Here is a 144,179-nt window from a genome sequence, read left to right as displayed (position 1 = left end):
GAAGAAACCCCAGGTTTCATTTTTTTCTTTTTGTTTGTCTTGGGGCTTAAACTAGAATCTGGGTGCTATCTCTGAGTTCTTCAGCTCAAGGCTAACACCTTACCACTTTGAGCCATGATGCCACATCCAGTTTTCTGGTGGTTAATTGGAAATAAGAATCTCCCAGACCCGGGCTGGCTTTGAACCATGATCCTCAGATCTCAGCCTCCTGAATAGCTAGGATTACAGGCATGAGTCACTGGCGCCAGGCAACTCTGGGTTCTTTTAAGGACAAAGTGGCATTTAGGCTAAAGTATATATAAGGCTTGCAATCTTACTTTCCATCTTCTACTCTAGACAGTCTTACAAGAGGCTCATTCTTGACTTTCCTACAGGGAACAATTTTAGGAACATCTCGTCTTCACGAAGTTGCTTCTTGTTCTCAACTAAAACTTTTTCGCAGTGTTGAATCTTAACTGCCTTTAGTTTAAAACAATCTTTGTACCAGCTCTGACATTTTGAATGAAGAGTCCCTACAGTGGAGAAAAAACCTCCAATTCCATTTTCGCTGTACTTGTAGCAAAATGATGAGTTGTACTGATGAATATAAGATAAAATTTGGAAACATGAGTCAAAGAAAAGGCTGTAATAGTCTTTAAGCATATGTCAGAATCTAAGCTTTTGATTAAGCAGCCACAATTGTTCTCCTGTGACATAATTTGCCATGTGGCCTTATATTTCCAATGGATTTGAGATTGGTTCTTGCCTTTGAATTCAGTCCCACATACAGAGAAGTCAAGAAAGAAGTTATTTTTAATAAATTGAACAGATAGGGGCACAATTAATATAAGCCTCCTGGGAGTTTTGTACAGTATCATAAAAGAAATAACTGCTGTTCTGTGGCTTATAACCTGCCATTTTGAAGCACTAGAAAAATTTCTTCTGAAGAGCAAAACAGTATGGGAACAATTTCAATTTGTTTAACTGTTGTCATATCTACATTCTGACTTTACACATCCAACTTCTGTTATCTCTGTGAGTCTGGGCACATATCCAGAAAGCCTTTCTCCCCCCCCCATCTGGCTACTAAGGAAGCTAAATTTGCACATTTTTAATAAAATTAAATTGAAGAAAATTTCCATGTCGATTAAAAGTAGCACATAAAATTAACACTGAATAAAAAGATACATGGACTCACCGAAGTCTTCTATAAATTGTCACTACTTTGCTATTTTACCTAAGAAAGCCGACTTTTACCAAAGAATTGTTCTGACATTGCTACCCAATTTTACTTATATTCATAGTTTCTCCTTTTCTTGACAAAATAGGGATTTTCAAGTACATGCAACTTAAAAATTCTATGTAAGCAAAAACCATATTATTTCTTTTGTAAATGCTAAAATTCATTTGAATATTCTAACAATACAGCCAAATGTGTACAAGGTCAAGTTGCCATAAGAAAACTACTGCATTCACTTATAAGAATGAATGAGGATCTTTTACTTTATCCCTCATGGTTCAGTTAAAAACACATAAACACAAGGAAGAAAAATTCCCCCAAGGAATTCTGGATTTCCTTATATTTTCACAATTAGGTCTATTTTGTTTGCTTTATTGGCAACCTCTGTTTTTCTTATTTATTACACACATATTGCTTTTTGATTATTTTATCATAAATATGTGTAAAATAGTTTATGCTTTGGAAGAGTAGAAATGCATATAGTTTTCAGCTCCTATGATACAGTGAAATATATGCAACAATTCTATTTGTAAGTAATAGTGTATTCATAGATTATGGCTCTCATTACTTGGAAAAAGTTCACAATCTTATATAATTAGTATTTTAGTGAATTGCAACAAATATATAGAAAGTGGAATAAAAGTCATAGTTACAACAATTGTTCGATTTGTTGATTGTTTTTAACATCTAACCCTATAAAATAATCTCAAAAATTTACAGTTTCTTTGGAAAAATTCTACTGCTGTATTTTCTGGTAGATGATAAAAGACTTTTTTTGTCAGTTGTGGGGCTTGAATTCTGGGCCTGGGTGCTGTCCCTGAGCTCTTCAGCTCAAGTCTACCACCCTACCCCTGGGCCTGGGCATGGTCACTGAGCCCTTCAGCTCAAGTCTACCACCCTGCCCCTGGGCCTGGGCCCTGTTAGTGAGCTCTTCAACTCAAGGCTAACATTGTACCCCTGGAGCCACAGCCCCATTTCTGGTTTTCTAGTGGTTAATTGGAGGTAAGAGTCTTAGGGCCTTTAGTGCCTGGGCTGGCACTAAGACCCTCAGAACTTGGCCTCCTGAGTAGCCAAGATTACAGGCATGAGCCACCACGTCTGGCTAAAGTATTTTTTTTTTTTTAGAAAAGCAAATGCCTGCAAGGTAGATTTGCTATTAAATCAGGAGAGCTGAAAGATACAGGTAAAAGAGCATTAACAAGCACAATTGATAATTATTAATACATACTAAGTATTCTTTTTTATATATTTATAAATATATTTATATGTAACCTTACTTAAATATATTTAAATATGAATTTATTTAAATATATACAGTCCTGCATATGTGTGTGTGTGTGTGTGTGTGTGTGTGTGTGTGTGAATAAAACTTCATCAAGCAATAAAGCTGAACCAGACAATCCTTTGCCAATTCACTGAAAGCTCTGAGCTGGGATGACTCCTCAGTGTTTCCCAAATGAAAGGCCTGATCTCATTCCACAGCACTCAGGCTTCTCTGAACAAGAACAAAGTAGAAATGGTCTATCCTGATCTGACCTTGAGTGGAGCAGCTACCTTCCATCAGTCAATATGGTGAAAGTTTAGAAGTTCATCATGTGATAAAGACCAGGCTCTGAATTCAAAATTGAGGACTAGAGCCATGTGTATGAGCATGTGTACACACATGCATGTGCACACGTACACATACATATACACACAAACACACACTATGCTAATGATACCTATGCAAACAAGTTTAAGTCATTTACTTCGGAAAGAAGCAAGAAGTGAGCTAAAGGTAACTAGCTGTGGGAAAGAAATTACAAAACTCTCTTTGTCATGCTGCTTCCTTTCACCTTGCTTGTCCTATATTTCTTGGAAAAGTTCATAAGAATTCCAGATCTGATCCCTGGTCATCTATCCATCGTTAGCCTTTCTTCAACCATGTGAAAGCCTCCTTTGCACAGTTCTTTTACACTATCATCATCTTTGAGCTTCCTCCAGAAGCAGCAAATTTTGTATTATTTCTTGCTAAATTAAAAATATTTCCATTTGCTTAGCATACCACCACCACCAAATAGTTTCCTATTTAATGTAGTCTTTATTTATGTTTCAGAATATTTTTATCAAAACAGTACATTTCAACAGATTGCCCAGCTTTCTATGTAATGCAGACAGTGATATCTGAAATGACAGCTTTGATGGCATGTAAACCATGAATCATTAACTGCCACTTTCCTGTCTTATTATAGCACCACTTCAGTTTGGGTTATTATGATTTGCTGAATCTCTTCCTTGAATGGCTGCCAGCCTGCCCCCCGATAGACAATAAAACAAACCCATGTAACCTCATAAGCTATAAAAGCAATACAAATAATTGTTTGGTTCACATTCAACTTCATAAATAATTTACAATTTTTTTCCAGATGCAAGAAAAATCTGTCATGTCTTTCATTTACTCTCCTGAATTGTTTTCTTTGTATAAGAATGGGAAGCATCTACTGAAAGACTATGGTGAAATTAAAGAAAAGATGAATAAAGAAAACAAATTAATGACTTACTTGAGCAGAGCATTCTTCAGTTCCACTACCTAAAACCTAATATGTTCCAATATCTGAAATGTTCAAGTGCTTACATGATGCCACAGGTAGAAAATTGAACACAGTGAAACATTTTTGTGAATAAAATTCTGAAAATATTCTCTGGAATTAACTAAAGCATAGATATATATGAAATACAAATGAATTTTGTCCAATGAATTTTGTCATTGAAGGATGAATTTTGTCTCTAGACAAAATTCATCCTTCAATGCCAACACCTAATTGTGTATATGCAAATCTTTCATAATCCAAAGGTTCTAAATCTGAAGCACTTCTGGCCAAAGCGGTTTAGATGAAGGATATTTAACCTCTGCCAGATGCTTAATATTATGTTTTATATATAATTCTAAATCTATAATTGTGTTATATATATGATTGAGCATACATATTATATATATGTGTGTGTATGTGTATTTCATACATATTATTGCTGTTATGCCAGGTGCTAGTGGCTTTTACCTATGACCTTAGCTACTCAGAAAGCTGAGATCTGAGGATCACAGTTACAAGCCAACCTAGGCAAGAAAGTCTGTGAGATTCTTATTTTCATTTAGTCACCAAAAAGCTGAAAGTGGAGCTGTGGCTCAAGTAGGAGAATGTTTGACTTGCAAACAAGACCTCAGAGACAAGTCCTAGGTCCTGAATTCAAGCACAAGATCTAGTTTAACTAAATAGCAATTCATGATAGCAATAGCATGCCAATTCTTTGTAGTTTTGCTATTTTCTTTGAAAAAAACCTTATTTATGTTATTTATTCCAAGCTTTGCTCCAACTTGAATATCTCTTATATCAGCCTAAGTGGCCAAGTTAAAATCATATGTCACCACACACCAAGCAAGGATTTGTCTTCATTGATAATGCAGTATCTGTATTTCAATTTTTTTCACGGATCTAATTCTGAAATAAGAATATTTTTTATATAATGACAAATAAATTGACAAATAACATTTATCAAAAATGTAATACTCTGATCTGAATACTTTTAAAATAGTGAGGCTTTGGTTTGTGGCAGAAGCTTAAACAAGGTATATATTACAATTATTCCCTATCATGCCTATAAAAGATATAAATTTCCCCAAGTTCATAGTGCTGAACACTGTGAGAGAAATTTGGGAACCATTCTTTCTTATATCAAAATCTTTGCTAATTACAATACATAGTTGTTTCCAGACTGCTAAATAATATTTACATGTGATTCTATAGTTCTCAAAATATTTTTTCAAAAAATGTAGCTAGCACTGTCTTGGCAGAAAACCAGCAATTTAGTCCAGTTTTTTTTCAGGCTTTGAGGTCATTTATTGTAGAATGAGAAGGAGCAGTTCCCTCCAATCCATGTCAGCCATACTGACCTTGCACAAATCCTGTGTTCAAGGTGATGCCCTGAGCCTGTGACTCCCCAATCCTGGGCATGAGTTCCAAGTGTCATTGTTGACCATTTCAAATCCCTTGAAGTCTCACTGGTGTAAATCACATTTTCTCTGGCCATAGGATATGTGGGAAACTCCTGAGTTCCTTCTGTGCCGGCAGGGAAGCCACCCTCAGGTGCTGGGAAGTGTTGGATATACCATGCACATCTGCAGGAAAACGGGGGCCACACCAGAACCAGGGCAGTGCTCCAGTGAGGGGAACACTGCTGAGCTGCATGAAGTGGTAAACTAAGTCAATCCAAAATCACACTTCTTCCAACTAGGTACATTCCTTAACCCTAAGCACACTGATGAACAAAACATAAGGTAACATGCACCTGAGCAGACACAGAGCAGAGAAAGAACATTAGTCACATGACAGTCACAGATTCGTCAGAGACAATCCTCTTCCATTATTTCATTCAGTGAAATAATTCGTCAGTCTTAACAATAATTATAGACTGTTGAAATGTAAGTGTAGAATTTAAGATGGTCAAAACTTAAAGCTTCATATTCATGGCATTATAAGAACTGACTACACAGTTCTAAAAGAAATTGGAGCTTAGCAATGTAGATAAATCATTTCTTGAAATGGAAAAGTATATCAAATGGAGAAATAGCACATTTAACCCAACTTCTTATGGAATTTTTGCACAAATGAATTATCTAACCCTGTCAGTGCTAGATGTGATGGGATTTGTAAACAAAGCTGAAGATAAAATATGTTTTCAATAAAATTTCCCCTGCTGTGAGGAGCATTCAGATAGCTTCTCCTTGCCTTGCCATGTTGTCTCCAAAGAAGAGTGAGAAATAAATGTCTTCTTTGCAAGTGGAAATATCGATCACCAGTCTCTCGTAGATTTCAGGCTTTATTGGACTATAAGCAACAAATACGTAGCACAGTTTAAAATACTTTGCTAGTGTTTCCTTTGTAAATAGAGAAAATGTCTTTGAGATCACCAATGTTCTTGTCCTTCTATGTTTGTATCCACTGTCTATGGAATGTAAATTTAACATTGCTTATTTTAATCTTCTACAGCTTTCCTGGAATTACTACAGTATGTTTAACTGTCCAGTTCTTAAATACTTAGCTATGAGATTATTTGAGTCACTGTGTGTGTGTGTGTGTGTGTGTGTGTGTGTGTGTGTGTGTGTGTGTATACCCTGTAGCTTGAACATAGTGTCTAGGCATTGGCCCTGAACTTTATGATCAAGACTATTACTATAACTCTTGATCATGGTTTCCCTATTTGTAATAATTAGTACAAACCTTGAATTTTCCTAGTAGCAGATTACAATAGCTCCAAACCAAGATACATAAGGCCATATAGGATGAGGTTAAATGACCTCCAGGATATGAAAACAAGAGCTATATATTGTGTGTGTTGTTCTTAATGCACTATTATTTCTCATCTCTTTTTTTTGTCCCGTGCTTATTCTCATGTTGTTACAGTATCTTAGTTGTAAACTGGTATATTTTTTAATGTATCAGATCTTTTTTTCATATATTTTTTATTGTAATTAATAGAAGGGTTACATGATATTTGCCAGATAGATGGTGCATTAATTCCCATACATTGATACCTTTTCACATGTCTTGGTCCCCATTTCCCTCCCCCCGACCCCCACCCCTCATCTTGTTTTCCCCTGTTCCCTATCCAATTTCAGATAACCAAATATAAATATATCCAATATATCAGGTAACAAAGTGAGATAGTGTACCAATATGAGATAACCAAGGGACAGCAAAAGTGATGAGAGATAACAAAGTACCTTAAGAACAACAATCATTCATTATATGGCTTATGTTTACATCATGTTTAACAAACAAGTGTTCAATGAGGGCATCTCTAATTACAATCTCTGGGACTTAGCATTTACAACTTAATCAAAATTAGGCTAAGGGTTTGTATGTCATAGAAACATATCAATTTATGAAATAAAATATTATGTCTATAGAGTCATAGGTTTTTATGTCTATATAGTTTTGTTTGTATTTTCATTACCATGTCCATAGCTTTGGGTATGCAGTTATTGAGTCCTTGCTCTTGTACTCTTTGGATTTAATAGCCACATATTAAGGATACCATGCGCCTTTTGTTCCTTAGGACTTGACTTGTCTCACTCAACATGATTCGCTCTAGATTCATCCACTTCCCTGCGAATGCCATTATTTTATCTTGTCTGTTGGCTATGTAGAATTTCATTGTGTATACCACATTTTCTGTATTCATTTATCTGCAGTAGGGCATCTGGATTGTTTCCATCGCCTGGCTATTGTGAATAGGGCAAAGATGAACATAGCTGAGCAGGTGTCTTTATAATATCCTGGGTCATGCTGTTCAGGATAGATGCCCAGAAGTGGTATGGCGGGATCATAGGGAAGGTCTATATTCAGTTCTTTAAGGAACCTCTACACTGCTTTCCAGAGTGGCTGAACTAGTCTGCATTCCCACCAGCAGTGTAGTAGGGTTCCTTTTTCTCCACAACCCTGCCAGCAACTGTCATTGTCTGAGTTCAAAATCTTGGCCATTCTTGTTGGGGTAAGGTGGTATCTAAGGCTTGGTTTTATTTGCATTTCCTTTATGACCATAGATGATGAACATTTTCTCATATGCTTTTCTGCCATTTTAATCTCTTCTTCTGATAGGTCTCTCTTTAGTTCCCTTGCCCATTTAGTGAATGGTTTATTGGGTTTTCAGGGGATTAGTTTCTTGAGTTCCTTGTAGATACTAGATATTAAGCATTTGTCAGATGTATTGTTGGTGAATATCTTTTCCCAGTTGGTTGGCTCTCTCTCTACTTTTGCAACTATGTTTTTATCTGTACAGAAACTTTTTATTTTTAGGTAGTCCCATTTATCGAGTCTCTCTCCGATCTGTTGTGACCCTGGGATTCTCTTCAGGAACCTGTTGCCTGTGCCTATGAGTTCCAGTGTCTCTCCTACTTTATCATGTAGCAGTTTCACGGTTTCCGGTCTGACGTTGAGATTTGATCCACTTTGAGTTAATGCTTGTGCATGGCGAAAGGCTAGGGTCAATTTTTAGTTTTCTGCATGTGGCTGCCCAGTTTTGCCAGCACCAATAATTGAATAGACTGTTTGTTCCATTGTATATCTTTGGCTCCTTTGTCAAATACAAGTTGCCTATAGGTATGTGGTTCTATTTCTGGGTCTTCTATTCTGTTCCACTGGTCTTCTGGTCTGTTTTTGTGTCAGTACCAAGCAATTTTTGTTATTATGGCTCTATAGTAGAGTTTGAAGTCTGGCATTGTAATACCACCAGCATTGCTCTTTTTGCCTAGAATTGTTTTGGCTATTCTAGGTCTTTTCTTGTTCCATATGAATCTTTGGATTATATCTTCTATTTCCGTAAAGAATGTCTTTGGGATTTTGATGGGGATTGCATTGAATTTGTATATCAATTTTAGCAGTACAGCCATTTTCACTATGTTGATTCTCCCTAGCCATGAGCATAGGATGTCTTTCCATTTTCTAGAATCCTCTTTAATTTCTTTCATTAGGCTTTTATAGTTTTCATTGAATAATTCCTTTACATCTTTGGTTAAGTATATTCCTAAGTATTTTATTCTTTTGGGGGCTATTGCAAATGGGATCATTTTCTTGATTTGGCCTTCTGTTTGTGTATTGTTGGTGTGCAAGAAGGCTACTGACTTCTGAAGATTGATTTTGTATCCTGCCACTTTGCTAAAGTGGTTTATTAATTCTAGAAGTTTGGGAGTGGAGTTTGTTGGGTCACGCAAGTAGAGGATCATGTCGTCTGAGAATAAGGATAGTTTAATTTCTTCTTTCCCTATGTGGATTCTTTTGATGTCCTTTTCTTGCCTTATTGCTCTGGCTAAGGGTTGCAGCACTATATTGAAGAGAAGTGGAGAGGGTGGGCATCCCTGTCTAGTTCCTGATTTTAAGGTGAATAGTTCCAGTCTTTCACCATTTAGTATAATACTGGCTGTAGGTTTTTCATATATGGATTTCACTATTTTCAGGAATGTACCTCTTATTCCTATTTTATCTAGTGCTTTCAACATGAATGGATGTTCTATTTTGTCAAATGCCTTCTCCGCATCCAGAGAAAATATCATATGATTCTTTTCCTTAAGTCTATTGATATGATGTATTACATTGATTGATTTGTGAATGTTAAAGCATCCTTGCATTGTGACATGAAGCCCACTTGATCATAGTGTATGATTTTTTTAATTTGTTTCTGGATTCTGTTGGCTAATATTTTATTGAGGAGTTTTGCGTCTGTGTTCATTTGAGAGATAGGTCTGTAGTTTTCTTTTTTTGTTGGGTCTTTCCCTGGTTTGTGGATGAGAGTAATATTAGCTTCATAAAATGAGTTTGATATTGCTCCTTCTGTTCTATTTCTCGGAAGAGTTTCAAGAGTATAGGTGTTATTTCATCTTTAAACGTCTTGTAGAATTCTGCAGTGAATCCATCTGGACCTGGGCTTTTTTTGGTTGGCATTTCCCTGATTGCTTCCACAATTTCCTTGTAAGAAATTGGTCTGTTCAATTTGTTTACCTCTTCTTTGTTCATTGTGGGTAGCCTATATTTATTTAAGAAATCATCCATTTCTACTAGATTTTTCTTGTTTCTTTGAATGTAGGCCCTGGTAGTACCTATTCATTATGGACTGGATTTCTTGGGAATCAGTTGTGATTGTTCCCGTGGGGTCTCTAATCTTGTTTATTTGAGTCTCCCCTTTCCTTTTTTTGATTAATCTTGCCAAGGGTCTGTCTATTTTGTTGACTCAAAGAACCAACTTTTTATTTATCAATTTTGTGTATAGTAGATCTTATTTCAATCTCTGAAATTTCTGATTCTATTTTTGTTATTTCTGTCCTTCTAGCTGTTTTAGAATTAACTTTTTCTTGCTCCTCTAGGTGTTTCAGTTTTTTTTTAAGGTTATTTATGTGCTCTTCTCTGACTTTTTAATATGTGCTCCTAGTGCGATAAATTTGCCTCTTAGAACTGCCTTTGCTGTGTCCCATAGGTTCCTTTGTGATGTTTCTTGATTGTCATTACATTCAAGGAAGTTTTTAATTTCATTTCTAATCTCATCTGTTACCCAGGAGTTATTCAAAGTGTGTTGTTCAGTTTCCATGTGATTGAATGTTTTTTGACTTTGACTGCATTGTTCAGAATTAGTCTGATTCCACTGTGGTCTGATAGGATGCATGGGATTATATCAGACCCCTTGTGTCTGCTTAAGTTTTCTGTATGAAATATTATATGATCTATTTTGGAGTGTGTTCCATGTGCTGCTGAGAAAAATGTAAAAAGTTTCGTCTTTGGGTGGAAGACTCTGTGTATATCTGTTAAGCCCAGCTAGGCTGTGGTGTCATTTAAGTCAATGGTGTCTTTGCTTAACTTTTGTTGAGTTGACCTGTCATTTGTTGAGAGTGGTGTATTGAGGTCTCCCACAATGATTGTGTTTGAGTCTATCTTGTTCTGTAATTCTAAGAGAGTTTGTTTGACGAATTTGGGTGCTCCCGTGTTGGGGGAGTAGATGTTTATAACTGTAATATTATGGGTATGGATTGTACCCTTTACTAATATATAATGGTCGTCTCTATCTTTATGTACTGATTTTACTGAGAAGTTCATTTTGTCGGAGATTAAGATTGCTACTCCTGCTTTTTTTGCATGGTTTATTGCAGTGGAAAATTCATTTCCATCCTTTCACTTGGAATTTGTTTCTGTCTTTGGCAGTGAGGTGGGTCTCTTGGAGACAACATATGGATCAGTGGTGTTTCTTAATCCAGTCTGCTGCTCTGTGTCTTTTGATTGGATTGTTCAGACCGTTCACATTTAGGGAGACTATGGAGAAGTGGTCAGTGTCCATTGTCATTATTTATTCTCACTTCTAATTTTCTTTCTCTCTCTTTTATGCCCCTTTTGTGTTTAGTGAATTATAGATATTTGCTTCTTGATGGGGGTTCTTGATGTTCCACAATTTGTTCTCGATTAATTAGTATTTTTTGTAACGCTGGTTTAGTGTGCACATATTCATAAAGCTTCTCTTTGGAGTGAAATATTCTTGTTTCTCCTTCAAATGTAAATGCTAGTTTTGCTGGATATATCAGTCTGGGTTGGCAGTTGTTGGTCTTCAGGACATCGATGATGTTTTTCCAAGCTTTTCTTGCATTTAGGGTTTGCATGGAGAGATCTGCTGTAATTCGAATGTTCTTTCTATTATAATATAGCTCCTTCTTTGTTTTTGCAGCATTTAAGATCAATTCCTTGGTATTCAGGTCTAGTGTCTTTACCATGAGATGTCTAAATGAGTTCCTTCTAGTATCTTGCCTGTTTGGGGTCCTGAAACCTTCAATAATGTGAGTATTTTCCCTTTTGAAGTTGGGGAAGTTCTCTGCTATGATTTTGGTGAATTAAGGTTGCATACCTTTGTCCTGAAATTCAGCCCCCTCCTCAATCCCTATTATAGGAAGATTAGGCTTCTTTGCTGCATCTGCCAGTTCCTGGAACTCTCTCTGGTGGATTCTGACTGATTTTTCCAAGGTGGCGATTCTCTGTTCCAGCTCTTGTGTTTTATCTTCCATTTCTGATGTTCCATTCTCCATCTCCGTCAATCTGCTGCTTAATGCCTCCATTTTTGCTTGAAGTGTGGACACTGAGCTGATCATGTCTGCTCTGAGGGTATTAATCTTTTCTTCCATTTCTCTTTTGTATTTGAGGAGCTCTTTGGTGATTTCCTGCTTATGTTCCTGGAATTGTTTTTGGAGTTCTGTTTTAATCTCTTTGGTCATGTTCACAATCATCTCCTTGAATAGGGTCATGTTTCGTGTTTCTTCAGGTGTCATTTCTTGGGATGGTGACATCTCTCTCATCCCTTCGCTCTTGTTACCTTTTGGGCTTTGTGTGGGACTTTGCTTATTTATGTATGTCATAATTCATCTTTGTGCTCTCCTAGGCATCGAGAACTGTTGTAGTTCACTCTGTGGCCAGTAGGTAGTGGTCTTTACTTGGATTGGGACCGGTGGTTCTGGGAATATGTGAATACCTGTGGTTCTAGGCCAAATTGATTCCTCTGCTGACTAGGTCAGAGTTTGCAGTTTTTGCAGGTGTTCAGCCTGTTCCCAGAGGCTGTGTGCTGCTGCACGACTAGCTCTCAGCCCAACCAGTGGCCTCACAGTGGGCCGTGGGATGGATCTGCGAGCTTCGGTCTCAGCGTGCTGGGCGGATGGTTGGTTTTCCTGTGCTGCTTCCAGGGGCAGGCCCTCGGCCAAGGGTCTGGGGTTTGGGAGTTTCCAGGGGCTCTCAGCAGGGCCAGCAGGTGTCCGCTCTTTTCTCAGTGGTGGGGCCCAGCTGAGGATGTGGGCTCCAAGGGCGGAGCTGAGCCTTTCTGATTCTCAGAAGGCGAGCCTGGGGCTGGTTGGCCCTTCAGTTCCCTGCTGCTTTGTCAGAGAGTCTGTGACTGTGGGGGGCCCCTTGGTGCTGTCTTGCTCAGGATTCCCAGCTGGAGGATTCCAGGGGCTCAAGATTTGAGGGGGACAGATGCTGGCTCCTATTTTCCCACACACCCCACCCACTGTTGTAAGGCAGGGTCTCAGCGACCCCCACTCTCCAGACCCAGTGGCCAGGGAGAGGAACCTGGTGGGCGGATGGGAGCTGGGACACCTCCGCCTCCCCTGGTGGGGTGCTGGGTCTTAGCGTAGCCCGCCTGTCAGTCTCCAGTCAGAGGCCTGGGAGAGGAACCTGGTTGGTGGGTGAGGGGTGGGACACCTCCGCCTCCTTGGTGGGGTGCTGGGACTTAGCGCCACTGGCCTGTCAGTCGCCAGTCAATGGCCTGGGGGAGGAGGCTGTTGAGGGAAGGGACAGGATTCTAAGTTCCTTGCCCCCCTGCTCCTGCTGGTCTTTCTTGGGCGGGGTGGAGGGGTCTGAGTTGAGCTCTATAGCTTGGCACCAGCTCTGCTTTCCCGATGGGTTTGGGGACCCGCTGCGCTACTCACGCCTCTGCATTCATCTGTGGGTGCTGCAAGGTGTTGGAGAATCCTTCACTCCCCTCGGATCTCTGCCGACGCCTGTGGTCCACGTCTGGGTTCCGCTGCTTGCTGTTCTGGTTCCGCATCTGGGTTCCGCCGCTTCTGCAGCTCACTGGCCCAGTCCATCGCTGGTTTCTGCAGTGGTTGGAGCTGCCTGACCAGGCGCCCACTGCCCTGCTTTTTGCGGCTTGGAGCCTGCTGCGAGGGGTGGGGGAGGGGTCCTCACGTTCGGAATTCTTTGAGAAAGTTGATGTAAGCTTTATCTGGATTTTTTTTCTGTTTGAGTTCTTCTCCGTTGCTTTTTGAGTTGGTTGTTGTGGATTTCTTAAGATAATTGACTCGTGGGACTCCCTGGTTCTCTCTTTTTGTGAGAGAGAGCTAGACAGTGTCCCTATTGTCTCGGCGCCATCTTCCGCTCTTTTAGTCCAGTTTTTTTAAAATATTTTCTTCCTTACCATTAGGGACACTCACATGACTCTGAAGAAAATTATTGTCTTAGTCTTTAAACCAATACTCTCCACTGTGGCAGGAACTTTACAGTCTTTGGACTGCTTTTTCTGTTCAAAACAGTGATGAAAACTTCCCCAAATGTAGTTATGCCCCAATCTATTGCTTTTTCACTTAGATAAGACACTCACTTAGAACGTCTCAGTACAAATGTTCAATATACAATTGTTCTATTAAATTGCTTCATTGAGTTAATTGGCCATTTTATGAACTTTTGTTTTGTGTATGCGCATTTATTTCTAGATGTCACATCAACACAGTGAATGGAATGGTCTCTCTAATTAGAGAATTTTGAATATCAAGATGTTATGTAAAATTTGTTAGCAACAGAATTAGTAAGTTTTATTTTAAAGTGTTGTCCAGAGATGTGTTTAACCCATACAAGCCTTCATGAAGAAAAAGGTAGAACCTATTTTAAACTAATATTATCCAGAAATGTGGGACTCAGTCCTGCAAATGAGCGGGAGGAAGCCAGCAGGTGTAACCATGGTGAGGAAGATATTCTGTGCTGCATTTACTTCAGATGCAGGCAGTCTAATCATCTGAATTCTCCCTCCTAGGAATAAGTAAAGAAAATGGAGAAGGAAATATACGAATATTCACCTCATTTGCCCCATAAGAAAACTGCACAAAAACTTCCTGAATTTAAGTACAAATTAGAAAATCCTTTCAGTCGGTGCCTGGAGATTGCTACTATCTATGTAACTTTACAAAAGAACATTTATGGCTATTTTTAGTTTCCATGTATGGATATGTTTCATTCTCAAGGGAAAGAAGAGGACTAATAATAACTACCAGATTATCTTGCAAAGCTTGACTAGAGTAATGTGAACTCATAGAATTGAATGCATTTGGGAATGTTATAAGTCAGACAAGTATTATTCATTGTAATTCCATATAGTATATTCAATTCTTAATCTGATATTTATGAAAAGTACAGATGGTAGAAAGGGAAGAGAAAACAAAAAGCATTTGTTTTGTTATTTTTCACATGCAAGCAAAAACTGCGTAAATGAGGAAAACACACGGTTACTTAAAATATTAAAAAATGTATAATCTTCCCTTTACTCATTACTCAGTTCAATACCATTGAGCATGTCCTGGAAGTCTGACTGTGTGGAAATAGGATGTGGTATAAATGATCTATGAAAACACAGTTCAGAGCTGACAGAGCCTGCGTTTGCTGGGTCAATTTATTTACTTTTTATTTTTTATTTTTGTTGTCAGGATAATGTATATAGGGGTTACAGTTACATTCACCAGGTAGCAGGTGCATTACTTCTCACATATTGATACCCATTCTCATGTTTTTGTCTCCATACCTCTCCCCCACTAAGATTTATTTTTCCTGAATCAATACATTACATGTATTGAAGTAATTGAAGAAATGAAAATTCAAATCAAAGATCTAAGTGCAGTGTCATATAACTAGAATCATTTGAACAGTTTTTCCTGCTCAGAAGTTTCATTGACTAAACTTTATAACAAACCTGGTTTTAGGTATGAATTTGATCTCCTGAATCTCTTTGATAAATTTTTCTTCTTGCTGAGTGGTATAATAGGCAAAAAATGGGATAATCATAGGTCAGCAAATAGAACTCTATGGTTTAAATGTGCTACCTTGGCCTTATTATTAGTTTCTTTGTACTTTTGTTCATTTTTCAATATTATCACCAATAGAGCATTTTGTCAAGTTAATTATAGTTATCAGATTGCAGTGAGACCTTTTGCCACCATAAAGCTGATAAATTAAGACTGATGAGTCAGGCGCTGAGGGATTTTATTGGCAATGTGTTTGTTGATTAGCTAATAGAGGTACCTGCTGTCAACTCCAAGGCATTTTTCTCTAGTAGGTATAATGTATGAAATGAAAAGTAATGTCTTCTAAATGATGTTTCTAACTGGAAAGCCATACTCTGGGTGTGGCTGTTTATTTTCCTATGTAATATGCACAAATCTGGTAATAAATTCACACAGAAAACAAACTTTATCAATAACCATATGGCTTTTTGAAAGCCAATTATGATTCAGTTGTGACATGTACTCCTCTAAACCCATGGATAAACTGACATGCTTTTCAGTACAGATTAGCGACCTGTAGGTAATGGGAACTCATCATTCATAACAGTTTGCTGTAACAAAGAGATTTTCTCAGGTTTGGCCTGATGTAAAAGAAAACATGTCATGCTATCTTTTCATAGATTATAATTTTACCAATAAACATTGATTGAGAGAAAATGTGCTCTTTTGCCTTTAAAGGCACATTCATTAAACCTTACATACAGAAGCATTCTTCCTTGAATAAGATGTGATTCCCTCATGCAGTGAAGTAAACTTGAAAAACTGTGAGCAGAATATAGACATACCCAGTTATTGTTAGTTATCAAAGATTGTTCCTTGTTCTTGAACCATTTCTATCCTTTGTTCATGCTATCTTACTGCAGTAGGCTCTCTATTGAATTTAACATAAACTGCTTTTGCAATTTGGAGTGTCATAATAATTAAATTTCTTCAGATATGTGGATATGCTTATTTTTTATATTTTTACCTTTTTGTCATTAACGGGATCGAACTCTCAGCCTAGGCATTATCTTTTACCTCTTCAGCTAGAGGCTAGCACTCACACAGTTTGAGCCATAGTGCCACTTCTGATTTTCTGGTGGTTAATTGGAGATAAGAATTTCATGTACTTTTGTGCCTGAGATAAGAGTTTCATGTACTTTTGTGCCTGACTGGCTTTGAACCTTGATCCTCAGCTCTCAGCCTCCTGAGTAGCTAGGAATATAGGCATGAACCACCAGCACCCTGCTTCTAATTATTATTTATTTTCAAGGAGTTGGAGACCAAAGAGTTGTGGAGGAAATTATGTTACTTATTTCTATAGTAATACCTCAATGTGTGATATTTATAATTTAAAATTTGAAATGTACTACCCTGCAAAGCTGATTTTAATGCTTACAGATATATAAGTAGTGTCATTGTTTCCTTTTCTTACAACCCTATATATATATTAGTGCATTCTGTTTTACGTTAATAATTTTAATGTACAAAATCATTGTAGCTTAACATTAATTTATTATTTTCCTAGAAAACATTAAAATGAATAGTATCTACTAGGATCTTAGAGTGACTTACATTTTTTTCCTATAGTATTCAGTCCTTTAAGTCAAATTACTTATTCGTTCAATGCAGTTGTAGGAGGTTTTTAATGTTTTCAAACACTGACCCAATGCCAAATTTAAATGTATTCTAAATACATTCATTCTGGGAGCATGAAAACAGTGTATAACTTTAATATAGATAATTATATTTATTAATTCATCTTTCTTCAGAAAAGGAGGCAGAGAATTTACAGATGACAGAACTATTATTTACTGGACAAAAAATTGCTTTGTTGTTATTGTTGATTTGTTGTTTTAGTTTTCTGATATCATTGGCGTTTGAACTCAGGATTTTGTCCTTAATAATCAGATATGCTTTCAGCCCTAAAAAACAACACATAATAAAACAACAGCAAAATACCTGGGAAAGAAATACAAACAGAGACATAAAATGTGTGCCATGGCCAATTTATATGATTCTATCCTGTAAATCTGCTTTGTGCTTCCAAATACAATATACGTGGTAGTAATCTGATGGGAATCATGTGTGGGCTGCTGAACTGATCCCAACACCATTGTAAATCTTCCCAAATGTGAGGGCAAATGCATTGCATGTGTAAGAGTGACGACCCAAATACCTCTGTAGTGTCCAGAAAGCACAGATTTGTTTTCCAAAAGTATGCAAAAAAATACCTATTTGTGGCATATATATTTCCTCTAGCCTTATTTGGTAATGTTTTTGGAATATATCTGAAAGATTGTATAATTATCTTAATTGTGGTGTGACTTACTCTTTCCTACACTAGAATTTAAAGGTATTATTCTTGTACATGATATTCTAAAACAGCTCTCTTAAAATTCCTTAAATATATCATTTTTTCACTATATTTTATATGTTTCCAGACAGACCTTTGTCACAAAGACACAAAGGAAAACCTCACAAAGCAACAACACACTGATTTTTTTTGAATTGTGAATCTTTGAAAATGTACTTTGCTCAATTTTTAACATTTTCTTTTCAAAGAGGATGGAAATTTCAGAGGACAGTGTAGAGACATGGCTCTGCAGGATCATAGGGGAGACTTATCCCTACTTACTACATGCAATTTATATTTATGAAAGAAATTCTATAGTTTTATTTACTGAGTGATGTGAGTTAGGTAATGAGTAAAGCATATTTTATTTTAAAATGATACAATTGCCCCTTCTACACTAGGCACCCTGTTTATAATTTCATAGGTTACTTAAGCTTATCATAACATTTTTACAAGCTAAACAAATCTTTATCTAAAATCACATAAGAACGTTTAAGTAAATCTTCTGAGGACTCTCTCTCCCTTTCTCTCTCTCTCTCTCTCTCTCTCTCTCTCTCTCTCTCTCTCTCTCTCTCTCTCTCTCTCTCTCTCTCTCTCTCTCTCTCTCTCTCTGGAACAAATAAAAGTTGGAAGCTGATCTAATGCAACAAGAGTCATTGTTGGTTATCCTCCAAGATATAGAAAGATTGATCCTATTTGCTAGTGAGATCATATTCTGCTCATAGTTTCATTTTTCATCAGATCTGAAAACTTCTGGGTTCTGGCAAACAGTGGAGTATCAAATTTCAGCCAATATTTGTATATATGCCATTATGTTTGACATTTTTATTTTGGCCTTCTCAGGTGAGTGTTGACTTCCAGAGGTGTTCTGTGCAGCTCTGTTGCTGACAGTCAGGGCCTGTGAGTCAGGGATGTGGTGTGACAAGCAAGTAACCATGACAACTTGGAAACATCAGCAAGATATGCCATATTATGTTGTCTTCATTTGAAGTGTACAATTCTTAAAGTGTTCCTTTTTTTTAAGAAATGAAATGATACATTAGGAAGAAACTTGGTTTTATGTATGTGAGTCCTAAACATGTAGTATAAAGGAATATTTAATAGCCTCTCTGCTGAAGGAAGGTGGTTTTTATTTTCTTCCAAATGGACATTTTATGAACTGTGTCCATCTGGAAATCTTTTTATATTGGAGTGTTATACTGTGCCTGGTAGGATTCGTATGCATTAAAAAATGATGATGAGCTGCAACTTTGCTTTCTCGTCATTACGTTAGGAAAAGCAACATGCTAGTGGACTTAGTATGTCCTTTAATTGATGATTGGATCAACAAGATGTGGTATTTGTACACAATGGAATTCTATGCTGCCATCAGAAGGAACTACATTGTCCCATTTGTAAGGAAATGGAAAGACTTAGAAAAAAATATTAAGTGAAATAAGCCAGACTCAGTCATAATCAGTAGAAACCTTGGACCCTCCTAGCAGAGGTTTACAATAGAACAAAACCTAGATACATAAGGCCATACAGGATGATGCTAAATGAAAGGACCTCCAGGATATAGAAACAAAAGCCATGTAATATGTGATTGTTGTCCTTAATGTACTGTTATTTCTCATCTCTTTTGCTGTCCCTTTGTTATTTCATGTTGTTACAGTATCTTACCTTGTTATCTGACATATTGTATAGGTTTATTTGGTTATTTGAAATAGAAAGGGAGGAAAACAAGATGAGGGGTGGGGGTAGAGGAAGGAAATGAGGACCAAACCATGAGAAATGTTTTGTGAAATAATGCACCTTCTATCTGGTGAATACAATGTAACCCTTGTATTAATTAAAAGAAAATACATGAAAGAAAAAGCAACATGCAGTGGTCTACTTGTGCTATCTTCAGAAGTAGGTGGCTAGAAGTCATGTTTTCTTAAGAGAAATCTAGTTTTCATGTGATTTTTGTATTATTTATGCAGGATTTTATCCACCTCATTGCTTTTACTAGTGAAATATCTATTAATCATAAACATAGATGTAAACAAAAGAGATACAGGGGACATATGACTATCAATGTAGCTTCTCGGAAGCCCTGGTTTTGAAGAAATAACTTAAGGATACTTTGTTACAATAATAGTAATACTTCAAAATCATTCAACATGCAAGAATTCTTTTACCACTTCAACATTGAAATAACATGATATTGCAGATTAAGTTTTGGTAATTTGGCTTTTCTAGGTTTTGTTTGAGCTTCTACATAGCAAGTAAGAGATCCTACTTCCTGAATTTAATTACTTCTTCAAGAAGTAAATGAGAGCTAGATCAAATGTAAACACAAAGTAATATTTATGCATACAAAATATTTCAGATCTAACAATATACCATAACATGTCTTTATTTTTTAAGTTTTTTGATTCTTTTTAAATTTTACTTTATTGTTGGGGTAATGTATAGAGGGATTACAATTACATTCGTCAGTGAGTGGGTTCATTACTTCTCAAAACTGGATATTCCTTTTCATGATTTTGTCCCCCATTCCCTTTCCATCCCCTACCAATCATCTTGTCTTCCCCCTTCCCTTCCCTATTTCAAATAAACAAATAAATGTATATACACTATGCCAGATAACAAAGTGGGATACAGTAACCACATGAGATTAATTATTAGGGGGGAAAAAAGAGAAAGAACTAACTTCACATAGTACATTAAGAACAATAATCACAAAGATAAACCTCTTCTTTCCATAATATAACAATATTGTGATGTTATAACAAATTATTTCATTAAGTAGTAACATAATTCTTTTTTTCCTTTTTTTCTTCATATATTTTTATTGTAATTAATAGAAGGGTTACATTATATTCACCAGATAGAAGGTGCATTACTTTACAAACATTGATACACTTTTCTCATGTCTTGGTCCCCATTTCCCTTGCCTCACCCCTGCCCCTCATCTTGTTTTCCCCCTTCCCTATCCTACTTCAAATAACCAAATAGGCATATATACAATATATCAGATAACCAGGTGAAATAATGTAACAATATGAGGTAACCAAGGGACAGCAAAAGAGATGAGAGATAACATAGTATATTAAGGACAGCAATCACTCATTATATGGCTTTTATTTGTGTATCCTGGAGGTCCTTTCATTTAGTGTCATTCTATAAGGCCTTATGTATCTAAGTTTTGCTGTATTATAAATCTCTGCTAGGAGAGCCCAAGGTTTCTACTGATTATGACAAATGAGGGAAACCATTGAGCCTACATATTAACATAATTCTAAGTTGGTGTTTAATGAGAAGTTAGATTTATATGTAGAAGTATACATTGTTCCTGAAATTTCATTTTTATAAGATCACTGCAGCTGATACTTAAATTTTAAAGTAAATGTTAATCCAAATTCAGCTTCTCAGAGTTCTAGGGATGAAAAATGTCTTTTTAATGTGAGGCTACTCTTTATTCAAAAGAAATCTCAGTGTCTAGGATATTGAATGATATAATTATTTTTCATTTGTATTGTAATCTGTCCATTCTGGTGTGTGTGTGTGTGTGTGTGTGTGTGTGTGTGTGTGTGTGTAATCATTCCAGCCCCAGGCTTGAACTCAGGGCCTGGACAGTGTTGCTGATCTTAATTATTTTTTTTTCCTCAATACTAATGGTCTTCCATATGAACCATACCTCTCCTTTACTTGCTGGTAAATTGGAGATAAATGTCTCATGGATTTCCCTTTTGCTCTTACTTTGAACTGAGTTCTTGTGATCTCTGCCTCTAGAGCAGCTACAACTAACTATAGCATCCAGCTGGAAATCTGTACCCACTAACAAATAATAAAGATCAGTATATCCATGAACCGACATTGGTTTTATTTGGTTTGGTTGGATGGTGGAAGGTCACTGACTGCTACAACCTAGAAATCTAACATTCAGAGATGGAAAGCCTACTGCTAACACTTGAGAACTTAAATTATATCTCTTGCTTGTCCTAGATCTTTGTTCTCCATTAAGGGAAGCATAAAAATTAGAAATGATTATCCTCTGACAAAGTTAGGAATAACTAATTATATTTCATCATTTATTCAAAAAAGAAGATGTGTAGGTGTGTGCAGAAGCTCTCATAAAATCTATTTCATTCCAATGAAATGAAGAATATTCCATTATCCAAAGACAAATTTGTGATCTAATTATTAGAAATTCCTATATATAGATTGCTTCATATTTTCATTATATTTATTAAGGCTTATTGATCAAATATGTATACCAATTATAATTTACCCACACTGTACAAAGAATAAATGGAGGACAAAGTTTATTGTATGGGATAGAAATGAAAAATACTTACTAGCATTAGATGAACACATAATAATGCCTAAAGCATACTCATGAGAAAAAATATAGTGCAGATAAAGAAACAACAGCAATAAATCATTTTACCTAGCTGAACAAATATATCCTTTATTTATAAAAATAATGCTGAAACACATTGTTTTGATACATTTCATAAACTATATATGTTTTCTAATAACATTCCTCAATATTATTGAAATGTATCAAGAATTAATATTTAAGTCATATTAATTCACATTACTTACCAAATTTATATTACACAAAACTAAAACTTGTGAAGAGTAAACCAGAAACTTGCTTGGTGGCTCACACCTGTAATTCTAGCTACTCAAGAGACTGAGATCTGAAGATCATGGTTCAGAGCCAGCCCAAGCACTAAAGACCCTGACATTCTTATCTGTATCAACCACTAGAAAACTGGAAGTGGTGCTAAGGCTCAAGAGATAGGGTGGTAGCCTTGAGCTGAAGAGCTCAGGGACAGCATCCAGGCCCAGAGTCCAAGCCCTATGTTCAACAAAAGAAAAAAAAAACGTAAAAAAGTGGATGAGATATTGTCTTTTGGAATTTGAGTGAAAAAGAAGCAAAATTTCTAATGAGATAAATTTCTATAGGTCATGTAATTCATCATAAAGATAAAATACAGAATTAATTGTGCATGGAGAATGCTATTTAAACAGTTTGCAAAGGAATAATTTAAAGGAATTTATTGGGGTTTAGGTAGTTGATTCAATGAATCATTTAGATAGCTTTCCTAATTTAGCCATTCATGCTTTGTGGACATGTGGGTACCTGAAAGTAGGTTTTTAATTTGGTCTCTGATAATAGAAAATTAGAATAAATTACCTAAGGTGTGCACAGAAAGGTGGAGTAAAATAGTCAAATTCAGGCCGGAAGTTTGGCTTAGTGGTAGAGTGCTTGCCTAGCATGCACGAAGACCTGGGTTCGATTCCTCGGTACCACAAACAGAAAAAAGCCAGAAATGGCTCAAGTGGTAGAGCTCTAGCTTTGAGAAAGTCAAAGGACAGTGCTGAGTCCCAGAGCTAAAGCCTAGGGCTGGCAAAATAGTCAAATTCATAAATAACATAAACTAGACGAGATACTTAATCAATTTGATGCAAATAATTTCCAAACTGTCTTCAATAATGGTACAATGGTAGAAGAAAATGACTCCTTACCAAATTCCCTTTGTTATATCCAGTTTTTTTGTCTGTACAACAAAGGAAAAGTGCCAGAAGGTCTGCACATGTCCTCAGAATCTTTCAGAATAATAACATAGATACCTTAACCTACAATAGAATATGTAGATTGTTTTGAGTTTAGTTAGAATTTAAGAGGCAACTTTTCACCATAAATAAATACAGAATATCAAAAACTTTGAATTCTTGCCTTACATTGTTTTTTTCCTTTTTGGATGTAGAGCCTTGTATTTTTTAGGCAGGTATTCTGCACTTTGAGCTATGTTCCCATCTTTGTTTTGCTTTTAGTTATTTTACTTACAGAATCTCAAATTGTTGTTAGAGTCCAGCCTTGCACTTAGATACTCTAGTGATATCTCTTGGATTGTTAGGAACATAAACATGAGCCATCTTGTTGGGCTAGTCTTTGCCGTGGCTAACCTCAAACTACAGTCATTGTAATCTCTCTAGCAGCTGAGTTAGATGTGTAAGCCACCATGTCAAACCGTTTATTGACATTTACTAACAGTATATGTTAGGTTCTCTGAAACTTCATAAATATCTATTAACTTGTTCATTCATATGTTTTCTTGTTAATGAAATGAGGCTTTCTGACTTAGAAAAAGTCATATTAAGTGAAGTAAGCCAGACTCAAAGGAACTTTGGCTCAATGGTTTCCCTCATTCGTCATAATCAGTAGAAACCTTGGGCTCTACTAGCAGAGATTTGCAATAGAGCAAAATCTTGATACATAAGGACATATAATGTGAAGCTAATTGAAAGGACCTCCAGGATAGTGAAACAAAAGCCATATAATGAAAGATTGTTGTCCTTAATGTACTATGTTGTCTCTCATCTCCTTTGCTGTCCCTTGGTTATCTCATATTGGTATAGTATCTCACTTTGTTATCTGATATATCGAATTTATTTGTATTTGGATATTTGAAATTTGATAGGGAAGGGGGGAAAACCAAGAAGGGTGGGGGGTGTGGGGGGGGAGGGAAACGGGTACCAAGACATGTGAAAGGGTATCAATGTATGTGAATTAATGCACCTTCTATCTGGCAAATATCATGTAACCCTTTTACTAATTACAATAAAAAAATAATAATAAGTCAAAAAAAAAAGAAATGAGGCTTTCTAGGGCTTTGTAGTATAACCTTGGGACCTTTTGTACAACAGTCACTATTTGTTGAATAAATGAATGTTTCTCCCTTCACTTTCAAACTTATACCATAGGTATCTTTCAAAAATTATTGACTATTTCAAGACCAATTGAGAAACTTAAAATGAATAAGTGTATAATGATATATAATTGTCAAAGATCATTCCCTTAACTCAGCAAAGAGAAAGGCAATTATATCAATTTTCCTTTTACCTAACTTTAGATACAGTGGAGAACAGTTGATAAATCATTTTATTTCCAAGAGTTTTTATCTTTATATTAACTTATAAAAGATACTAGTTTTACATGATTCAGTTATTTATTAGTGTCTTTTTCAAAAAGCACTAATACTGTACTATTGATGAATTTTTGTACCCAAATGATTATAATTTGCCTCTACTTGCACACAAACTGAATATTGCCTTTGCATGTTAGTAGTAGGGTTGAAATTAGTGGCATAGCTCAATGCAGAAGAGTCAACGAGATATTGCCTATTTCTGTTTACATAAAAGTCATAGTTGTGCCTGGTCACAGGAAGAGAAGCAAGACACAACCTGAAATGATATGAGCTATTGGTATTCTTGTTAAACATACAAACTCCTTGTAAGCATAAGTTAATTAGTGGAGATATCTAATTCATAATTAATTAAATAGTTTTAAATAATTGCCCATGCAAAATAATTTGGGAAATATTAGACTCTATGTAACACAATTTCCTAGATGGACTAGAATTTTATGGGCAAATTAATTTTCATTGACTCACTGGCATGTTAAAAGCTAACTTCATACTTTCTAGAAAAATAAACATAAAAATAAGTTTTATAATAGCATTTTGAGTTGTTACGAGACATAATTTAAGGTTATTGAATTGTTATAAATTTTGTGAGTGGCAGAAATATTGTTTTCTTTAAAGAATATGTATTAGAAAGCAAATAGACTGTATGATGGGGTACAGTTTAATTTATGGATACTGAGATTCCATCAGTGACATATGTGTCTCTCATCAGAACACAAGCTTTAGGAGGAAAGTATTTTCTAAAGTGAAATAGAACCACACTCATGTCAGTGATTAAATCATAGGACTCTAATATATCCTGTGTATCCAGTGTTTCAATGATTCCTTATTTCTTGTAACTCCTGGATAACTAATTAAGTAGTGGTATCATGGGTAGGGAAAGTATAAATTTAGAATATATATTTGAATAATTTGTTACATTTTAGAAAATCTAAAATCATGGAAGGCAAAAGCTGTCATGAAAGGAAAAGAACTCTTCATAGATGATCTTATAAATTTTTATGGAACTTTTTTGTTTTTAGGGTTTAATTTAGAGTTCATGATTTCGTGCATATCTACTGTCTTTCAAGATTTTTATTTCTTGATAAGTTTGTCTATATTCTAATGTAATCTATTTTGAGTATTCCCTATGCAGCATTTATAAAAAAAATTCACATTATCCTAGTTGTCATTTGGTTATGCACATATTACATTCTTGCTTCTTTCCACAGCTAGTTCTTTAGATAAAACTATAGGGAACATTTTTAAAATTAGTTCAAGAAATTACAGCTGTTGCAGTATGTCATTCTGAGTTAATCTCTTTAATATATAATTAGTCGTTTTCTTTTTTTAAGTCTCAGACACAGCATTTCACTGAGTTCAGTGACTAGATTCAGATAAAGCTTCTTTTTACTTTATAAATATAATTTTTATTTAAAAAAGTATTAACGTTGATTTTTACATCATAGGTCAGAGACATGTTAAACAAGTATTCAAGAAGGAATCACTGGCACTTAGATTTTAGAACATAATTAAAATTAGGCTGAGGGTTTGTCATAGATACATATTAATCTATGTAATAAAACATTATGTCTATGGAGTCATAAATTTTTATGTCTATATAGTTGTGTTTATATTCTCAATACCATGTCCATAGCATTGGGTACGCAAATATTGAGTCATCACTCTTGTACTGTTTGGCCATAATAGCCACATATTAAGAATACCATGCGCCTTTGGTTCCTTTGGCCTTGACTTATCTCATATAAATGCAATTTTACATTTCAACCACATTCATAAAACAGCTTTTTCATAGAAAAAACTCTTTAGTGTATTTATCAGAATAAGTATAAAATGATAGATTCTTGATGAGTATGAGAACACAAAATTTTTTATGGATATTTAGTTTGTACAAATAGTTTTCAGATTCAAATTTCCTTCCCTTTACCCTTGAACCTTTCTGATTCAAAGCTCGTTTCTCTTTTTCTTTACAAATATTACCTTTGAATAATTATATATATATATATATATATATAAGTGAATCGGTATGGTATTTCACCTGCCCACAATGCACTGGTCAGAGTAGTTCACTTTCTGTGTTTAACAGAGTCTGCTATTAATCCGATTCATATTTTCTGATGACATATATTCATTTATGTATTTCCTAGGTGACTATTGTGATTAATTTAATGTAATCATAGTATGTGTGTATGTGTGTGTTTGTCATGAACATGTAATTACAATTTTCTGCATGCTATGTTATAAACATAATCTGTATTTATCAGCTCACATCTGTGCTTTAGATCTTATTCCATACTAACTGCATCTGTGGGTGCAGGTCTGCATGTTCCTGTCTCAAAGCCTGACTTATAATTTTTCTACTGAAGGATATAATGCTTTGATGCCCATTTGTTCCTTCATATTCTTCTCAGTATTAACAAGGTAAAGATATCCTGTGGTTTCTCTTCCCTTTATTTCTATTTATTTTCTTCAATTAAAACATTCTTGCATCTTTTCAAGTCCAGTTATATGCCTGTTTGCTTTCTAGTGATATGGATAATTTCATGATGGTTGAGAGAAATCATGCATTCATCTGATTTACAGTTTGCACCACACACTTACTTTCTTTGAATGTGGCTCACAAAAGTCTCACTGAAAACCTATATGGTTTTCTTTAACTTTCCTTATAATTTCTAAGAATCCACAAATTATTCTAATTGCCCAGTGAGCTTTTTTTTACAGAGTAATAGATGCTCCAACATCTTCAGCTAGAATTTTCTCAGAAGTTTACCTAGCTTTAACTAAGGTTAAGTGCAGCTCAGTCTCTATAACATAAGCTATGTTTCTTTCTAATGTCTACATGAGAGGCACTAGAAATATCTTCAAAGTATAAGAAATCATATCTAAAACAGGAAATAAATCATTGTAGAGCTCCTCACACTTGGCTCTTGAAACATTTCAATAAAGCACTATTCCCAGTGATACAAGTAGACAGTTGTGTTTTCTTGTGCGCAGAACAAGACTCATGACTTCCTGTCTAGAGTATTACACACTTGCCTATATATTCCTCTTCAAATTCTCTACTGAATATAGCATAAGCATAGCTTTTTAAAAGCAAATGAATCTTAAAGTCCCAAATGCTGTGAGTGTGGCCTAGAGTAGAGTGCTTACCTACCATGCATGAAGCCCTGGGTTTAGTCACTGGTACTACATATACAGAAAAAAACAAAAGTGGTGCTGTGGCTCAAGTGGTGAGAGCTATCCTTGAGAAAGTTTAAGGACACTGTCCAGACCCTGTCTGGTAACATATATATATATATATATATATATATATATAATCTTAAAATCCATGAAAATGATTTAGGATGACCTAATGAAGAATTATAACAAATATTCTAACATTAGTTCAGCGATAAATAAACACTGAGATAATAGTGCTTAATAATATTTGGTGGTTAGTATGGATAAAACTAGAAAAGTTTCAATCATTCCTTTGTGATAGGAACAGTGCCATGGAAATAATAGGGAAGCATAGCCAGTATGGGAATCTGTCAGTTTTCCGCTGTTCTAAAAAAATGCTTGAACTATGTAAACTGATAGAGAGGAAAAGGTTACTTTGCTTTAGTTGAAGAATTCTAAATGTAAAGTCCGTGGACTCCTTTAATTTTGGATGTGTGACAAGGCAGCAGTGCATCATAGGGTGTAGGGATATTATGCAGTAAAATACCATTCAGCTTATGGCTAGCATTCAATTCAGAGGCCCTATCCCTCCCCATCATATACACTCAGGGACATCCTCCTGTGCTGCAAGATGGCCTACACTGTGTTTTCCATTTGTGTGGCTATAGTTTCTGGTATATTGCTTGATACTACTTTATACCGTAATCTACAATTGGTAGTCTTTTGTATACTTTGTATGAAATATCTTAAAAAATATAATTTTGTGGCAGGCCCTGTTGGCTCATACCTGTAATCCTAGCTAACCAGGAGGCTGAGATCTGAGAATAGCAGTTCAAAGCCAGCCTGGGCACTAAAGGATGTGAGACTCTTATCTCCAATTAACTACCAGGAAACCAGAAGTGGCCCTGCAGCTCAGTGCTAGCTTTGAACTGAAGAGCTCATGGACAGCGCCCAGGCCCAGTGTTCAAGCCTTACAGGCAACAAATCAAATAAACACACACACATACAAAATTTTGAGTAACTACATTTTAATTGAAAGTCAGCCACCTTTTAGATAGAAATAAAAATGTTCCCCTTTAAGGAGAAAACATTTATACAGTAGTATTTTCTCATTTTGGTGGCTTGCCTCTAACCATGCAAAATGCATTCATACCTAATAGTGATTTGGTTGTCTAGTGACACAATCACACGTGTGTGAGCCATGGCTGAAGGTAATGGTCAGATTGCCTTTTTCTTCAACTAATTGTAAAATCACCATCACGTGAGTAATTGAGGATTTTAGAGACTAAATATTTCTAAAGAATGCTTATATTATTTAGGTTTCATTAAGGATGATAGACTAGAAGAAGTGACTGGAGAGACAATTTTATTATTGTAAAGTGTAACTAGGCTAATTATTTATAGTGGACATGGAACAACCTTGAAAGGATCAGAAATTATACTTCATTTTTTAAGAAGATATTTTTTCCTGCATGATGAAAATTACTAAATCCTTGATATTGGTAAAACTGATTACCAAATCTCAAATTCTCAGCTCCTTGTAATAGAGTTGTGCAGAGAAAAATGTTATATTTTATATATAAGGTTTTCAAGGCAACATATAAATAATAATATAAGATAACCTAAGTGTTATGATTTTTCACATTCCCCAAATAGGGGTTATTTCATTTTCTAAAGTGTTTCAGAGTTTTGACTTAGTAACCTTAACAACTGCAGATAGTAGCGTCAAAGATACTCAAAGACAAATTTGATTTGTATTTTGTCCTTATTTGACATCAATAAGAATGTATCTTTCAGATTTTCTTTTGTAATTAACAAGCAGAATGTGTTCAGCATGAATTTTCCAGATGTCTGAATTGAAATCAAACCTAATATTTCAGTTTGGAAGACAGGGATGATTAAACTGAAGTTACTACATAACCAAAATAAAAGTAAACAAACCAAAATTTAGCTCACATAATCAGAGTAATTTTTGCACTTTCTTGCCATTTTAATTCATATTATTAGCATAGACTGGTACATAGATTCAGGTTGATTATGAGGTGGGACATTTGGTTATCTCTCCAAATAGGAAATAATTTTATAAGCTATTTATGTTAATAAGGCAATTCTAACATTGTACACAGTTCGGAAGTATCTGAAGAGCTTTTTTTTTTTTTTTAATTGAGAGTCATGGGGCTTGAACTCAGACTGGGAGGGGTCCCTGAACTATTCAGCTCAAGGCTACCGCCCTACCATTGAGCCAAACACCATTTGCCGTTTTCTAGACGTTAATTGGAGATAAGAGTTTCAGGTCCTTTTGTGCCTGGGCTGGTTTTAAACCTTGATCCTCAGATATCAGCCTCCTAGCTAGGATTACAAGTGTAAGTCATTGTGCCCAGCCTGAAGAGCTTTTAACAAGTACTATTATTCATTTTGTACATGAAATAGATAAATTAGAGTTCCAAATGGGAAAACACAGAATTTTAATATATTAAAAATTGACTCATGGAATATATGTATAGCCTGCTATTGTAAGTTCAATATTTAAGATGCTGATCACATATGTGGAAAACCCTGGATAAAGTAGAAGGAGCATAGTAATAGCTGATGCAATGTAATAAGTATGAGTATTGTTAGGCTAACTCTATTTGTGATATATATGGGTTTGGTATAAAGATATGTGTGCATATATATACATATATATGAGACATGTATTTTTTTCATTTTTTCTCTTCATCTTTGGACTTCCAAATGTGACATAAGAATTTTTATGAAGATATGGTTGTTTTGAGGACAATCAGTAAGATATTTTATTTCAAATCCTTATTATATTATAAAAATAGATATAAACATTCTGGACTCTGGAAGATGACAGATTCTCTTCTACCATTAACACTTTAGCAGTGACAGAAGCTGCTGATTGGGCTAGCCATTCCTTCCTCTTACTCAATTTTAATCACATTTAGCATATAAAATTGAATTAGCTCATATATTGTATATACACTTATTTGTTTATTTGAAATAGGGAAGGAAAGTGGAAAATAAGATGATTGGGATAGGGAGAGGGAAGGGAAAAGGCAACAAAAATATGAGAAGGGTTATCAATGTTCAAGAAGTAATATACACATTAACTGACAAATATAACTATAACCCCTCTATACATTATCCTGACAAAAAATTTTAAAAATTTGAGAATCAGAAGAATGGGATAATCTTTTAAGAGTATAGGAGACTCCTAGGATTTGAACATAGATAATAAATATTTGGCTTTCCTATCCTTGGCTATTATACAATTACCATAAGTAGTGTGAATTAATTAGTGTGAATTAATTTATTAATTCATTAATAAAATTAATAAATGAGCAATAGAATTCAGGGACAAACTCTTGCTCAGCAGATGTTCTACTGCTTGAGCCATATCTCCTAACTGTATATCTTCTCTATTCTTTTAGACAGATTCTTATGTTTTTTTGGCCTGGAATTGGCTTGAAAACGGATCTTCCTGCCTATGCTTACAGTCCAGCCTGGATTAGAGATATCATCATGTTCAGGGGTTACAAATCTTTTGCCTTAACTGGCTTCTTGCAGAGATTTTCCTGATTTCTGCTTCTTGAGTAGCTTGGATTCTAGGTACTAACCACTGTGCACAGCCTTGCATATTTCACATGAACTTAAGAGAAGTTATCCGACAGCTACTTACCTCATTCACTTCATTGCTTAACTTAATTTCTGAATGCAGTTTCTTATTGGAAAGTTTGCACTTAGGGTCTGGAACCTGACCTACTGGTAGGGTGCTCTCCTTACATGCACAAAGCCCTGCTTAGCACATGCACAGAAAAAGCTGGAAATGATGCTGTGGCTCAAGGGTAGAGTGCTAGCTTTGAGGAAAGCCCAGGGATGGAGAACAAGCTCTGAGTTCAAGACCCAGGAGTGGAATAAAGAAATAAAAAAGTTATACATATATTTTTAAACTAAATGTTGGGTCACATAGCAAGTTTCACCTCTCCTATGTTCAATGATTTATTAAGTATTTGTTTTCTTAGACTCAAAATTCCAGAAGTATTCCATGAATTTAAAGTTTATAAATCTAATTATTTTTCATGTTTTCTGTCAGAACTTTAGTTCTACAAAGATTAAAATTTATGCCAATCATTCCTTCTGATTCAGATATCAATTATTCTGTATTTTAAAAGTGCTGAAAACTTCTTTGAAATACAAATCAAGGGCTGTTAGATGCTGGATTAATATGGCTTTATTAAACCAGATTTGTTCAAGAAATTTTAATTTTTGCTGTATTGTGTCTTATAACAGTAGCAAAGTAATTATTAGTGATTTTTCTTATGCTGGCTAAGTTATTTAATGCCATTTAAGATGTTTTATGGCAGTGGTAGTTAAAAAATTGCACTTATCTAAATAAAAGTAATTGGACACATTTCAATATAATTTCTATTTCATGTTTTCTAGAATTTACTCTTGAAGGACCGCAACATTTATAAAGCCTTGTGAGAAATTCCTAAATTATGGAGAACAAATAAATTTATTCAGGCTAGTATGGATGCTGTTAAAATGTAATTGCAGTGCAAAAAGAGGAAATCATTCATTCATCTTTGCCTCTATTAACTTCTATTGCTATTACAACTATTTGGCACAAATTTAGTGTGTTAAAAGTGTATGCATTCTTCACTCTCTTCTATATTTCACAATCTAGGCATATGTCTCACTCACCTGACTGCAACATGGTAGCAGGCCTGTTCAAATTCTTATGCCTCTTGAACAGATCTCATTCCATAATGGTTCAAGTTTCTGGAAGCCTCCTATCATCCTTCGTGTTTATTCCCTTCCCCACCATTAAAAGAATTTTTAAAAAGTTATCATGTCTGTTGCTCCACCCCTCTAGCCAACCTGCCTCTAACCTCAGCATGGAAAGGTTCTCCACATTTAAGTACAAGGATGACCACATTATATCCACCTGTATAAGCCAGGAAAATTCATGCAATCTTAATATAATTACTTTTTCAAAGTTTCTTTTGCTAAGTATATAACATTTTCACTGATCTAGTATGTAATCACATATAGCCAGAATGGAAGAGTAACTTCTTTATTACTAGCAATTTTCCTAGGAATTTTTGGGTGATATAACATTGAAATGCCCACAATCATAGCTTGAATTGAATGCTAGATGTAAGAGTGTCACAGAGTTGAAACCTTTCATTTTAAGTGTGAGATAGATTTCTTATAGAAATCAGACAGAAAAGACAGTTATTATTTTACTGCAGCCAGAACTCTTATTTTACTTTTGGACCTAAGTCCCATTGGCAAAATGTCCTAATGAAGGCAGGATAGTGGAAACCCAAATCTTTCAAATGTTTTAGGGGTTGAAGATGTCAGTGGAGTGCTTGCCTAGCATGTGTAAAATCCTAGATTCAAGGCTTAATATGACATTTTGTAAGAATCATCAGGCAAAAATAAAAATAATTTGGGGGTATATTTTGAGTGGAAATACTGTTTTTATTTGAAATAACCAAATAGCACACATCAGCATATAACTTGAGAGCATGTTCACAATTAGTACTCAGCTTATGTCCATTCTAAAAATAATACATTTTATTTAATTTTCAGATAAGAATTTAGAATTCAGGTCATGATATTCAGTCGTCCAGCCCTTGCTACACCCCAGCCTTCTCTCTCTGATTAGTTAATATATGGGAAATGTGGTAGCAGTATGCTAAATCAATATAAAGAAGCAATTTAAACTCCCTGTCTTATTTCAAAAGTTTCTAATCAGGAGTCATTTTCATTATACAAAGAATAAGAAACTATTATTTAAGCTGTTTTTTAATTTATGTTGAAGTCCAGTATATTTTGTAGAATTCATTCAGCCACATTTTTTTCTTGCCGGTTCTCCTAAATAAATCTGAGCATGGAGAGAGAAAGCTGAAGGGGTAGAATTCAAAAATATATCCTGCCACACATACCACACATTGATATTGTGATGATACATTGTACTGTTGCCATTTTTCCTTTAAATCAAAGGTGTAAAGAAATTAAATGGTTTAAATTGAAGCTGAAGAACATACAATAGATTTTACAAGTATTGTACTGATTACCAGCATTCTAAGGGAAATTATCAGGCTGGAGAAAAGAGATTGGGGAAATCAAGAAAGTCATTTTAATTCAAGTGCAGCTTGAAAATAGACAAATTTGCTAAATAATATCTTTAATTCTATTAGATGATTATGTGAAATGTACACTAACTTTTATTAGAGGGAAAACATTTAACAACAATGTACCGTATAATTTGAAATAACATTATAGGCCACATCCCTACCAGTATGTTAAAAATAAATCTACATTGTAAAATGTTCTTTATTTCCTGGTTACACGAGGCACTATATTAAACTCTGTATATATTTGGGCAGGTGAAAATATATATATATATATGCATTATAAGTAAACATTGTTTTTCTATGAGTGAAATCGAGAATAGGAAAGAGATGAGGGGGTAGGGAGGATATAATATAATCCAGACCAAACAGGAATTCAATATTCCAGTTCAACTTTGAACTCTAGATTGCCCAACCTCTACCTGGTGAAATGTTCAGATTACAAGAGTGCATACAGCTGAACTACATAAATATTTTACAGGATTCAGCAGATGATAGATGGCTTTATGTTTAATATGGAATTCATATTTTAGTACTGTTTTGTTCCATATAAACATTGAAGTGAGGGTCGAGAGTTTGGCTTAGTGGTAGAGTGCTTGCTTAGCATGCATGAAGACCCTGGTTCAATTCCTCGGTACCACATACATAGAAAAAAGCCAAAAGTTGTGCTGTAGCTCAAGTGGTAGAGCTCTAGCCTTGGGAGAGTCCAAGGACAGTGCTCAGGCCCTGAGCTCAAGCCCAGAACTGGCAAAAAAAAAAACCAAACAAACAAAAAAAACATTGAAGTGACTTACTATACTGCAAATAATTACTTGTTTGGAAGTAATTGATATTTTTATGATTTATGTGGCTTTTTTCTTTGGTATAAACTGTCTTCCGGAGCATTATACAGGATTTTGCTGTTGTTTGTTTTCTCCTTTGTTTCCATTGCTTACAATGCAGGCATGCACTTCTTCTTTTCGTGTATAGTTATATTATTCTAGCTTGGTTGAATTCATGAACTATTTAATATTGAAAAGTCAATGGATCAGAGCAGAAGCATAAATAGATAATTCCACAATGTCTCTCACATATACCCATAACAACAGGAAAGACAGAGATGTTGGGGAACCTGTTTGCAGAATGTTCAATTCTATTCAATCTCTTGTCGCACCGTTAGCCCATGCTCTACAATTACCAATCAGTCTTTTCTCATTCCAGGTAATATATGCAAGATGGCATTCCCACAAGGAAATACATCCCAACAACAAGTAATATTCTAATATCCCAAAGAGCTTTGAGTTAGAGTGTTATTATCTTTGTTTTTCAAACAAATTATAGCTCAAATAGGAAGTGGTTCATTCAAATTATTCTGCCTGAATGTAACATAACTAGAATTTAATATGTTTTCCTTTTCTCCTTATATTGTATTATTACCATTATCAAGGTTCATTCACTTTATTACCAGTTACTTGTGCTTCAGATTACATGGCCTGAAAGAAATCTCAAAGATGACAGCGTCTAGCTTCTCATTTTACAAATGAAAAAAAAAAAGAAAAAATACTGCAGTCCAAGTTGGTAAAGTGCCTCTCTCTCGAGATCACATTATTAGCCTCTCCCATTAGTGTTGGTTTATTAGATATATACTGACTGCAGTCATGTGGCCAGTTTATTAATGGGTTGGTATTTGTTGTAAAATATAGAAACATTTTCATAAATTTTCACAATTTTTCTTCCTGTGTTACTCCAGGGATTTCATTTTCTTAAAATGTTGGTGATTCATTTAGCTATGCCATCTATATTTTGAATTCCTAATTAAACCACATTTTTAAACAGGTAAATACAATACCTATTTTATTGATTCACTGTTCTGCAAAGCATGGTTAGCTATCTTCTTAGGATTTACTGTTAAGAGTGCATTCTTGTCTGTATCTTAAACTGTTCTTCCAAGCTCATTTCTATTGCAAACAAAATATTTTGTATATGGTTGTAGACAGAAGCCTAATAATCTTACTGGTTTTTAAACTGTGGGAAGTTATGAGACAGACTACAGTTTCCTACTTCCTAATGCTTCTACTTCTAAGCTACCAATAAACAATATTTTCTTATCAAATGTCTTAACAACATGTTGAATATGTCTCCTGTCTAGACTTTTATATTGGAATAATGAAATAACATTACGAATGAAATATTATTGAAAGGCATGACTTTGGGAAGCTACGAAAAAATCATAGGACTCATAAATAGGGCATGTCTAAAGGAATGTGAAATTTCAAGGACCACATGTTCTTTCGTTGTGCAATGCTTGTGTCATGTAAAAACAATCACTTAGCTTACTGAGAAAGTAAAGATAAGGATGTATCTTAGAACCAAAGATGGTTTCACCAGCCAATGTAGTAATGAGACTATATTTTGGTATCAAAGCTTGGTCCTTTACCAGCAGAGACTGGATTCTGAATGTCTCACCCTCTAAAAACAACAAGAAATATTTTTCTTTAGAAATTAACTAGTTACATGTATTTATTTTACAACAGCAAAAAAAGACTAAGCCTTTTTTTTACATTTTGTGTCTTTCAAAGAGTTCCTGAATAGATTAGATCAGCCTCAATCTATATAATTTCATCTTCTCAAAATCAATTGCATTGGCATCTTAATTCATCATAAAATCTCTTCCCAGAAACGGGTAGATGACTAATGAGCTATATGGATAAAAGGAAAGTAATCTAGGAAAGAGAAATTTGGGATGTCATCTTGAAATTCTTTTTTGCACAGGGAACATGCATTCTTCCTGTCTAGAATTGTCCAATCTGCCTTCAGGTTACAGTATTTAGACTTATATGCATTTAGTGGAGACATTGTATTATTGGATGTGCACTTGGAGAATCTACTATATACACTGTATACATCTGTCAGTATAAGAAGGATGGTATACTAGTCCAATCTTGATTTAATGGGCACAGGCAGAAGATAATCTATTTATCAGGAGAGATAGAATACACTCACATGTACATATCTGTATGTAAACATATTCGGGAACCTAAATGATTTTCTGTTGGTTTTTTAATAATAATATTGATGCGTTCAGATATATGTCATCATCCACCCCCCAACTATTTCAATTTGTAACAAATTTTCTCCATGAAATTCTAATTAACACCGAACTATAGAGGAGTACTTGCACACGAAACCAAGGTAGAATTTGGAACCAAGTCCATTTAACATGAAAGCTTTAAATAAGTGACTTTCAAAAATCATGAAAAATCAAAGGATATCTGTTTTCCCTCCAGAATGGAAGTTAGATATAATATACGTATAAACAAAGACAGGGTTCTGTGCCCACATGCACAACTATAGTAGCTGTACTATGGTATATGCAAAAGAGAATGTCAGTGTTGTAACTAATTTCAACAACTGACAGTCTAAAACAAAGAATAACAGGAAACTGGCAATTTAGGTGGGTGTGGGGAGCCTGGGGAGGGATATCCAAGTGAGAAAAGGAAAAATGGGAGAATGAAATCATAGTATAATTAAATTATATATATATATATATGAAAAGTGAAAGTTGAGGGATTGATAGGGTTAGGAGTGATGTGAAGAGCTAGGAATTGAGTGACATTCATCAAGATATATTATACTCATAATCCAATATGCCTGTTTATTATTATGGCAATAAAAGTAATAAGTATGATGATAGCCATAAATTGTGAGGTAAGTCATTAAAACTGATTAAACTATATAGCAAGCTGGTCAGGTTTGCCATAATAATAATTTTTTAAATTAAAGAGAATGAAATACATAAACTCCTTCCAGAAAGAACTAAAAAGTTATACAACAGAGGATATTATTGTTTGCAACTATAAGAAAACAGAATTGAAGAATGAAACAATGGGTAGACATTTTTATTTTAAAATATGTTTTTGATACTTACTATACTAACTCCTTACAAGTTCTAAAAGTCAATGATGATTTTCTTTGTTGTTAGCATTTGTTACAATTATTTTAACTCTATAATGTTCCTAAGTTTTCAGAGTACAGCAAAATGAAATAACAGCATATGCATTCCTATTTTTCTTTCTTCAAAACATAAATGTATACCACTTTTAAGAAGCCTGGCACAGTGGTTCACACCTGTAATCCTAGATACTCAGGAGGTTGAGATCTGAGAATCAAGGTTCAAATCCAGCCTGGGCACAAAAGGACCTGGGACTCTTATCTCCAATTAACCTCTAGAAAATGGGAAGTGGGGCTTGGCTCAAGGGTAGGATAGTAGCCTTAAGCTGAAGAGCTCAGGGACAGCCCCCCAGGCCAGTTCAAGCACCATGATCCACGAAAAAAAAAATCCACTATATCATTAGGTAGCAGCTACAATTAAAAGAGTTTGTACCAACTTTATCCAAACTTTGACTCCTCCTAAATTATAGAAAGATTTTAATGGGCTCTCTGAAGCCACATATAATTAGTTAAATCTGTTTAATATTTTAAAGCATATTAAAATGTTAATATTTTCTTTACTTCTTATTCCCTCAACCAATGCAATTTATCTAGATTACTTTTAGTACTAATAGAAAGTAAACATATTTACTTAAAAACTCGGTAGTGGGTATACTGGGAAGGGGATGATAAAATGACTAAAATAATATGCTCACATTCCAGAAGCTTCCAATTAACCCATTTGTTAAACTATGTGAGAGTGCTTTGGGATTATGTTGGATCTAATATACATTTATAAAAACATTGTGGGTTCACAGTGTCTATAAATTTCTGAATTCTGGTTTGTTTGTAAGAATTTGCAAGACCTTTTTTCAATAAAGTCTATTTTTCAGCTTTCAAAAAAGATACTGATTCTATTCCCTTTGTGTCTTTCTTATGAAATAGCATATTTCTTATGAATAGTTCTGCCTCTAGATATTAATAGCAGCCACCTTTATAATAAAAATACTTACGTTTAAAATCAGCACCATTAATAAGTAAGATTATCTGTGAGAACAATAGATGAAGAGTGCCGTCATTCTTATATTTCAAGGATATTTTGAGGTTTAAGTAGATAGTTATATAGCAGATTACAATTATTGTTTCTGTAACATCACCTTTGGAAATTCTAGGTTAATTGTCTTTTCCTTACCACTATGTGCTTGGATAAATTAGCACACATATTTACACTGAAATTCTATCTCCTGGCCAGGGGTTTGGCCTAGTGGTAGAGTGCTTGCCTAGCATGCATGAAGACCCAGGTTCAATTCCTTGGTACCACATACATAGAAAAAAGCTGAGAGTGGTGCTGAGGCTCAAGTGGTTGAGCTCTAGCCTTGAGAAAATCCAAGAACAGCGCTCAGGCCCTGAGCTCAAGCCCAGGACTGGCAAATAAACAAACAAATAAATAAATATTTAAAAAAAAATGAAATTGTGTCTCCTCTCTCCTCCAGAAAAATTTTAAAAATCCACTGAGTCATTCAATTCATTAATTTCCCCGTTCACTCATTTATCATTAGAAGTGGAGTTATGGCTTCAGTCCCAATCAATACCCACTACTATTACACACACACACACACACACACACACACACACACACACACACACACATTCATACATATTCACATAGGAAAGTCCATTGCTTTATAAGGGAATTGGAAAATTAGGCAGCCATAGTTAGAATTGACTAACACTACAGCAGTGTATTTGTGGACAAAACCAAAAGTCCTGTGGTTAAATCTTTCTTGGAAGATGCTGGCTTTTTTTTTAAATAAAAGAAATGTAGAAAATACACAAAAGATGCAAGATTTAGACAGAGTTTATCAGGACACCAATCACATGAATGCAGCTCTATTCCCAGGTTATCACTATTCTCCACACAGAATAGATTGTGGTAAAATATTTTGTAGTTATATGGATTCTAGACATTGTTTTCTTATAGTTATATACTATACAAATAAGCATGCTTATTTTTAAAAGACTTTAAAAGGTAATAATAAAATACTCAAGATAAAACCAAGAATATTAACACTTACACCACAGCAAATATTCAGCTCATTGGCCCAAGGGAGAAGCTTTGATTTTATAACACCAATAGAGATAACTATAATATTTTTTAAAACTTTTCATGACTTAGATGAAGGGCGATGTGCCAGGATTTTGCTCCAAAATCAAAGATACAGCAATAACACCCTAGATCCTTTCCTTTAATCATTGAAAACTTTTTTATTGCCTTTTGCCTGAAACACAAGAAATTTAATATGAGGATGTTACCTGTGGAGATTCTTTTGCCTACTCTATGCTTCAAGGCTTAAATAGGAAAGCAAATACAGCCTGACTAACGTATTTTCATAAAAAATCAAAATTAACATCTTAAATCATCCACAACCTGATTTCCTCCAGAAACTTACTTTTTTTCCCCCCCCCAGAGGTAGGTGCTTACAGAGGCACATTAATGTTGAGGAATCCCCAATGGATTTTTGGTGATACTATCAGCAAAAAACCTCTCCCTAAGTACTTTATAAATTAAGGGTTTACTATTTGCTATGCCAAAGGAGTCTTCCTTTTGCAAGAAAGTCACCAGAGAATTTCTTTAATTTTCTAGCTCTTTGAGTGAATGTAAAAAAGGGAGATACTAAAGCTCAAATCTGTGTAACTCTTTTAGGTTATCCTGTTTCTGTTTTAACTTCCTAAATAGTATCTCTTGGCCCAATTCATTCTATAATGAAATGGATCATACCTCTCCTGAACATCATTTCCCGCTGGGCTCTGCATTGTGTTCAAGGTCACTTTGAATAAATGATACTTATACCCATAAACAAAGAACAGTCAACTGGTCTGATTACCCCCAACGAACTCCTTTTTTGTGTGTGCATATTTGGGTCATGGAGTTTGAACTCAGCTTGGGTGTTGTCCCTGAGCACTGCAGCTCAAGGCTACCGCCCTACCCTTGAGCCAAGTCCCACTTCCCATTTTCTAGAGGTTAATTGGAGATAAGAGTCCCAGGTCGTTTTGTGCCTGGGCTGGCTTTGAACCTTGGTCCTCAGATCTCAGCCTACTGAATAGCTAGGATTACAGGCAGCCACCTCGCCTGGCTGTAATTTTTCATTTGCCATCAGGATAATGCAGGAATTGACTCTTTCACAGGTGTGTGTGTGTGTGTGTGTCTGTGTCTGTGTCTGTGTCTGTGTCTGTGTCTGTGTCTGTGTCTATGTGTCTGTGCCTGCATTCCTCTTCCTGTTGACTATGATAATAACGATTCATTTACAAAGGAGAACTCTTTGGTTAGTATGACAGATGTGATAGAGAGGTGAAATAGGGGCTTTTTAAGAGGGAAGTCATGGAGAGAAAAATGCTGGCCCATTCTGAATTAGAGATGTTCTGAGAATTAGAGCAGAGTTTTACTGGAATGCAATAATTAAGGGGCAGAAAGACCAAACTTGAATGGGAAGCTAAGACAACTGAGCTTTGAAAGGCAGTAGGAACTACTATTTTCAAAATTTGAGCATTGTGATTAGGCTGTATTTTTTCTGGCCAGAATTGTAACAAGATACAGGATAAATTGAAGGAAAGAGAACAGATAGTCTCATGAAACTCCACCTGAAAGCAGATGAAAATGTGAAAAGGATGCCAGCATTGGGAAGAGAAGGGAGTTGTAATGAGTGACAGAATCTCAGAATCTGCATGCCAAGCAGATGAGGATTATAGATGCAAGAGAAGGGGTGGCCAAGCCCTCTAGTGCTCAACCCTAAAACAAGTGACGATACCATAAGTGGTAAATAGAATTACACCCAAGAAGAATGCTTTTATACTTAATAAGATTCACGTATCTGCTGTTTGCTCAAGCATTTCTCTGCTTTACATTATGATCATTCTGAGGAGACTTTAGACATTCATTAAGAATTTTGAATTTAAAAATTAAATGTAAAACATATTTTTGACTGCATTAAAATCTAGAACAATGTATTATTTACAAGAGGTTTATTGTGTTTGCATCCTACGTTTTCAACATATCTTTCTGATTTCTCTTCCCACTGGATGGTAATAAGTACTATATTTCAAAATATCCATCATTTCTTTTCCTTCATTTGACTAGACTATAGATGTTGATACATTATCTATATTTTACCGTAGCATTTATTTTCTTGTACATGTCACACAATCTTATGTTTCTGACATAACAACATAAGCAAGCAACTGAAAATAAGCAGTCTAATCTATTTTCATTAACTGATTTATTAGAACAAGTTACCCGCATATTAGTTTCTTCTGGAAAAAGCATCCACGTGTCTCTTACAATCTATTCAAGACAAGTTGAAAGATCATATGTGACTCTTTCATAGATGTGTGAGTAAATCTGTACTAATATGAGACTAAATTTCTGCCAGATCAAAGACATAAAATCATCAATGTTATTTAAGATTCATCTTGCGTTTAGCAGGGCAATTAGTGCTAACTTCATTTCATTTCTGAGTGTGTCAGTTACATACCTGATAAGCAATTTTAGTATTTTTTTATCTTATAATTTCTTTTTTCAGTGGCCTGAAAATGTGAGAAATAGGTAGTATAGTATTGTTATGTGGACGGATGTAGGAGAAAAGAGGAAAACAGTAGATGTTAAGGAGCAGTAATCAAATTGCCTCTACTTCTGCTTCACCATCATAGAGCATCAGAGCAAACATTGCTGAGGATCCAAAAAAGAGTTTTGTTTTAACTTTATGATCTTCTACTTCACAAATGTGCTTTTTTAAAAAAAAAAGAAGAGGAATTTAGTACATTCGTGTTACAAGGAAATCTATTGATATGGGAACTGGTGAGGTGAAGGGGGAAGTCATATTCTCTCTTCAACCTGTCAGAGGCTTTTGTAATTTTGTAAATATGCTTGGAAGCATTTTGTACTAAAAAAGACTGCCATCATTTCTTCTACCCACGAGGCAGTAAATTTTCAGATACCCGAAGAGATTTTCACGCCTCTCTCCTCATAAAAGGCAGCTCTTAACCCAAGTGCATTAGCACAGTTCAGCATTTAAAAGCAGAGCTTTGTGTCCTGAGGGTATCTCCATCTCCTTGGCCTGTCAGTGAAGAAGGCAACATCTTTATTCTTGAGCACCAACCTATCTTTTTCCAGCAACAGCAGGTCTTTAAAGCCTAAGAAAATAATAATCATCATCATCACTCAATAGAGAAAGACATTTCCTCAGAACAATTGATTTCCCTCTTTAAAGCAGCAAATTGCTGATGTTTAGCAGGACGCTCAGTACTAATTCCCATTCTTCCTAGGTGACTCACTTACTGTTTCAGAATTAAAACAATAGAATGTCTTGCTCTTTCAAGTTTGGTGACTGATATAAATGCCTATCGGTGAGAATGTTCTCACCATAGCCAAGAAGCAAGGACGTGGGCAGGGACAGTTATATGCAGTGGAAAGAGTCATGGTTCTATTGAGGGCAAGAAAGAAAGCCTGCTTCATTCATTTGTAACAGTGACATGTAAGGCCAGTCAGTGAGTGTTGAAGGTTGAAGATAAGTAACCCAATGAAGAACTCACTTCCTAGACCCTTGGTAATCTCAATCGTCAATAGAATATTTGAAAACTCAATTCATTTCCTTTTTCGTAGCTTTCTTATGACTTAGAGTGGCACAAGCTGACATATACCTGATCTGTTGGGCTTCCAGGGAACCCCTGTTGGGAAGCAGAAGTTAACTTCATTTTGAACAATGTCAGCATTACTTCCTCAGGGTGCTACTGCCCAAATCTGCTGTCCTCACTTACAGACACTGTCTAGGAAGCAGTTTCATCCTGATTGTACATTCCCTGCCTTTGTCAATAACACAAAGAAAAGGAACATTCAGTTACTATCTTTAAGAAATAGACTGAAGAAAATCTGTGGTCTGTAATAGGTGTTTAGATGCTGCTTTTAAACAGCTCTAGCATGTCTTTACCAATTATTTCCTCACAGTTACTGCCAACCACAGTGTCCATGCCAGTAGGTTCTACCAGCTTTCCACTGGGACTTTTGTTTGTTGTCATTGAGGCACAGTGCTTCTATCTACTTTTAGTTAAATTTTTTGTTACAAGAGCTGTTTTAAGGGTTGACCCTATATTTTTTGTCTCCAGTCAGCTTTCTTAATCCTATCCTCAATTTTGATAATTTAAATTGTTTATTTTGAGTCATTTTAAAAGTTCTGGGCAGAAATTATAACCCTTCAAGAAGAAATATTGAAGACTTGGAAAAAATCTTATTAAGTAAAGTAAGCCAGACCCAAAGGAACATAGGCTCAGTGGTTTCCCTCATTTGTTATAATTAGTAAAACCTTGGACTAACCTATCAAAGGATTACAATAGCTCAAAACCTAGATACATAAGGTCATATAGGATGAGGCTAAATAAAAGATCTCCAGGATATGGAACAAGAGCCATATAATGTGTGAATGTTGTTCTTAAGGTACTATGTTATTTCTCATCTCTTTTGTTGTCCCTTGATTATTCTCATATTGTTACAGTATCTTACCTTGTTATCTGGTATATTGTATATACATTTATTTGTTTATTTGAAATAGGAAAGGGAAGGGGGAAAACAAGATGAGGGGAGGGGATGGGGGAAGGAAATGGGGACAAAATCATGAGAAGGGTTGTCAATGTGTGTGAAGTAAAGCACCTACTATCTGGAGAATATAACTGTAACCCTCCTATTAATTGCAATAAAAAACAAAAGAAAAGGAAAAAAGAAATGTTGGAGAAATCATGTGCTTCTAGTAGGAACTGAACTGTAACTGTCATAGTGCTCTTTGTTATCATTTGAAACTTGTAAACTTCAAAGAGACCCTAAGTAAAAAGTTGGGTCTGTTCCCTTTGTGGCCTAATGTCAAAGAGCCTAGATTATGAGTCATAAAAACAATAAATCTTAGAATTCTATTGAATGAATTACATATTTGCCAAAAAAATGATGACATTTAGAATTTGCATTGCTATTACATTACGGGGACTATCTGCCTTGTAGGGCATAGAAACTAAAAGGAGGCTGTTTCTAAAAAAAAAAAAAAAAAAAAAAAGCTAAAAAATTCACAACACCATGGACCTTATCAACAAGACAACTGATATCTGACTGTATGTATCTTTAAATACTTGTGGTAATATTTTCTTTGAGATGACATTGAGTCCACATTGAAACCCCCACTTGGCTACTGGCAACAGTGCCTAGCAATGACAGGTCACACACTGACCTTGACACAAAGCTGCTTTGTAATATGAAACCAATGATTATTATCTACCATGTAAGCTGAGACACCGGGGAGCTTGAAATAACAGACTACAGTTACCTGGAAATACTATAAACAATGAATAATGGCAGCATAAGTAAAGTTGCATATACAGTACAAATCAAACATTGCATCTAAGGTGGGTGTTAGTTGATCAAGTAAAGTACAAGTTTCTCAAAATATGTCATTTGAATTATTGTTCATCCATAGCATGCCCCACATATGTGTGCATGGTATAGGGTCATCTGAAGGCTGGGTAGTAGATAAAGCAGGACCCATTTTGACAGGCTGATTGTTATAAGTAGTCTGATTTTGACAACAATTTACCTACTGTATTTATCCTCTAAAAAATATCAATGTAAATACAATTCTTATTGGTATTCCTTATACTCTATCTAGCTATCTAGCTGGCTAGCTTTCTGTATGCATATTTCAATGACTAGCAAACATTTTCCCTAGTTAATGTTGAAATCTGTATGTTCTAGATGGAATGAAGCACATAGATTTAAAAAATTTCACAGTGATCTAAATAATATCTAGAAATTCTTATAATGATACCTGAAAAATCAGTGACAAAAGCTGGCTGGTGATAGCTCATTTCTATAATCCTAAATACTCAGGAATTTGAGGTCTGAACAGAAAAATCCCTAAAACGTTTATCTCCAATTAACCATGAGTAAGCCAGAAGTTAAACTGTAGCTGAAATGGTACAACATTAGTACAGTTTGAATTTTGTTTTTCCAGTCCTGGGGCTTGAACTCAAGGCCTGGGCACTGACCTTAGGCTTTCTCAAGGTTAGTGTCCCGCCACTTGAGCCACAGCACCACTTCCAGCCTTTTCTGTGTATGTGGTATCAAGGAATGGAGCCCAGGGCTTCATGCATGCTAGGCAAGTACTCTACCACTAGGCCAAACTCCTGGACCACTAGCACATTTTTTTTAAAGAATTTATTAACGTTGATTTTTACATCATATTATAAATGACAAGTTTAACATACAAGTGTTCAAGGAGGGACTTAGCATTTACAACTTAATCAAAATTAGGCTAAGGGTTTTTATGTCATAGAAACATATTAATTTATGAAATAAAACATTATGCCTATAGAGTCATAGGTTTTTATGTCTATATAGTTATGTTTATATTTCCATTACCATGTCCATAGCTTTGGGTATGCAGTTATTGAGTCCTCGCTCTTGTAGTCTTTGGATTTAATAAGCACATATTAAAGATACCATGCACCTTTTGATCCTTAGGTCTTGACTTGTCTCAATCAACATGATTCACTCTAGATTCATCCACTTTCCTGCGAATGCCATTATTTTATCTTGTCTGTTGGCTATGTAGAATTCCATTGTGTATATATACCACATTTTCTGTATCCATTCATCTGCAGTAGGGCATCTGGATTGTTTCCATCGCAAGGCTATTGTGAATAGTGCCGAGATGAACATAACTGAGCAGGTGTCCTTATAATATCTTGGGTCATGATTTTCAGGATAGATGCCCAGAAGTGTTATGGCGGGATCGTAGGGAAGGTCTATTTTCAGTTCTTTAAGAAACTTCCACTCTGCTTTCCAGAGTGGCTGAACTAGTCTGCATTCCCACCAGCAGTGTCGAAGGGTTCTTTTTTCTCTACAACCCTGCCAGCAACTGTCATTGTCTGAGTTCAAAATCTTGGCCATTCTTGTTGGGGTAAGGTTGTATCCTAGGGTTGTTTTTATTTGCATTTCCTTTATGACCATAGATGATGAACATTTTCTCATATGCTTTTCTGCCATTTTAATATCTTCTTCTGATAAGTCTCTCTGTAGTTCTCTTGCCCATCACTAGCACATTTTTATTCAGGTACAAACCTGTGAATTCTAACCCTGAATTCCAACCACAGGACTGGCACAAAAGAGAAAAAAATTAATAACTACAGTTGTTTTTTTAGAATGAGAGTGAATTTAAATGTTTGAATACTATTGAAATAAATATTTGTTTAGGAATCATCTTCATATCTACGTGCTAATTTATTCTTTATATTTATTGTATAAATAATAAATGTGCATATCTTTATGCTTTATACTTTCAATTCTTTGTGGGAAAATGCATGTCTAAATAAACCATACCATTGTGACTCAACTTTACAATATACAAAACAAATTAATTGCTGTTTGTGAATTTTGAAGGGAGTAATGTGATGAGCCATTTTTCCTATGATTTCATAAGCATCAACTTTTTCTAACAGCAAAACCTATGAAAAGTAAAAGTTCTTGTGCTTAAGAAGATGGTCAAATAGTAAGAGGGAAAGACAAAGATATGGCAACAATGATATACTTATATTTTATAAATAACACATACTATATATTATATATATGAACAAATATTTATACACACATCAATTGCCAGACTGCTAGAAGAAATATTGAAAATTTCAATAGAACACGTTAAGCTGCCAAAGGTTTCTTTTAAACATAGAATGGCAATGCAATAGATGATATTGGAACAGCCAAATTTATTCCTTGAAACAGGCCTTGTAAGATGTTTGAAAGTGTCAGAGGAAATGGGAAAGGAAAAAGGAAGGCTTGGGATGATTGGTTGAAATGGATAATTATTGTATAATGTGATTAAATTATCCATATTTTCCTGAAGAAAGAAAAAGACAATAAAAGTTCAACAGTTACCTGAATTCGCTTGTCAATTTTCATTCCTTCCTCTCTCCTTTACTAAACCACACATGGGAAAAGAAAATAAGATTTGATATGGTAACTATGTAATACCAGTTCCTCTACATTGTTATGCTAAGTACTGCCAATAATGGATGATGAGCTATTTAGATTCTGTCCTTAAAAGGACAATGCCACTTGAGTGACTGCATTTTTTTAACCTGCTGTGTGTTATTTTTGACATGCTTGCATGACCTATCAAGAGACTCCAGATGCACCAAAGTCACCTGCTCCTCAGATCAGAAGGTGATTGTGGCTTTGAGTGGATATTAATCAGCCACAGCACTGCCTGGTCAGAAAGAGCAAGTGTCCTAGCCTTTTACCGCAGGAGACCCTGGGTTTCCATCACACGGTTCCTAAGGGAACTGTTTTGGTGGATTTGATGGCCAGCATGCCTCGGGTGAGATGACAATTGCAGAGTTTAACCGGTGCCCGGAAAGCTATCTTCAAGAGAAACAGAATCGTTCATCACAGGAGCACCTTTATAATGCTACTTTATCTCTCTTCCCTATTCTTTTAATTTTTTTAAGACGATAAAGAGAAAAGAATGTTGTGATAATAAGTGGGAGGCAGAAATCCATGGATGACATTTTCATAATTCCAAATAGCAGACCAAACATGCAGGCTCAATCTCATTTTATCCCCTTCATCCTGGATATTGTGCACGAAAAAGGGAGTCCGGAAGATTTTCTTTGAAACCTCTGAGGCAGACAAGGCTGCTTGGGAGTGAGAGACGTTTCCATCAAGAGTAGCAGAAGTCTCAAGTTTGAACAGGAGTTCTCATTAGTAAAAACAAGCCTCAGAGAAATATTAACCTATGAGTTATGGCAAAAACATTTAAATGAATAAACAATCAAAGAGCATCAGAGAACAATACCATAGAAATCCAGGAAAGACTTTGATAGGGAGAAATGCTACAACTCCATAAAAACTACAGATGGGAATAGAGCCAAATGGAACCAAAAATGTATTTTGTAATTTTTCCTAAATTTGGTCCCATTCCAACATAATAGAATTATATGAGGCTGTTGTCAAAACTAAATATGAACAAAAATGGAAAAGACAAGATGTTTGTAGGGGAGACTAAAGGCGTCTGGTGTGAAGAAAAAAGTCAATAAAATGTTCAATTGAGATGAAAAATAACTGATTCAAGAATGCTTTCAGGCAATCATTGGCAAGGTATTTCTTCAGAGTTCTGTATACCCAGTAGCAACTTTTACTGAATCAAATTTCTGTTTTGAGTACACTTTTACTCAACCATATTTAACAGAAGACTTTTTAAGTTAAAGCTTACAATTTTCTTAGTATTTAGAGAAAAAAAGAATGGTCCAAAGATACATGATAGCTTATAATGTTCATATTCTATCAACTATTTATAAAGAATCATTGGTTTTAGGAAATTCTTTCGATTTTAATGTAATCTGTTTCTAAATGTTTCTTAGATTGGAGGCTTAAAGCTGTATATTTACTGTATATATTCCAAAATTTTACAAGTTCTATTGTGTAACATGCTGCAAAATATTTTCACTTTTAGCTTTTGTTTCTGAAGATAGACTTGTCAGAATAAGTTTCATGAGGGACTGGGATTGTGGGATAGTTGTAGAGTACTTGGCTAGCATGCCTGAATCCTTGGGTTTGATTCCTTGGTACCACATACAGAGAAAAAGCCAGAAGTGTGCTGTGACTGAAGTGATAGAGTGCTAGCCTTGAAAAAGGTCAAGGGCAGTGCTCAGGCCCTGAGTTCAAGTCCCAGGACTGGCAAAAATAAAAAGAATAAGTTATATGATATGGAGTGTTTAATGACTGGATCATAGTAGGAATCCACAAAATTCTAACAAAAAAGGAAAGAGAAAGGGAGTGCAAGAGAAAAAATAAAGAAAAGGAAGAAAGAAAGAAAAAAAGAAAGAAAGAAAGAAAGTCAAACCAAAGAGCTTACTGAGCTTATTTCCTGAAGACTGAAAGAGGGTTAAATATAGGTCTGTTAGATTCCTAAAGATAAGACACTGTTAGATATAAAACTAATAGTTTTCCTATGTCAACTGCCTTTTTTATAATTTCTTATCTTTTAAAATATTTGTATATGTAAATAATTGTATAAATGAATTGTCATTCAACAAAGCAATTTATGAATCCAGTGCCTCATCGGCACTGTCTCCCCCTTTGGCATTCTTAATCATCCTTCCCAATCCAATGTCCTTCATCCTCTTAATCTTTAGAACATATTAAAATTTCACAAAGCAGTTTATGTACACAAAGCACTGTGATCTGTGTCATCCTTCAATATCTCCATAGCCTCCTCTTCCCCCACTACTCCTACGAGCTCCCCATTCCCTTGTTTGTTCTCATTAGCATTTTAGTTCAGGAAAACTGGTTATTCTGTGCAAAATCCTTTCTTTAAAATTGCCTTTCTCCAACAAGATATAAAAATTCTTTTATGAAAGCCCGAAGTATCTAGCCTCAGGATAAGATGTGTGGTGACAGATTTGATTAACACTTTCTACAAATTATAGAACAGGAATCATATAATACAGGCACTTTGTTATCTGCCTTTTTTCTCTCTTCGTGTGTGTGTGTGTGTGTGTGTGTGTGTGTGTGTGTGTGTGTGTGCGCGCACACACTGTCCTTGGACTTTCTCAAGACTAGATATTTACCACTTGAGCCTCAGCACCATTTTCAGCTTTTTTTCTATGTATGTTTTACCAAGGAATAGAAGCGGGGTCTTTGTGCAAGCTAGGCAAGCACTCTACCACTAAGCCAAACTTCCGGCCCTTCTCTTAGCTTTTTTTTGATCAAAGGTGATGCTCCACCACAGGAGTAACACCTCCACTACTGGCTTTTTGCTGTTTAACTGGAGATAAGATATTTAGGGACTTTCTTGCACAAGCTGGTTTTGAACAACTAGCCTCAGAACCCAAACTCTTGAGTAATTAAGATTAATGGCAGGAACCAGCCATTTAATACTTTTGAGATTAATCTATGCTGTGGATATAAATAATCCATTCTGTTTATTAGTGAATAGTATTCCATTGATTTGAATCTATTCCCCTGACATTTCCATGATTTGTTTATTACAAAAAAATTATTCTGTGTCTGGGATCGTGGCCTAGTGGTAGAATGCTGGCTCAGCATGCAGAAGCCCTGGGTTTGAATTCTTGGTACCACATACACAGAAAAAGCCACAATTAGTGCTGTGACTGAAGTGGTAGAGTGCTAGCCTAGAGAAAGCCCAAGGATTCAGACCATGCGTTCAAGCCCTAGTACTGGAAACAAAAAATTATCTTGAAAATTAATGTGCAATATTTTTACTGCCATATATTTTTATTTTCTGATGAGTACGTATCTAAGTAGAACGGTTGAGTCTTGTGTTACGTGTGCATTTAAATTTTAAGGTACTTGACACATTGTTTGCTGTTTTCATTTTATAATCTACCACGTATTCTCCACACATTCTCAACACATTCACTCGTACAAGACACAGTCTGTGTAATTTTAGATATGCTCTGTACACGGAATAATGGCATCCAATGTTGTTTCAATTGTATTATTTTAGTAAATAATGATGGTGATTTTTTATATGTTCATCCATACTACTGAATTTCAATGTCTTCTACATATTATTTCACAAATCATTTCTGGAATACAATGACATAATCATTTGCACTCATCCTCTCATTTGTATTTGCATTTCCTTAACAGTAACCTGTGAGGAATAGAAGGTTGTTTTTTTGCCATTGTCTATCCTTTTGTTCTTCAAATATAGTCCTTGGGGACTATAACTAAGAATTTATCCCAAAATCCATGCTGTGATTATTCTTACAAGTTTTAGTATTTTAGGATATACACTCAGTTCTAAAAGCTGCAATACATTTTATATAGTGTGAGAGATCAATGCTCATTTCTCTGAATACCGATACCTAATTTTACCAACATGATTTGTTGGTAAGACTATCTTTCCTTCATCTAAAATTCTTCCTATCTTTGTGGGGATATGTTTCTCATCCATTATCTTGTTCCATTCTGTATAGTCCTATACGTTACTTCCAACACTTCATTATATCATAGCTCTGCAATATGTTCAATAGCTGTTCTCCCTACTTTATTAATATTTTGAAGGTTTTTGTGTCTAACATGCCTTTTCCATATGAAGATAAATTCATAATATTTTGTCAATATTTGCAGAAATGTCTAACCTAGTGTCTAGTGGGTTTCAGTCCTGAATTGGTTGACCCTTTTTTCCACCATTTCTGTGCTTCCCTTTCCCCTCCCCAAATCAAATAAACTTGTATTCAAGACATAGTGTACAGAAATAAACCAAAGGGATATATAGAGATGCTCAACACTTTCAATCATAAAAGAAATGCAAATCAAAAAAATAACACTGTGATTCTACATCATCCCACTTAGAATGGTCATTATCAAGAATCATCCCACTTAGAATGGCCATTATCAAGAACACTAACAATAACAGATGCTGGCTGTGATGTGTCCAGGAGGGATTACTACTACGCTGCTGGTGGGAGTGCAAACTCGTTCAACCACTATAGCAGTTCCTCAAAAGACTAAACATAGAGCTCCCCTACAACCCAGCAATCCCACTCTCCTGGGCATCCATTCATATGCCAGGCTACACTGAAGCCACCAGCATGACCATGTTCACTGTAGCACTGTTCACCATAGCCAGGATATAGGATCAACCCAGATGCCCCTCAGTAGATTGGATCATGAAGATGTGGTACTTATACAAAATGGAATTCTACGCTGCCATCAGAGAGAATGGCGTCACCCCATTTGTAAGGAAATAGAAAGACCTGGAGTAAGCAGAGCCAAAGACATACACGCTGCATAATTTTCCTCATGTGTAAAAACTAGAATGTGCCTTACTTCCACAGGTAAACCCACTGGAAAGTAAATCACACATAATCATGCACCTGAATATGATTAATTAAACAGCAATCTATACATTCACACAGTGCGGACAAAGGAGGGTTTTAGGAGTAGACAGCAAGAAATCTATAGCTAACCATTCTTTGTTAATAGACAGCACAGTAGTAATTCACCTGAATAATTTCTATCAGTGTCGTAGTAATTCACTTGAAAATTTTAAGTTGTCTTTTCATTCTTGCAACAAACAACTTGGCAATATTGTGTCCACCATTTTGTATATTACGTGATTAACTGGACTTTTTTCAAAATAAATATTTGTATTATTGTTCACGTGCAATATGTATATGCACATACCATGTTTATTATAGTAGTGACTTTCCAGGGCTCTGAAATGAGGACAATATTGATCTTTTAGAATAAATTAGGGAGGAATGTTTTCTTAATTTTGAATAGAGTTACTGTATAATTGGCTTTATTCCATCTGAAATATTTACTAAATTTAACTAGAGAATTTATATGGTCTCCAAGGTTCTTGTTGAGAAACTTTTTAGCTATAACTTCAATTTTGAGTTCAGTAATAGCGTTTGAACTCAGTTTTTGGTAGGTAAGTACCTTTGACCATAATCTCAATCCCTACAAATTCCATTTGGGAAGTAGGCTTTCTAGGTTTTCTTTTTTATCTAAGATGAGTTTTAATTATTTATATTTTTCAAGAAATTTGCTTATCTTTTCTATGCATAAGTTGTCAAACATATATATGAGGTAATTCAAATCATTTTTTCCTTTTATTATTCATGGAATTTGTAACAATGTCTATGAAATTGTAAATAATGACAATTTGTATTTCCTTCAGTTCATTCCTGATAGTCAACTATGATATGCTAATGTATTAATCTCTGTCTCTCTCTATCTCTGTTTCTATCTCTGTCTCTCTCTCTCTCTCTCTCCTTTGTTGGTCATGGGGCTTGAACGCAGGTGCTGGGCACTTTCCTGGAGCTCTTCTAAAAAGCTACAGCTCTCTTTCCTTGATTCACAGTGTCAATTCCAAAATATTTTCTGTATTAAAATTTATTTTCTTAAAGGGTGCTGCTGGCTCATAATCTGAACATAGTGGTTTGAATCCAGCCTGGGCAAAAGAGTCCCCATGAGACTAATTTCCAATAACCACTCAAAATCAGAAGTGGAGCTGTTGCTCAAATTGGTAGAGGGTAAGCACTAAACAAAGAGTTCCCAGAGAGTGCCAAGGCACTGGTTTCAAGACCCACTACTTACAAAAAGAAAAAAAAAAGGGACTTTTATTTTCACAGAGTTTCACTCTTGTACTTTATTATTTCTGTGTATTTTGGGTTTGTTAGCTCTTCTTTCCTTGTAATTTTTAGGGAAAGCTGAGCTCTCTAATTTTCTGCCAGTGTTCTTTTACCATGTAGATATTTTCTAGATAGAAAATTCCATAAATGTAACAAAATTGGTTGCTGGTATTCTCTAGAATCCAATTACTACTGATTCACTTTTTGTTTCCTTTTTCAAACAGTTACTAAGGGATGTATCTTAAAATCCACGGCTGTAATTATTTTGTTCATATCCTCTTACAGTTTTTACTTAATGTATCTTTAATTGTGATTAGATGCTTAGGTTTGTAATGTCTGAGATAAATTGACCCTTTATTATTAAATGGCCTTTTATTCCTTAGTGATATTAATTTTTTCTGATATTCATATGGCCATTTCTTTAGTCATTATTTTACCTTAGCGTTAAGGCTTAAACCCTGGGTTGTGCTTGCTCACATCTGGTGTGTTGTATCACTTAAACCACACCTTTAGGCTGGCTCTTTACTGATTAAGTACACATGGAATTTCTCATACTTCTTAACAGAGCTAGTTTTGATTCACCATCCTCCAGATTTCAGTTTCTTAAGTAGCTACGATGAAAGACATTAGACACTATCATGTTATATGTATATTTTAAACATTGTATGTTGAAATGTTTTAAATATTTGTATATCTTCTGTATTAAAATTAGTAAGACATTTATATTTAATATTTTAATCTAATATAGGAAGTTACCTTGTATATTTTACTTGATCATTGCTGTTAGATGGGCTAGCTGCAGAGTTCTCATTGTTATTCCTTTGTCCATTGAAGTTCATTGATCTTCATTACCAAATCTCTCATGTGTTGCAAGTAACTTACTTTTTATGTATTGTTTCAGAGAAAAAGATAAACTCAGCCTTTGTTATCCCATGTTTCTTCATAATCTTTAAAACTATGTTCCTTCATACTTTTAATAGCTAAAATAAAATGTGTAAACTGTGTTGGAGACCCATTTATATCATAACATCTCTGATAAAACAAGCCCCTATTTTCTATAAGTAAAACTGCCTGTTTGAAGATCATTCACATTCCATAACAGATGGGAGGATCTCTGCTTTTTACTACCATGTCTAGGATGTAAAAGATGTGTCCATCTGATAATATTCCTTTTTCATGATAGCTGGACATCAGTGAGATGAATAGAACTAAGGAATCAATAGAACTTGAAGAAGCTATTTTGTGCACATAGGTTAGATATATTCAAAACTTTTTTTTTCCAACAGAGAAAAGTGGATTCTTCTCATGGAGGCACCTCAAAGATATGGAAATGGAAAAGACTATATCATTCTCTAACAGGTCAGAAGAAAATGATTCATTAGAAACAATTTTAAAAATCTATTCATTATATTATTCCCTTCTGTATAACTAAAAATAAATCTAGGAATCACAATTCTCCTTCTTTCTACAGCTTTTAAATGCTTCCATGGGAACATTGTTTCCATGGAGAAGGGTTAAATATTATTTTTTGATGTTTGAGAGATATTTTGATTATCAACAAATATTGGTTTAACAAAAACAAATTAAAGCACACTGATTACAGGCATGTAGTAAACACTTCACCATGTGCCAGGCACGCTATCAAGAGCATTCTTTTACATTTAGTTAGTCATTTTCATATAATATATACATAGAATTCAAATAAGTGTGTTTTGATTTCACTACTTATTAGACAATCAAGCAAACCTAATCAAATAGCTTAAGCAATATACTTGTGAGTCATTGTTTAAAAACTTGAATATTTTAAATCTTAAATACCATTTTTATTGCAAAAAATTCATAGATAGATGTTCCTTTATAGAATAACCAGGAAGAAAATAAATAGCTTTGGTAGATGAGAGAGATAGATGGGCCTAGATGCATTTTACAGACTGTCTAGAATTTTCTTTTTCCAAGGTTCCATCATGGCTGATCTGAACTTTCATGCCAGCCTTTCTTGAAACTATTCATTTATCCACTCTGTGATGTACAAAGAAGCTGTACTAGTTATAAGCAGAGAACTCTTTTCAAATGCAGATTTTATCATGGAATTTTCAAGGCTTTTAACATTTCCAAAACTTTCTCATGACTTTATGCAATGATAAAAGCACATGTATAGTAGGCTAATGAGCACTGTGAACGTTTAGTTTCAGCTTGTATGTTGCAGATAACATATGATTCTCCTCTATGTCCCATTAGATCATGCTATCTGGACATTTTTTTTATTCTTCCTTTTTCTTTTCCTCGCTTCCTTCTGTTCTAGATATAGTTTTTGCATTTATTTTGTCCTCTGAAATTTTTTATCTTTCTGATTTTCCTTTACTTTTTCTTTAGAGATCATCAGTTCAAGTTAACAAAAGCTCAGGAAATTATTCCCTCCATACTACTCTCACTTTTTCTCCTTGGAACAGCGCTTACTCACCATTTTCACTAATCGTTTAAGTCCCTGCCTTATTGACTAACATTTCATGGAAGTAGCCTTATCATCTGCTATATATCACCATCTGTGTCTTACTAATGTCTACCACAAATGCAGGTTCAATGTATACGTGCTTTGTAAATTAGTAAAGTGAATAAATACTCGATCATGCATACAATGCAATCCTGTGCTTTCTGGCAGTTTTTACATATTAGCGTGGGCTTGCCTTTAAACAGCACCTACAGTCTTCAGCAAATCAACATTCTACATAGTTCTTTAAATTATGGGCCTCTCATTAGATGTACTACTAGAGTCATAATTAGACACAACACAAGTTCATTTTCTGGAAGTTCAACATTTAAAACTGCAAAATCTTGGTACCCGTTTCCCCCCCCACACACACACACGGGTACCAAGACATGTGAAAGGGTATCAATGTATGTGAATTAATGCACCTTCTATCTGGCAAATATCATGTAACCCTTTTACTAATTACAATTAAAAAATGTGAAAAAAATAAAATAAAATAAAAATAAAACTGCAAAATCTGCTGAACTATTCCTCTTGTTGCAGTAGATGAATATTGCTAGAGCTTCCTACGGACAAGTTATGCAATTACTTAATGAACAGGATTCTTAGAAAAGAAATCTAGTTCTTTCAAAGTTTATCTGAATGGGAACCACCTCTTAAAACACTTCTCCAAAAACAAAAACAAAAACAAAAAACAACAACACTTCTCCAAATGCAAGGTAAAGTTCAATAAATGAAATCCTACATGGTAGATTTGATATAACCTCTTGCTTGTTTCTTTCCTTAGGCTGTCCTTTGCTGGCTATTGTGCAAGACACAAGCCTTAGATCAGTGACACAGTTGATTATTCATTCCGTCTTTAATGTATATATTAGATCTGATGTGACCCTTAAAACTAAAAACATGCCATTTTATTTTCACTTTTTTGTTGCGGTTGTGGGGCTTGAACCCTGGGCCTGGCACTGTCCCTGAGCTCTTCAGCTCAAGGCTTCCACTGTACAACCTGGGCCATGGCAACACTTGTGGTTTTAACTGGTGGTTAATTGGAGATAATTCTCATGAACTTTCATGGCCGGTTATCTTTGAGCTATTGATCCTCAGATCTCAGCCTCTTGAGCAGCTAGGATTATAGGCATGAGCCACCAGCACCAGCTGAAACCTACTATTTTTGTACCCTGTTTTTACTTTTCTTTTCACAGTCTACTTTTACAACAATCCTATGAATTCCCTTTTCAGGAACTATTATCTATCTGTCTGTCTGTCTGTCTGTCTGTCTATCTATCTGCCTACACCCTAGAAAAACTATCTGCCTATCTTCATAGAAATTTGGTAAAGGTAGAATCACGCCCTTGATATAATATCTAAAATATTGTGGACCACAAATACAGTAATTATCATCTTATTACCTAAAAGAAGATGCAAATTAGCACAACAATAAATCTGAAAATTTTGAGTCTCTGAAAATGAAGGTGACAAATATCAAAGTACTTCTACTTACAAATCTTATTTTGTACATAAAAATGAATTATTTATTGATCCACAAGATGTGGTATTTGTACCCAATGGAATTCTATGCTGCTGTCAGAAAGAATGACATTGCCCCATTTGTTAGGAAATGGAAAGACTTAGAAAAAAATCATATTAAGTGAAGTAAGCCAGACTCAAAGGAAGTTAGGCTCAATGGTTTCCCTCATTTGTCATAATCAGTAGAAACCTTGGGCTCTCCTAGCAGAGATTTGCAATAGAGCAAAACCTTGTTACAAAAGGCCATATAGTAGGACGTTAAATGAAAGGATCTCTAGGATATAAAAATATAAGCCATATAATGAATGATTGTTGTCCTTAAGGTACTATGTTATCTCTCATCTCTTTTGCTGTCCCTTGGTTACCTCATATTGTTACAGTATCTCACTTTGTTACCTGATATATCGGATATATTTGTATTTGGTTATTTGAAATTGGATATGGAAGGGGGGAAAACAAGATGAGGGATGGGGATGGGGGTGAGGGAAATGGGGACCAAGACATGCGAAAGGGTTTCAATGTATGTGAATTAATGCACTTTCTATCTGGCAAATATCATGTAACCCTTCTATTAATTACAATAAAAATATATGAAAAAATGAATTATTAAAAGATTGAATACCTTCTTTTTTTTCCTTTTTTGTTTTTTATTGTAATTAGTAAAAGGGTTACATGATATTTGCCAGATAGAAGGTGCATTAATACACATACATTGATACCCTTTTACATGTCTTGGTACCCATTTCCCTCCCCCCCACACCCCCCGCCCGTCTTGGTTTTCCCCCCTTCCCTATCAAATTTCAAATATCCAAATACAAATAAATTCAATATATCAGATAACAAAGTGAGATACTATACCAATATGAGATAACCAAGGGATAGCAAAGGAGATGAGAGACAACATAGTACATTAAGGACAATTATTCATCATATGGCTTTTGTTTCAATATCCTGGAGGTCCTTTCAATTAGCTTCACATTATATGGCCTTATGTATCAAGATTTTGCTCTATTGCAGATCTCTGCTAGTAGAGCCCAAGGTTTCTACTGATTATGACGAATGAGGGAAACCATTGAGCCTAAGTTCCTTTGAGTCTGGCTTACTTCACTTAATATGATTTTTTCTAAGTCTTTCCATTTCCTAACAAATGAGGCGATGTCATTCTTTCTGACAGCAGCATAGAATTCCATTGTGTACAAATACCACAACTTGTTGATCCACTCATCAACTGAGGGACATCTGCGTTGGTTCCATATCTTTGCTATGGTGAATAGTGCTGCAATGAACATTGTTGTGCTAGTGGATTTAGTATGTCCTTGTTTCTGGATGGTTGGGTAAATGCCAGGTAGTGGAATTGCTGGGTCAAAGGGGAGTTCTATGTTTAGCCTTTTGAGGCACTGCCACACTGCTTTCCATAGTGGTTGAACGAGTTTGCACTCCCACCAACAGTGTAGTAGTGATCCCTCCTGGCCACATCCCCTCCAGCATCTGTTGTTATTCGTTTTCCTGATCCTGGCCATTCTAACTGGAGTGAGGTGGAATCTTAGAGTTGTTTTGATTTGCATTTCTTTTATGACCAGAGATGTTGAGCATTTCTTCATGTGTCTATAGGCCATTTTTGTTTCTTCTTCAGAGAAGACTCTCTTTAAGTCTTTGGCCCATTTTTTAATGGGATGGTTGTTACTTTGGAGGTTAGTTTTGGAGTGATTCAATTTTTTGAGTTGTTGATATATTTTAGATATGAGGCCTTTGTCTGTTGTTTGGTTGGTGAAGATCTTCTCCCATTCTGTAGGCTTCCTGATTAGTTTACTAGCTATGTCCTTTGCCATACAAAAGCTCTGCAGTTTAATGCAGTCCCACTTATCCAGCCTTTCTCTGATTTGTTGTGATTCTTGGTCCTTATTAAGAAAGTTTTGACCTGTGCCAAGGAGGCCTAGTGTATCTCCTATTCCTTCCTGTAAAGTTTTCAGTGTGTCAGCTTTTACCTCCAGGTCTTTGATCCATTTGGAGTTAATTCTAGTGCAAGGTGACAACGAAGGATCCAGCTTTAATTTTCTGCAGGTGCTTAACCAGTTCTGCCAGCACAACTTGTTGAAGAGGCTGTCTTTCTTCCATTCTATTTTTTTGGCTCCCTTGTCAAAGATTAGGTGGTCATAGGTCTGTGGTTTAATGTTTACCATCATCCTACATGGTGATGCTGCCATCAGAAAGAATGACATCGTCCTTAAGGAAATCTAAACACATAGGAAAAAATTACTTTATGTGAAATAAGACAGACACAAAGAAACATAGACTCCATGGTTTTCCTCATTTATATCAATTAATACACATCCAGGATTTTCCTAGTAGATCACAATAGCTCAAGAGCTATGTGCATATGACCATATAGGATGAGACAAGCACAGTTTAGAGCAATGAGATAGGGTTGGTTTGACATAATTCTAATTACCTTCTCCATTAGCACCAATTACTGGAAAGCACAATTTTAATGGACAACACTAGAAAAGAGATTTCCAAGGATTTGATAAATCCACATGCATCATAGTTTTCATTTATCATACAATAATAGTGTAGTGTTCTTAAACCTGTTCTTAAAAGCTGTATAATATCCCCCACTAGTCGTGATTAAATATTTGTGCATTGAATTTTGAAACTTGTCTCTTACCATGTAGTAGTTGCCAAGGGACCTACTTTGATCACCGTGACCAGTGCTTGCATTTTTTAAATTTAAACTGTTTTATGTCAGCTGGACACAGATGGTTCACATATGCAAACTTAGCTACTCAGAAGGCTGAGATCTTAGGATCCCAGTTCAAACCCAGCCCAGGCATGAAAGTCCATGAGACCCTTCTCTCCACTTTAACACCAGAAAACCTGAAGTTGCTTCATGGTTCAGTGTGGTAGAGTGCTACCCTTGAGCTGAAGAGCTCAGGGCCAGTACCCAGGCTCTGAGTTCAATCCCCACAAGGAGTCTTAAGCAGAAAATCTTTAACTTCCAGGCTTATAATTACATCCAAATTACATTAATAATCTTTAGTTGAAATTCTACTTTTCTTAAGGATCACCTGTTAACAATGATAAGTCCCATCAGTTCAAATCTTTACTGAAGGCTTTCAAGTGTTTTACTTTTCTCTCTGCTTTTCTAGTGCTTTGTGAGTTATATCCAGATATGGAAAATCCAAGGCAAAATACCAAGGTCTTTGTATGAGAGCTTTCACTACCATATGGTAATCATTGCTTGGCAGTGATTCAGTGAGAAAGTCAATGGAATGGGGGGAAAAGCTGCTTTCTATTAGCACCAACTGGGACTAGATCCTATTTCTCACATAAGTAATCAGGACTCCCTGGTGATTTAGCAGCCTTGAGCCCAGGAGTAGGGAGAAGACAAATAGACTCTGGAAATATTCATGACACTAACTGTGACTTGAGAAAGGATGCTGTAGAGAGTTATAGTATTTGACTTTGCTATATAACTGAGGAGAAAGCAGTACACATCTGCTGCCAGTGACAAGGTGACAGATAAAGTGGATAGGGAAGTGTCTTGGTAAAAGTTGAAATGGTTAATAGACGACTTTTTTGGTAAAGTTGAAATAGTTAATAGACGACTTGACTAGTTTGAATAATTCCAAATGCCAGCAACTCTCCATTGTGATATTGTCAAGATATGTCAAGAAAAGTAAATGACAAATAAGAAAGATGATACATGCCACTTTTGAAAGCATATTGTTGATCACTAAATGGGTCATGAAGTAACGAGAAGCTATTATAGGGTGAAGCCACTGATTTGACTATAGAGAACACTACGAAAGAGTGTAACAGTAAGCAGATAGACTCCACAATGAAGTTATTATTGGCATGATTGTAACTACTGGAATCATATCAAAATGGGAATAACACGAATGCTTTCTATTTTTATGTTGTAAGCTTGTATTTCCATCATATATCTCTATATGTATCTTGATCTATAGATCTATCTATCTTTATCTGTCACTCTTATCCATTTTTGAACTGTTTCACATAAGTGGCTGTCAATGGCAATTTCTTTCCCAGCCTATGAACTTTGGAGGGTGGTAGTAACTCTGATTTTATGAGAAGAGGGCTGAATTGGCAACATAAAGCATTGAGAACAGCGGGTACACCTGTGTCACCCAAAATTACAGTTTTCATTGAGGTTAAGAATAAATTCTATGACAGGCTGTGGCTATGTCTTTATAGTTTTCAAGTAACTACTATTGTCAAAGTTATAAATGAGCAAAAGCAGCTCTCCTTTAAGAGTCTTCTTCCTGACTTCTCTAGCCACTGCTGCCTTATACACATTCATCTTTTTTAGACCTTACTGACTAGATGAACACAGTAAGTAGATTAGAATGAGTGACTTAATAGATATACAAATGGATAAACGCTTATGTGTTAATCAAGTCCTTATCATTTGCAAGCAATACATAATAAATTGATATAGCTTAAGCCAAACAGTGTTTTTGTAATATCATTTAGTGATGTTAAACATCAAAGGAAAAAGTAATAAACAAAGCAATAAAAAAGCTTAAACACAGAAATATCTAGGTGAATAGGTCCGCTGAATTAAAAAACATCATCTAACATAGGAGGTAGCAAAAGAAAAATGTTTGCCATGTGATATAATGTAGAAAAACAAAATAAATTTGTTGCCAAGTAAATGTAGTTTCTATAGTTATGAAAATACCTCATAGGCCCCTGTTTTCAAGTCTGGATTCTCAGTCAGTGGTGCTATTTTGAGACATTCTAGAAACATTTAGAGGAATGTATAGTTAGAGGAAGTAGATCTTCTGTAGTTGTACCTTGCCCTGGCCTCTTCCACCAATCTTTTCTGTTTCATAGATGCCATTTTTTTCTCCTTTCTGGAGACATTTTGTCTGCACTTTACCATTTCCACAATGATATGTAACCTCACTATAGGTTCATAAACACAGAGAAAACAAGTGTATTATTCAACCACTGAAACTGCCAATCAAAACAATTCTTTCTTTCTTGTAAATTATTTTTCACATACATTAATCACAGTGATTGAAAAGCTAACAGAGACTATAAATATATAGATACATCGATGAGTACCAAATACTTATTTCTGTTAAACCGTTCTCCTGAACTCCAGACTTAGAACTCTGATTACCTATCTGATCTGTGTATCTTCAAAGCTTATAGTTATGTGTACTAGTCAATTTGTGTTTTGCATGTTCTGTCCTGCCTGAATGACTTTCTAGTCTGTCCTCTCAAGGATTATTCTTCTGAAACTAATTCAGATTGTTTAACTTTTTCCATAATATCTTCAGGCTCTTTCTTTCACTCTATGCATATCATCTGGTTTTACCTTAAACAACAGTGCCTTACTGGCTAATCTGCATCCTAACCACTTTCCTGAATCCTCTATTTCTATCCTTTGTTCACTCTGTGGTAGCTACTCCTACTCTATTAATTCAGTTAATGTACTAGTGTTGATCCTCGGAAAAATTTTATGTTGCTACATGTGATGATTAATAATGTGTTGAACAGACAAAGAAAGAAGCCCTGGTAAACAAAACTTCCTATGTTTACAGGTACTCGCGAGAAAAAGAGATCATGCCTTGTTTTATACATGAGGTTTCAGGATTTTGATCAGGTGCCAGAAGATATTAGCAAGGAAAAAAAAAGACTAGTCTTTGATGGAGACACAGGGAAAAGACAGGACAAATTAAACAGTTTAGGTTTGCATGTTGTGAATGATCTCTGAGTCCAAATTGGTCCTGAAATGATTAAGAAAGAACATCACCTTCTTTGGTACAGAGAACTAGTGTAAGACTTAACTCCTTAGCCTGTATACCAAAGGCATGCCTCTCATGCTCTGAGGTCTGCACAAGCTAATCAGCTCTGACAGGACCATCTCTCTTTGGGCAGAAATTGTTTTGTTTCTGTTTGTTTGCTTGTTTTTGAATGTTTTGTTCTTGCTTTATGAAGCAGTCAAAACAACATAAAAATAGGATAGGAAAGGGGGAAAACAAGATGAGGGGCGGGGGCAGGGGAGGGTAATGGGAACCAAAACATGAGAAAGGGTATCAATGTATGTGAAGTAATGTACCATCTATCTGGTGAATATAATGTAACTCTTCTATTAATTATAATAAAAATTATATGAAAAAACAACAAACTATAAATTTAAAATATACAATGAAAAATTTTCATTGAGGGGAATCAGTAAATCCTTTGACATAGAAATATTCAAGATCACTTTTGCTTTTATCACATTTTCAGAAACAAGCAACATGGACTATTCTGATATAAGAAGGATTGGACAGAGTTTCGTGGACTAGGAATTAATTCAGAAATGACTCTACTCTCTAGAAAGGGACAATTTTCCATTTCCCCGTAAGGCTACAGGTTATTCCTTGAGAATTTATCTTGAGATTTTCTTTTCCTTAAATACTTTTCCCAGACCTATTCACGGCTTATTTCTTCATGTAATTCTGGTTTTTGTTCAAACATCACCGACTCAAATTGGCTTTCCTGCCCCTCACCATGTTATAATAACGTTGGCTCTAACTGATGCCACAAGCCACGTACCCTGTGCATTTTATCTCTCACCATTACAACATCAGCTCATGATTACTGAGACAGTTCATTTTGCTTCCTATTGTAACTTCAGTGCCAAAAAAAGCTGAGTAAAATACTTAAATTTAGAACTTAAGGGTTTGAAATACCTACACCTAATATTTAAAATTGAAAATTTAGATTAAAAAAGAATATAAATACTTTGAGAATATCTTGGGGAGTCTTCTTTATGAGGTGGGAAAGTGTATTGTAAAATCCGAGTCTGTAAAGTAGTCATACAAAATGTCATTCTGGATTGTGAGATTTTCTATAACAGCAGTAGCTATTTATATTTTATTTAATTTTTATGTAAAAAGGTTTATGGTCTTATTTGTTAGGTAAAGTGTATATTTCTATTTGGATATGTCACCCTTCCCTTGCTAGTTTCAAGTTTTCCATTCCCTTCACCACCCACAAGTTGTAGAGTTCATTTTCCATACAACATCTCATGGGTACCACTGTTGTCTTTAGTCACCATTTCCCCATCCATTTCTGTTCCCCTACTAATCTTTTCAAAGAGAGATAAGTAAACAAACAAGCCAGAAAGAAAAGAAAGCAGAAACAGAATAAAAATCTCCTGGTTCCATTTCCTGGAGTTCATATCAATAAATATTATTTTATTATATATTTTTACAACAATGACCTACTTTGTTTGCCATTAGAAAGGCAACTATGAGAGTGATAATTTGGAGAGGAAAAAGAATCCAATCAGAAAGAGGGAGACCAACTGTCATATTGAAGAAAGAAATAAAAAGTAATTTAACAACTAAATGGTCTAGGAAGAGTGCTAAAGGTTTAAAAATTACTTCTATCTTTTAAAAAAATTCTTCCAGTTTTGTGTTATAGGCTTTTTATTTCTTATCTTAGCAAAAAGTAACTTCCTTAGATTATAGTAAATTAGGCCAAATTGATTTATGTGCTTACAAATTAATTTTTTGCTGTTAGAGTATCAGAGCAAGCAATGCAGTGGCCTGCCTAAGATTAAGAGGACTGTCAGTAGAAGGTAGGTGGGTGACTAATTGTGAAGAATGCTGGGAAATGTGATGAGGAGTTAATGACACTTGATGGCATTAATTAAGATACAGGGCCTAAGGGAAGAGATTTAGTTAAGGCAGTATGATGATTGTGGTGGCTTTCTTTGACTTCTCACGCATGGGACATTTTACATTGTGTTCCTGTGTAGCAAATCCTCAGAAATTTGGTTTTATTAATTTATAGATGTTTAGTGGGTTTTATTTCACTTTTTATTTTTGTAAATAGCTGTTTTATGATTTGTTATTACTATTTCTACTCAAAATATTTCCCAAAATTTGACATGAAAAAATCCCCCAGTGAATGAGCAGGAATGACTTCTCACATAAAAAATGTAAATACAACCCCAAAGCCAGCTTCTCTGGGAATCACGTTGCGTTCTGTTGAGAAGCCAAGCACAGATTGGCTGCAGCACACCCAACATAAGTAATGATAAATGGTGGGATATCAAATTGGAACAGGTGTCTAACAGTGTATCTCAAGGGTTGGTATTGGGCCCAGTCTTATTTTACAGTCTCATTAAGGATCTGGAAAAGCAGGTACCCAGTATGTGAAGCTCAGAGAGGCTCTGTAAAAACATGGGAGTGGGGGGGGGGACATGCAATAACCTGCAGACACAACTTTTATTATTTAACTTTTCCAACATAACAGCCTGCTTTCAAATGAATGGTGAGAACAGTCATGAAGTTTTCAACTATCATTAGATGTATGACAGGGGAAAAATGACAATATATCATGACATCCTTTATGTGAATGTTACCTACTGTTTAAAAGATGGGAACAATAAAGGAACAATAGTACTGAAATTCCAGAAGACAGATGTACAAGGATCAGAGTGCAAGGCCACTTCAACACCCACTAGAGAATTTTCCTAGTCTTCATGAGTCCCAACAAACAATTCCTGCTGTAAGAAAAAAAATGGAACACTAGTGGCAAGAAATGGGTTAGCTATGTTGGAAATGACAGGTCTAAATGTTTCCTGATACCCTTATCTATGTTTACTTGCTTATGAAGAGAGGGAATAACAGCCCTTACACACCTATAACACTTTAAAAATGCTGGGGTGCCCATTACCCTCTATTGCAGATCTCTGCTACTAGAGCCCAAGGTTTCTACTGATTATGACAAATGAGGGAAACCATTGAGCCTAAGTTCCTTTGAGTCTGGCTTACTTCACTTAATATGATTTTTTCTAAGTCTTTCCATTTCCTAACAAATGGGGCGATGTCATTTTTTCTGACAGCAGTATAGAATTCCATTGTATACAAATACCACAACTTGTTGATCCACTCATCAACTGAGGGACATCTAGGTTGGTTCCATATCTTTGCTATGGTGAATAGTGCTGCAATGAACATTGTTGTGCTAGTGGGTTTAGTATATCCTTGTTTCTGGATGGTTGGGTAAATGCCAAGTAGTGGAATTGCTGGGTCATAGAGGAGTTCTATGTTTAGCCTTTTGAGGCACTGCCATACTGCTTTCCATAGTGGTTGAATGAGTTTGCACTCCCACCAACAGTGTAGTAGTGATCCCTCCTGGCCACATCCCCTCCAGCATCTGTTATTGTTCGTTTTCCTGATCCTGGCCATTCTAACTGGAGTGAGGTGGAATCTTAGAGTTGTTTTGATTTGCATTTCTTTTATGACCAGAGATGTGGAGCATTTCTTCCTGTGTCTATAGGCCATTTTTGTTTCTTCTTCAGAGAAGACTTTCTTTAAGTCTTTGGCCCATTTTTTAATGGGATAGTTGTTACTTTGGAGATTAGTTTTGGAGTGATTCAATTTTTTGAGCTGTTGACATATTTTAGATATGAGGCCTTTGTCTGTTGTTTGGTTGATGAAGATCTTCTCCCACTCTGTAGGCTTCCTGATTAGTTTACTAGCTATGTCCTTTGCCATACAAAAGCTCTGCAGTTTAATGCAGTCCCACTTATCCAGCCTTTCTCTGATTTGCTGTGATTCTTGGTCCTTATTAAGAAAGTTTTGACCTGTGCCAAGGAGGCCTAGTGTATCTCTTATTCCTTCTTGTAAAGTTTTCAGTGTGTCAGCTTTTACCTCCAGGTCTTTGATCCATTTGGAGTTAATTCTAGTGCAGGGTGACAAAGAAGGATCCAACTTTAGTTTTCTGCAGGTGCTTAACCAGTTCTGCCAGCACAACTTGTTGAAGAGGCTGTCTTTCTTCCATTTTATTTTTTTGGCCTCCTTGTCAAAGATTAGGTGGCCATAGGTCTGTGGTTTAATATCTGGGTCCTCAGTTCTATTCCATTGGTCTTCAGGCCTGTTCTTGTGCCAGTACCAAGCTGTTTTGAGAATTATAGCCCTGTAATAGAGTCTAAAGTTTGGAATTGAAATTCTGCCTGCACTGTTCTTTCTGCTAAGAAATGTTTTTGCTATACGGGGTCTTTTATTATTCATATGAAATTTTGAATTGCCTCTTCTATTTCGTTAAAGAATGCCATTGGGATATCGATGGGTATTGTGTTGAATTTGTAGATAGCCTTTGGCAAGATTGTCATTTTCACAATGTTGATTCTTCCAATCCAGGAGCATGGGAGGTTTTTCCATTTCCTTAGTTCTGCTTTAATTTCCTTTTTCAGGGTTTTAAAGTTTTCGTCAAAAAGGTCCTTTACATTCTTAGTTAAGCTAATTCCTAGGTACTTTATTTTCTTTGAGGCTATTGCGAAAGGAGTTGCTTTCCTGATTATTGCCTCGTTCCTCTCACTGTTGGCATAGAGGAAGGCAGTTGATTTTTTGAGGGTTAATTTTATAGCCTGTTACTCTTCCAAAGTTTTGAATCAGCTCAAGGAGCTTGGGAGTAGAGTCTATAGGATTCTTTAAATACAGAATCATGTCATCTGCAAAGAGGGATAGTTTTATTTCCTCTTTCCCTACTTGGATCCCCTTTATGCTTGCTTCTTGCCTTATTGCACTGGCTAGGAATTCAAGTACTATGTTAAAGAGTAGTGGAGAGAGTGGGCATCCTTGTCTCATTCCTGATTTTAGAGGGAATGGCTTTAGATTTTCACCATTAAGTGTAATACTAGCAGTGGGTTTGTCATACACAGCCTTTATTATAGTGAGGAATGTTCCATGGATTCCTAGTTTCTCCAGAGCTTTTAATGTAAAGGAATGTTGGATCTTGTCAAATGCCTTTTCCAAGACATGTGAAAGGGTATCAATGTATGTGAATTAATGCACCTTCTATCTGGCAAATATCATGTAACGCTTTTATTAATTACAATAAAAACTTTAAAAAAATGCTGGGGTGCTCTAAAAAATGCCAATATGTGGGGATTATCCATTGAGACAATTTGTATCATTGATTAGAGATTTCATTTTAAGCCCTTTCACTTTATATGAATTTAGGGAAAGTGTGGTTCCAAAGTCATCTGTAGAGGTGTCCCTGAGGGTTCTGAGGGTGTCAGAAAAGACAGGCTAAGTAGGATAATTTATAATTATCTCTTTCATCATAGATCTAGAGTGGTGGCTAAAATTCATGGTAAGGGAAAGAGCATTTTTTTGAAGGGAAAGGAAATAAAGGGCCTGAGAAGTCCAGTGATTTGCTCAACCCTTGAATGGGAAATGGGGAAGATCAAATCAGTATCTATAATTCAGTAAATTCTGTGCTCTTTCCAATTTATCAAGGGATGCTCTTCAAATATTCCATATGCTTTCCTACGCTCTGTGGCTTTTAGATTGCTCAGTTACAGACTGGAATTATAAACTAGCAATTCTGTCCATTAACTTCTCCATTTTACTATTTACAAAAAAATATATAGCATTATCCAACCAAGTCTCTATTACTGTGCACAGGGGAATTTACATGTAAACCATGATGAAACCAGACACTCAAGATTCAATCCTGTAATCCTAGCTACACAGAAAGCAAAACTGAGCCTCATGGTTAAAAGCGAACCCAAGCAGGAAGTTTGTGAGACTCTTAACTCTGATTTGTTATGGTCAATAAAACAGAAATAGAGTTAGAGCACCAGGGGTAGAGCACAATCTGTGTAAAGAATCTAAAGAATAGCAACCTGACCCTGAATTCAGACCCTAATCATGAGCCTGTGGCATGTAGAAAAATAAACCTTTGCTTGATTTAGGGTCTGGCTTGCTAATACTGATTTATGTAGTCTGTCTTGGCTGAGAAGACAAAACTCAAATAATGATCAAAAGAAAAAAGTACATATTTCTTAGTGATATTAAAATGTATGAACTCAAGAATTATAGAGATTATCCAGAAATTTTACCCAGATTTACTGACACGGTGTGGGACATATTTGTGTAGCCAATCAATCACAAGTTTATTAGCTCACAATAGTGAATTATGAGTCATGAAAATATGAAATATGTTATGCTTATTTGCATTCCCATCCATATTTCAATGCAGTGGTGCTTTTCATTTGTCTTTTCTTCAAATACGAAAAAATTTTAGGGCCAGGAGTTTGGCCTAGTGGTAGAGTGCTTGCCTAGCATGCACAAAGACCCAGGTTCAATTCCTTGGTAGCACATACATAGAAAAAAAAGCCAGAAGTGGTGCTGAGGCTCAAGTGGTAGAGCTCTAGCCTTGGGAAAGTCCAAGGACAGTGCTCAGGCCCTGAGCCCAAGCCCAGGACTGGCAAAAAAAAAAAAAGAAAAAATTCTATTATTTTGGGAATAAAACTGTTTCTTTTCAAATAATTTACAATATATTTTTAGATGTGGGTAAAAACATGCTAGGGAAGCACTCTACCACTAGGCCAAACTCCCAGATACATAAGGTCATATAGGATGAGGCTAAATGAAAGGACTTCCAGGATATAGAAACACAAACCATATAATGTGTGATTGTTGTTCTTAATGTACTGTGTTATTTCTCTTCTCTTTAGTTGACCCTTGGTTATCTCATATTATTACAGTATTTACCTAGTTATGTGATATATTATACATATGTTTATTTGTTTATTTGGAATAGGATAGGGAAGGGGGAAAATAAGATGGGAGGGGTGGGTGAGGAAAATGGGGACAAAATATGAGAAAGGGCTCATATTTGTGAAGTAATGCATCTTCTATCTGGCAAATATAATGTAACCCTTCTATTAATTACAAAAAATATATTTTTTAAAATGGAGGCATTTGGATTAAGCCATATTTCAGTTTTGCTGGCCATATAGGAAATAAAATCTGGGCACTGGTCTTGACAAGGTAAGTATAATGAGGTCTTTGTAGTCCAAACACTATTTTAAGAGAGTAAGGACAGGAAATCGATAGCAGACAATACTGAAAGTAAAATCCTAGAATTTAAAATTTATGATACACAACAGTTTCCAATAATGACATATATATTAGCTATCCTTAAATAAAAACACATTCTATGTGTATGAAAGGATGCTAAAGATTAAACTCAGTATGTGATTGACAACTAAGGTACACTACCAGCATTTACTAGCTTTGGAATAAAAATATTTTAAGTGAATGTACACTAACATTACTGAATTCAAGAAAATTGAGAATCTGCCATGTGCTTATTTCTGTAGTTGTAGCATTTATTTGGGTAGTTACTACAGGGAGATGCATGTATAATTCCAACTACTGCCATATAGTGAGACATTTTTTTCCACAAAAAGAAAAATGAGAGAGAAAGAGAGAGAGGGAGGGAGGGAAGGAGCGGGAGAGAGAGGAGTGAAAGAGGGAAGAGGTAGAAGCAAAGAGAAGAGGAAAAAGAGTAATGGGAAGAATGATAAGAATTGAAAAGGATGCAAGGATGAAGGAAAAGAAGGAAGAAAATTAATATTTGAAGACATTAGCTTGAGGTTAGCCCTGGGTAATTCTGGGGTACCCATATAATCAGAGAAAATAAAAAAATAAAAGTATGACCCAGAATCCATATACTTATCATTATGAAATACCAAAAATTTTGTAGACAAAATAATAAACACAGTGGTAGATAAATATAAGATGGTAAGGGTTAACATTATTAATGAATTGAAGATTAATGAATCAGCTATATATCTTGACCTTTCAGTTTATGAGAATGGCAGGAGGCTTGGTTGGGGTAAGGGAAAGTAAGCAGTAGCAATGTGCAGATCATTGTAACAAGGAAGGACCCAGTGGACCATGAAGTGAGAACACTGTGTAACTTGTAGAGTAGGGTTTCTTCTGGTTATTGGAAGGAGAGAGAAAACCAGAAATTCTCTAAGATGTGGATCTTGCAGAATAGGATAGTTGCCTACATACTTCTTGTATAATACTACAGGTGTAGCAGAGTAGCAGAGGATGCCAGCTTCTGGAGTTACCTTACAGTCATGTTGGTACTGTCTGTCAGATTGCAACAGAAGAGGGCTTCACTAGAGGCTAAAAAATACCAGCATAAATGTATTAGCATCAAACTCAAGTAAGAATACAACTGAAATGGAAGTATAACATCCTAATGAAAGGATTTTAGTAGAGAATATCCAGATTGATCTAATTCTGCTAGATCCAACGATAGCCATACTTTCTCCAAGGTTTTTCTATTTTGTTTTTCCCTGCATATATCTATCCCTCCATATGTATGGATCATTCAAGTTGCTTGAAAATATATCCCACAACAGTCAGAGAAAATAAAATACTGAATTTACATTTCCTCTGATTGCTTCAGAAAGTTAATAAAGATCTGGAAAAGTAAATATAGAGAATTCACTGCAGTTAGCGAATGTTTCTGCAGAAATGGTCTAGCAGTTTATAGACAGTAAGCATATTTTATCTGATGCTTAGTAACTGAAGCCTAAACATAGGTGGCTTCTGACACCATGTCATGTTGGGACAAACTGCTCCAATTACTGAAGCAAATTTAGCATTCATTGAAGACTCTTGCCCTTAATATGAGACATATCAGAAATCATAGAAAGAGGAGCATAAAATAACCAACTTTGGTACAATAGTTTCTTTTGTTTCTTTTGCTACAGAGAAACGACAAAGAAAACAGAATTTACATATTTATTTGGTACCCTCCTGAACCTTTATTCCAAAGATTATAAAGCAAGATAAGGTAAAGCCACCAGCACAACCATGTTTACTGCAGTACTAGTCATAATACTCATGGTATGGAATCAGCACAGATGTCCCACTGGACAAACAGATCAATAAAATGGTATGTGTACAAAGTAGAATTTTACTAATCCATTAAATATAATGATATAAAGAAATAGAAAGACTTCAGAAAAGTAAGTATAGTGTGAAGTAAGTCAGACTCAGGACACAAAAGATGCCTGTTTTCCCTGCAACATGGAAGTTAGAATTAGTTCATAAACATAAATAAATGTTGGGTAATAAGTATATGCAAGTGAATTAGCTGAAATATGGTAGAATCAAGGGTGACCTCACATAGTGTAATTACTTAAAATGACAAAATTAAAGTACAACAAAATAAATGCCAAGAAATTGTACTTGAAAGGACTGGGATACAGTTAAGAGAGGAGTAATGAAGTGGACAAAGGAGTGACAATGTAGCTAAGAATTCAATGTTTATCCTACAAAATTAGGAAAACAAGGGAAAGGGTAGATGCATAAGGCTAAATGAGGCTGGTACTGATCAAGAGGCAGAGAATTTGTGAACCACTTTAAATTGTAACTTTGTTAAATGGGAAGTGGTACAGCCACTTACAGATAATAAAAATAATATTTTTCAAAAATACTACATTGAAAAATGCATTTACAAATACTAGATTTGTTCAAAACCAGGTTCAATTTTGAAATCCATAATATCTATTTAAGTGAAAAGTAAACTGCATTTGGCTCTACAGAAATTAAATCTTAACTGAGTTCTATGAGGTCATGACAAGAGTTTTATAGGGAGAGGTGACCAGAGCTTGCATTTGGAATGGACTTCTGGCTAATTGTGGTTCTTTGGGTGAGGAATGGACCCAAAATCTATTCCTAGAATATCTCTTTTGAGAAATTCTGTTCTTTATTCTCTTTCAACTAGTGTTTTCTTGTTACCTCCTAAATATCTAGAAATGTGCCTGTATTTATGAACACATATTCACACATATATAAATAATATGCATTGTCTCCAAATTTTGGATGAGCTGGCAAGCAAAGTGATATCAGTTTACAAATGTCTGTCTTTTGAATTCATACAAGAATTTTGTTCTAAAATAGTTCCTTATAACAGGATAGATAACAAGTCAATTTTATTTTCTTTGACAAAAGATGTTGTTCTTTCTACACATCTGATATATCTATGTCCAGATTTTGGGGTCTTCCAGAGAGTCTCCTGGAGCTGTAGCCCTTTGGTTGCTCCTTTCCTAGCACAGTGCAATCAGAAATGTAGCCTTCTGGAGCAGGGCTCTACTTCTTCAAGTGCCCCCACCCCCACAGCTGTGAGTAATTCACACAAGGCCTTGTGCTTGGCAGCTCAAAGTGGTCCTATGGACATCAACCTGGATAGGCGTGTGAGGAGCTGGAAGGCAGTTGCCTTCACTGGAACTTAAAAAAATAAAACAAATATAGCTCCTCTGTTTTAAATATGAGGTGGTAACAAATATTCCTAATTTCATTATTTTTGGTGAGTAATTCAATATATATATATCAGTGAATTTTTTTTACTATAATCTGTTCTTAGCAGCAATTATTCCAAGGTATTTCAATAAATGGATCATAGAAAGACACGTGGCATAAGTACAGGATGTCCTTCATAGAAAGACACATGGACTAAGTCCAGGATATTAAGCTATGGTCTTCACTCGGACATTGTTTTTTGTTTGTTTGTTTAGTTTCCTTTTGTTCATTGAGCTTGAACTCTGGGCCATAGCACTGAGCTCTTTCAAGTCAAAGTAAATGTTCTGCCACTTGGAGCTTCAGCTCAACTTCTGTTTTGTGTGGTTAATTGGAGATAAAAAAAATCTCCTGGGTATATATAATTCACCATTCAGGAAAGAGCCTGACCCATGGGAGCTGCGGCTACTGAAGGCTAAGCCTTTACTGCACCGACCACCGAGAGTGAAGTATAACAATACACCACCAACCTGGACTAGTGGCTGGAGTGCACGAGTGACCGCTCTTTCCCACGAGCTTGCTTGCCACCCATTAATAGGAAACTATGCCAGGGATCCTTCCGAGATATACACGAAGTATTAGAACGTTATAAGCCTTTGGAACCCACGTTGCGAGTGGCTGAACCAATTAATGAGTTAAAGTTGGCCAGAAAGGTGCTCAAAAGACAGGAACTGTTGCTAAATGTAAATGATAATATATTTTTGCCATTTTCTCGCTACAACAAAAAAGAAAAATATACACCATTAATACATTCATCAAGCAAATACCATCCTGATTCTCCAGATAAGCATCAATTTCGAAGTGAGAACCCCAAAAAAATGGATATCTGGTAAGAATTTCCAAACTGTATTACCATCGTTTGATCTCTTCTCAAAGTATGGAAAATTGTACTCAAAAGCTGGACAAATTATATAAAGAAAACAAAAGAAGACGAAATATAAAGATGAGGTTCCGCTGTGAAGTAAAGGTGGACTGGAAAAGCCCTCTGCCTGGAGCCCTGAATTCTGTTTCCATGGCTGAAGAGTGACCTTGACCAGAATGTCTTAAACCTCTGTACCTTCCTCTTTCTGTTACCTGTCAGAAAAAATTCAAAAACTATCTTTGGTTCATTTAAAACTTCAGATTAGAAGCAAAGTATAAATAAGAATCTTATATAGAAAATACACTTAAACCACACTTCCTATCATTTGATAAACTAATATTTATTTAAAAAAAAAGAATTCCTTTCTCTTGGCATCCTTTCCAGTATTTATTTTTCATCTTGATAACAGCATTCTAACTAGGATGAGATGGTATCTCATTATGGGTTTTAATTTGTATTTCCCAGATTATTAGTCATATTGAGACTTTCTTTCATTTAAAAACTTTTTTTTAAAGATGAGGTTTTATTAATAGAGCCCAGACAGGCATTATGTCTCCTGCCAAAATCCTTACTACTACACACCACAATTGTATTTGGTATGATTACTTTCTACAGAGGGCTATGTGACCCCTGAGGTTTGATCACATGTGTATCTCATCTGTCCAATACTAAATGTGCATTTATCAAGCAAAGCAGGGCATGCCCAGTGCATGCTATTCCAGCAAGGCAATGTTCAGGGAAGGTGATCAGCCTCTAGAAGCAGCCTTTCTCATGCTAAGCCTCAAGTCTATTCTTGGTTACTGGAAAACCAGTTCAGTGCCTAGCATCTTGCCACTTTTGTAATCTCTGGAAATTGTATTTGAGATCACAATTTCCCCTTTGTGACAGGCAATTAAATTGCTCTTGACTGAAAAAAAAATCTCCTGGGGATTTTTCTGACTGAGTGTCTTGGAACTGTGATCCTCAGATCTCTGCCTTCTGAGTAGCTTTGATTAAGGACATGTGATAGCAGAACCTGGATTTACCAATATTCTTAATTATTCTTCACCATCTGTGCTATTTGGAGTTATTATCATCAGTATCCAGATAAGTCACAATAGCTCAGTTGAATAGACTGATTAAATGTAGTGAAGAGGGTAAATGTAGTGAATGTAGAAATTTTCAGAAAAGACAATAACAGAAATTTCAGAAAAGAAGTTTCTCAAAACAGCCTTTTTCCTTTTACTCTGTATTACTTAAATTTATTGTGATTAAGCAAAATGATTTCCCTCAAACAATTACGTAACTCATTATTACAACTGAAGGAAACCATAATGTTTATGTTTCTTTGGCTCTGGCTTATTTCACTTAATATGATTTTTTCCAAAATCTTTGCATTTTCTTATGAATTAGGCAATGTCATTCTTTCTGATGGAGGCATAGAATCCCATTGTGTATATATGCCATATTTTCTTGATCTATTCATATACTGAGGGGCATGTGGGTTGGTTCCATATCTTAGCTATGGTAAATAATGCCACAATGAACATAGTTTTGCTGGTAGCTTTAGTGTCATAGAGGAGGCTCTTCACAATAGTTCAATAGCTATGTACATATGACTATATAAATTGATGCTAAGTAAAATGAGTTTCAGGACATGGAAACACAGATTTTTTTCATATATTTTTATTGTAATTAATAGAAGGGTCACATTATATTCACCAGATAGAAGGTGCATTACTCCCCCTACCACCACCCCTCATCTTGTTTTTACTCTTTCCTTGTCCTATTTCAAATAACCAAATAAGCATATATACAATATATCATATAACAAGGTAAAATACTATAACAATATGAGATAACCAAGGGACAACAAAAGAGATGAGAGATAACATAGTACATTAAGGACAACAATCACTCATTATATGGCTTTTGTTTCTATATCCTGAAGGTCCTTTCATTTAGCGTCTACTATATGGCTTTATGTATCTAGGTTTTGCTCTGTTAGGAAAGCCCAAGGTTTCTACTGATTATGACAAATGAGGGAAACCATTGAGCCTAAGTTCCTTTGAGTCTGGCTTACTTCACTTAATATGATTTTTTCTAAGTCTTTCCATTTCCTTACAAATGGGACAATGACATTCTTTCTGACAGCAGCATAGAATTCCATTGTGTATAAATACCATATCCTGTTGATCTACTCATCAACTGAGGGACATCTGGGTTGATTCCATATCTTTGCTATAGTAAATAGTGCTGCAAAGAACATCGTTGTGCTAGTGGATTAATATGTCCTTGTTTCTGGATGATTGGGTAAATGTCAAGTAGTGGAATTGCTGGGTCATAGGGGAGCTCTATGTTTAGTCTTTTGAGGCACTGCCATACTGCTTTCCATAGTGGTTGAACGAGTTTGCACTCCCACCAACAGTGTAGTAGTGATCCCTCCTGACCACATCCCCACCAACATCTGTTGTTAGTAGATTTCTTAGTCATGGCCATTCTAACTGCAGTGAGGTGGAATCTTAGAATGGAAACACAGATTTTTTTTGTTTGTGGTTGTTGGTTTTAATGTATTTTGTGAAGTCACTTCATTTTTTTGTCCCATCTATGGCTTATCCTCTGTTATCACTGGATCTGATTTTGGTACCTGGTATATTGTATTTACTTCATTTGAATTAGGGAAAGTTAGAGGAACAAAAAAATGGTGAAACAAAGGACAAAAGTTAAGCTAATGTTACAGCAATATTCACAAGACAGTATGTTGTAAATGAACTTCACAACTTTTTTTTGAGGGGGGGATAGTTGAGGGTGGGAAAGCCATAGAAAAACATGGGAGTTGGTAACAATATTGGACAAAAATGTAATCACCACCTTACATATATTATTGTAACCTCTTTGTACCACACCTTGACAATATATTAAATTAAAAAGAGTTAGGGAACTCAAACTTTCAAGGGCTGAGTGCTGAGCCTCTGATAGCCCTTTTATAATGTCTTGCTTTCTTTGTTTTCTCTGTACTCAGGGAACAAGAACTTCAGTATTCCTTATCTTTAACATAAAGGCTCTATAAAAGATCAAAGAAATTTTAGGAAGTGAATATGATGAGAAGAAGAAACTGTTCCAAAGATAACTCTTACCAGTATATTAGCTTATTTAACAATATGGTTGAAATCCTGGAAGTGAGCTCTTTGGCTATGACTTGCTTTATTATTTGCAATGAATAACTTTTCCATAGCCAACCCCGAACCCCAAACTATTTCTCATTATTTAAAATTAGATATCAATGTTAAGTCTTAAATATATATTAATAAATATTAACAAACATATTAAATAACATTTCAATTAGTAAAATTTATTTTAGATTCCCTTCAGTTTCACTTTGACATAGACCTCATAGCCTTGGGAAGACATATGTTAAGTAATACAGTGATATAATTGTAGAGGTCTGGCATGCTACTTAATGATATTAAAAGACTAGGCTAACAGGAGGAATTTTCTCAGTGCCAATTTTGGAAGTTTTGCTAAACAGAACACTCTTTTCAAAATTCAATAAGCATGCCTGATAATTGTGGAAGCCTGTCCATTAAACAAATGAGATTCACAGCAATAACAATAAAATGCCAGTAAATTAAATTATCTAGAAGACAGATATGATGGTGAATGTAGATGAATTCTTTAAACAAATTGTTTCAAGGATCATTCCAGTTATTTGTTGAGTATAATGCACATGAAGCATATGATATTTTAGCCCCTATATATAATTCTGTACCTTATATATCACATGATATTTGGAGACCATTTAGTGTATTATATTATCAAAGCAAGATATTCTCAAAATATACAAAGAATTCAACCAAACCAAATCTTTAAGAAGACTTAAAGAGTCATTCTCTGAGTTCTATTCAAGGCTATACTTTTACCTGGTTGACAAACACATATGCTATAATTATTTTATTTCAGAGGTCAAGACAATGGCAGGAATTATGTAACTATGCACATTTTAATTTTAATGTACTGCCACATGTTTATTTTCTCCTAATTTAGCAGGCAGATCCAACACAAATAATATACTAAATATCTGTCAGTATGACCAAAAATAAACATGCTCAAAGTAAAAGAAAAAATCAGTCAGAAAATATTGCAAAGTCCTTTAGAACGCATAGTGATTCAGCTAGATTTAAAAGAAGTAATATTTGGTGACTAAGAGTCTGGTCTCTTAGTTGATTCCCGAAACCATTTGAGAAATTATCCTCAAGGTATATATGAGGATTCTAGTTCAGAAGAATTAACTAGTGTGCAAACTAGTTAGAGAAAGGAGGAAAGGAAAGAAACAGAGTAAGAAAGAGAAAGAAAGGAAGGGATGAAGGGCGAGAAAAGGAGGAAGAAGTTCACACGAAGTCTTCCAGGGTGGGGTACAGTAAATAAAAAAGAGGAGGTGAGGCAGCTGTACCAGTATTTAAACATGGATCAGACTGCAGTCTCTGTTACCAACATTCATTCAAGTCATGTGCTGAGTAGAAGAAGAAAATAGTTATGACTACTAAAAAATCAAAATGCTTAGGTGCGATTGAAAAGGATAGCATTGCTTTTAGTAGATCTACTGAACACAATCATTTTCTAAGATTCTGTTTCATCTGAAAAAGAATTAAAATAGCAGCTTTGAAAATGGCTCAGGTCAATAGCCTCATATGGTAACTGTAATGACCTCTCTTTGATCATGGCTAGAACTTCTAATGAGGCCTCTATTTTGAGGGAAGAGGAGACAATGAGCTATCTTACTTGCTTTCTTACAGACCTCTTCAAAGCAACTACTTGGAGATAAAAGATTCAATGAAGTTTCTCTTTCCTGGCATGCTACTATAAGAGTCAGAAGAGTTGAACTTGAGAGGGGGCATAAGTGCAGTTAGACTAATTATTTTTAAGTGTATTATTATAGATGGGTTCCTTCCATTTCTGATATCCAGCAATTTTAAAATGTTTGATTTTTAATTTATAAGTGACTTATTGGATTAGATCAATGTTGAGCAAATCTATTTACACACTTTAATTTCTTTACTCAAAAGAATTTTTAGTATAATTTGTTATATATGCAAATAAATGCATAAATGAAAATTTATTGGAATAGATTTCCTCTTGTATGCTACAATCCATGACTTTACTGAAAAGATATTAAAGCAAATACTAAATTCATTTTAATAAATTAAAAATATTACATATTAGAATGTACTTAACAAATTGTTTTATTAGCATTAAATTGCATTTCATTTCTGTATTCTACTTGTTATAGATAGTTCAACCTGTTTTCACAATTTTTAATTTCAAGGTGATTGAGCTTCATATCTCAGGATATTATAATAAAATTGTCATTTTTAAGCACAAAGAAATTTTTCCAACTTTAATAACTAGCAGTACATATAAATGCTTCATATTCCTTGCAAAACTTTTTCAAAGGAAGAATGTCAATGACAGATTTTAAAGAAATCTCAGTTCTCCATTTTATACAGTGATTTCAAAACTTTGTATTTTCTAATCTAGTCAATCGGGTAAAAGTAAGTGTTCAATAAAGGTGCCCCGAATAAAAACATAAGCCAACATAAACCAGATAGTCCCTGAGCCATAGTGGTTACTAATGCCTATTATTTAATTGCTCATAGCAGTGGTATAAAATTATTTTTAGGCATTTGGGAGTGTTGTCTAGTGGTAGAGTGGTTGCCTAGCATCAACATTGACTACCACACAGATAGAAAATAGCTGGAAGTGGCACTGTGGTTTAAGTAGTAGTGCCCTAGCCTCGAGAAACACCAGGGACCATGCCCAGACCCTGAGTTCAACCCCAGGACTGGAAAAAATAAGTAATATAGTGAAATTATTTTTAAGAAGTCACTAAACCACAGCTTGGAAAAGATGTTGCTAGTCAGCTCTTTGGTTCCGATTCTCTATAATTCCAGCAAATAGGTGAATTAAAATTGCTAAAGGTTATAATTTAAAACACCCTAGGTATCTAAGATCTTTGTTCAGTGCTTAGCAGTTTGAAAATAGTCAGGGCTATTGTGTTTGCTGCTATGTATTAACCTGATTACTGGCCTCATTTCTGACACACAGTAATACAGAGCATAGTGATGTAATGTAAATACACTAAATATTTGAGGAGATATTTTAATAATCATACATTAGTTGTATAACTAATATATTCGCTATGAAATAGGTACTAATGTATATGTTTGAGAATTTCATCGTAATATTCCCAAACACGTATGCTTCCTTAACAGCAAGTGTTCACTCAAAAGTATATTATGTCATGATGATGTGAATGCACTTTTTAGTCAGTATTTCTGGCATTTTCTTGTCATTATATTTTATCCTTCCTTAGGAAAAGGCACATATTTTTCTAAAATAACTAAAGGCTATGTTAAAACCAGATTTAGAAGATATACTTTCATTTGTTTGTACAAATGTTTAATAAGAATGCTTAGATTTTTTTCTTCAAATAAACAAAAGAAAAAGCATATTGTGAATACCAGATTATCTTAAAAATTCACTTATAATTAGCATCATCTCAAATCTTGGCATGTTTCCTATTAAAATATACATTTTCTTTCCATTTGTAAGTAGCAGAATTTATTGCACATTTACAGCTTCTTAATTGTAGCACTATTTTTTTGCCTCTCAATTCTAAATTCCAGATTGATTCTGGTTGATTCTTCTTTGTATGTGCAGTGTCACTTACATTGCCTTGTTTTCCAATTTTTAGACTAAAATTTAGCTTCACGATTCTTGTTTGGTTATTGTTTTTCTGCTCGTGCTTAAATTCATGTCCTGAACTCTGTCCTTCAACCTTTAGGTTACCACTCTACCACTCAGGCTGCAGCTCTACCTCTGGCTTTTTTGGGTGGTTGATTGAAGATGAATGTCTATAAACTTCCTGCCTATAAGCTGGTTTTCAACTCAGATCTTCAGATTTCACCTTCCTGCGTAGCTAGGATTAGAGGCATGAGTCCCTGGTACCTAACTTTATCCTCTTCCCCTACAACATGAAAGCTGTTTACTCTAAGTTCCAGAGAATTAAATGAAGTTTAATGATTAATGTTTTGTTGCATTTGCCATTTTGGGTAGCCATGCTACCAATAAAAGGCCAATGTTATTGTTCAATTTGTTTAAAAAAATAGAAAGAGTTGAGAAAACATGTTTTATGAAGTAAGATAACTGCAGAGAAAAAGACTGCATGGTTTTCTTCATTTGTGGTACCTAAAATACACGTATAAATCTTGAAGGAAGCATATTGGGTGGTATGCAAGTGGTTAAAAATGAACTAACTGAAATATACTAAACTATGGAGAACCCTGATACTATAACTCTTTAGAAAGACTAAGTCAAGTCCAACAGAATAACTAATAGCAAACGGATACTTGCCAAGTGTCTGGGGGCAGGGGGTTGGAACGGGAGAGAGGCAGAAGAATGAACAGGGGAAGGGAATATAACACGGGCAAAAATGTTCAATATATAACCTAAAATTAAGAATGAAGGAAGGGGTGGGATGGGTGCCCGTAGGTGAGAGTATTGATTGTCAAAAAAGCACTACATTCTTAAATTTCTTTGTTGAATTGCAACCCCTTTATACAACTACAAATAATAAAAACTGAGTTTTAAAAAGGCCAATGAAAGCTTTATGATCATGCAGAAAAGGTTGCTCCATTAAGCTGATTTGACCCCATTCATTTTTTTCTTGCTTCTGTCCCCCTCCTTTCTCTGCCTGCAATATAGGGGTACATTTAAGTTTCTGAATTCATTTCTTACTTCAGATCTGTGAACTGGAGTATAGAAACCAAGTGCTAAGAATAGTTTGATTACAGAATAGAAATATCTCAAATGGCTGATTAATTTGTAGTGTCATATAACTGAGCAAACCAAGTTAATTCTGGATCATTCTTAATGGGAGCAGGCTTTGGCTCTGTTAAAGAAATAGCAAAAAAACATGGAAATCTGGCAGATCTTAAGGGAAAATAAGATTCTGTAAAACAGGTTTTCATTTTTTCATATATTTTCTATTGTAACTAATAGAAGGGTTACATTATATTCACCAGATAAAAGGTACATTAGTTTACAAATATTGATACCCTTTCTCATGTCATGGTCCCCATTTCCTTCCCTCCCTCCCCTGCTCATCTTGATATCCCCCTTTCACTATCCTATTTCAAATAACCAATTAAGCATATACAAAATATATCAGATAACAAGGTGAAATATTGTAACAACATGAGATAACTAAGGGACAGCAAAAGAGATGAGAGATAACATAGTTCATTAATGACAACAATCACTCATTACATGGCTTTTGTTTCTATATCCTGGAGGTCCTTACATTTAGCATCATAGGTTGTTAATAAAATGTTTGTAAAGTTCATTCCCTACAACCTCTGTGCTTTTTGAAGAGAGAGAATAATTAGAATTGTGGGAGTTTAAGCTGCCACTTTAGTCCATCAACTACTAGATTGCCTTGTAACACCTTGCCATTTGTAGATACAAATTTGTGTTGTAAACTAGCCATTATAGAATCCAGGACATATTGCAGAAGACAAGTCTCAGCCCAGAAGTAGATTGCAGGCAAGAAAAAGTCAACCTTTTAAAAGACAATTTGGAGATAATGTCAAAAAAAGCTAGCACTATAAAATGTTAAAACTTAATGATATATGGATATAATTAAGAATATAGTGGTGTTCTCTTTGGGGAAATTGATATAGGGATGGCATCACTATATTCAATCAGCGATAAAACATCAGCAAATGTGATTCCACCATCATGGCCATTCTGTATAAAGTCAGGATGCTTCTGAGATGAACAAGAAAGTGTCTAGCAAAGCAAGGAAGTCAGATATGCAAGGAATACACCAACCTCTCGAGGCAATGGACATGATAAGAAAAGGAAATGTGATCAGTGAGTAAGAAAGAGAAAGAAAAGAAGAGACAGAATGGGAGCAGAGAATGAGAGATGGAGAGAGCACCAGACACAATGGTAGAGTGTGTGTGTGAGACAGAGAAAAAGAGAAAGAGGGAAGAGAGAGGGGGGAGAGGGAGGGAGGGAGGGAGGAGGGGAGAGAGAGAGAGAGAGAGAGAGAGAGAGAGAGAGAGAGAGAGAGAGAGAGAGAGAGAGAGAGAGAGAGAGAGAGAGAGAAAGAGAGAGAGAGAGACTGAACGGGAGTGGGAAAGGGAAAGGAAGTGGAAGCAGAAACTAGAATCCAAACAATGATGTGTTTAAAATAGGAAGGAAGGAGTGCCAATTACATTGAAGGAAGCTAAGAAGCCAAGTAGAATAAAAACAAGGATTTGGTTACTAGTGTTTGCACCATGAAGGTTGTTTATGCCATTGACTGGGAATAGGAAAGTTGAAAAAGTAGAAAATTTATGCTTGTTCATGCAAACAGTACACTATTCTTATACACAAAAGAAGACTAGAGAAATGTTTACCATAGGAGTGGTAGGAAGACCCAAAAAAGATCTTTCTTGCCATTTGTGGTAGCTCAAAATGGTAATCCTAGCTGCTGAGGAGGCTGAGATCTGAGGATCACGGTTCAAAGCCAGCCCAGTCACTAAAGTCCATGAGACTTTTATCTTCAGTTAACCATTAGAACATTGGAAGTGGTGTTGTGCCTCAGTTGTGCCTTGAGCTGAAAAGCTCAGCGCCAACACCCAGGCCCAGAGTTCAAGTCCTGCAAGTGACAAAAAAAAGACTCTTTCTTAAAAGGAATGAATTGCTATATCTATGGACATTCTGAATCATAAAGAAAATACTAGTTGTGGCTGGGAGTTTGGCCTACTGGTAGAGAGCTTAGCTAGCATGAAAGAAGACCTGGATTTGATTCCTTAGTACCACATACAAAGAAAAAGCTAGAAGTGGTGCTGTGGCTCAAGTGATAGAGCACTAACCTTGAGGAAAGCCCAAGGACAGTGCTCAGGCCCTGAGTTCAAGCCCCAGGACTGGCAAAAAATAAGTTTTTGTTATACATTTAGAACCATATCTATGTTATCAATTATGGAAAAAGATAATGCTCCATTAACTTATAGGTAAATACATGCATTACATATTTCAACACATGGCTGCTGTTTTTAAATCATAGATGAACAAAAAGTACCTGTGAATCTCAGCCATAATGTAAAACAGAATCTATGACATCCTGGTTCACTGTAATTATTTTCCATTGGTATCACTTTCTATCACACAACTAAGCACACACTAGACAATTTTTTTAATGCATTGTATCATTATGTACATTATACCATTTTGCTTCTTCTTTGCACAATAATGAGTAATGCATTGTAATGTGGAGCTAGAATTGATTCATGCAACCTTTTTGCATTATTTCAATGTAAATTAGACAATATGTTTATTATTGCCTGTTTTTCAAAACAGAAAGCCCAGTAGATGCTTAATTTGCTGCTTCAGGGATGTTCATTAGAAACAATTGCATCAGCTTCTCAGGGATCACTGAAAGCAGGAGAAAACTCCAGGCAGCAGTCTCTAGGGCTGAAAGGACTAGTAAAAGTGAGCACTGTACTGGAGTGCAACTTTCTGTTAAACAGGAAGTTCATCTTGATCCACAGTTTTCATGTTGGAAAAATCAAAACAAAGGATGGAAGTGAGGGTGGGTGATGATTTGACCAGTTCCAGGACTTTCTATGAGGATAAATGGTTCAAATTAAATAACTATGGGAGACAAGAATTTCAAATCTGGCTTGGAAGGAAAGCAACATGTTCACCTGCATGAGTATATTTTATAAAAGCTAATTTGTTGTACAAATTAATTAATGCCTAGAAGAAACACTGTCTTCTTTGGACGCCTATCATGTGGTATGATCTGTGTATTCCTGACTTTGATGCCAGTGTCTTTAGTTCAAAAGGAGAAGCAGTTTTGACCAAACTAAAAGAGGGAGTGTAGAATCTAGAGGAGAGAGCCTTAACAGGAAGAGAGCGTCTAAAAATAATAACTTGCACTATGATGACTACTCTATGAATAAATGTAGAATACTGAAATGAAAGGAATATCTGTGCTGCTACCACACTATGACTTTGGGTTATGAAATTCATAATAGCCATTCAAACTAATCCTAATTTTCAATTACCACATCATTCGGGCCCCATCTTACAGAATTCAAGTAATGTTTGGCAAATAGATTATTTTTTATTAATCATCTCCATCTTCATGATGCTGGATATTGTATGTCTGAAGATTTTTTGTTTGTTTCCTTGTTATATTTTTAACTCTGCTGGAGTTTAAACTCAGGGCCTCTCGTGTTCATGTAAAGCACTGTACCATGTGTAGAATACTCTGGGTTTCTTATGCCAATTATTTTTCAGATACAGTATCATGTTCTTGCTGGGTCAGCCTGGGTCTGTGGTTCTCCTACTCTTATACCACAAGGCTAGGATTATACTGTTTTCATTAAAATGGATTTTGGTACATCGTTTTTCCTTGACCGGGACTTGAACTTCAAACCTACAGATCTCTATAGAGAGCCTAGCATTATAGACTCTGATGTTTTTATCTTCATTTACATACCATTACAGAATAATTTATTCTATGGATTATCTTCTTTATTGACTAATACCCCCCAGGAATGATAAAATTAGATCACTCTACAAATATTATTGATGATTTTGATGAATATTACACAGGAAAAGGAGGTTTGTGTTATGCTTTGCTCTTTGGTGGGGCAAGGGTCTGAATTCTGGGTCTTGTATTTTTACTGATGAGCAATACTTCCAAAATTGCATCTGTGAATGAGGACAGAAGCGCGCACGTGCGCGCACACACACATACACACACACACACTCACACAAACAAACACACACACACACACACACACGTACTTCACAAAGCTGTTGAAATATAAGAAGTTTGGGGGATGGGAAAAGTGAGCACAGTAGGGATCAGTCTGATTCGATATTGTATATTCATGTGTGAAATATCAAGAGGGGAAATCTTTGAATAACCTACGGTGAAAAAGATGGATGACTGGACTGTGAAGCAGATTCTTTGGGATGTGCCTACTCAAGAGGGAGAAGAGTTGAGCAGAAAGGGTACATACTTTACATAACTGTATAAGAATGAAATAAAGGTTGAGACCTTTGGTTGCATCAGAAAATGAATGAGGGAGAGTGGCTAGTGCAGTGATTCTTAATACAAGTATTTATTTTGACTTCACTATATACTTCATTTAAAGTATCAATCTGAAATAATTTGAAACTAACTTAAAAGAGATAGATCCTGCAATGAACATTGTTGTGGTAGTGGATTTAGTATGCCCTATTTTCTGGGTGGTTGGGTAAATACCAAGTAGTGGAATTGCAGGGTCATAGGGGAGCTCTATGTTTAGTCTTTTGAGGCACTGCCATACTGCTTTCCATACTGGTTGAAAGAGTTTGCACTCCCACCAACAGTGTAGTAGTGATCCCTCCTGGCCACATCCCCTCCAGCATCTGTTGTTATTCGTTTTCCTGATCCTGGCCATTCTAACTGGAGTGAGGTAGAATCTTAGAGTTGTTTTGATTTGCATTTCTTTTATGACCAGAGATGTGGAGCATTTCTTCATGTGTCTATAGGCCATTTTTGTTCTTCTTCAGAGAAGACTCTCTTTAAGTCTTTGGCCCATTTTTTAATGGGATGGTTGTTACTTTGGGGATTAGTTTTGGAGTGATTCAATTTTTTGAGCTGTTGACATATTTTAGATATGAGGCCTTTGTCTGTTGTTTGGTTGGTGAAGATCTTCTCCCACTCTGTAGGCTTCCCAATGAATTTACTAGCTATGTCCTTTGCCATACAAAAGCTCTGCAGTTTAATGCAGTCCCACTTATCCAGCCTTTCTCTGATTTGTTGTGATTCTTGGTCCTTATTAAGAAAGTTTTGACCTGTGCCAAGGAGGCCTAGTGTATCTCTTATTCCTTCTTGTAAAGTTTTCAGTGTGTCAGCTTTTACTTCCAGGTCTTTGATCCATTTGGAGTTAATTCTAGTGCAGGGTGACAAAGAAGGATCCAACTTTAGTTTTCTGCAGGTGCTTAACCAGTTCTGCCAGCACAACTTGTTGAAGAGGCTATCTTTCTTCCATTCTATTTTTTTGGCTCCCTTGTCGAAGATTAGGTGGCCATAGGTCTGTGGTTTAATAACTGGGTCCTCAGTTCTATTCCATTGGTCTTCAGGCCTGTTCTTGTGTCAGTATCAAGCTGTTTTGATATTTATACCTCTGTAATAGAGTCTAAAGTTTGGAATTGAAATTCCTCCTGCACCGTTCTTTCTGCTAAGAAGTGTTTTTGCTATACAGGGTCTTTTATTATTCATATGAAATTTTGGATTGCCTCTTCTATTTCTTTAAAGAATGACATTGGGATATTGATGTGTATTGCGTTGAATTTGTAGATATCCCTTGGCACGATTGTCATTTTCACAATGTTGATTCTTCCAATCCAGGAGCATGGGAGGTTTTTCCATTTCCTTAGTTCTGCTTTAATTTCCTTTTTCAGGGTTTTAAAGTTTTCATCAAAAGTTCCTTTACATTCTTAGTTAAGCTAATTCCTAGGTACTTTATTTTCTTAGAGGCTATTGTGAAAGGAGTTGCTCTCCTGATTATTGCCTCATTCCTCTCACTGTTGGCGTAGAGGAAGGCAGTTGATTTTTGAGGGTTAATTTTATAGCCTGCTACACTTCCAAAGTTTTGAATCAGCTCAAGGAGCTTGGGAGTAGAGTCTACAGGGTCCTTTAAATACAAAATCATGTCATCTGCAAAGAGGGATAGTTTTACTTCCTCTTTCCCTACTTGGATCCCCTTTATGCTTGCTTCTTGCCTTATTGCACTGGCTAGGAATTCTAATACTATGTTAAAGAGTAGTGGAGATAGTGGGCATCCTTGTCTCATTCCCGATTTTAGAGGGCATGGCTTTAGTGGGTTTGTCATACATAGCCTTTATTATATTGAGGAATGTTCCATGGATTCCTAGTTTCTCCAGAGCTTTTAACATAAAGGGGTGCTGGATCTTGTCAAATGCCTTTTCCGCATTTGTGTATGTTGAACCAGCTTTGCCTCCCTGTGATGAATCCTGTTTGATTATAGTGTATAATTTTTTTGATGAGTTGTTGTAGACAGTTGGCCAGTATTTTGTTGAGAAGTTTTGCATCGATGTTCATCAAAGAAATAGGTCTATAGTTCTCTTTCTTTGATGAATCTGGTTTGGGGATGAGGGTTATATGGTTTCATAGAATGAGTTTGGTAAAGAACCTTCATTTTCAATTTCGTTGAAGAGCTTGAGGAGTATTGGTGTGAGCTCTGCTTTGAAGACCTTATTGAATTCAGCTGTGAATTCATCTGGCTCTGGGCTTTTCTTAGGCGGAAGGTCTCTTATTGCCATTTCTATTTCAGAGCTTGAAATAGGCCTGCTAAGTTGGGTTAGTTCTTCTTGGTTCAGTGTGGGTATGTTAATATTGGCTAGGAATTCATCCATTTCTTCTAGATTCTCAAATTTGTTGATGTAAAGGTTTGAGAAGTATTCCCTCATGATATTCTGGATCTTGGTAATTTCTGTCGTGATATTACCATTTTCGTCTGTGATTTTGTTTATTTCGGTATGCTCTCTTTTTTTTTTTTGGTAAATTTGCTAAGGGTTTGTCAATTTTGTTAATTCTTTCAAAGAACCAACTCCTTGTTTTGTTGATTCTGTCTATCGTTTTTTTTGGATTCCAGATCATTTAATTCTGCTTTGATTTTAATAATTCCCTTCCTTCTACTGGGATTAGGGTTGGTTTGTTGCTCTTTTTCCAGGAGCTTAAGGTGAGACATTAACTACCACAACAATGTTCATTGCAGCATTATTCACCATAGCAAAAATATGGAACCAACGTAGATGTCCCTCAGTCGATGAGTGGATCAACAAGTTGTGGTATTTGTACACAAAGGAATTCTATGCTGCTGTCAGAAAAAATGACATCGTCCCATTTGTTAGGAAACGGAAAGTCTTAGAAAAAATGATATTAAATGAAGTAAGCCCGACTCAAAGGAACTTACGCTCAATGGTTTCCCTCATTTGTCATAATCAGTAGAAACCTTGGGCTCTACTAGTAGAGATCTGCAATAGAGCAAAATCTTGATACATAAGGCCATATACTATGAAGCTAATTGAAAAGACCTCCAGGACATTGAAACAAAAGCCATATAATGAATGATTGTTGTCCTTAATATACTATGTTATCTCTCATCTCTTTTGCTGTCCCTTGGTTATCTCATATTGTTACAGCATCTCACTTTGTTATCTGATATATTGGATTTATTTGTATTTGGTTATTTGAAATTGGATAGGGAAGGGGGGAAAACCAAGATGGGGGGGAGGGGAGGGTAAAGGGGACCAAGATATGTGAAAGGGTATCAATATATGTGAATTAATGCACCTTCTATCTGGCAAATATCATGTAACCCTTTTATTAATTACAATAAAAATATATAAAAATGAGATAGATCCCATAAATAAATAAATAAATAAATAAATAAAATTATTTCATTCTTGAGTTTAGGGTCTCAAGTGCTTATTCAGCTCTCAGAACTGGTACACTCCCACTTTAGCTGTTCCTCCAGTCTGACTTGTTTTCACAAGTTAATTGGAGAAAGAGTCTTGCAGTTTTCTGATACAGGATGGCTTTGAATCTTTGATCTTCCCTTCACAGCTTCGTTAGTGATAAGATTTGTGGCACTGGCTGATGTTCTATTTTTAACGAGCAAATATCTGTACACAAAACTAGAAGAAAATTACTGAGTTCACAAAAATTTCAAGAAGTAAACTGTGGAAGCAACAGGAGAATATGACAGAAGTCTTTTCAGCCTTTGAGCAAAGGTGGTCAGAGATGGACAAGTCACATATGAATCTAAAAAGAATCATTGCAGGAGTAGGAAAAACGAAGAAGAGAGCTCAAATAGGGTCTTCAAATTATCACATGACAAGAACTTTAAATTAGATGTATTCTTGGAAATTATATCACAAAAAGCATATTTGGTCTTCATTATTCTTGAATTGTTTGAAACTGCCTGTTCACTTTTCCATATGGAGATCTGGTTTTGACCTCTTCAGAGGTGAATTGCAGAGATGGACATATGCAGAGTAGAAAAAAAATGGTGCTTCTCCCCATCTGAGGTTAAATAAGTGTGCTCTCTTTTCCTGTTTCAGTTTGGGTTGTAAATAAAGGTCTTTTGCAGGGTATATTTAGTGCCACATTTTTCTTACTTTGTGTGCTCTTTATTGCGAAAAGAGGTAAATACATAATTTCAAATTACTGCTTAGGCTGGATTACAAAAAATAGAAATTACAAAACATTTTCATCCATATTACAGTGTATATGATAATGCCCACGTATTAGCTCTGCTCACATTGGTTAAGTTCAGCCCTCTGAATCATGGATTCTGTTTCTAGGCATTCAGATAACCTCACAGAAAAGGTAATTGAAACCTTGTTTCAGTTAATATAGAAACTTGTACAACAAAATGGCTTTTTTTGCTTATCACAATTTCCTTAGCAAGATGGAATAACAGTTCATCATATTGATTTCCCAATATATTGGGAATTATAAAGAGATGATTAAGTATATTCTATACCTTTCATACAAATGATTTGAGTATTGGGTATTGGTAGATTATTTTACCATGGCAGGATGAGCCTGCAACCAATCACTTGGAGATTTGGGATATATATATATATATATATATGATACATAAATAGATAGAGATATAGTGATAGATATAGGTATAGTCAGATACATATATATATATATACATATATTTAGGTGTAGTCAGATATGCATATTTTATGTGTAGACACCTGAAAAATTTATCTCATCATTTGGATAAAATAACTTAGTATTCTTCATGGATCAATACTTAATATTATATTTTATATTATTAAAACATTGCTTTATATCATTAAACCATGATTAAAACTTTGTTTATATACATGGTAAGGTGCATGAGTTACTTGTCCAATTGATTTTCAATTTATATATGTTTTATAAAATCTCTATGTCAAAGAACACATACTTCTGAGCATATAATTGCATGTAACAATCAATTCAGGATGAAATTCTGGCATTATCATTTTCCTCAATATCTGCCAAAATGCAATATTAAATCTCAGCTCATTTTAACCTAGATTTTACTTCATTTTTATGAAAGATGATGATGATTATTTCCTTTCATAATAAGCACATAATTATTTGCGTTCTACCTTCCCAGGAGGAATCCTTTTGTGAGATGTACCCTCAGAAGATTTCTTGTGTAAATAGCATAGCATAGCTTTTGCTTCAGGAAGCTGGGTGGTGTGGGCCCACAGCCCACAGTCTCTTATGTAAACAAGATTCCCTAATCCCTTGGGAATGTACAAGATATTTGGAGTCATGGGGCATGTTATTTTACTGAAATTACCTTGCTTTAAGTTCTCAACAGTGCAATAATTAAAACATGCCTAGACAATAGGTAAATCAGAACCATAGCTACATGTGGTCATTTTCAAGGATTCTATCCTAAATACATCTGAATATATTATTCTTTCATATGAATGCAATTGAGTAATTTTGTTTTCAATAGAATCAACATATACTCACACACACACACACACACACACACACACACACACACCAAATACAAACATAAAATCAATCAATAAAAATAAAGCCAGTATTAAAACAACAGTTAGATTCCCAGCTGATACCACTAGCTAATAGAGATTTAATAAAATAGAAATAGAAAAGATATTATCCAATATGTCATGTTTCAAAGTGACTGAGGACATCATTACCCGAGAAAGAAAAAGCTTGAACTAAGCCAATGAAATTTTGTTCTTAGAATGTAGTAAACTATCATAGCTTTTAAATGAAGAATTCTGGAGAGAGAGGAGTCTGGTCTAGACGTAGAGTGCTCACCTAGCATGTACCAAGCCCTGGGTTTAATACGTTGGTACCACATACACCGAAAAATCTGAAAGTGCTGCTATTGCTCAAGAGGTAGAGTGCTAGCCTTGAGAAAACTCCAGAACAGTGCCCAGGCCCTGAGTTCAAGTCCCATGACTGGAAATCTAACTAACTAACCAACTAACCAAATGATAGTGGTTACAAGCAAGAATTATAGTTGATAATACCCCCAAATGCCAACCAAACAATATGTTATTGTTAGATTATTGCTAACCTCTAAAGACCATTCTTGTTTAGTGGTGACAGAAACCTCACTGCCTAGCCTGTATTGCATTTCCTCTTTCTGATTTTATTAGTAATTGCTCTACAATTTCTCACTTATATACAAAACACATTTAGATAAGTAGCATATAAGTATTGTAGCCAATGATTATCAGGTTACCCTTTATATCTTTTTGTATGTGATGGAGAGATGCGCATGGGTTTCTCAGCAATTTTTATGAGAATGGTGACAGAAAGTATTTTTTCTTAAATATAGAAAAAAGGTATTAGATCATGTTGACACTCCAAACACAATTCCCCTCATGTAGTCCCACTGCCCTTATCTTGGTCTCTAATGATCCATGGCTAGTTCAACCTGCTATATATGGCATGAGTGTATTTTAGAATTCGTTTTCTTCACGTGTATTGTAGGGGTTTTTAGTCCTCGGTACCTCCCTACCTGCAGAAGGGATGGGGAGAACATGCCCAACCAGGATGAGCAGAGAAAGGAGAGGGCTAGCTGACCTCCCACACCCAGCCCTCCCTTGCTGGAGGACAATCAGGGAGACCCATCAAGGCAGGAACTCGTTTATTTTGGAAGTCCATTCAGCTAACGTAGGATGCAGCACAAAGGTGGGCAGGGCGGGGGAGGTACTCTCATTGAGGAAGTCCATTGGGCTAAGATAGGTATCATGTGCTGTCCAAGAGGACAAAAGGGTTCAGGCCTATCCCAGAGGTAGCCTTACTTTATATCACAAACCACAGCCATGCCTTCAACCAAGCAGCAGGCACCATCTCAGCCAGGTGCGGTCCCAAAACCAGGGAATGAGCACTGGGCCATGAGTTAGGCCTCTTTTTACAGCATAGGTTTCCATTTCCCTGATGTGACGTGCTTCACAGTGTATTAAGAATTTTTTATATTTGAGAAAACAATTTGCCTTGTTGTCCAGAAAATCATTTTGCCTACATGATAAACGATTGTATTTAAAATAAAAATTAAATTGAATTAAAATATAATCAGTGAATTTTCCCCTACCTACTCCATACTCAGATACTCAAGTGGATGTTTTACAGAATCTTTCTTTGATGCTTTTGGGGAAAACAGATCTTTATGATCATGATTCATCAGTGTACTTTACAAAATATTAGGCAAGTTTGACATTTTTTACTAGAATGGAATTTTATAGTAAATATTCTCAAATTATTCAAGTAAAAATATGTCCTGTTAAATTGCAATACATCTTAATATAGGGTTTTGAACAATATACATACTTTAAGAGAGTTATCTTGTGATTGTTGTTCTTAATGTACTGTGTGAAGTTTTCTTTTATCTTTTTTCCCCCTTCTGGTTTATCTCATGTTGTTACTGTATCTGACTTTGTTCATTTATTTATTTAAAATAGGGAATGGAAGGGGAAAAACAAGATGATTGGGAAGGGGTTGGGGAAGGAAAAGTGGGAGAAAAACATGAGATGGTGTATCATTGTTCAGGATGGTATATACCCACTACCTGACAAATGTAAATGCAACTTTACTACATGTTACACCAAAAATAAAATACAATAAAAATACATACTTAATGTATATTTGCAAAATATTTTGAAACATTTGAAAAAAATGTCACGAGTGAAACAGTGAAAAGCAGATTTTAGTAATAGTGCTTTATGTGTTTTTTTTGTTTCTTTTTTATTTTAATTAATAGAGGGTTTACAGTTATATTTGCCAGGTAGTAGGTGCATTACTTCTCACACACTGATACCCCTTCTCATGGTTTTGTCCCCATTTCCCTCTCCTCAGCCCCTCCCCTCTACTTGTTTTCCCCCCTTCTCTTTCCTTTTACAAATGAACAAGTAAACATATATACAATATACCAGGTAACAAAGTCAGATACAGTAACAATATGAGATTAACCAAAGGGCAACAAAAGAGAAGAGAAATAACATAGTAAATTAAGAACAACAATCACACAAGATAAAGCTCTTGCTTCCATATCCTGAAGATCCTTTCATTTAGCCTCATCATGTATGGCCGTATTTATACACAGTGTTTTACTTGTTTTTTTTTTTTTTTGGTCTCTTGTCTTGATATACTTCAAAATGTATTTTGAGATAGTATTATCAATATGGTCTAGTGTATTAAAGCTCTTTAAAATAACTCATTCTGTCTTTTTAAAATTTTATGTCATTTTCTTAGAAAAAAAATCATGTTAAGTGAAGTAAGCCAGATTCAAAGGAACATAGGCCCATTAGTCTTCCTCATTTGTCATAATCAGTAGAAACCTTGGGCTCTTCTAGCAGAGATTTACAACAGAACACAATCTAAAAACCTTAGGCCAAATAGTATGACACTAAATGTAAGGACCTCCAGGAGAAGAAAATAAAAGCCATATGAGTGACTGTTGTCCTTAATGCACTGTTTTTGCCCATCTCTTTTGCCATCCCTTGGTTATCTCATATTGTTACAATTTTTCACCTTGCTATCTGATATATTTTATATGTGCTTAATTGGTTATTCGAAATTGGATAGGGAAGGGGGAAATCAAGGTAAGTGGGGGAGAGGGGGGAGGGAAATGGGGACCATGTCAATGAAAGGATATCAATGTTTGTGAAGTTATGCACCTTCTATCTGGTGAATATAATGTAACCCTTCTATTAATCACAATAAAAAAAGAAAAAAGATTAAAAAAAATTAAGTCATTTTATATCTTATACTCATTGTCTGAGATATTTTTATTACAAAGTCAAGGGACTCTCAGTCCTTATGCATCTACTGGTGATTATCTGGGGTTTACATATGACATGAAGTCATATAGCACAAAAATCTAAAATTTCTTCTAAAGTATGATGACAAAATAAAAGCTGTTTCTGACATAAAAACATACATGTATGTATATATATAAAACTTCAAGGGAAATTTATATTAATAACTCAAAAATGCAAAATTACATTTGAAAAAGAGAATAACTGTAATTACAAACATTTTAATGATAAACTCACAGAAATTTCCATTTGACATCTGTTCTTCCTTCTGAATCACAGCTCGAGTGTCCAAATGTACTTTACATTTTGAAAATTAAATAAAATAGAAATAAAGTATAATGTGTCATATTTCCAGTTTTTCCAAGTGGCTGAGAATAATATAACCCTAGAAAGACAAGAACTTAAACTAAATCATTGAAATTTTATTCTTAACCAGGAAAATGTACTAGTATATCACAGCTTTTACATGACAAAGGGTACAAACAGTAATTATAGTTGTTAATATCCATAGCAAATAACAATAAAGCATTTTTATATTTTTATAGATATGTACATTTTCACAAAAGCTAGGTGAAGAGCTTCTAACTTTTGCTTATTTTTCCCTCTATGCAATGGCTTTTTTTCTATCGTTTCTTTCTTTCTATTTGAATTCACTTACTTGTTCAACTTTTGTGATTTCTGCACTTCAAACTCTGCTCAGAATAAATGCATAAGATAATTTTTGAATGTTTAAAATAAAACATTAAATTACTTTGTAGAGTATTTACATTTGTTTTATATTTTTGTCTTTCTTGTATTTATCTAATTTGAAAGGACTAAAGTAATCCTTTCTTTGTATTTTATTTTTTAGGCTAGAAGAGACAGCATTTGAATATTAAATCAGATGGATGACTTGATTAATGCCAGACTTTCAGATGTGACATATGCAGATATATGAAATATATTTCATTAATATTATAATAGACACTATTATGTATAGGATGGTTATCATGAGTACTATTTTGTTGTCGTTGTTGTTGTTTGTGGGACTTGAACTCTGGGCCTGTGGGCTGTCCCTGCGATCTTCAGTTCAAGGCTACTACTCTACCATTTGAGCCAGTGATGGTTTCTACCACTTCTGGTTTTCTGATGGTTAATTGGAGATAAGAGTCTCATGGATTTTGGTGCCTGGGCTGACTTTGAACCTCAATCCTCAGATCTCAGCCTCCAGAGTAGCTAGGATCACAGGTGTGAGCCACCGGCATTTTTATTTGATTTGATTTTATTGTAAAGGTGATGGAACAGTTATCTAAGTAATGAAGAAATTTCATCTTCTCTCACTTTTTCCCCTCCTGAGCTTCCTCACTGTCAGGGTGAATTCTTAGAAGATACTTTATTTCTTCTCATTGCGATTCCATGCCTCTCAACCATTAAAAACCCTTTCTCATCATACACATCACAACTGCATTCTTCTTCATGTCTATTGCCATATTTTTAGTTCTAAAATTAATCTTATTTAAATGGTTTCCAGTAGCTGCTTTCTTTATACTTCCAAGATACTGTAGCTGTTCTGTGAAACATAGTTTTTAAACTTTGTGTTCAGAAATTGGAAGAAAGAATCATTTAAGATCACAATTATATAAGACCAAAAATAAATAAGCATATAATAAAACATGGTTATCTTGTCAGTGAGAGTATAGATGCTAACCAGTCCAGCTGAATGAAATCTGATTTTTTTTAAATAACAGGATTTTTATCTCAATAATCTCAGCCTATCACTTTATAGTAAGATAGGTCCCTGTAAGTACTCTTATAGGTCATAGAGTTGAAGTTTGTTTATGAAGACATCCTGAAGAGTCATTTAAGCAACTTCTTTATTTTACTAGTTAGAGAAAGAGTTCAAATTTGTGACTGTTTTGCTGAATGCATCAATGTCAGAGTGACAGTTTCAAATTTGTTAATCATCTGTCTCGGTAACCATGAAGTATATATAAATTAGTCAATGCTTATTACATTTTTCAAATGAACAATGATAACTTGATTATTATTAATACATGATAAATTATAGTTTATTACATGCCCTTCAACACCTGATTGAGTTTTGCATCTGCTCTCTTCAAGATAATCAGATGAACATACATGGTATATCTTGGTCACTAAAGATTTAAAACGCTTAAATGTGTAACTTCCATATCTGTTGCCTAGATTTTGAAGATCATTTGAAAACCTTTCAGCATGTTTTTCTGTTAGATTGAATGTTCTCACATATTTACAGATTTGTTTGAAAGATGCTTAATATTGATCTTTTGCCATGTGAGTATTTTTAATTATATTTTCATCTTTAGTTGTAAAAGGAGTTGCCATTCATTTGAATAATTCTGAAAATTTCTTCTCCTAGTTTATATTGTCTCCTTTGTATATTTCAGATAATTATAGGAATTCCTATATTTCCTTAGCCACACATAACTAATGACTATCAAGTCATTTTTCCTCCTATGCTGTGTAGAGAATATTGATATTTCTTTTTAACCAAATATCTCCTTGAAAAAATCAAATAAATCATTAATGTTAACCTTTTATAATAACTATAATTATAAGATTATTACATGAATTCAAAAATGTCATAGGTCATATTTTATTTAACTGTTCTTTTTTTTTAAAGCATCCAATAACTTTACAAAGGGGATTTCACTGTGACATTTCTACAACCTAAACAATGTATCCATAGCAACTCCCTCAATACTACCATTTTAAGCTTTTAATTCAAGTCTCACTGATGAAAGTTTTAGTGAAATTCTCTAGAGGGGTTAGGGTAGATTGATTCTAAATAAATGTTCACAGTTCAAATGCTACATCCTTTAGCATTTGCTAAATTGAAGGCACAGTGACATAATCTGATATTATCCCTATTCACTGCAGAGATTCGTCCCATTGGGGACGCACAGAGCCCTGAAAAGAAAATGGACTCCATGCGACTCTTTCTGAAGCTGTCAAATGTCAAATCCGGGGCCAGGGAGGAAAGTAAAAGCTATTTCATTCACTGTCTTTTCTCCAGGGTGCAATTGAGCGATTGTTACAATGTCTTTTTGGTTCATGTGCTGGTTAATCTTCAACTTAGTTGTTTCATTTATTTCACTGCTTTAGCTAGAGGAAAAAGGCAAGCATTCTTATTTTTGGGTACTCACATTGAAATACAACCCAGAAAGCATAAGATAGGATTCAGTCCACCACATTTCAAATCCTGGAAAATGAGATTTCAGAACTCATTTTTTTCTCTTTCAGTGCCAGTATCTGTTAACTGTTAGATGCTTCGATTTTTACCTGTAGTGATAGCTTTGGGCAACTATGAAAGTGGGCATTTGATCCCCAAAGGTAAAAATCCTTTTTTTTCCCCCATGTATGTGGTACCGAGGAATCGAACCTGGGTCTTCGTGCATGCTAGACAAGCACTCTACCATTAGGCCAAACTCCCGGCCCCCAATAATCTTGATGACAAAAATTGCTTCTGTTTGACAATCTGCACTCCTCCGTTTCTTAAAAATAGAAGACTTGGCCAGGAGTTTGGCCTAGTGGTAGAGTGCTTGCCTAGCATGCATGAAGACTTGGGTTTAATTCCTCAGTACCATGTACATAGAAAAAAAAAAAGCTGGAAGTGATGCTAAGGCTTAAGTGGTAGGACAGTGCCCAGGCCCTGAGCTCAAGCCCAGGATTGGCAAAAAAATAGAAATTTTTTCTATTTTGTTTTGTGTAATTAAATTAAACCTGATCTACATGCACATCTCTATCTTTAAGGGAACTTTAAGCTCCTAAGGTGAGCATCATAATATAGTTAAGTTATGGGATAACAGGTTTGATTTTATGTCACGCAAAATTTATTGATTGCATTTTCTCTCATGACATTTATATCCTCTTGTGTTTAATGAGTTCACAAGCTTACATATAAGCATATATCAACATACACACTTACACTCAAATATACTCAGGTCTAGAGAATGTATATTTAAATTAATCAGTAACTGAATAATTCCTAATAATAGCTACTGAGAGTTTTTCCTGAACAAAAATACCTGAAATTCTCAATTTCTAGTTTTGGGATATTACTATTTGAAAATGAAAAGTTACCAAATAATTATTTTGTTTCAACTCTGTAGTGTAAACCCTTGCAAGTCAAAGTGGTATTTTAAATATCTTACAAATTTTCTTGAAAAAATTGTTCAAAGGAGTTTCAATTTAGTATCAATTTATGAATACAATGCATCTTAGTCAAAGTCACTTCTTCCATCTGTGTGTCTGTTTTTGACACACTCTGAAGCTTTTGTGCAGGTATTATATGTGTCCAGCATTCACATAATTTTGAAAAGCATGGGAATTGCAGGAACTGCAACAAGATGTGGTTCAGCACTCTTTTTTTCTCATTTGTCTTTGCATTTGGTTTTTTTATTTTTTAAAGATTTTATTAACATTGATTTTTACATCATATTTCAAATGTCATGTTTAAGAAACAAGTATTCAAGAAGGGAATATTTATATACAATGACTGGCACAGAGATTTTAGAACATAATTAAAATTAAGCTGAGAGTTTGCATGTCATATATACATATTAATCTATAGAATAAAACATTATGTCTATAGAGAAGATAGAGCATCATAGATTTTTATGACTACGTAGTTATGTTTATATCTCCACCACCATGTCCATAAATTTAGGCACCCAAATATTGAGTCCTTGCTCTTGTACTGTTTGGATCTAATAGCCACATATTAAGGAGACCATGCTCCTTTTGTTCCTTTTGTCTTGACTTATCTCACTAAACATGATTCGCTCTAGCTTCAGCCATTTCCGAGTGAATGTCATTATTTTATCTTGTCTGTTAGCTGTGTACAATAATGTTTTTTATTAAAGAATTTATTAACGTTGATTTTTACATCATATTTTAAATGACAAGTTTAACAAACAAGTGTTCAAGGAAGGAATCTTTATTTATAATCACTGGGACTTAGTATTTAGAACTTAATCAAAATTAGGCTAAGGGTTTGTTTGTCATAGAAACATATTAATTTATGAAATAAAACATTATGTATATAGAGTCATAGGTTTTTATGTCTACATAGTTATAGTTATATTTCCATTACCATGTCCATAGCTTTGGGTATGCAGTTATCGAGTCCTTGCTCTTGTACTCTTTGGATTTAATAGCCACATATTAAAGATACCATGCACCTTTTGTTCCTTAGGTCTGGTCTTGTCTCACTCAACATGATTCGCTCTAGATTCATCCACTTCCTGTGAATGCCATTATTTTATCTTGTCTGGTGGCTATACCACATTTTCTGTATCCATTCATCTGCAGTTGGGCACCTAGATTGTTTCCATCGCCTGGCTATTGTGAATAGTGCAGAGATGAACATAGCTGAGCAGGTGTCCTTATAATATCTTGGGTCATGATGTTCAGGATAGATGTCCAGAAGTGGTATGGCGGGATCGTAGGGAAAGTCTATTTTTATTTCTTTAAGAAACCTCCACACTGGTTTCCAGAGTGGCTGAACTAGTCTACATTCCCACCAGCAGTGTAGTAGGGTTCCTTTTTCTCCACAACCCCGCCAGCAACTGTTATTGTCTGAGTTCAAAATCTTGGCCATTCTTGTTGGGGTAAGGTGGTATGTTAGGGTTGTTTTTATTTGCATTTCCTTTATGACCATAGATGATGAACATTTTCTCATATGCTTTTCTGCCATTTTAATCCCTTCTTCTGAGAAGTCTCTCTTTAGTTCCCTTGCCCATTTAGTGAATGGTTTATTGGGTTTGGGGGGGATTAGTTTCTTGAGTTCCCTGTAGATACTGGATATTAAGGATCTGTCAAATGTATTGTTGGTGAATATCTTTTCCCAATTGGTTGGCTATCTCTCTACTTTTGCAACTATGTTTTTATCTGTACAGAAACTTTTTATTGTTAGGTAGTCCCATTTATCGAGTCTCTCTCCGATCTGTTATGACCCTGGGATTCTGATCAGGAATCTTTTGCCTGTGCCTATGAGTTCCAGTGTCTCTTCTACTTTATCATGTAGCAGTTTCACAGTTTCTGATCTGACATTGAGTCTTTGATCCACTTTGAGTTAATGCTTGTGCACGGCGAAAGGCTAGGGTCAATTTTTAGTTTTCTGCATGTGGCTGCCCAGTTTTGCCAGCACCAATAATTGAATAGACTGTTTTTATTCCATTGTGTATCTTTGGCTCCTTTGTCAAATGCAAGTTGCCTATAGGTATGTGGTTCTATTTCTGGGTCTTCTATTCTGTTCCACTGGTCTTCTGGTCTGTTTTTGTGTCAGTACCAAGCAGTTTTTGTTATTATGGCTCTATAGTAGAGTTTGAAGTCTAGTATTGTAATACCACCTTCATTGCTGTTTTTGCCTAGAATTGTTTTGGCTATTCTAGGTCTTTTCTTTTCCATTTGAATCTGTGGATTATATCTTCTATTTCCGTAAGGAATGTCTTTGAGATTTTGATGGGGATTGAATTGAATTTGTATATCAATTTTGGCAGTATAGCCATTTTCACTATGTTGATTCTCCCTAGCCATGAGCATGGGATGTCTCTCCATTTCTTAGCATCCTCTTTAATTTCTTTCATTAGGCTTTTATAGTTTTCATTGAATAATTCCTTTACATCTTTAGTTAAGTATATTCCTAAGTATTTTATTCTTTTGGGAACTATTGTGAATGAGATCATTTTCTTGATTTGGCATTCTGTTTGTGTATTGTTGGTGTACAGAAGGCTACTGACTTCTGACAGTTAATTTTGTATCTTGCCACTTTGCTAAAGTAGTTTATTAATTCTAGAAGTTTGGGGGTGGGGTTTGTTCAGTCACTCAAGTAGAGGATCATGTCACCTGCAAATAGGGATAGTTTAATTTCTTCTTTCCCTATGTGGATCCCTCTGATTCCCTTTTCTTGCCTTATTGCTCTGGCTAAGGGTTCCAATACTATATTGAAGAGAAGTGGAGAGAGTGGGCATCCCTGTCTAGTTCCTGATTTTAAGGTGAATGGTTCCAGTCTTTCACCATTTAGTATAATACTGGCTACAGATTTTTCATATATGGCTTTCACTATTTTGAGGAATGTACCTCATTCCTATTTTTTCTAGTGCTTTCAACATGAATGGATGTTCTATTTTGTCAAATGCCTTCTCCGCGTCCAGAGAAAATATCATATGATTCTTTTCCTTAAGTCTATTGACATGATGTATTACATTGATTGATTTGTGAATGTTAAACCAGCCTTGCATTTGTGACATGAAGCCCACTTGATCATAGTGTATGATTTTTTTAATTTGTTTCTGGATTCTGTTGGCTAACATTTTATTGAGGAGTTTTGAGTCTATGTTCATTAGAGAGATAGGTCTGTAGTTATCTTTTTTTGTTGGGTCTTTCCCTGGTTTGTGGATGAGAGTAATATTAGCTTCATAAAATGAGTTTGGTATTGCTCCTTCTGTTTCTATTTCTCAGAAGAGTTTCAAGAATATAGGTGTTATTTCATCTTTAAATGTCTTGTAGAATTCTGCAGTGAATCCATCTGGACCTGGGCTCTTTTTGGTTGGCATTTCCCTAATTGCCTCCACAATCTCTTTGTATGAAATTGGTTTATTCAATTTATTTATCTCATCATTTTTCAATGCAAGTAGCCTAAATTTTTTTTAGAAGTCATCCTTTTCTACTAGATTCATTATGGACTGAATTTCTTGGGAACCAGTTGTGATTGTTCCCGTGGTGTCTCTAATCTTCTTTATTTGAGTCTACCCTCTCCTTTTTTTGATTAATCTTGCCAGAGGTCTGTCTATTTTGTTGACTCTTTCACAGAACCAACTTTTTGATTTATCAATTTTGTGTATAGTAAATCTTATTTCACTCTCTGATATTTCTGATTTTATTTTTGCTATTTCTGTCCTTCTAGCTGTTTTAGAATTAACTTTTTCTTGCTCCTCTAGGTGTTTCAGTTTTTTTAAGGTTATTTACGTGCTCTTCTCCTGACTTTTTAATATGCGCTCCTAGTGCGATATATTTGCCTCTTAGAACTGCCTTTGCTGTGTCCCATAAGTTCATTTGTGATGTTTCTTGATTGTCATTACATTCAAGGAAGTTTTTAATTTTATTTCTGATCTGATCTGTTACCCAGGATTTATTCAGAAGTGTGTTGTTCAGTTTCCAAGTGATTGAATGTTTTTTGACTTTGACTGCATTGTTCAGAATTAGTCTGATTCCACTGTGGTCTGATAGAATGCATGGGATTATATCAGTCCTCTTGTATCTGCTTAAGTTTTCTGTATGAACTATTATATGATCTATTTTGGAGTGTGTCCCATATGCTGCTGAGAAAAATGTAAAAAGTTTCGTCCTTGGGTGGAAGACTCTGTGTATATCTTTTAACCCCAGCTGGGCTATGGTGTCATTTAAGTCAATGGTGTCTTTGCTTAACTTTTGTTGAGTTGACCTGTCATTTGTTGAGAGTGGTGTATTAAGATCTCCCACTATGATTGTGTTTGAGTCTATCTTGTTCTGTAATTCTAAGAGAGTTTGTTTGACGAATTTGGGTGCTCCCGTGTTGGGGGAGTAGATGTTTATAACTGTAATATTATGGGTATGGATTGTACCCTTTACTAATATATAATGGCCATCTCTATCTTTATGTACTGATTTTACTGAGAAGTTCATTTTGTCGGAGATTAAGATTGCTACTCCTGCTTTTTTGCATGGTGCATTGGAGTGGAAAATTCGTTTCCATCCTTTCACTTGGAATTTGTTTCTGTCTTTGGCAGTGAGGTGGGTCTCTTGGAGGCAACATATGGGTGGGTGGTGTTTCTTAATCCAGTCTGCTGCTCTGTGTCTTTTGATTGGATTGTTCAGCCCGTTCACATTTAGGGAGACTATGGAGAAGTGGTCAGTGTCCATTGTCATTATTTATTCTTACTTCTAATTTTCTTTCTCTCTCTTTTACGCCCCTTTTGTGTTTAGTGAATTATAGATATTTGCTTCTTGATGGGTTCTTGATGTTCTACAATTTGTTCTCTATCAATTAGTATTTTTTGTAACGCTGGTTTAGTGTGCACATATTCATAAAGCTTCTCTTTGGAGTGAAATATTCTTGTTTCTCCCTCAAATGTAAATGATAGTTTTGCTGGATATATCAGTCTGGGTTTGCAGTTTTTGGTCTTCAGGACATCAATGATGTTTTTCCAAGCTTTTCTTGCATTTAGGGTTTGCATGGAAAGATCTGCTGTGATTCGAATTTTTTTCCCATTGTAATATAGCTCTTTCTTTGTTTTTTGCAGCATTTAAGATCATTTCCTTGGTATTCAGGTCTAATGTCCTTACTATGATATGTCTAGATGAGTTCCTTCTAGTATCTTGCCTGTTTGGAATCCTGAAACCTTCAATAATGTGAGTATTTTCCCTTGTGAGGTTGGGGAAGTCCTCTGCTATGATTTTTGGTGAATAAGAGTTGCATTCTTTTGTCCTGAAATTCTGCGCCCTCCTCGATCCCTATTATACGAAGATTAGACTTCTTTATTGCATCTGCCAGGTCCTGGAATTCTCTCTGGTGGATTCTGACTGCTTTTTCCAAGGTGGAGATTCTCTTTTCCAGCTCTTGTGTTTTATCTTCTGTTCCTGATGTTCTATTCTCCTTCTCAGTCAATCTACTGCTTAATGCCTCCATTTTTGATTGAAGTGTGGACACTGAGCTGGTCATGTCTGCTGAGAGGGTATTGAACTTTTCTTCCACTTCTCTTTTGAATTCGAAGAGTTCCTTGGAAATTTCTTGCTTTTGATTTTGGAATTTAGCCTTCATTTACAAAATCAGCTCCTTGATTTCTTGGGATGGTGACATTTCTCTCGTCCTTTCACTCTTGCTTCCCTTTGGGCTTCGTGTGGGACTTTGATTATTTATGTATGTCATAATTCGTCTTTCGCGCTTCTAGGCATTGAGAACTGTTGTAGTTCTCTCACTGGCCGGTAGGTGGCTGTCTTTACTTGGATTGGGACCGGTGGTTCTGGGAATCCGTGTATACCTCAGCCAAATTGATTCAGTTGCTGTCTAGGTCAGTTTGCAGTTTTTGCAAGTGTTCAGCTTGTTCCCAGAGGCTGTGTGCTGCTGCATGACTAGCTCCCAGCCCAACCAATGGCCTCACAGTGGGCTGTGGAATGGGTCTGTGCATTTCAGTCTCAGCACGCTGGGCAGATGGTTGGTTTTCCTGCGCTGCTTTCAGGGGCGGGCCCCCAGCCAAGGGTCTGGAGTTTGGGAGTTTCCAGGGGCTCTCAGGTAGGCCAGCTGGTGTCCTCTCTGTTCCCAGGGGTGGGGCCCAGCCGAGGGTGTGGGCTCCTAGGGCGGAGCTGCGCCTTTCTGATACTCAGAAGGCGATCTCCACTACTGGTCTGCCCTTCAGTTACCTGCTGTGTTTCCCCCTCTTTGGCCAAGAGTCTGTGACTTTGGGGGGCCCCTTGGTGCTGTCTTGCTGGGGACTCCCGGCTCGAGAGTGCCGGCTCAAGATTTGGGTGGGACAAATGCTGGTTCCCAGACTCCCGCAGACCCCACTCGCTGTTGGAAGGCAAGGTCCCAGCGCCCCCCATTCTCCAGACCCAGTGGCCTGGGAGAGGAACCTGTTGGGCAGGCGTGGTAGCTGGGACACCTCTGCTCCCTTTGGTGGGGTGCTGGGTTTTAGCGCCTGCCCGCCTTTCAGTCTCCAGTCAATGGCCTGGGGGAGGGGGCTGTTGAGGGAAGGGACAAGATTCTAAATTCCTTTGCCCCCCTGTCCTTGCCAATCTTTCTCAGGTATGGTGGAGGAGTCTGAGTTAAGTGCTGTAACTTGGCACCAGCTCTTCTTTCCTGATGGGTTTGGGGACCCGCTGGGCTACCCGCTGGGCTCCCTGCTGGGCTTCTCACTCCTCTGCCTTTGGCTGTGCGTGCTCCACAGTGTTGGGAGTCATTCACTCCCCCCGAATCTCAGAAGTTGCCTGTGGTCCACTTCTGGGTTCCGCTGCTTGCTGTTCTTTTCTGCGCTGTTTCCTGCCTCTGGCTTCTGCAGCTTCCTGGCCCTGTCCTAAGCTGGTGTGCCCTCCGCTGCTGCTTTTCCTGGCTTGGAGCCTGCGGCCAGGAGTGGGGGAGGGGTCCTTGCGTTCTGAATTCTTTGAGAAAGTTGGATGTAAATTTTATCTGGATTTCTTTTCCAGTTTGAGTCCTTCTCCATTGCTTCTTGAGTTTGTTGTTGTGGGTTTCTTAAGGTAGTTGGCTTGTGGGTTTCCCTGGTTCTCTCTTTTTGTGGGAGAGAGCTAGGCAGCGTCCCTATCGTCTCAGCGCCATCTTCTGCCCCCCGATTTGCATTTGTTTTTAAATTTTAATATATTATAAATTGTGAATAACTGTTTACACACTTGAGTAGATTTATGACACTTTACCTTTATGAGCTTGGAATCAAAGTTACTGCAATGTTGACTTTCTTAGCTTTTCAGAATAAAAACTTTAAAGGTTGCTAACACAACCAGTACCTGCATGTAAAGTAATTAAACAAGTACTTTATATGTAATCAGTTGATGAAAGAAGTAATTAGGGAGCAAAATAGCAAGGATAATAAGAGATTAGGGAACCTTTGAAAGAATAAGAAGCCTTGCTCATGTTGACTTACATACACTGCATTTTTGCTAATGAGAATCATTGCTTCAATTAATGTCATTTCAAGCATTAATTAATAATTTCTTGCATGTTTTGAACAATGTCATAACCAGACTGAGCCAAAACACATAGAGCTGATGAGGACCTCTAATGGGAGATATTGTGCATTTTAATTTAACTTCCCATTCAAAGTCTTATTCAAGGACCTGAGAAAAAGTTATTGAGGAGTTATAGAACAATAGAATGATCTACTGCACTTCTAATCTAGCATTGGATATGCATATGATATGCTTCTGTATATGTATTACCTCTTAAATGGAGTATAATACATTTTAAATAGGGTATACTCATCTAGATATTTCAAGAAACAGAATGAATGGAATTTGAACAACAGAAAGATTTATGTATTCTGACTTTTATTGGAGCAGTTATGGAGGTGGCATGTCTAAATTCCGGACAGTGTATATTTCCACTAGAGAGAAAGACAAGTCTGCAGTTCAAAATCTAAGGGTAGCTGATGTTTAGAATCCCCTTTCTTCAAAGAAATTCAGAATTTCCATCTTTCTAGACATCTGCTTAATTAGATGAGGACCACGAACACAAAAGAGAACACTTCTATGTACAAGGCCTGTGGATTTTTGTGTTGAATCATCCCATTCACTGAGAGAAAATCTAATAAAAGATCTTGGGTAATATTTGTGGATTAGAGTTTACCAAACAAGACATGGAGAAGACAATGCATTACAATGTATCTTACAAACAGTGTTTTAGACAGATGGTCCATGAAAGAAAAAAATGAAGAAAGAAAGAAAAAATGAAGAAAGGAAGGAAGGAAAGAAGGAAGTAAGATAAATTAAGAGAGAAAGAGGGAAGAGAGAGAGAATAGCAATATGCGAAGGTGAAATGACAACAGTGCAGGAGAAATAAAATGAGGCAAGGCTACATGAGTGAAAGAGTAAAAAATGGCTTTGTAAGTTTTTTGATGCAACAATTCCATATTTAATAGGTTGGATTTACACTCAATATCCTTTTGCTTCAATCTGTCCAGTGCTGACAGAGAAGCTATGCCTAGCCTCAACTACATATCTTCAACCTTGAAGGGCTATGGCATGATGGCGTACAGCTGCTCTGTCAGTGAGGTTGACAAATGAAGAGAGGAAGCCTGGTCCATTGCATATGCTATAAAATTAAGGAAAATGAGGGAAGGGGTAGATGGAAGAGATGGAGGAAATGAGGAAATGGAGTGACATTGATCAAGACACATCATATTCATAAACTGCTTTGTTAAGTGGCAACTCCTTTGTACAAGTACTTAAAATGATGATGATGATGATGATGATGATGACAACAGCAATAATTTGAAATAAAAATAAAATCCTGATTAAGTATAAGGAGGCAGTGTTCAAGGATGCTATCTTCTACATAGGAAATGAAAATTGGTTTTCAAGTGAATTATTCCTCTTAATATACTTACTGCAACATAGTATAGTTTAGAAATAAGCAACAGTCAATAGAGAACATTGCTTAAGTTTGTTGAGCCATCTTTTTCAGTTAATCCTTAAAATACCTGGTTTCTACAGATCATTGATGGACAATAGTCTTATCTCTGTAAATTTGTAAACTGCCATGGCTCATTTTAACCTCAACTAAAATGAGAATATTTGCTTCATATCTTCATTATAAAAGAGAGTATGCAGGTGATCATTCAACTGATCTTGTCAATTATTTAAAACTAATTATGTAATTCTGCCTTTTCTCAGAACATAACCACTTTCCTCACTTTTCTCTTGCACTAGTTCTAGTTTATGGATAAATGTACTTTTCTTCTTCATCTTCCTCAAAGGGCTCTGCTCATCTGGTCTCAAACATGGAAAGAGTGCACAGGAACAGCTGTGTAAATTCCCATGGTGCCTTTGTTCCCTTTGTGCTGGGAGAATGCACAGTAGTGTGAACCATGCAGAGAAGAATAGAAGTAATTTAGTTTCCAACATGTGTCTAATTTAAAGACTTCTTGTGTAAGTATGGTGAAGCACGACTCTCTCGGGGAAAGCACGCCCTTTACCCAGAATGGAAGGACTATTGCCAGGCTTGTTACAAATGTTGTCATATTTGTCTGAGCTTTTCCCATTCAGATGCATAATGGAATCATTAATCTTGATAGAATACCCAAGAGCAGGAACAAAAGGATAATCTTGTTTTCCTTTGTTTTCTTTTCATGGCTGGGTATGGAAAGGAAATATTAATCAATATTATGTTGGAAAACATAAACATGCCACAATTTAGGACCATGAAAACAAAATTTTAGGTTAATTGTAAACTCTATCTTGTTCTTTGAATTTTTAGAAATCATAATAGTTTATCTGTTGCTCTAGTAAAACTAGATGAGAATATTTAGCCATATATATTTGTTTCATAAATTTGTGCATTTGAATAGATTGCTACATAAAATATAATAAAATATCAAAGATAATAAAATATTAATTTACTATGTAAAGTTATTTCTTTTCTCTTTTACCCCTATGATTTATCTCCTGTTGTTACTCTATCTGACTTTGGCACCTGATATGTCATATATGTTTATGTCATTATTTAAACTAGAGATGGGAAAGGGAAAACCAAGATGATTGGGAGGGGGGAAGGAAAGGGGGAGAAAAACATAGGAAGAGGTTTCAATGTTCAATAAGTTATGTACTCATCACTTGACAAATATACGTAACCCCTCTATACATCATCCCAACAATGAAATACAATAAAAAAATTTCCAGTCATATTAGTAACACACCGACTTAAGGAAGATGTATTGATTACAATTTTAATTGCCTTGGGAAAAATTTTCAATGTGTATTTTACTAACAACCATTAATTATTAATATATCTTTGGTTTGAACTACTGGGTATTTTCCTCAATAATGGATTATGAAACATATATATATATATATATATATATATTCATTTTTTGCCAGTGCTTGGGCTCAAAGTCAGTGCCTGAGCACCATCCTTGGGCTTTCCTCAAGGCTAGCACTCCACCACTTAAGCCACAGCACCTCTTCTGGCTTTTTCTATATATGTGGTACTAAGGTATTAAACCTGGGTCTTTGTGCATGCTAGGAAAGCACTTTACCACTAGTCCAAACTTCTGGCATTGAAGCTTATATTTTTATTGACCCCCACTTTGTGGAAAGGAAAAAAACCCCTAAAAATGCTTCCTAATATAATTTGCTTACAAGTATAGTTAAAACATCCAATATTATTATAAATAATTACATTAACTATTGATTATATTTTTTCATATATTTTTATTCTAATTAATAGAAGGGTTACATGATATTTGCCAGATAGATGGTGCATGAATTCCCATACATTGATACCCTTTCACATGTCTTGGTCCCCATTTCCCTCCCCCCTACCCCTCAACCTGTTTTCTCCCATTCCCTATCCAATTTCAAATAACCAAATACAAATATATCCGAAATATCAGGTAACAAAGTGAGATACTGTAACAATATGAGATAATCAAGAGAGAGCAAAAGAGATGAGCGATAATATAGTACCTATTACATTTTACAATACATTGCTGAAAATATGTATCAATACTAAGTCAATTTTTAAATTTTATTTTGTTAGGGTGATGTATAAGGGGTTATATTTGTAAGGTAGTGCATATATTAGGTTTTGAACATTGTTACCTCTTCCCATGTTTTCCTCTTGCTTGGCCTCCCACCACCCTCTCCCAAGTTGTAAACTTCATTTCCAATGTATTGTATTATTCCAATGTATTATATTTACATTTCTGCCTTTTTTCAAACTTTGTTTATAAAACCGGGCTAAACATGGCAGACTTGATATTTACAACTTTTACTTAAAATTATATTCCTTCTCTTTGCATTCCAATGTTTATTCTATGAAGTCTTATACTTCTCCATTGAGTTGAATCTCTTAGCCTACCACTCTCATGAGTTCTGGAGGAATATACCCTAGTCATTGGCAAATTGTGATTCCATAACAAAGATATTAATAAAGAATGATTGTTAACCTATCCTGCTGGAAGGAACCGTATCTGGAAGTTTATATACATTGTAACACATAGATGATCTTCTGATAGCTACACAAATAAAGAAAACTATTTTATTGATGAGAAAATTAAAGATAATATTTAGTTGGGAGAACACTGAGACCCACCAAAATTCATACCGTAACCAAGTCACACAGCAATTGTGTCTGTCTGGACCCTGAGGTCCTGCTTATTTGTGTTCACACCATTTAGAAGTAATTATTCCATTACCATAAAAGGGCTAGTGGATTGCATGCAGATGGTATGTGAATAAATTATATTTTATCTGAATAATTCACCATGGATATTGGGTTTGAGGGATGTTCTGTGGATATTTAATCTTGAATAAATTTCTCCCTTTTCCAGTATCTCTTTTTGACCTTTTCTTTGCTAATCTTGCACTTGTCTTCAAGGAAGAGACATTTACTGTTCTTTCTGTGGTTTGGATAGCTTGCCTACTTTCCCTTTGCACTGGCCGCTTCCCTGGGTACTCAGTATGTTGCCTTTTCAGAATTTGCTCATTGCCCCTACTTATGATTAGAATAAATATTTACCAAAAAAGACAATCCACTTAGAAAATTTCAACTTCTTCCCAGGAGCCCTAGCATTTCCCCTACCCCTTCCTGTACTAGTTTCATGTTTCCACTCTTACACTGAGGTCTTTGATCCATTTTGAGTTGATGGGGATCTAGTTTCAGTTCTCTGAATGTGGCTATGCAGTTTTGGCAGCACCATTTGTTGAAGAAGCTGTTATTCTTTTAGCCCATATTTTTGTGTCCCTTATCTAATTTTAGGTAGCTATAAACCTGTGTTTTCATTTTTGGCTTTTATGTTCCCTTGATTCTGGAGACAATTGTGGTGCCCGGACTAACTTGTTTTCCTTACTAAGACTGTGAAATTGAGTTTGAAGTTTGGAATTGTTACACTTCCAACATTGTTCTGCCTGCTAATATTTCTCCTGCTATTTGTTACAAAGCTCAACAAAAGAAGTACTAGGATATGGGTACTTGCATGGGTGGGGTGAGGGAAAGGATAAAGGAAGAAGGGTAGAAAAAGGAAGACTAGAAGGGGCTAAAATTCAGATTCAGTCACTACTTCAATGTATATTTTTGGAAGTTAAGAGAACAGAGGGAAAGGTAGGATGGAGAGATATGTAAGAATGTTGAAAAGGGTGATATTAATCAAAATGCCTACTATTCATAAACTACTTTGCTAAATGGCAACTCTTTTGTGTAACTGCTTAAGTGCTTAAACACCTCCCACCCAAATAGTCTAGAGCAACTAATTATTGTGCAATATTCAGATATTATATTCATGATAAGTTAAATATGCTTCAATTTAGAGTCTTAAAATGAAATTTTGTGGTTTTAAAGAATCAAGTTGCATTTTTACCTTTTTATTCTTCATTCCATCTTTATTTCATCTTTTTTCATATATTTTTATTGTAATTAATAGAAGGGTTACATTATATTTGCCAGATAGATGGTGCATTAATTCATACACATTGATACCCTTTCTTATGTCTTGGTCCCATTTCCCTCCCCCCTCCCACCACCTTTCATCTTGTTTTTCCCCCTTCCCTATACAATTTCAAATAACTAAATACAAATATATCCAATATATCAGATAACAAAGTGAGATACTGTAACCATATGAGATAACCAAGGGACAGCAAAAAGATGAGAGGTAACATAGTACATTAAGGACAACAATCACTCATTATATGGCTTTTGTTTCTATATCCTAGAGGTCCTTTCATTTAGCGTCATACTATATGGCCTTATGTATCTAGGTCTTGCTCTATTGCAAATCTCTGCTAGGAGAGCCCAAGGTTTCTACTGATTATGACAAATGAGGGAAACCATTGAGCCTATGTTCCTTTGAGTCTGGCTTACTTCACTTAATATGATTTTTTCTAAGTCTTTCCATTTCCTAACAAATGGGGCAATGTCACTCTTTCTGACAGCAGCATAGAATTCCATTGTGTATAAATACCACATCTTGTTGATCCACTCATCAACAGAGGGACATCTGGGTTGGTTCCATGTCTTTGCTATGGTAAATAGTGCTGCAATGAACATTGTTGTGCTAGTGGACTTAGTATGTCCTTGTTTCTGGACGGTTGGGTAAATGCCAAGTAGTGGAATTGCTGGGTCATAGGGGAGCTCTATGTTTAGTCTTTTGAGGAACTGCCATACCAACAGTGTAGTAGTGATCCCTCCTGGCAACATCCCCTCCAGCATCTGTTGTTATTTGTTTTTCTGATCCTGGCCATTCTAACTGGAGTGAGGTGGAATCTTAGAGATGTTTTGATTCACATTTCTTTTATGACCAGAGATGTTGAGCATTTCTTCATGTGTCTTTAGGCCATTTTTGTTTCTTGTTCAGAGAAGACTCTCTTTAAGTCTTTGGCCCATCTTTTAATGGGATGGTTGTTTCTTTGGAGATTACTTTTGGAGTGATTCAATTTTTTGAGTAGTTGATATATTTTAGATATGAGGCTTTGTCTGTGGTATGGTTGGTAAAGATCTTCTCCCATTCTGTAGGCTTCCTAATTAATTTACTAGCTATGTCCTTTGCCATACAAAAGCTCTGCAGTCCAGAAACAAGGACATACCAAATCATCTTTCAGAAAGTCTAACTCCCAGCTTCACCTTTCACCATTCCCTGAACCAGACCATTTGTATGATTTTATACCTGTGAACTTGTTTTATCCTTTTGGGTATCTCATCTGTCAGCCTGAAAAATTCTGTTTTCTCTAAGCTTTCATACAATTATCAGCTTATATATTTACCAAAATCATTTTCAGATGACTTGCCATGGTTCTTTCTTGAGTACATCAATCACATACTTAATTTCTTCTCTTTTTAGGATAACAATAACACCTTTTTCTCTTTAAGCTAACTGTAGTAGCTTTTGGTCTCTAATTTCATCTCTCCAGAGGCAGAGATCAAAAAGAATGACGATTGCAACCAACCTGGGTGTAAACTTAGAGATTCCTATCTCAAAAACCTGTCTAAGATTGGTGATTCATTACTATGCTTTCAGCTACATGGGAAGAATAGAAGACTGGATCCTAGAGAATGAATTTCCAACTCTAGTCTAAAAATAACAAGCTGTAATATTTGTCTTGATTCTCTATCTGGAAAAGGTTCTTCTATTCTGTCTTCATTCTGCCCTATAAGCTGTTCATTTTCTTGTCATTATCCACAGAAATTTCCTCTATGGTGAATTGTTTATCTGCAATCATTTTCTGATATGAGAAGTCTATTGTGAATTACCTGGGAAAATATATCATAAAGAGGATCATTCGTTATTATTCTCATTATTTTTATTCACATCACTGTAATTATCATTATCATCATCATTTGTCTTTCTCCATCTGGTTTTTCCCTACTCCCTGAAGATTTTTTCTATACTTCATTATTTATTAGGAATTTTCATTACTTTCTTGATGTTTTTTCCACCTTCAAGGTGAATGTATATGTTCATGTGTGTGAAGAGAGAAAGAAAAAGAGGGGGAAAGAATGCGGGAGAGAGAAACACAGAGAGGGTCTAAATATGTTAAAATTTCAGACTATCATAATTATATTTAAAAACAATGATCAGATATAAAATTCTCACTGCTGCCAATTAACCATGTTGCTATTTGTCTAAAGTGTGAAGAATACTTGAGCATTTTTTTGTCTATTGAATGAACCCTTTCAGTGCTGATTCACTGAGACCATGAAGTGGTTAAAAATCAAAAAAAACAAAAGGAGTATTCTGTGAATGACCAGCACATTCTCTTCCCTTCATTTCTCTCAAATACTCTGTGAGGCCCTTTCACACTTAAAGTGCCATACTTCGGAATGTCTTAAAGTAACAGTAGTGTGTACTGGATGGAAAATAACTTCCTGCAGTGTGCCTCTGGATTTTAGTGGGGAAGGGATACTGGGAAATTGGAACAGAGAAGTGAGCTGCACAATTTTAAAGGCAATTATGATCACTGTTCTTGTTCAGATACTTCCTTGTTGAGCCTTTAATTTATCAAAGGAAAGGTTTAGGTTTATGGAAATATATTTTTTGAAGATGTTCTTAAGTACTGTATCCTCTTTTGATGTTCCACAATACATAATTCATTTCTTGTTGTCAAGATATGCTATGGAGTGCAGTTCTTTATCATCACTATATGACAGTGAGTACAGAGAAGTACTGCACTGCAGAAAATTCAAGAAAAATCCCTATCTCAGTCATAGGAAATACATATCCTGTACTCATCCAATGTTTCTTAGAGAATCTTAGGTGGGTTTTAGAAAGTGAAACTATTGTGAAATATGACAGAGTAAAAGGAGTGATAGTTGAAAATCACACAAGTTATTTCAGCCTACTATCTTTCTAATGTAGGATTTAGTATTTAAAATACCATTAGAGTAGAATCTTATTTTCTAGTAACATTAAAAATTACAGAAAAGTATACTGTTCTAGCACAACTACAATTATCACTCTACTATTTTATTATGTCTATTGAACTAGTCATTGCAGGCAATACATGAGACATACATGAAAAACAAAGCCAGAAGTGCACAGGTATGACTCAATTAGTAGTGAGTCAGCCTATCAAATGTTGATCTTTGAATTCTGATTTTAGCATCACTTCCTCAAATTAATATGTGTGTGTGTGTGTGTGTGCGTGTGTGTGTGTGTGTATATTGATCATCATTAGTGTGGCTTTCATTCCTTGTGTGATTGTTTATAATCTAGAAAAAGAAACAATAGCTGTTTTCTTTTCTTCTTATCTTTCTTTTTTTTATCAGTCCTGGTACTTGAACTCAGGTCCTGAACACTGTTCTTGGACACATTTTGATCAAGGCTATTGCTCTGCCACCAGAGACACAGAACCACTTCTGGCTTTTTCTGTGTATGTGATACCTAAGAATCGAACCTAGGACTTTGTGCATGCTAGATGAGCACTTTGCCACTGGGCTATGCTCCTGGCCCACACAATAGCTTCCTTATTATCACTTACTATGACTTGGAGGCATTGAGTGAGATTGTTTTCACATCCATTGAGGCCCTGGAGTCTGAGGTGGTAGAATGTCCAGAGTTAACTTGGCATTATATCCCATCATTCCAATGCTCCATTTTCTCAAAATCCCATCCTTGTATCATCCCACTGTCTCAAAATTCTACTGTCTCCTCAGCCCAACCTTATCATTATTTCATCAATTCATCATCCCAACATCCCTTCATCTTATAACTCCAGTATCTCAAAATTCACATACTCATCACATCATCATCTCATCATCACCAGACCAACATCCCAACATTCAATCATCTTAACACCTCAGCATCATCTTACCATACCACATCCCCAAATCCTAATATCCATCGCATCATCATCCAATTTTCCCAGAATTTCTCCTTCCAATTACCCCTAATATCCCATCAGCATGTTATCATAGTGAATGGAAGAAATACTAGACTAGATTCAAGAAGATGAAAATAATTTCAATATATTTAAAGGAGGAAGTTCAAATTATTTTAAGGAGATGAAGAGAGGTGTTTAAGTAAAACCTATATATGAATAAAGTTATATAACTTCATTTTTTTTCTGCAAAGGGTGTTTTAAATATATTATTTGATAGAATGTATATTCTTTTCTGCTGTAGTTCTACGTAAAAGTATTTTTACTCTTAAATTAATTTCAGGTTAATAAAAGCTGCATTTAAAAATGTGGGTCAAATATTACTATGTACTTGATTGAACATATATTGAGTTTTTATAACTTATCAATCATATTTGATGCTTGATTAGCATTTTGAAGATATAGCTTTTTTTGCCAGTCCTGGGCTTGAGTCAGGGTCTGAGCACTGTCCTTGGACTTTCTCAAGGCTGGAGCTCTACCACTTGAGCCTTAGCACCACTTCTGGCTTTTTTCTATGTATGTGGTACCAAGGAATCAAACCCGGGTCTTCGTGCATGCTAGGCAAGCACTCTACCACTAGGCCAAACTCCCAGCCCTGAAGATATAGCTTTTGAAATGGGCTATTTGGAAAACTGATCAAGATATGCAAGCATATGTGTGTTTTTTAAATTATGATATGTTTTCCAAAATTGTTTATAGCCCCTTTTTGTATTTTATTGTTGTGATAATATATAGAGGGGTTACATTTACATTCATCAGGTTATGTGTGCATTAATTCTTTAACCTTGATACTCCTTTTCATGAGCACTATCAGTAAGCACTTTTTCTTCCATTTAATATGTGTTAAAATATAAATATTTTCAAAAGCATTAGTCAATAAACAAATAAATAACAGTAATGGATAATTTTGATACATTTTGCAATCTCTGCCCACCAAAAATTGTGTTTTCATTGTACATTCTTTTTTATTTTGTTTTACTTCGAGTTTGTATTATTTCTGATTAAGTCACAGGTAAGATTTCATTGTATCTGAATGGAAGCTTTTGATGACTAATATGCCAGGACAGCTTTCTGCCCTTCTGATTAGGCTAATATAGTATTCTAATAGGAGAAAATGCACTTATTTAGTAAGGCTTTTTGATAATTGTAAGTTTATGTCTTCTCCTTAATAATTTTATGTGTATCTGGTACTTTATTGTTGCCCACTCATCTTCCCTGTAGGACTGGTGGTGAGCAATATTTCCAGCCTGTATACTTATCTGTCTTTCCATTCTCTGGAAGACTCTGCCAAAAGGCAGTGCACACTTGTGCGTGCGTAGATAAACGACAGGATTTATTTAGTTTCATAGCAATAGAATTAAATTATATTTCAGGCCTCTAGTTATGAGGCTATCCATACTTCATTTCTATGGCATATAAGAAAAGCTTATACTTTCAGATTTTTCAAAGTAGATTCACTTAAAAATAAATTTTATATCACTTATAGTCCTATCATTTAAAAAGCTATTAAATATATTTCAACTTTTTAAAATATATAGCCATGATATTTATTACTCCAATAAAGAAGTAGGAGAAATGTAGGAAAATTAACTCCAGATCTTTAAAATAAGCTCAGAAAATCCCTTGATGGGAACACATCAGTATGAGACATACTCAACACATCTCAAGAGATCTGTGTGGCATATAGCAATAACATGAAGTTTTCACATTTCTAATATTCTGCAATCCAGATAAACATTTCTCTGTAGTCTTGAAGGACAGAACAATGATCATCCTGCACCAACTAACATTTTGACAAATTTATTGTTTTGGTAGTTTGTAAAGGTAAGCTACAGAGAAAATGTCTCTTCATATCTATGTTCAATGGTATGGATATTACTGGAAATAATACTCTAACATACTAACAGTATGACAATTGTTTCTCCTTTGCAGCATGGATTACACATCTGATTTTCTTTTTTTAGTCAACAAGGAAATGTCTCTAATTGTTTCCAGTTTTTATTGATATGGTCCACAATCTAATCAAGATACCAGCATCCTATTTATTGATGTGCTACTATTTGTTTTTTTGCCAATCCTGGGCTTGAGCTCAGGGCCTGAGCACTGTCCTTGGACTTTCTCAAGGCTAGAGCTCTACCACTTGAGCCTCACCACCACTTCCGGCTTTTTTTTTTCTATGTATGTGGTTCCAAGGAATTGAACCCGGGTCTTCGTGCATGCTAGGCAAGCACTCTACCACTAGGCCAAACTCCCGGCCCCTACTATTCTACTTTAATGACCTACTTCCCTACATTTATTTTTAAGACACTGACATTTTCAATACCATCATGACAATTTATTTGTAAAATACCTCTTTTTATATAAGCAACTGTTTTCACATATGAAGAGCCATACATGTATTTCTGTGAGTAGATTATTTAACTGGTGATTAAGTCTTACTTTTATACCTTGTCAAGAAGCATGATATACCACTGTGAAATAAATTATGAGCTGTCAGTCTTTGGGCATGTAGATTATTATATATTTGTATACTTATATATTCATGATATTAAACATGATTTTCCTTTTATAATTAAGAAACTTTTTGTAATGTTTTGAGATTATGTAACAGTCTTTTCTCCTAATTGTGTATATGTGTGATTGTATTAATTGGTGCTTTAGTGGTTTCCAAATAGCAATTTAAATAATTTTAACATCACATATTTATTTACTCTCTGATATTTTTCAGTGAAGATATATATATGTATGTATATATATATATATATAATTTAAGGAAGAAGAAACTCTTCTGTCTTGTTTGTCAGCATTCATTTGCTTTCCAATAATGCTCCTTACCAGACTTGGAATGATCTATTTCTCCTTCCATTTCATTTCATGGAAAATTTGGAGAGATTGGAATAAATGCTTCTTTAAAAGTTTTATAAAATTTAATGAGAAACTGTCAGGTCCTGGGATTTTACTCTTTGAGAGATTCTTCATTAGAATGTCAACCTCATTGATTGCTATATATTTATTTAGATGAATTATATATTCTGAGCTAATTTTTGGTAGGTGTAAGTTTCCAGAATCACAACCATTTCCACTAGATTTTCCAGTTTATTAAAAATTCTTTAAGGTTTTCCTTACATACTCTCAGGTTTCATTTGTGTTTCTTATGGCTATCTCCATTTTTTTGTTTGCCTCATACATACTGGCAATAGACCAAGACTCCAGCATTGGGGATAATATGAGATATTACTCATATGCAACATGAAGTCTGACATCATATTATTTCTGAAACCCTTGCCCACCAATCCCACAATGAGATATCATAAAGGACCATGAGGATTTTGAATGTTGCAGTGATTCATGTCATAACTGTGGAATCTGTATCTTAGAGAGCTTTCTCTAGAGGAACGTAAATTCATTGTGTGTATTAAAACTAGAATACTTTTGCCCTGAAGGAGATACTGTGTCAACCAAACTTAGGGTAGTTCAATGAAAATTTATTTGAATATGTACTAGACCAAAAAAATGGTGGGGTACATCACAAAAGAAAAAAGATGAAAGAATGTTGAAGCTTATTTTCCAGTATCTTCAACTTTAGTTTACCATTTCTTCAAGGATTGACTGTATGCTCTACTAAAGAATCATGCATCTCACAGGGTGCTTGAATCAGGTGAAAATAGTTAGAGGATATATGTAGTAGGACTATTTCTCAGATATCTATACTTGAAAGTGAAGATCATGGAGACTTATTGATAATGATACTGTGGATTTAGTAAATTTCATTCAGTATTATTTAATGCTAGCTACTTTCAATAATCCAAAGAATTATAAATGTTATTTGCACATAGGTGCATGTTATCTCTACTGTCATGAGAAGTTCCTATCCTGGGCACATAAAGGGCTTTTGGAGTTTTTTGCAGAATGGCATTCACATCTGTTGGCTTTCTCTGGCCCTGGCAGCCTTTATCTGAGAAAAACTTTTCGTTATGGAGATAATTCTACTGCAAAATGTGTTGAAATGAGTTTCCAATCATGAATTAGAAAGACTGAGGTAGCTTGACGCTAACAGCTGGAAAGGTACAGGGGTCAGGGTTGTTAGGATACCTATTGTATATAGTGAGTTATAGGTGTAGCTAGGATCGAAACATCTACAATTCAGCTTCAGAGGGTCTAAAGCTGATCAATATCAATAAGTCCTATTAAATTTCTTTGATCAATATCCATAAGTCCTATTAAATTTCTTTTGTTGGTCATCAATGGAAAGCTTGTTTTCCAGACCAAGATAATATTAATATTTAATGGTCAATGAAAAGGTCAGCATTATTTTAAAAATAAAGTATTATATTACCTTCAAATAATGTCTAATTGCATATTACATTATAGGTTTAGTTAGTTTTTTGGTATGTAAGTTCATTACATTTTGCTCTGGAATCTTCCATTTGTAACTGACCAATATTCATGAAATTTTAATTTAAATTAGTAAAGAATAAGAAAGTACTGTGACAGAATAATTACCTTTAATTATACTAATTACATAACTGGATAGAAATTAATGACATAAAAATAATAGCTTTATATTAATGATCAAATCTTATTTCACCTAGGTAGGTTGATTTCATTTGTCCTCCCTCTTTGTCTGATCTATATTTGACACTGAAATATTTGAAAAAATTGAATGCACATACCCTTAAATATGCCCTATTTTCTGAATTCTTTTTCAGTTAACTGAGATGATTCAATTTTTTAGATTTATTAACTAGGAGAACCGAGCCCTCAGTAAGATTCAAATGACACATGTACAAAGAATTACTCTCTCAGATTAAGCAGGTTTTAATACCTCAATAATACAAATTACTCCCTAAAAGCAGTGTGCTTAATATTCTCAATATCTGTTAGCTGAAGTGTTTTAGCAAATATATCCTCAGTAATCTGCCCATTATTTTACAATCTATAGGAAGTCTTCTAAGAATTTCATTGAATTAGCCCCAGAAGTAATTTTTTAATATTTAACTTTAAAATATAAAACCAAGTTGTCTATAATATATTAACAAAAGCTAAGTGGGAGTTCATGTAACTTTCAAGATATAAAATACATGCATAAAATTTTCATGAATTAATGATTTCATTTAAGAATTTAAATATTTAAGTGATATTTAAATTTAATATTATCTAGTTTAAGGCAGGGAAATGAATTTTAGCCTGCATATTTTTCCCACCACTGGTTTTAAGATGAGGGTGGATTTTTTTAATACTTTTCATTGATTACCATTCATTTAAATTCCCATAAATCTCCATCAAATAGTATTTCTTTGTCATGGTGTTAACTGCAACATCTTTGAATTATTTATCACCCAGTGTTGTGTCATGATTTCTTCTTTTGTACATTTATTTCATAAAAATGAAGAAAGAACTGTTAATTTCTTACTGTTATTGCCCAAAGGGAAATAGCAACCATGGGTAATATCATAGCAGGTAGAATAATCAGCCATTTTCACAAGAAGATATGGACCTTGGAACACAAAACTATGGGAGTCTCTTCCTAGGAGAGTGGCTGTGCTCGTCAAAGAGAAAGCCAAAATTAATTAGGTGCTTTGCACATTCAGGATATACTTTGAGCTCTATTGCTAATTTTTAAAACACCACTCAATAGCATTCTTCGAAGAATGTTTGTAATTACAAGGTTGTTATTTTTACATTTAATGAAAATGCAATGTGCCCCAGAGCCAAGTTTTAATAATAGCTGTGCTGTGTTGATTTTGGGTCCTGCACAATGTTCTGGAGCGCTAACCTTTCCTATTAAAATAACCCTGCAGTCATCGCATGGAGGCATCTATGCAGATACTGCTAATGTGAGTTTAAATACTGCAGTGTCCTTTATCAAGGAGAGCCAATATTTTCCCGAAACTGTCACCACTGGCAAACTCTGGTCCGATTCATAAGGGATTAATTGGGCATAGGTGCTTGGGAGACAAAAATACTGTCATAGTGGTCGTAGATCTGTCACATTGATACACAAGGTAATCAAGTCCAGTAACAGACTCGCCATGAATGCTAATAGCTTACCTAAGCAAGAAATCATTCGAAGCTGTTTACAGGATGTGAGTTGCAGGACTATAGGCTGGATTTTCATTCACTATTTTGTAGGAGAAATGTACTTTCTACAACTAACTACACAAAAGTTCGAGGTGTAGTGCTTTCTTTGAACAATTTTAAGCTGAAGAAAAAAAAGACCAAAAGTAAAATAGATTTTTTTCTAGGCTCTTGATTTCCTTTTTGCTTATGTGAAGACTGTAACATTTTGAAATGATCAAGTTACAAGTGACTATTTTCTTTCACTTTTAGCTCCAATTTTCTTCCAAGGAGTAATTCCATTTCTCTCATAGGAAATCTTTGTAGAACACTTATTATTCATTAATATCTAAGGCTATATATACACAGATGTAAATTGTGCTAGGAAATTTTATTTGAATAGAATTTCAGTACTTGTAGCTTTCTGGTTGTTAGTATGTAGAAATGTGTTGCATTCTCACTAATGCTCTGTAGGGATGCACTATAATTTATTTACCTGCCTATTAGATTTTGCCTGCAAATAATTTTCTGAGAAAATAAAGAATTGAGAAATACATTAGTGTGTTTTGAAGCTAATGGTATTTGACTCTGTACCTATCATGTATTTTACTATGTAAGGCAGGCCTTAGCACTTGCAGTTAGCTGCATAGTAGACAAGGCCTTCAATTTTTAAGATGGAATTTCACACCATGATTGGTGTCCCAAATTTCTCAGGAATAATTTAACTGTTAATTAGATACCAGATGAGAATATTTGGCTGTGGCTTCTGTCCCTAACAGTAATTGTCCTTTGCCAGAAAATTACTAGAAAAGTGGGAGAAAAGAATAAAATTATAAATTGATCAGGCAAGAAGCTGACTTGGCTAAAAAGGGAATTTTGACACTAGAAAGTGAGTTATGCAATATCTGCAAATCCATCAGGCAGGACAAAAATATTCTGGGATAAAATGAACTGAAGATCTGACAAGTATTGAATCTACAGGTCAGTAAATTCAATGACTGTGTGTGTTTCTGAACAGATTGCATATCTGATGAAGTGCACACAGAGAGAAGTAAATATTGTACTTTATCAGTTATATAAGGAAAACAGAGCCAGAATATATTTTAGTATAGAAAACATTCAAGTAACTGTAAATGAAGATAATATTGCATATTCATGTGCATCATTATATCTGCATCTATGATACATTCTTACACATCTTCCTGAGAATCAGAGAACATTAAATAAAATTAAATTAATTTAGGTATCTAAAGTAATAGTATAATAATGTTACAGTTACTTACTAAAATGTAGTTTCTGTCTCATAGTCACTACTCATCTGGTAGATCATAGAAATCGGGTAATATATTTACATAAAATAGCAATAAAGTCTGTGATTGCTTGTTTAGAACCATCTGATTTATTCACTGAATAACATTTATACTAGTTTCTGATAACCTTGGAAGGATAACTTTTGGTAATATCACAGTATAATGTTGGTACAGACCACATGGGTTCTTTTTCTGTTTCTTTTTTTATGTGATAGATTAATAATATTCTTGCTTTAAAGAAAAGTTCATGATGCAAGCATGTAAACTGCTCTGGTATTTATTTCCACTAACCTTGAAGTAAAGTGGAAGAGGAGAAGACAGACATATGCACTGGCTCCATCACATTTCCTAACTCTATAAGCTCAATACCTTGGACAGTTATCCATCAAGACATCACAGGGCTAGGAAATGACAAAGGCTAAAAAGACATGGGTGTAATGGATGGAACTCTCAACTCTAGTAGAAGAGAAAGACATGGATATCATATGATTCGAGGTTTCTAGAAGTTGTTCCTATTCCTCCAAACAAAAAAAAGTATTCTACAATTAATAGCTACATTTATTATTCAAATTTAGAGTATTTTACGTGTTGCCTGCTTGTATCTGTTTTATGGTACTCTGCTTGATTTTTATAATTACAAAGAGTCTATATTTTGAAAGATCATTAACATTAAAAATATCCAAGATTCATGCCTTAGTATGTGACCAAGTATGTTGTATTTTCCCTTATATGAGTAAAAAGATTACTATTTTTAATTAAAAATATTATTTTCATCATTAATTCTGATTGCTTACTCTATACTTTGATAATAAAAATGGAAACGACAATATATCTTCCTACATTTAAATAATAAAAATGCACATACACACATGTACATACATAGTTTCAAATATATTGGATGTTACATTTGAGGCACAGTAAGAGCCTACTGTGGCAAGAAGAAGAAATTCATGAAGAGCTTTAAAACATATTCTCAGTTCATCCAACTGAGACTCTTTCTTATAGAATCTACCTGTTGGCTAGAACTTAGTCCAGCCTGAATGGCTCTTCTGTGTTACTAGCTGCTGCCTTTCAAATTGTGTTGAAGTCTATAAGGAATTCTCTTCTGAATGGCAAAGCACACAGAATTTTTTAATTATCAGAAATGTGACTTAGAATTTAAGTCATCGGATCCTTTGTATTACATATTTGGGCACTTATCATGTGTCTGGTGTTAAGGTAAAGCAGCAGCTTCTTGAGTTTGCTCTAAATGCATTTATTTTTCACTATCTGGTTTTCCTGTTATGTCCTATATATTGTAGAGTGCCTGTTTTACATGAAAGCCTGTGAAAAACACAGGCTGCATCTGCAGTTTTATTTGTAAAGCATCCATCATAGTTATGAGCAGTCAGGGAACTTGGCAAAGGCTTTATTGGAGGTGATATTTATCAATGAATAGGATGGACCAGGATAGAACTTTATGTGACTCTCATTCTAGACTGCATCATCTTTTTGTGTATGTTTTCTAGTATGGTCATGTCACTTACTCATGAATAAAAGCTTATGGGAGGCTATTATTCACAAATATTGGGGGCTCAAAATCATTAAGTGCTTATTTATTAAAAAGACTCTCATCAGCAATTATAACACACTGCTTTTTGTGTACTTCTTTCTTGGGGGAAGACAAGCAACTCTTAACCAGAGTTCTATGAAAAAAGCAACTGACACTTTAAAAAGCCACTTAGTACAGCTACTTAATTGTTCATTTGGATTTATGTCTCCTTAAGTCAATTTGTTGGGCTAATGTTTTCAATAACAACAGGTAGAAAGTGAAGCTTAATGTGAAAATCAATACTCAGTAGAGATCAATAAAACATAGCAAAGAAAACAGCTATTTTTTTCCTATTTTATTCAAACAAAACTTTGAATTACATTACACCATGTCCAACTAAAGATCATATTAAGAAAGTCAGTATAAATAAGGGATGATTGTTAAAAAATCCACATTCATCGCCAGGTGCTGGTGGCTCAGATCTGTAATCCTAGCTATTCAGGAGGCTGAGATCTGAGGATAGCAAAGCCAGCCTGGGCATGAGACTGCATAAGATTTTTTTTCTTTTTTTTATTGTAATTAATAAAAGGGTTACATAATATTTTCCAGATAGAATGTGCATTAATTCACATACATTGATACCCTTTCAATGTCTTGGTACCCATTACCTTCCCCCCCAACTCCCCACTTTGTTTTCCCCCTTCCCTATCAAATTTCAAATAACCAAATACAAATAAATTCAATATGTCAGATAACAAAGTGAGATACTATAACAATATGAGATACCCAAGGGACAGCAAAGGAGATAAGAGATATCATAGTACATTAAGGACAACAATCATTCGTTATATGGCTTTTGTTTCAATATCCTGGAGATCCTTTCAATTAGCTTCATACTATATGGCCTTATATATCAAGGTTTTGCTCTATTGCAGATCTCTACTAGCAGAGCCCAAGGTTTCTACTGATTATGACAAATGAGGGAAACCATTGTGCATAAGATTTTTATCTCGAATTAAACACCAGTTGTAGCTCAAAATGGTAGCCTTGAGCTGAAGAACTCAGAGACAGTACCCAGGCCCAGAGCTCAAGCCCCACAACTGAACCCACCCCCCAAAAACTACACATTCATAAACTGATTTATAAAAATGAACAAAATCTGGCAATATTAAACTTCATTGCAAGCCTCAATATTTCATTGAAGTTTATGAATAAAATTCGTTAATTGTTGATATTTAACTTTCCAATTCCCCAAAGTAGAAGTATTCATAAAAATATCATATTGCATCTCTATATGCTTGTTATCTATTGTGGTATACATAGGAAATATACTGGAAAAAAAACAAAATGCAGAGAAGTGAAAGGGGATCAAGAATGATCACAGCTGGAAAGGAAAGCCAGCAATTTTTTCCAGAAGACCTGTAGTCCTCATTGAGATCTATTATTTCAAATATTGGATGAATGGGAATGGGATCCTAAACAAATATATTTTCTCAGGGGAAACAATATTAATAATAGTATATACCCATTGATTACAACTATCTCCAATTTCTCCCCCCCCCTCTCTCTCTCTGTGTGGTGTGTGTGTGTGTGCGTGTGTGTGTGTGTGTGTGTGTGTGTGTGTGTGTGTATTTCACTTTGCCTCAGATACTCTGATATGTTATAAATATCAAAGACAAAAAGAGCAAGTCAAGTTTTCTAGGACTTTGGCTACAAAACTCATTGCAAAATTCTGTTGTCTTTGGCTCATGTCAAAGAATGTTCCCCGCAATATTAAAAAAGAACAAAAGATATTCTTCATTAAGGCCAGTTCTGAAGGACAAGCAGAATCTGAGGTCCGTACCTATATATGCCAGGTAAGGCCAATTTGTTTATGCCTTCCATTTTCACAGAAAAATAACTCCAAAACACTTGTCAAATCCCAACCTGAGCAAGGTATATGTTTGTCCTGTCCATTCATATTCTTCCCTGATGGCTGGCATGTAAAAGCAAGAGAATGGAAGAGAGGTGCATGACAAAATGAGTTCTCTTGATTTTTAGTTTGAATCATGAGGATTGAGATGTCAAAATGATGCATGCAACTCAGTTTGTTAGTTTGTAGTTTTCTCCATCTCTTCCAGGATTCCTCTAAGAAAACAAATAGGAAATGAATGGGAAAGAAATCTGACATGATGGTGTATAGAAACGGCTTTGGAAACTACACAGAAATGAGGAAATATCCATGTTTGTAGTTCATAAATATTTGAAATTATTTCTTCTCATACATGATCCAGATGCATTTTCCTCTTAATACACAGGGAATCCTCTAAATTGTTTTTATTCTGTGGTTCACAAAAACCTGACCAAAGGGGCATTTGTAAGCAAATATAAACATCTTTACTTTAAAATTAAACATTAAGGCAATGAAGAAAAGTATGAGAGGCAACCAGATAAGAGTAAGGTAAATGTTCACACATATACCTCTAAGATTAATGGTAGCAGTATGGAAAGGAAATGATCCAATTATTCAACTGAGAGTTTTCATAACATGTAAGTAGATATATTGTGGAGGAGAAAATATTACCTAGATAAAAATAATATATTATTTTATGTTATAGTATAGACTATATTATTTTTATCTAGGTCACCATAGACTATGATTTACTTCAAGCACAAAACTTACTTGAATAATTTTTACATTTCTTTAAATTTTATAACATATAATATATTTATTCCCAATGTAAAGTTTCATTTGCTAAGTGAAACTTAGTTCATTTTGAGGCTTAACTAATCTCCAACATTCATGAGAACATTTTCATTTTCGTTTTGGTGTCAGAACTCCCACTTCATTTCTACAATTCATTTACCTTTCTTGAATATTTTTAAAGCTACAATACATTTAATTAATTGATTTCAGAAATATTTATTAGGTACCTCCTCTCTGCCATGCAGTATTTTATTTCTCTTTTAGTTTAGTATTATGTACTGGAGTTCCTTCCTTCAAAAGATTATTGCCTGTGGATGTCAGTAATAAATAGCCCTATTATTAAAATACACTAAGAGCCCGGTGCCATGGCTCAAGGTATGTGGGACATGGAACTGAGGAAATCTTATTTTCAGGACAACAAGAGCTAAACAAATAGACAAACATTTCTTTGGTTTGTGACATGTAACTGTTGTCCCAGATACACTGAAGTACAAATAGAAGAACCACATTCTGGGCTTATCTGAGTATAAATAACCAACACAAAAAGGGGTGGTACAATGCCTGCCTGGCAAGCATAAGGCTCTGGATTCAAATCCAAGTACCAAACATGCAATAAAAATGTTAAACAGATGTAAAAGAAAAATGTGAGCCAGGAAGGTACTAATAATTATGTGTACATTACTTATTGGTTAAAGGGATAAGGCACAATATGGGTGACTGCTCTTGAGAAAACATTATTATATCAAGGTGAAAATCTTTAATGTGTGATCATTTTTTGTTTCCATTTCTGGTCTTTTTATTCATGTCCAAATGAGACAGTAGATTTCTTTTTTTCATATATTTTTTATTGTAATTAATAGAAGGGTTACATTATATTCGCCAGATAGAAGGTGCATTACTTCACATACATTGATACCCTTTCTCATGTCTTGGTCCCCATTTCCCTCCCCCCTACCCCCACCCCTCATCTTGTTTCCCCCCCTTCCTTATCCAATTTCAAATAACGAAATACAAATATATCCAATATATCAGATAACAAAGCGAGATATGAGATAACCAAGGGACAGCAAAAAGATGAGAGATAACATAGTACATTAAGGACAACAATCACTCATTATATGGCTTTTGTTTCTATATCTTAGAGGTCCTTTCATTTAGCGTCATACTATATGGCCTTATGTATCTAGGTTTTGCTCTATTGCAAATCTCTGCTAGGAGAGCCCAGGGTTTCTACTGATTATGACAAATGAGGGAAACCATTGAGCCTATGTTCCTTTGTGAGAGATAGCACTGATAGTTGAAGGGATCTAAACTACCATGGAAGGCGCTAATTCTTAAAAGTCTGCTAATTGAAAATAAAAGCTGTGTTCTAATAAAAAAAAATGTGATGAAGGGAAAATAGATAACAGAGCAAATATATTCAACTCAAAGAGGCCTGGGCAAACATAAAAGCGTACTTCGAGCTACATGACTTCTTTAAAATTAAAGATAGAGATGTCATTGGACAACTGAATAGATGGAGAATTGCATTTATGAGCACACTAGTCGAAATACCCTCAATGCATGCTGCTATTGACCAGGATAGGAAACTTAGAAAAAAATAAAACAAAACCCAATTGAAATCAGATTAAATTACAAAGGAATAAGAACATACAAAAGAATGCTATTTTGTTTTATGATTGCATTATGTGTGTTTATTTTGATTCTGTTTTCTTTCTGTAGTTTAGTTCTCTCATACTTGTCTTATTGTCTGTGTGTGTGTGTGTGTGTGTGTGTGTGTATGTGTGTGTGTGTATGTGTGTGTATTTTTCTTCCTCTAATTTTCACATAGTAGTACAATCATGTCAAATGTTTCATCATGTTCCAAAATCCTCAGAGCAGTTTTAAGGGCTTGGCCCACCTCAGAATCTGTTATTTTTCATACTGAACCCAATGCATATGTTCAATCTGTCAGACATCTCCTTTTTTCACAGCTAGTGTTCAGTGAGAATACATGAAGGGAACTGATGAACCGTTAATTGCCCAAGGCACTGTCCAGATCTTCATGAAGAGAAAAATAAATTACTATAGATCCTAATACCTATTAAATTATAGGTGGAAGTGTGTGTGAGTCTGTGTGTGTGTATGTGTGTGTGTGTGTGTGTGTGTGTGTGTGTGTGTGTGTTATGCAGGAACAATACTTTGAGCCTGCTTAAGCAAGTACTCTACAATCTTTACTATGGCCTTTACAATGATGTTATTGCCATGGTCATCCCTTTCTACAAATATTTGCATCTATTTTTTTACTAGAAGACCAAATTGATATTGAATTAAAAAAAACCCACTACACTACATCCTATCCGCTAATGGACCTGCTCGTTTTATTCTAAGAGATGTTACTGTATGTTCCACTTTTTTTAGGTGTGTGATACTTGCATTAGACTGCTACTCATTACAACTTTCTTTTTAGAGAATGCATACTATCGTTAATGCATTAATTTACATGAAGGAAGAAAAAGCGTCCTTCCTTGTCACAACTGTCTGTGGTTCAGATTTAAACTAGGACATAAAATATTAATAAATTCAAAATATCCTTACTTATAGATAAGCTCACAGCAAAGAAAGGTATCTTGAAATCCATGGGTTTTCTTTCATTCACTTAGAGTTGACAAAGTGTTGGACATTTAGGAACAGCCAATTGCACCTAGACTACAGCTATGTAATTTTAATTTGGTTCATAATGATGCCTTGGTGGACATGCTTGTTATTAGCCATGTCATCTTGGTTGCATTCTGAAGGCAGTTTTCAATAAGATATCATCTGTTCTATTCATGTAAAGGAGAGTGAATGAAAAAAATAGAACTCAGTTACTAAATCATGAACTTGAATAGTAAGTTACAGTAAAATATTTGTAAGACTCATTTACCTTGTTTGGCAGTGATGTTTTAGATTTCAGTAAATGTCAGAAAATTGATTAAAGGTGTGTGCTTAGTAGAGATATCATCTTTCAAAATGCATTAAATATTCTACTTATAACTCCTGAAATTCTATTCATGCCAAATATGGCAACACTAAGCTCTCTTCTTTCATGCTAAAATGTATTTTTGAAAGGATTTTCAAGGGAAAAATATGTAAGATTCTTGAAAGCAACATGTTTACAAGTATACACTACGGTAAGAAAAATGAATGTCTGAGCTCTTCATAATAACAAAGTAAGCAGAAGAAAGTTCTCACCTTTCTTAGAATGATCCAAAATTTCTTACCTATTGGGGAACCAATGGTAGGGAAATTATATTCTCTGGTAAAGTACAGTTTATTCTGATCTTCTTCACTAGATTCTAAGTGGATTTTCTTACATTTTCTTCACATTAAAGGAAGATTTTCTATGGCTTCTTTTTTAGTAATTAATAAAACCTTTTAGTTGGCATCACAATACTAATTTTTTTCCTGAGGCCTCGAATAAGAACTACCTTGGGCCTATATCTTAGGACAAGTAATAGAAAACCAATCTGCACATGAACATGTACAGTTGATGAATTGTTTTACTCCATTTGTGAAATACTTTTTCCTTAACACGAATTCAATAAGTTTTAGTCACAGTTTACTCAAAGAATGAATACGATTGAAGGTATAGAGGAGGACTATGCTGGATGTTACGTAGGGTCTCTTAATCCTAGGTAAGCAGGAGCCTGAGATGGAAATAGGAAGATAGTAAGCAGGAGGCCAGCCCAGGAAAAAGGAGAAGAGACCTTGCTTCAGAAATAAAGTATCTGGAGCTGTAGTTCAAATGGTAGAGTACTTGCTGAGCCTAATTGTGGCCCTGAGTTCAAAGGAGAATTTAAGAGAAGAGGGAAAGACAAATCAAGAAAGAATCTAATGTGTATCTCAAAAAATTAAGATGAGTGAAGGTGTGAGTAGGAGAGGGAAAGGTGAGAATGTTAAGAGGTAACATTGATCTATCTATCTATCTATCTATCTATCTATCTATCTATCTAATGACAAATCCTTGGTATAACTATGTAAAGATCGTTTAATTTTTTAAATATATAAAGAAAAGAATGGAATGTTCCCTGCCTTCATATAGTTTTTCTTGCTGTGGTTTTATTCTTCTTTCTTATAATAGCTTCTTTCACACAATAACTTCTGGAATATCACATAGTACTTTGAATTTGGCAATTAAAGATTCAGTTTGTGTATTTGAGTCTTGTCACATGATGTCCTTTCAGTTCCTCAGTATAGGTTCAGAAAATGTTATGTATTGTGGGATTCCTTGTAAAAATAAATTTAATTATTAAAAGCAGAAAATGTGTTAATATTTATAGGTTAGTATGTCGTACAATATTTTGATTTCTACAGAAGTGATATAATATCTAAACCCAGGTGAATACATCTCTCTTGCCAATATTGTCATTTTATTATGCTAAAAATTTTGTTTAAACATTTTTACCACTTTGAAACACCCCACTTTGTCTATTATCTATAAGCATGCTATTCTGCAATCCCATCACACAGCCCCTCGATCCTTCATATTTGTAACTTAATATTTACTGATCTTTCCCCATCTCTATTTCTTTCCTTCTCTTCAGCCTATGGTAAAACTGATAGTCTTATATGTCAAAGTTTCAAATGTAAGAAAATGTATTTCTTCAATAGATATCAAGCTTTGAGCAAATGAAAGATGACACTTTTCATTCTGAATTCTGATACTGAATATTACATATGCATGTGTGTATGTGTTTCAGTTATTTTCTGTGTGTATATTTGTTATGCCAACAGTCTACCAAACTTAGATAAAAATTACTTGGTAAATATGTAAACTTGGCATTCCTTGTGAAATATTTTTGGCATTTGCTTTTGAAATCATAAACAAAATCTCCAATATTTTATACTATAGTATATATGAATTGAAAATATTTTCACTTTTTATTTCCTTCTCTGCTGGTTGGAATCTCCAGTTTATCAGATTACAAGATGCATTTTTACCAACACACCGTACACATATTACACACTCATACCCAGACACACATTACACACACACACACTCACACATCACACACACAAAAACATACATCACACACACACAGACACACAACACACACATATCCAGATACACATCATGCACAGAGACACAGATCACACACATCTAGACCCATATCACACACACACACACACACACTTTACAAACAGACACACACACACAACATTTGAGTGCATAACATCTTTTTATTGCAGTTTCAAATTATTCTTATTTAACAACTTATGGGAAATGATAGTAACAATAATATATTGTGGGTTAGTTTTAAAATTAACATCTCTGTAATACTTTTCTTTAGCTGATGAAATCTACTTTCATGAAGAAATAGACTAGAATGAGAAAAGTCCAGGAACATATGACAATTTGGGTTGTAGAGAACACTTGCTGCTAGAGCAATGAAATGGGGTACATTTTGGTCATTCCAACCTGACATAATACAAAATCATCTTGATTTGGATATCATAGTTAAAGTTGATCACATTATGATAAATCAGGGTATGTTTACCTTTTTGATTTTGTATCTATCTATGTGACCAACTTACTAGGAAACTGGGGCATAGGTTTAGTGGGAAAGGTAATATCATTCAATATTATACATACAAGATATATACACATGATGCACTAAATAATTGGGAAGGAAATTGGATAAAAGTAAATCTTGATTATTGTATTTATAAGCCTACCATAAATATTAAGATTTACAAATAGAAATAATACATATATGTACATATTTGTGGGTATAATATGGAGTGTGGGCACAAAGTTATAGTTCTAACACTTATGAAGCAAGAAGACTAAGCATTCAATATCAGTCTAGTCTTCACAGTAACAATCGATCAAAGAAGTAAAGAGATGGGTAAATTGAGAAATAAACAAAAGTGTATTTCACAGACCTCATAGAAAGTCATGCAACCTGCCCTCCTCATTTGTAAATAAGGGAACTGATATCAGCTACCTCATCAGCTCTTATAAGGACTTTATAAATTAAAATGTGCTAGGGTGATATCTATACTAGGTTACATCTCCATTACATGATAAATACTATGTGTTATAATAGCTTTTATTTCTAGACATAAATATATTATTTTAAAAGGTAGCTTCTTCATCTTGTTTACTTCATCAAGTACTTGTTTTATTTACTTACTACTTATTTGCAGTATTATTTGCAGTATTAATGATTAAATCCGGGGATGTAAGCATTCTAGACAAGTGCTTGATTACTCAACTATTTTCCCCAATCATTTAATAAAGAACAAAAAAAGTTTCTCTGTTTTCTAGGAATTCTTCAGATTTATGATTCTCCTATCTTATTCCTCCAAGTGCGAGGACAGACAATATTTACTAGCAAGAATGGACTTCAAAAATTGTCACTGGAACCATATGCATTGACCTATATAAAGAACCAACAAGGAACTATCAAGGGAGCTGCATATATCTGACTGGGTGTGAGAGGAGATAGACATGTGGGAAGGACTTGAGAAGTATATGCATTTCTTGCATGCTATTTGCAAGCCAGTGTAATGGCTTTTATCATTCACTTTTATCTTTCAACGTGGTTATAAATGGACCCCCCCTACTACTGTGTACAACAAAATGGAAAGATGCAGTGTAATGTCCTTTCATTGAGTGAACTACTAACAAATCATTTATTTCATTAGTACTTTCCTTTGCTTTTTCTTGTTAATCACAAACCTTCATATATTTAAAAATATGGTAGGAGTAGGTATATGACTGTTTGTTAGATGCTTATATATGTGTTTAGTTTTGATTTGACTGGGCATTGGTCTTTCTCACATTTACTTGTAATATTGTGTGTTGCCAGTAAATTTGATCAATATCATCAAGTGCTTCAGAGTTTTATATATAAACATTTTTCCCATTATACTCAGGATTGTCCCACGTTCAAACAAGGGGAAGGGAGGGCAGGGCAGAAGGGAGGACCTGTGCTTTAGAATTCTGGGTCTAGGCTGGTACACAGTATCTTAACAAAGTTGCTTGTTGATTATGGGGAGGAGAATAGCAGTTCCCAGGCTTATTATTAGCAGCTGAAAAGAAAATAAACTGCAGAAGGGAAACAAAACATAGGAACCTAGCCTGATTGGAACAGCACTCATGAAAGAGTGCCTTTCAAATGTTAAGAATATAGACATCAGTCAAATTCAGTACAAATTTGTTTTGAAGAAAATTGCTTAGCTCTGTAGAGAATTCTGCATTAGATATGAATCCCTCAAATTTTTTAACTTATTTTATGGTGATTTCTGTAACCAAATCATATAGCAGAGAGTTGCAACCAATAAAGTTTATCCAACTGAAATATATTTATTTAGAAAAAAATATGTCTAGATATGTCTGTCATTTAAGAATAGACTAGTTTCAGAAATTTGTATTTGTTAGTTACACAAAAGTAGAATTCGTATTTTTTAAAGTTGAAGTGATAGCATGCCAAGGCTTTACATAAGATTTGTTATTGGATATCCTCCTTGCTAAAACTTTTCTTATAATTCTTAAAGTTCATGTGAAAGTTCTACCTATGATGTTTTGAGGGGGAAGGTTGAAAGGATAGGGTCATAAATACTGAGTTTTCATTAATTTATAGCATAAGTGCAGAAAAGATTCAAGATAATACAATTCGTATTAGAATTTCAAACTGCAATACTACATTTTTAAATTAGTATTTTTTAAGTTTTGTTAACAATTTCTGATTTACGCACATAATAGGCCAAATCAAAAAAGATTCAAAAGAAAAAGCAAGGATTCTACCTACTTGATGCAGAATTTAAAAGTGATTGTGCATAGGATTTCTACGAATTCATCAGAAATGATATAAAGTGAAAGATTTAAATGTTCAGTAAAATAAATTTTCATTAATTTTAATCTCAATATATTGGTATTTCATTATATTTAATCCCCATTATGTTGATGACTTTTTGAGTATTGGTAATGTGTAAATGTTCTTACAGAAGAGAAAAATAGAGAAAAATTCAACAAACATACACAAACAATTTAAAATATGTAATACTTTTTAGTGTTTATCAGAAAATTGAAGATGAATGATTATTACTAGGTTTTATTTCTGGTGTATAATTGTAAGAAGTATTTAAACCCTATAAAATGCAATATTGAGGCAAAAGTACTTAAGTGTCTTTATATAATTCCATAAATTATTTTTGTAGTTCTGAAGTAATTGTCAGCATATAAAATATTCCATTAGCTCTCCTCTTTGGGTTTACCCATATATAAGATAACTACAGTAGCTGAAAAATACTCCACATCTCCAAACCATACCTTCTAGAGGAGACAATTTTCCTTTCTTCTACCTCCTGCTCCTGCTCCTCCTCCTCATTTTCGTGCTCCTCCTCCTCCTCCTTCTGCTTGTCTTCTTTCTCCTCCTTCTCTGCCTCCTCTTCCCCCTCCGCCTCCTTTTCTTCTTTGTCCTCCTCCTACTCCTCCTCTTATTTCTTCTTTCTTGTTATATTTAAGAAGTTGTGTCGAGGAAGTGCTATATAACAAATCATTAGCATTATGAATACAATGCATCTTGGTCAGGTCAACATTCACATCCGCTCTTTAACCAGCCCTCCCATTACTTTTCTTGGTTTGTGGTATATACAAAGATTTCTTGACTTGGATTTTTCTATACTTCCCCTACCTCTTGATGTATTTATTTTCTGGTATTGATTTTCTTGAGCTTTGTTTTGACCAGTCTTTCTAAGAGATCATCTATTTCAGCTCTCCATATAGTCTATCCCACTTCATTTCCTTCATTTTAAGCACTTGTATACCATCCAGTGTGTTTACTTATAAAATTATAGGCACATTCCAGTTACCACAAACGAGGGAAAATATGTAACCTTTGTTTCCTGGGTCTGGCTTGATTCATTTAATATATTTTTTGCAAATATTTCCATTTCCTTATGAATGCTACAATAAAATTATTTCTAATGGATGAGTAAAATTCCATTGTGTATATATAAAGCATATTCTTGACTCATTCATTCATTGAGAGACATCTGAGATGATTCCATTTCTTAGCTATTGTAAATAATGCTTCAGTAAACATGATTGTGTGGGTGGCTTTACTGTAACCTTGTTTACAGTCTTCAGATAAATGCCCAGGAATGGAACTGTTGGGTCATGGGAAAATTCTATTTTTAGATTTTTTTTTGCCAGTCCTATGCTTTGAACTCTGGGCCTAAGCACTGTCCTTGGGCTTTCTCAGGGCTATACCTCTACCACTTAAGCCACAGCACAATTTTCAGCTTTTTCTCTGTATGTGATAACTGAGGAATTGAACCTGGGTCTTCATACATGCTAGGAAAGCACTCTACCACTAGGCCAAACTCCACAGGTCTCTGTATTTCTTGAGGAAATGAAAGAAAAGTGAAGAAAAAACTATAAACAAGAAGATCCAATTTTCTTTTATTCATTATAGTCTCCATAATGCTTTCCAAAGTGGTTCTTGAACCTTACGTTGGCACAAATGGTGTATTTGAGTTCTCTTTTGGCTGCATTCTGGCCAGTATTGGTTGTTTGTTTTCCTTGATTTTTATATTTTTTTTTGCTTATTTCACCCAAAAGAAAATATTTTGATCCCAAAACCTATCTGTGGATCCTCCACAAGCACCTAGCAATAGGCCTAACACCTGCTAGAGAAATCTAATTCACCAACAGATTTAAGGCAATCACCTGGGTTCTGAGCAATTACTTGCTGTGTGCACTTTGCATTTTGGACATATCTCAAAGTTTGAATAAACACGGAGAGTTGTGACTTAATTTTTAAGGATTGTCCAGTGGACAAAAATAGATGGCGCCTTTCTATAGATCCAACTTGTTTCTCATTTTCTCTATCCAGATCTCCCCTTTATCCATCAATAAATCCAGTACTTATGCAGAAACCAAGAGCTACAGTGAGAGTCAGGATAGAGTTTCTGGCAATGAATTGTCAGTGCCACAGCCACAGTGACATACCATCCCTGCTGAGGGGAGGTGTTAACTGGATTTGGGAAAAGGGCCCACATGAAGAGCTTTGAAATAGCTCATGTATATTGGCCTAAACAGGCACTCTGTGTATACTCTCTGTGATAACAGACAATCTATTTTCCCAAATAGTGGGTCTGAAGAGAAGTTTTAGTGTACTAGGCTGTACAGGTTTAGTGAACAGGAATGTGGTGCCTCTGTTGACTAAGTTGTGCTCTGGTTCTTCCTATTGTGTTTTGTAATCACGAGAGAAAATTTTCTGGAGTCAGATAATGAAAGAGGAGTAGAAGGAAAACTGCTTCATACTGCACCACACACCATATGTGGGGATTCTCCGCTGAATTTAATGCAGCTCTGAATCGCCTTGTATAATGATTTCTTGTTCATAGATTCTCACTTATGTGCTAGAGCAACTTAACTTTGACTCTCTTTAAACCTTCTTGGTAATTTTGGCTGTTTAGTTCTTGATTTTTACTAAAAGAGGGAAAATTATTTTCTTGTGATGTGGCCGAATTACCTTAGCAGGAATTGTCGGAGAATAGATACAGTGAAGAAATAAATTGGAACATTGTCTTTTCTTCTAAAAGCATTTTCGAATTTATAAAAAGAGATTCTGTAAGTACTATGCTTCTCTGTATAGTTTCCAAAGTGTCATATTCTTCTATGTACAATGTTTCATCCCTCCAGCACATACTTTACATAATTTACATTATTTCCATACTTACACATATTTAGTTAGGTTTGGCTAGACGCCTGTAATCCTATCTACTCAAGAGTCAGAGATCCAAGGATAATGGGTAGAAACCAGCTTAGATATAACAGTCCATAATACTTATATTCAATTAATTGCCAGAAGAAAACTCAAGTCGAAAGTGGAGCTGTATGACAAGTGGAAGATGGCTTGCCTTCCTAAAAATGTTCAGGGACATTACCTATGCCCTACACTCAAGCCTTAGGACCTGCACAGAGAAACAGCATATGAATTTTAAATTCCATAATTTAATAATTCCTGTTTTCTAGTGTCTGTTGTTCTGAACAACATGATGAGATCCCTGTGTCTGGCTGGATGAATCAGTTAGCCAGTGGTTTTACATTGTTATGCTGCTTGTCATACTCCAGTGGAAGACTGAATGAGTCGATGGTGGATAGTGGTGTTAATGTGCCTGTGTCCCTCTCCTCCCTTCCCCTCATCCCAGGGGAATTATCTCTAATCAGACCTAGGTGTGAGAGCAGTCTACCAAAAGAAATTTTCAGAGGAAATAAATCACATTTGCATAACTTCATGAAAGAATTTTGTTGGATTAGAACTGTGGCCTACTGGTAGAGTGCTTGCTTAGCATGCACAAAGCCCTGGGTTCGATTTCTCAGTACCACATACACAGAAAGAGCCGGAAATAGTTTAGTAGCTCAAGTGGAAGAGGGCTAGCCTTGGACAAAGTGTTCAAGGACAGTACTCAGATCCTGAATTCAAGCCCCAGGAATGGGAAAAAAAAAAGAATTTTGTTGTGATTTTTAAAATTTTATTATCATCCTTCATTTCCCTGTTGCTTAAATTATAAATTATGATATACATGAATATAATATACACATGATCTAATCAAATTCATGACTCAGGCTTTAAGAGCCTTGTAGCATCTTTTTCAAATAAAGAGTAAGCAATACTTTGCAAAATGAAAGGGAAAGCTTACTACCTATTATTAAGTCATAAGCAAAGGAATTTTATTTCTTTTATATGTATGGGAACTACAATGCAATATATTTATATCAAAATAATATATCATTAAGGATTCAAGATTTGAATGTTTTTATAATAGAAATGATCAAAATGACTGAAACAGTATGAAACCCTACAAATGAAGCTTTGAAATACTTGTAACTCTCATATTGATTTACAAATAATTAACAAGTTAGGTTTCCTAGGAATATTCCAAAAAATGATGTCTATTCAGTAAATTTTCTTTCTATAAAATAGAAAAGAAATTTCTATTTCAACAAACATATTAAAATTGCAATTTTGTGTGTGTGTGTGTGTGTGTGTGTGTGTGTGTGTGTGTATGTGTGTGTGTGTGTGCTGCTTTGGGGGATTGAACTCAGAGCCTGAGTGCTAACCTGAGATTTTTACTCAAGGCTAGCATTCTATCTTTTTAGGCACAGCCCCATTTCTGGCTTTTTTTGGTAGTGAATTGGAGATAAGAATTTTATGAACATTCATGTCTGGGGTGACTTCAAACCTCTATCCTGAGGTCTTATCTTCCTGAGTAGCTAGGATTACAGGCATGAGCCACGAGTGTCCAGTTACAATTTCAGTTCATTTAGTAAATAATATACTGATACTATGTACTTTCTAAATCTCAAATTCTGAAGAATTTACTTAACATTTAAGTTAATGTAAGTAAATTGGTAGGTTAGGTTCAGTACGTTTGTAAATAAATGCAAACTTGCAACACAAGTTAGATGAGTAAATGTATGAACCTCAAGGATTTTGTTCATTGGTTTTGAGCAAACAATTTTTGAATAGTTATACTTATTTAAATCCAGAGTTAGGTAGAAATTCATCCTTGTAATAAATGAAGAGCAAATATACATAACTATATGATAGGCAGAATAGACTTAATTCTATTAAAGTATGAATTTTGGATAAGTAACCCAGTTTTCTTAACAAATATTTCCTACATGATCCACATTGCCAAAAACATGTCATCACTCAGATCTTTTCCAGGTTGTCTTTGTAAAGTAAATGGATCAAAAAGATCTTTAAAGGGGCCTGGAGTTTGGCCTAGAGATAAAGTGCTTGCCTCGGTACCACATACATAGAAAAAAGCCGGAAGTGGTACTGAGGATCAAGTGGTAGAGCTCTAGCCTTGAGAAAGTCCAAGGACAGTGCTCAGGCCCTAAGCTCAAGCCCAGGAGTGGCAAATAAATCTTTAGAATTTTTAATTTGTTCAGATAGAAGAGACTAAGAACAGACAACATTCACAATTAGACCATTGCTAGAGTTTTAGGGTAATTTTGTAAAACGTATGCCAATTGTTTAGGGGTATATTTGTGCAACTGTGTGTGTGTGCTTCTGTATCTTAATTTGAGGGATTGAGACTGGTCACCTGTATCCTCAGCATTTACCTATCAACACTGACGAGTCCTCAGGCCCACGGCAGCTGGTTTATGTGAATTGCATTCTTGGATTGAGAGCATGGTGTACAAACTTCAGGCCTCTGTTTTTTCATGAGACTATATGAACATTTATAGTTTTAAATCTAGTCCTTCCCTCTAAATACAGTACTCTAGATATCATTACAATATAACTGCAATCAAGAATCCATAAAGTTAGGCTTTATGTAGCCTGTTAAATAACTCACCAGATGTGAGTTACTTCACTAGTTTAAATTTAAAATATCAAGTTTATAGAAGGCTTTAAGCAGCATCAGAAAAGTAAGATTTTTTATTTTAAACTGACTTAATAAAAAAGTTGATATTAATTCAAACTTTACAAAAATAGTTAAATCTTACCTTAGCACTAATAATATTTAATTTGTTTAATTACTTATAGTCTGCCTAAACCTCATTAAATATGCCTTTCAGAACTGCTTTTCGAAAAGCGATTTAGGAAAATCTCTGTATTTATATCTTTACACAAACATTGTTAGCTTGGCTTATTATCAGACTCATTTAGCTTTTATTTAAATTAATATAATTGTTCCAAATTGGACATATAGCAGAACCATTAAATAATTGAATGTGAATATTTTCATTGTAAATAGTTATTAGTTATCACCATAAACGTTTGTGAAGAAGCTAAACTGCTTAAAGTATTTGGAAAGTGATAATGCCTATCCATTGTAAATTTCTTAAGCTATCATGATCTTAAAGCAAGATTGGATAGGGAAGGGGGGAAAACAAGATGAGGGTTGGGGGTGGGGGAGAGAGAAATGGGGACCAAGACATGAGAAAGGGTATCAATGTATGTGAAGTAATGTACCTTCTATCTGGCGAATATAATGTAACACTTATATTAATTACAATAAAAATACATAAAAAAGAACAATAATTGCAAGGGATTTTTAGTATTTCTTTTGCAAGGATATACTATAAAAAGGCGTCCAATTAAGCACATGCTTAATTTTAGTAGGTGTCAGTTATGTAACACTAGATATTTCTCAAGATAGTGTGAGTCAAAGGAAGAGCAAGACACTGATAAGGACACTCTTTCTTCTTTCTGAACTAAAAGAACAAGTCTGAGCTACTTCTTCCTCACAGTTATACATGGAACCTTTTGACTTATATACAGACTTTAGTGTTAATTTCTGTTTTGGTTACTGTAATTAAACCAAGAAGACCTTTTGTTACATTTTCGGTTTCTAAGGTCAAAAATCTTAAATATGAACCAATTAGCATATAACTAAATGTGCCAATTATTGCTTACTGCACATTTTGCAGACAGATGATGCAAATTTGTCATGCTTGCCCAGCCTGATCCTCTTATATCACTTGAAGTAAAGAGAAACATTGTATTCAGAATTGTGAATCGATTTCTGACTTAGCACCTGAATTTATAGCTGCCTGTTACTTTAAAAAAGATGAATTTCTAACATTTTTTCTGGACAAACACCTCTAATCAACTCAGGGCAAATGAGTTGCTGGGGGTATGATTTGAATTAAATATATAATTTTCTTTCTCCCATGTGATCCAATGTATGGTATAAGCACTCCAGAAATCCCAGAACGCCTGAGAAAGCACAGAGTTGACTAATATTAACTGTGTGGTACCTCAGGAACTCAAGTTCTGCCTATGTCAGCTCTTAATTAGAACAGCTCACACTGAGAACGAGATTTGAAAACAATGGGACATCATTAGTGGACATTCATAGTACAATATTTTGCCAACCAACCAAATGTCTGTTTTTCCGAGCTATCTACAGAGTCCTACTAACAAAGAAAGCAATTTCTTAACTCCTTTGGTAGTCTGTAAAGTAAAACTTTTGCCACAGGAATAAGGTTATTAAAGGAAAGGGGTAGAACACCCGTGCTTATGCATACACACAAACACACACACACACACACACACACACACACACGCACAAACACATGCAAAAATCTACTAATTATCGATGGATTTCTGATTGTTAGCATGAAATAGTATGGAGAAAGTCAATACTAGGTCATTTGAGGATTTTCCCCTGAATTAGCAATTTGAAGAATTCCAACTGTCTGCTCAAGAAGGTAAGCATTTTAATATACCTAAATATTTTAATTAGGAAGATTTAAACTCATTTCCAGGGAATATTTTAAAGTGAATGAATAGGGAATAAAGTGATTAAACTAACCCCTCTAGAAGGAATGTAATATTTCATAACTGGAATAATTTATCATTCTTCTGGGATATTGCCTTCCATATTTTTAACTGGTATTTTTACCCTCACTAATAAAGAGTGAAGTGTCTGGTAGTCAAATAGGCCTTTCGGGTGTATGCTAATATTTTTTCATATATTTTTATTGTAATTAATAGAAGGGTTACATTATATTTGCCAGATAG

At 35.1% G+C, this 144,179-nt stretch overlaps 1 long non-coding RNA gene and 1 pseudogene across 2 annotated transcripts; both read left to right on the top strand.

Annotated features, from left to right (window-relative positions):
- The first annotated feature begins 44,847 nt into the window (after positions 1-44,847).
- On the top strand, positions 44,848-135,357 carry LOC150049196 (uncharacterized). Of its 2 annotated transcripts, XR_016538972.1 has the most exons (4): positions 44,848-44,980; positions 53,807-53,932; positions 55,318-55,390; positions 134,951-135,357. It is a non-coding gene; the product is annotated as an uncharacterized LOC150049196 (long non-coding RNA). The 2 variants fall into 2 exon arrangements; XR_016538971.1 differs by lacking the exon at positions 134,951-135,357 and having other exon boundaries at positions 55,318-55,444.
- LOC150049197 (spermatogenesis-associated protein 17 pseudogene) lies at positions 74,474-75,367 on the top strand (annotated as a pseudogene).
- Positions 135,358-144,179: the final 8,822 nt, after the last annotated feature.

Source organism: Megascapheus bottae, chromosome 20 (assembly GCF_031878675.1).
Source record: "Megascapheus bottae isolate mThoBot1 chromosome 20, mThoBot2.hap1, whole genome shotgun sequence".
NCBI lineage: Eukaryota > Metazoa > Chordata > Mammalia > Rodentia > Geomyidae > Megascapheus > Megascapheus bottae.
This window is presented reverse-complemented; position numbering and strand designations above follow the sequence as displayed.